Below are 122925 nucleotides of genomic sequence, written 5' to 3'. Positions count from 1 at the left end.
AAAACCCCTGACGGAATTAACTAAAGGGAACTCCCAAAATGTTACCAGGTCCCAGGAAGCTCAAACTTCCCTAAACTGTCTCAAAAAGGAGCTCACTTCTGAACAAATATTATCACTTTCTGATTTCGAAAACGGAGAATTTGTGGTCACAACCGATGCTAGTTCAAAAGGCATTGGGGCTATTCTTTCGCAAATAATTACCATAGGAAACCCTGATCCTTTACAAGGACCTTCTAATCAAAAAAAAAATAGAAAAAGTTATATGCTATTCAAGTAGAACCTTATCAAAGGGTGAAAGTAGTTGTTCCGCCACAAACTAGAATTATTATCTATAATCCACCCCTTGGACAAATTTAGACACTATTTAATTGGTAGAAAATTTACACTACGATCAGACCATAAAAGCTTGCAGTACCTGCGCACATTTAAAAACCCCACGGGAATTCTAGCCAGATGGATTATGAAAATCCAAGACCTAGATTACGAATTTGAAAATTTAAAGGGTAAACAAAACGCAGCTTGCGACTTTATGAGTAGATACCCAGAAAATATTCCGTCGGAAGCTGAAGAAAATGAAGTTAACGCTATCAATGCTAAGAGCAAACATGGACGTAAGAAAAACAAAGTCAAGGACACGGAGAAAGAAAATAAGATTAACTATGGTCCCTTGTCGTTAGAAAATATAAAAAGAAAATAGACAACGGACAATATGTGTTTGGCACTAATTAAATATATTGAATATAAGGATGTGTTACCGGTTAAATTAAGAAGTCTTACAAAGTAGATAACTCATTATTACTATAATACGAATGAAGAAATACTGTGTAGGATCGTGACTGTGTAGACAAAAAAAAATCAAACATTAATAATATCCGTATTACCACACAACTTAATAGCACCTGCATTTGAATGTTTTCATTCAGATATAGGTGGACATTTAGGAGTAATGAACACGTTCCATAGATTGAAACAATTTTTCTACATGCCGTCGGCAATGAAAATACTTAAAAGAAGTACATGACTAAACGCATGCGAAGTGACCAACTTAGGAAAAATTCACCCCAGTTTATCCACATTCTCCAACGGGAAAGATTCCGGCAGAAAAGCACCCCTTCGATATTACCTCATTTGACTTATACTGGGCGAGCGGAGGCTTGGCTGTTTCTAGCAGAGGCAATACGTGTATTCTTTCAGTTATAGACCATTTTTCCGGATTTACTTTTGCAAAAGCATTAAAAAATTAAGGTGCTTATGCCACCAGTAAGGCGTTAGCGAAATTATTTTTAAAATTTGGCATTCTAAAAGAGATTTTAAGCGATAAAAGAAGCAATTTTGTTTCAAAGATAACAAAGGATTTAATGAATTTTCTCAATACAAAGATAATGGTGACAACCCCGTACCATCCAGAGGCCTTTGGTAAACTATAAAACAGGAATAAAATATTTTTTAACTTATTAAGTGTTTATACGTAAGACATTAGAAACGACTGGGATCAATTCTTACCTTATTTAACTAACGTAATCAACGCTTCTTATTCAGAAACAACTAAGAATAATCCTTTTTATTTACTTTTTGGTCGTGATTTTAGAATCCCGTATAATGAGATTATTGAATCTCGGCAGTATTATAATAGCTCGGAAGATTACAAACAAGAATTCATAAATAGGATGAGGAAAACTTATAAAATAGTAAGGCAAGAGTTGGAAAAATGTAAAATATGCCAAGAGCTAAGAAATCAACCCAAAGTCAAGGGGAGTATAGATTTCAAAGTAGGAGACTGCGTCTACGTAAAGAACGAGGCAAAAACGGAAGGCAAAAAACTTTCCAACAAATATTCTGGACCGTACAGAATAGTCAAAAAGTACGGTAACGAATATACTTTTAAAATGGAAAACCCCGATAGTGGAAGAACTTACAAGGCACATGTTAGCCGAATAAAAAGAGCCAAATTTCCAGAGAGATGGGTCTCACATCCCTCCTCCACCGATTTGTCAGATGCGGAAAATGAACCATCTATGTCAAGATTGGCAGACCTAAAATCCTTTAATTCCAAGCAAGACTATTTCAAGAATGACAGTGATGAGGAAAATTTTGAAGAACTCTTAGCTATGAAAAATCTAGTTATTCCAAAGAAAAAATACCTAATACCAGTAAGAATAAAAACGCCAAAAAGCTCAAAAAAGTTCATCACCAGAGAGCGCGGGAGAATTAGATTATACAATATCTCCAAAAACCCAATTTTTCCCCGATAGAATTTTGACCCCATATCCCCCCAAAAGATTTCCAGACGATATGGTTTCCCCTGCAACACTGATAGAAAGGCCCCTGTCCTTACAGGAGGAATTAAACAGAGCTGTAGAAACCCCCGGTATTACGGTAAAGAAAACTCCTGCCAAAGATTCAACTAAAACAAATTTGCGAGAGGCTATGGATTTAACAAATTTCCCCATAAAAACGAGTCAAAGTACATTGCCCGAGAATAAAACTCCCAAGGATGACCAGCAAGGTCAACATCACGATATAACCGTGTCTTAAGTCAAACCTAAACAGTGGACTTCATGGAGGGAAACCCTAGTGCAAAAAATGTCCCTTTCCCCTGAAGACGTGGCATTCAAACTGTGGAGGAACCTCTCGAAAACTCTTGATTCCTCCCAAAGCTCTCAAGAATCTATCAAATCCCCCGAGTTGAAAACTCAAGACGAGGACTTAGGCAATAAACCTTCTACTTCCAGGGGAGTAGAAATTTACGAAGGAAGGGCAGGTGATACCTCAAAAAGTGCCACCTCTAAAAGTTCTAATCTGGATTCATCGGAAAGCAGTTCCGAAGAGTCTGACGGCGAATCGGACCATATAGTAATTAAAGAAATAGGGAAATCAAGACCGACTTCAGCAGCCGTACACGCGAAACAGACTAAATTAAAAGGGGAAAAATTTTTTAAAAACAATACAAAAAGTTTGATCTTATTTTGCAAGAAAAACCGGGAAAGAAAAAACCACATCAAACAGAAGAGAAAATAACGACATAGTCAGGCAGAACGGTTAAAAAACCTGACAGATGGAAATATCCCTACGTAACTTAAAGACAGATCTTAAATACCTTATGAAAATCAACTTATGATCCACCATAATAACTTTAACAGTGTGCAAGTAAAGTTAAACGAGTCAATATTAATGAAAAAAAAATAATAATACAAGTGATGTCAAAACATTGGTGATCAGAGAGAAAGGTTGGAACAGAAAATAACCAAAGGTAGGAAGCTCGTAATCTACTGAGGACGACAACTGGCGTTGGACCATGTCTTGTGGGAAGCCTTGGGAGGAACTCAAGGCCCATTCAGCTTTTAATTTGCTGGGTGTTGGTAGTCTCCTCGTATTTTCTGTGAAAAATCGACCAAGGTCCTAACAAAGATTGATGTCAAAAAAATCAAAAAAAAAATTACCAGTACAAAAGCGTCTAATTATGAGCTGATCATTTTCATATTTATGAATGTTATCATTATCTCTGTTCCAAGATAAACTGTTGGAGCTTTGTCTTGTTACAATAATACAGAAAGAATAGACCCAAGTTACAAAACAGAATTACTATTACAAAATGTGGGTACGATAACCATAAAACAAGGGTGTCGACTCGTAATCAAAGAGTCAGCTGTTCGAACGCCGTTAATTACCACGAGCCCAAAAATAATGAGACCAAAAATAACCAACTTCATGGCAATTAACCTGTCGTACACTATTCCCAATATAGAAAACGAGGAAATAAAAACCTCGATATGGTCCGAAATAGAAAAGAATAAAGGGACAATAAAGCTTTCAAAAATAAGAGAAGCATTAGATTCCCAGATTCCCCTATTTACAAATGAAGACCAGAGATTAACGTATGTGGATAATAGATACGGATTGTTCTCAACCAATTTCTGGTGGAACATGCTACTGGCCGTATGTTTCGTATTCGCGACTTCCCTGACCATAAGAACCCTATTGACTTGTAATTACGGAAAAATTTTGATACTAAGAAGGCGAAAACCAAGAGAAGAACACGGGAAAAAATGTAGATGTTAAACCCGGAACCATAAGAGAACATCTAAGCCAAAAAAAGGATAGATATTAAAGAACGAATGGGTGTAGAGATTTCCGCTCGCCCTCACTATTTCTTTTTCTCTCATTGCAGTATCGTTTACGTAAAATCGTGCGTTTACGGCGCTCCAATTTGCGTTTCTTAAACAGAATGGACGTGCGTGAACAATGCAGGCATGAAAAATATTGTACAATTAGACCTCAAAAATTAACCATGTAGCATAAACTCTTTTTAAATGATTATTTTAAATCTAATGTAAAATTAACTAAGTGTTGAAAGAAATTAAAATAAAGTGTATGTAGTAGTGTATATTAGAAAGCATAATAACAGACCACACTCAAAGTTAAAGAATCAATCTTTTATATCGTCGTTAGGCTATAACAACTTAGAAGAAACTTCTATGAATTGAATTTCCCAATGGGAATTATGTCGTTTTATTATAACCAACACGATAAAAATATCGTTTTGTGTACTATTATTAGTGTATTTACTTAACTCTGTCTCATAACGTAATATTCATGTACCCAATCAATGAGTGACTTACTTATACTATAAGTATTCAATTCATAAAATGCGTGACACTGTCTCGTTATTTTTATTACAGGAAGTAGATTAACACATCGGATATTGATCATTACAATGAACTGACCAGTGCATATACAAGCTAGCAACCTTTGTTTTCATCATATCTCAGGCAAAGAAGAGTACTCACCATAGATTACAGGCAATTTTCATCCCAGCTTCGTCTACGAAAACAACAGTTACCTTTGATCATTGTTTCTTCGACCACAAACCATATTACGTATCAGGTAACAATATATTTGAATCTCAGTATCCAGTTCTTTATAATCACATAAATTCTGAGAACCCCATCGACCAGTACAAGATATAAGTACATAAATATCGCCTTTGATAATCATTGTGGATCCATATACCACAAGACCATATAGTTATGATGCTTGCTGACCACAAAAACTATTTATGTGTCACAGACTCACGTGTCAAATTCCTTTTGACCATCACTCAAAATCCATCCCATCTCCTCTGTGTGGAAAATTCATATCTCTGTTATCCCATAAATGTTACGAGATCATTTCTGAACAATGGACCTGGAAACCAAAATTAACCCCAGTGACCAACCCCTCAGTGACAATATACCCCTCCCACAAGTTAAAGACAATATTTTGAAGGAGTCACTATAGTTTGATGTCGACCTGTTCCAAACCCAAACTTCAATTCCCCCATGATTATCCTAGGAATTAGCGCAAAGGTTAATAGACGCAAGCCATGAGCTAACAATTTTATAAGAGACACAAATGAACAATTTTGCGCGAGAATACATTCTCTATGTGCCTCAAAATATCCCAAAAATGATATACTGAGAAGAAAATAAACGCACACCCAGTGTTCGACCCCTTAATGATAAGGCACCCTATGAACTATCAAAAAGCAGGTGAGAATGAACCCTGATAACATATCCCACACCTGTAGTTGGAAGCATCATTTCCCAGTTGACAATTAGAGAAAGCTCATCATGTGAACACAATCGTGCTTGAACTATTCCATGAAGAAACTATATTGTAAGTCCTTTAAAAATTTTTGCTAAGGCGAAAAGAGTGAAGGACAATAATTAACAACAGAAGGACTGAGTACCCTAAAAACTCAAATAGTGATGAATTAGATTTGAATTTACACATGTTACTTCTTAATAACTTTGATTGCTCAAAAATCCCATTATCCTATCATTAACGTTGCGTAGCAAATATCCCCAATGAAAGTGTTTTAATGTTACCAGTGAACATGGTAAACCCAATATTGTGTGTTTTAAATCGTTCTTGTATGTAATGTTAGATGTCCAGATAGAGTTATGTGTAGCGTTGTTGAGCTATTCATTTAATGTAGCATAGATAGAAAGTAGTGTGCCATATAAACAGCAAAATCAAAAAAAAACCTTGTAAAAAGTGAATTCAAACAAAAATGTGAAGGTAGAATAGCCCCAACCTTGTTGGAAATGTAAAAGTAATCAATGTTAGATGTAGAAGAAAAAAATCTTTAGTATAGTAGCTAGCCTAGAACCATGAATAATCTTAGTCCGGTAGATGAATTTTAGATAGGGACGTAGAATAAAATAAGAAAAGTAATAGAGAACATTTTTAGCACTCCTGATTAAGCCATAACATAAATATAAAATAATTATGTAGAAGAAATAGTTAATAAATTGCGAACATTTTAAAAGCCCAAAGGCAAGCAATTACTATTGGCGGGACGTCATTTATTGATGGGAAGGGTAATATTTACCGTGAGTAAAACGCGATGTATTTAAAATACCAAAATAAAGTTCCTTCTTTCTAAAGATAATTCCGACTCCCTATAATTAAGTTAAACCTAGTTTCAAAAATGAAAAGTCCTTAATCAGCAAAGAAAAACTGCAGTTAGCCTCAGACAAAGAACGGCGCTATCCAAGCTTCGGATTTCGCTAAGACAGTGAGCAACAAAAAGGTGCTACGCACAATTTTTCTAAGGAAGTTTAAATGATAAGAGCCGTGTGAACGTTTTGACCCACAGAAATATTTAAAAAAAACTATTGGAAAAAGGGTTTGCATCCTTGGGACTCCCTAACCAATTGTGTACCAGTTCTCACAGTACTGGACAAAAAAAACTACATTTTATAGTGGGGTAAAAATTCTTTTGGAATACATCCGTAAATTAGAATCAGGACCACTTAGATAAAATTATTTCGGCGTACGATCTTTGCAATTCTTTGATTGTTGTACGAGTATCTCGGTCACCATTTTTTTCGTTTGAAGTGACTCACTGCTGTTCACCTAAATATGTATGTCTCAATAAATCTATTGTTTTTTACCTGTGTTTATTTCATTTTATATGTCTGCATCTAGTCGGATAACAGGTAATTAGTTCGCAAATCTCCAAGGAAGTTCCCAGGGAATCTGATCTCCAGACAGCTCGAAGAAAAGAAAATCACATTTATATGGTTACACACCTTATTTTCTCCCATTAATTGAGGGTGGCGCAAGCCTTGTTGACTCAATCTTTAGCGCTATAAGCGGCGCTATCGGAGGACCTGTAAGGTGTAAGTTCACGGCTTTTGAGCATAATATTACATTTGACGCGGTCAATATTTATGACCACAATTAAGCCCAGTCCCTTTCTTTTATAGCCACATTTACATAGCCACACACAAAAACTTTCATCGCTACAACATTGGGAGGTTTCCTAGATTTAGTGCAAAAAATCAGACTCATTTCTTTGTCGGGGATGAAAAGTAATTAAAAGTATATTGGTCAACTTCTGAGGCAAACCACAATCCATATAAACCATAAGTTGAAATACACGCTTTTAAAAAAACTTTTTGCATCAATATAAACCAGTAGCTTCAATTGGGGGGAGGGGGTATTGTCCTGCAATATTTTTTTCTGGATTCTCCCTCTCAGATTCAAGAAATTCTTTTCGTGGTATTTCCGGGTTGCGGCGGTAGCAGCAGCCTAGTAAGAGAAGATCACGCCCCATAGTAAAAACTAAAGCAACCCATAACTCCTGAAAAAAGATTAAGATCAAAACAAGAAGTACACTATTAGAACCGCCTTGTCCAAAACCTCTACATAGCAAACTTACCGTCCCTTGGCTTGAATAATAAGTAAAATATATTGGCTTGAATATCAAGAAAATTAACTTTAACCACGATATTTTCCTCATACGGCATCTTTTTTCTTTCCTTTTTATTTGTTTCCTCAGCTAGCTGGGCACTGGAAAATCATAGAGATCTGTATAATGGCTCATTTTAAAGGAAATTGCTACATCTAGTTTCTTTTGTAATTAAAGATAAAATATTTTTTTTTTAAATAGAATCAATTTTAACAAAAAGACTAGATTTTCATGTACAAGCTTGATGAATTACATTATAATCGTATATAGGTTATAACCATATATGACGTAATAAGTGAATGTAATATTACATAGAGGATAGATACCGTAGATGGGAATTCTGTAAGTATAATCGGTATCATGGTTTTACTGATAGCTGAATTATTTACACTAAGTAAAGCACATACTTATCTTTGGAAATGATAGTGCAGCACAAATTTCCCGGACAGTAAATTTCTAACCAAGTTATAAAAAGGTTTTACCGAGATTTGAACTCAGATCGCAGGATTCAAAGTCTTAAGTACAATGATAGCGCTGCGCAAATTTCCCTGATGAAAAATTTTTCTATCCAAGTTATAGAAAGGTTCTACCGAGATTTGAACTCAGATCACACGATTCAAAGTCCTAAGTACTAACCACTACACCAACAAATGTTCATATAATTACATAAAGGATCGATACATTTTATCATCAGTGGTTTTGTCAATACGGTTCTTTTTTAATAATTAACCCAATTAATTTCCTTGAAATTGAGCTATTCAACAACTCTCTACGATGTTCCAGTGCCAAGCTATATGTGGAAAAGAAAGAAAGAAAAAAAGACGCAGTTTAGGAAGAATGCGGTAGTAGCTACCACTTTTCTTGATTTTCAAGCCAATATATTTCCCTTGCTGGTCAAGCCAAGGGACAGAACGTTTCCTATACTGGGATTTTGAAAGCGGCGGTTCTAATGGTGTACATTTTGTTTTGATCTGACTCTTTTTTTTTTAGGAGTTATGGGTTTTTATATTTCTTAACATTGGACGTGATCGCTGATCGCTGATCGGACGTGATCGTGCTAGCTACCGCTGCAACCCGGATGTATTCTTCAGTCACTATGGAAAGAGGTTCGTTCTTTTATATACGTGATCGTCTCTTACTAGGTTTCTAGCTACCGCTGCAACCCGGATACTGCTGCAGCCCGGATAATGTAAAACCTGATTGCAAACGGGAAAATCCCTATGGCTTTTTCTTCTTTGAAATAGTAAAAGACGAACCTCAAGCAATCAATCAGCTGACTAAGTCCAATATATTCAATGGTTTGTTACTGTTTTTTGTTAGGTTCTTGCTACTCGACGCGTGACTTTAACTAATCATAACTTTGTCAAACATGTTTTTGTTGTTTTTTGCATTTGTTTTTGCTGTTACTTTTTATTTTGTTTATTGGCCTACTTTATGGGGCTTGTAATCTCTATAAATAAACAAAAACAAAGCCCTACGGATAATTTAATGAGAGAACTTACCTATTGATCAAAAGATTCAAGGATTTCTTCAGGAGGACTAGTGAAGCCAAGTCTTTTGAAGCAGAAGGAACAGGGAAAAATAAAAAGAATTTTGACGAAGCTTAAGGATCCTTTTGTAGTACCAGGACCTATTCCTCCTCGTAACAGGTCCAAGTTCACGCATACCCCCAAAATTAGCTCTTATAGCTCCACCATCTAAAGGATTATTCGTAACAGGTCCAAGTGCCAATGAAGAAAACCTTGTTTATTCGGCTATAAGGGGATTTGAAGGTGCGATCAAGAATGAGGAGCAGAACGAATTTAAAATTATGTAGAAGTTAATTTAATTTCTTTCCCGATGCTTCTTTTACGCTTATAGATAATTATTTGGCCCATCTAGGGCCAAACCAAAAGCAGGTCGTTCTCAAATAGGGTGGGTTGAGGTCATAAAGAAAGGTTAAAGAAAAATTGGAACTTTCTGGTAGGATATAAAGAAGGAGGCTTTGAATAAGTGAGGATGGAACAGGGGCGTGCCTAGCTGCATTTGTTACAGCCGGCATGGTGCTCGAACGAGTTTTTAGAAGTAGTAGCAGTATTTCAAGTCAGAAATGACGTCATTAATAAAACTTGTAAGAACAAACTAGAATGGAATAAAGCTTTACATTGATTCTATAAGGAATTTGTTTCCCATTGGCAGTATGGACTTTTCATTTTTAATGGACACAATGAACATTTTCATATGTATTTGTAAAGCTATCTGTGGAAAAGAAAAAAAGAAAAAAAGATGCCGTTTGGGCAGAATGCTGTAGTAGCTGTCACTTTTCTTGATTTTCAAGCCAATATATTTCCCTTGCTGTTAAAGTCAAAGGACAGAAAGTTTATAGGGGTTTATAGGGGTTTTGGACAAGGCAGTTCTAAGTTTTGTTTTGATCTGACTTTTTTTTAGGAGTTATGGGTTTTTATTTATTTCTTGACATTGGACGTGATCGTCTCTTACTAGGTTGCTAGCTACAGCTGCAACCCGGATAATAATTGACCAACATTAATTATGATGAGCTATATTGGTCTTTTATGTAATACCGCTGCAACCTGGGTAACAAATATGATAATATTACAAACAGGAAAAAGCCTACGGCTTTTTCTTCTTTGAAATAGTAAGAGACGAGACTCTAACGATCAAGTAGCTACTAAGTCCAATGTATGCAATAATTTATTATTCCAATGATCGTCTTATCATGTAATAATTGACAAACACCATATATGATGAGCTATATTGGTCCTTTATGTAACTACCATTGGAACCACCATATATCAATTACTATGGGTGAGAGATCGTTCTTTACTGTAATACACCGAAAATGCAGTTTTTTTGACAAAATTGATTCTACTTTGAAAAATATTTTATTTTGAATTAGGAAAGGCTCTAGATGTAGCGATTTCCTTTAAAATGAGCTATTATACAGCTCTCTATGATTTTCCAGTGCCCAGCTAGCTGAGGAGTCAAATCAAGCGGAAAGAAAAAAGATGCCGTTTGTGGAGAATATTGTGGTTAAAATCAATTGTCTTGATTTTCAAGCCAACATATTTGTCTTGTTATTCAAGCCAAGGGACGGTAAGTTGCTATATAGAGGTTTTGGACGAGGCGGTTCTAGTAGTATATCCGAATTTTAGTATTGATCTAAATCTTTTTTCAGGAGTTATGGGCTACTTTAGTTGTTACTATCGGGCGTGATCGCCTCTTACTAGGTTGCTAGCTACCGCTGCAATCCGGATACTTCTTTGAAATAGTAAGAAACGTACCTAAAACAATCAAGTAGCTAACTAAGTCCAATGTATGTAATGGTTTGTTTCTTATAATGTAATTCTTTTGATGTATCTATTGGTATTGAAATTCCGTGTTTTAGAGTTTCGGTTAGTATCATGTACAAAGATGTAGCATTAACAAATTTAACATTATGACCTATATGTAACTTGGTGACTATCAGTGGAGTGGTGACTATCACGCGGAAGACCTGGTGACTATCACTGCCTGTCATGCGGAAGACCCGGGTTCGATTCCCCGTCGGAGAGATTTTTTAAAATATTGAATTTAAAGTAGTAACTATTAAAGTTTGAGTTTTAAAAATATTCAATTTTAAATTAATATTGGCAAGAGGTCGTTCTTTATTATAACTACCGGTGCAACCCGGATTGCAACAGCCTTTTCTTCTTTGAAATAGTAAGAGACGTACCTCAAACAATCAAGTAGCTAACTTAAGTCCAATGTATGTAATGGTTTATTGTTCCAATGATCGTCTTATAATGTAACTATATAAACCTTATATGCCCCCAGGGCATAACTTACAACCCTTTCACTGCTGGCTCTGAGGGGGTTATCATCCTAAAAGACCTAATTTCCTGAACTTTCAACTACGTTGAACAAAATGGATATCTCAAAATTTTGATTGCATGTGTTTGGGAAAATGGTGGGCGTGAGAGGGTGGTTAGTCGCTATCCAATCACTTTCAACTATTAAAAAAGGCACTAGCCCTTTCAATTTCCAATTGAATGAGCGTTTTTGAAGTTTCTATGACAACGCTTTCAATAAAAACTTTCTATACCCCCCCAGGGCATAACTTACGACCCTTGCTCTGAGGGCTCTGAGGGGGTTATCATCCTAAGAGACCTAATTTCCAGGTTTTTATAGTTAGAGTTGTCGTAAAAACTTCAAAAGGGGCTCATTCAGTTGGGAATTGAGAGGCTAGTGCCCTTTTTAATAGTCAAAAGGGATTGGAGGGTAACTAACCACCCTCTCATGCACACCATTCCCCTAAACACACCCAATGAAAATTTCAGATAGCCATTGTGTTCAACGTAGTTGAAAGTTCTAGAAATTAGGTCTTTGAAGGTAATAACCCCCCCCACCCCTCAGGGCAAGGGTTGTAAGTTATGCCCTGGGGGCATATATGGTTCTTATTGAAAGCGTTGTCGTAGAAACTTCAGAAGGGCGCATTATAAGTTGGGCTCAAAACCCCTATGCTTTCCCAAGGCCAGAATATAATTTTCACTTTACTGAAAAAAATACAAATGAATGGGCATTGTCAGTTTAATATACATATACTGATATTTAGTAATCAAACTGTTAATATTATTTGATTTATTAAAGTTATAAAAGTAAAAACATTGATATTTTTTTCAGTAAAGTGCAAATTATGTTCTGGCCTTGGGAAGGCATAAGGGTTTTGAGCCCAACTTATGTTAATTTCTGCTCGTTTTGAGTTTGACACGGTCATTTATTGTAATTTCTGTTCGTTTTGGGTTTCATTCATTTATCGATGCTGATTTGCGGTAGTTTCACGCTTCGTATATTATTTGATTTTATTTTTGTTTAATGGACTTCTTTACTTTTCTTTGAAAAACTTATTTTGTGGAAAAATTTTTTTTCATTAAATTTTTTTTTTAATTAACCATATTAGTGTTTTTACCATATTAGGCATATGCAGCGATTTTCGTTATTCAAATTTGAATAGACAGATATTCGTGACCATTAAAGTAATTCAGATTTCTTTACCTAGTAGAAATATTAGAGCACTAATATAAATAAGCACTTAAATTACATAATTGCCATTTTAAATATAATTATGTTATCTTGAAATTTGGTGACCATATGCTATTAACTGTCAAGGCAAGTAGTACAAAATAGCTATAAAAATATTAAAAAATTGCCCTTTTTGATATCAGTCTTTAGGTTTTCATATCCATTAATTGTATTCAGTAATGGTTGACATTAAGACTTAGAACGAGCAGAAATTATTCCGTATATGAAAGGGACTGTCCCCTCCTCGACGCTTCACTCTTTACGCTAAAGTTTGACTCTGTCTCACAAACTTATTTTTTTTAACAATAAAAAACCCTAGCGTAAAGAGCGAGGTGTTGAGGAGGGGACAGCCCCTTTCATATACGGAATAATTTCTGTTCGTTTTAAGTTTTAACGCCGTTCCTTAATTTCAGTTAAAAACTTGTTTTTTTTATTTAATTTTTGAACGTTTTTGAATTAAGCAGGTTTTGATTTTGGCTCACCGTACATGAATAATTAAAACAAAAATTTGCATATTGATTCTGCTTTTACTTGGTTAAATGGCTTTCTCAAAACTTGTCTAATTTTATTTACGAACGTTTTTATTAGTAATAAATATACATAACTTACGAATTAACTTACGTAACGAACTTCTATATTCATATATTTTTAATACGTGTATTAGGGGGCTCGCCCCCCTAGTCAATACCTCGTTCTTTACGCTAAAGTTAAAATTTTGTTCGAATTCTTTAAAAATGACCCTTAATCACAAAGGCCGTTACTTAGAATAAATAGCTCTTATGAAAGTACTAAAAAATCTTTGGCTTAAAGAGCGAGGTATTGAGTAGGGAGTTAACCCAATCATACACTTAATATTTTCTGTTCGTTTTAAGTTTTTATGTTACTCCTTATTTTCAGTTGGAAAACTTGTTTTTTTTATTTTTAATGTCTGATCTTTTTTTAAATAATGCTGGGAAATCCGGCACCCCCTTCATAGCAGTGTCCCTTCCCCCATGAACACTTCCTTCATGGAAAGATCCTTCCACATAACCCCCGACCCACCCACTCCCCCACTATCACAAAAAAATCCCCACTAAAAACGTTTGTATACTTCAGAATAACCAATACTATATGTTAACATTGTGTAAAGTTCATAACTTTCAGCCCCCCCCCCGGGGGACGTCGGGGGATTAAGTCATCCTAAAGGACATAGTTCTTATATTTTCAACCATGCTGAACAAAACGGCTATCTCAAAATTTTGATCAGGTGACTTTGGAAAAAAATGAGCGTGGGAGGAAGCCTAGTTGCCCTCCATTATTTTGTCACTTAAAAAGGATACTAGAACTTTTAATTTCCGTTCTAATAAGTCCTCCCACGATATTCTAGGACCACTGGGTCGATACGATCACCCCTGGAAAAAAAAAACAAAAAAAAACAAACAAATAAACACGCATCCGTGATCTTTCTTCTGGCCAAAAATACAAAATTCCACATTTTTGTAGATAGGAGCTTGAAACCTCTACAGTAGGGTTCTCTGATACGCTAAATATGATGGTGTGATTTTCATCAACGTTCTATAGCTTTTAGGGGGTCTTTCCCCCTTTTTTTCAAAAATCAGCCAAATTTTCTCTGGCGCGTAACTTTTGATGGGTAGAACTAAACTTGATGAAAGTTATATATTCGAAATCAGCATTGTAATCTCATTCTTTTGATGTATCTATTGGTATCAAAAACCCGTTTTCTAGAATTTTGGTTACCATTGAGCCGGGTCGCTCCTTACTTACAGTTCGTTACCACGAACTGTTTGATTAAAAAAAACTTGTTTTTTTTTTAAGTTAATCATGAATAATTTTATCTTGTCTAAAAAACAAAAACCAATACGGACCTAAAACTAATTACAACAAAACAATGGTTTTGTTTTGCCCTTGTAGTTTGATGTTTTGACAAATAATATCACACTGTTCAAAATATATATCATTTTCAGGGAAATGCAAATGACACTCAAGCCGATTAGATGATTTGAAGGCATTAGAGGATATAAAATTTTATTAAAAGAAAAACAACTTCAAATCAAGAAACTGCCTAAAGCTTCTGCACAACTTTTTGACCGATAACAGAATCAGTAAAGGTACTAAATACAAACATGACACTACAAACTCAAGAAAGAGAAGTCAGCAAGAGTTAACTTAATTGTGTGGCTTCGTCGTTCGAAGAGTTTTGAGTCCTGAGTTATTTTAGACTTCCGGATCTGTCAAAAGTTGCTGAGAATAACTCCATACAAAGGCGTCACTTATGAGGAGAAGCACCCCCTCCAATAGTTTGGTGACTAAAAATAACTAAGCCGGTAAAAATGCGGCACGAGATGTCACGATTTTTCAGTGAGAAAAACAAAGTAAATGAGATAAAAAGATGAATGGAAGACGACAACCACTATAATAATCAGTCGGGTGACATTTCATCCTCAGCTGGTAAATGCAACGATTTTACCAACTCAATTTTTAAATTAGTTGAACCTAAAATTGCAATAATGAACCCCCTAAGGCAAAACACAGTATATAGCCTATACCAAGGCTATATCCATATATATATATATATATATATATATATATATATATATATATATATATATATATATATATATATATATATATATATATATATATATATATATATATATATATATATATATATATATATATATATATATATATATATATATATATATATATTGTACCAAGAGCCCGTCGACTTCGCCACCGGGCCTCTGTACTCGGCACTCGGCAGGCTTCTATATATGGATTCTCATTCCCGCTTGTCTTCTAAACGCAGACAATTTGAGCCTTTTCTTGATGTCAGGACGTCCAAATGAATCTTAAGTTAGAAGAAGTGCCTTTGTAAAATCATGTTTTTTTTTACCTTTAACTTTTGCCTTAGCTTGTCGTGTTGTCATTATGAAAGACATATCGCCGAACCTTTGTTTCTTTTAATTATTCAGTTGGTGGGACAACACTTCTTTTTCTTCCAGCGATTTATGTAGTCCAAGTTTTTGATTTTTGAAGGTATGGTAGGCATTGATGAACTTATCCATGCTAAAAACCAAAACTCAATCATCATCGCTATCGTTTTCAATTTGTTTGGTTCGTTTAACCTCAGCTTATCTTTCGTCATTATAAAATACCTATCGCCGAACCTTTGCTTTTTTAGCAACGGTATGGTAGGCATTGATGACTTATCCATTTCAAAAACCCAAACCCAGTCATCATCACTATCGTTTACAATTTTGAAACGTTTTGATTCCCGCTCTCGCTCACATGCTTGGCGTCGCATGTCTTCTAACCGTGTTTGTCTTTGCTCTTCATTTTTATTTTTGACACGCCGCCGCTGTTCTTCCAACCGCGTATGTATTTACTCTTCATTTTTATTTTTGAATCACTCACATCCTCGGTGCCACATGTCATCTAACCACGTGTGTCTTTGCTCTTCATTTTTATTATTGACACGCCGTTGGTTTTCTTCTAACCGCGTGTGTCTTGGCTCTTCATTTTAATTTTTGACACGCTCTAATTGTCGTTTCCGTATATCTTCTAACCGCCCGTGTCTTTGCTCTTCATTTTTATTTTCGACAAGTTTTCGGATTTTGATTACTTCAGAAAATTTAGCAATGGCCTTTGCTTTAGCTGCCCATATTGGTGTTGTCGTAATTTATGGTCCAGGTTGTTGATTTTCACATCTTATCGGGTTTGATATTTCAGGTGTTCCTTCCTAAGAATCTTCATTTATAGTAACTGCAACTGCCAACTTTCGTTTTTTGGGCCTTCCAACAGACATTATGTTATATAAATAACTGTTGTGTTAGAAACTCAACAATCCTCTTTGTAATATACCAGACAGCGAACGAGAGAATTCTTATGTTATTTTATAAGAAATATTCACGTGATATGCTACAACTTCACTTGGTGCTACGTGCATAAAACTCCATTCCGGACTCTGTACAGTTTTTCTTTGACTTTAGACCTATCTAGATGGATTTTTATATGCGAGAAAATACCAAGATACCAATTTTCCCGAAAAAAAATGGAGCCGTTTTCGAGAAAAAAAAAAATACATACATACATATACAAGTATTGTTCACATATAAAGGTAGTATATATATATATATATATATATATATATATATATATATATATATTATATATATATATATATATATATATATATATATATATATATATATATATATTTATATATATATATAACATTTGTTGAAAAGGATGTCGGATTTAGCAACCTTATTGTGAAGTAAGACTCTATTCCATATTTGTGGCGCTTGGGGATCCAGAACCCCCTGTGAATTCCCTGTGTAGTGGGAAAAGGGTCAACAAATGTTACCAGAACAGTAACCAGAAGGTTTTTTTGGATCTCAGCCCAGCTTAGTGAGAGATGGCATTTGATGTGCTATTGTTGTCTTTTTGAAGGCAGGAATATATTTGTGTCATTGAGGGAGGAGGAAGGGCCGCCCTAATCTATTGTTATCTATATATCCTTTAAAAGATTCGTTGGATTTCATTCAAGCGTAAGCCGATAACAGTTAATGTCTATAAGCAATGTGTTATTTATAACTTTTTGAATTGAGGGACCTATTTGACCTCTTTGAGGAAGAAGGTTGCATTTTTGTGACAAGGATCTTTCCGAGGAGGGGCAGTCCCAATCTCCTGTTGTCAAGACTTCGTTCAGAAGGGACCGTTGAATTTTTCTGAGCCAGTCGGCAGTATCAGTTAATGTCTTTGTTTTCTACCTCCATAAAGGTGAAGGAGGGAGTGGCTCCCTACATTTGGTCATAAGCGCGTTTACATGTAGGTACGTTAAATTTCAGCCACAATTGAGGGAGACTAAGAACTAGACTCATAGTTCTGCGTCTTTATGATCTGCATTGATTCCTGCTAACCGAAAAGGGTATCAACATCTCTTTTTATCAGCCTAATGACTAGGCGGGCAGCTAGAATCGATTCGATAAAATTCGATCAACAGCTGCTATTTTGGTCCGAAGTGTCCTTGGTTGATTGGACCTCAATGAGGGAGGGACTGAATTCTTAGCATTTACCAGTGGCAGATCCAGGGGGCGACCCCTAAAATAGTCTAAAGTAGTGTAATTTACTTAATTGACGCAAATTTGCGTTAATTAAACTTGCTCTTAACGCAAGTATATCGGATCAACCCTTTTTGCCCCCCTCCCCCCATAAGAAAAAATCCTGGATCTGCCCATGGCATTTACATTCACAAGGAAGGGCCCACAGAATATCTATTAAATTTGGTAGAGGTTATAGAAACTGGGACTTTTGCACCATTATAGAGTTCAAGTCAAATCCAATAGGAATTTTGCTTGGATTGCTCCTAATTGCCACAGTGGGCCACAGGCTCGCATTTCCTACTGTTCTTCACAGACCCTTGGTAACCGATTTCTAATTGTAATTTTTGTTCGTTTTAGACCTCATTTTTCATTCATAATTCTTTCCGTTCGTTTCAACTTCATATTTAAGCAATTTTACGTTTTAAATTATTTCTGCTTCCTTTTCAACTCACTTATAGCTTTCGTAGAAAACTTTATTTTGTTTCAGAGGCATTCAGGGACCTCTGCATTAGATCGCATGCCATTCGTGCATCATGGCTCCATGGCTCGAGCCTTGGAGTCTTCGACATTTCAAAAACATGATATATCTCCAGTTTAAAGTAGCCTGTCAAAAGTTACTAGCATAGACAAATTTACTTAATTCTAGGACGGGGACCTTACCCCCTCCTTGATGCGCCATCAAATTAACCAAAGCAAATACCCTAGTATGAAGGCTTCAATCGCCTTTCTGCATAAGATGTAAATTTCTCCATCTGGGTAACTCTCATTGTCATTACCACAGTCTTATCAAAGACGTGCAGTTACAAGTCCTGGAATATTTTAATGCCAAGTGGAATTATCTGATTAGAATAAAAAAAGAAGAAGCCAGAGAAAATTAGAAGACAATAAGAAGAAAACAGGAAAATAAAAAAAAATACAAAAAAAAAGAAGAAGAAAGATAACACATCAGAGATTTCCACGCAAAAAAGTGATTTTGCTTTTTGTTCAAGGTAGGGGGTTTTATGTTTCCTGGGTGGGGTTTTTAACAATGACGATTCCAGCCCGGCACGTACGCTGGAATTTGTTTCGGGGTGGGGGGGGGGTTCAAATCCATTAAACCCATTACTCTGTGAGAAAAATCAGAAAATTATGGAAAAATTAAAAAAATCGTGAGATTTCGGAGGGGGGCGCGGTCCCAGAGTCCCCCCGTCCCCCCCCCCCCCTGCGCACGTACCTGATACCAGCGGTGTACTTTAATTTGGATCTGCCATTTTTTCGAGGGGTTTCACCTTTTTTTAATTTATGTAATTTTGTTTTCGCAACAATTTTTTTCTCAAAACACATTTTAATTTTTTTTGGTTACTATGGGCTAGAGTTCGTTCTGTACTAGGTTGCAGATATAGCTACACCATGATTGACATAATAACATTGATATAATGTCTTTGTGACCTTCTATTGATATAATGATATAAATTGATTTCATATAATGGCTATAGTAATTGATGAAGCAGCTCAAACTCACTAAAGGACAAGTAGCGAAAACTGATAGAACTACCGTCTGGTCTCTAGGGCTACCGTCTGGTCTTTTGAGCCACCGTCGGCTCCAGAAAATTACTTATAATTCAAAAAACATATAATACCCTTGTCTACCCCCATTCTACTTTGAATTTTGAATGATTGTAAACAAGGGCATAAGTTTGTGAATATGTGGAGGGGAAGGGGTAAATGTATTTTTTCAAAATCTAATAGGACAATTTTGATAGTTTTCAATTTTTTCAATGATAAATACGAAACAAAAAAGTATTCTTCACTGTTTGATTACTTGATCAAACAGTTTGTGTTAGCGAACTGTAAGTAAGGAGCGCTGCGGCTCAATAGTAACCGAAACTCGAAATTAGTAGCCGAAGATAGAAACATCAAAAGAATCTAATTTTGAATCTTATTCAAAATATATAAGATTAAAGAAGTTTAATGTTACCCATCAAAAGATCCGAGCCTGAGAAACTTTGCCCAATTTTTGAAAAAGGAGGGAAAGACCCCCCAAAACATCAAGTGATCTTAATGAAAATCATACTATCAGCTTCGGCATATAAAAGAACACTAATGTAGAGGTTTCAAGCTCCTGTACAAAAACGTGGAATTTTGCATTTTTTGTCAGCACAACTGCGCGTTTATTTATTTATTTTTTTATTTTTATTTTTTTTCCAGTGATGATTGTATCGAACCAGTGATCCTAGAAGATCGGGAGTGAGCTCATTTGACCAGAAATAAGAAGCTTTACTGCCCTTTATAAGTAACCAAAAATATTGGAGGGTAGCTAGCCCCCCTTTAACGCCTCTTTTTTTCCCTGATATAGTCTGATCAGAATTTGAGAGAACCATTAGGTTTAACATAGTCGAAAGATCCAATTACTATGTCTTTGAGGATGACTTGACCCCCCCACAGCCATCGGGGGAAGAACTGCAAGCTATAAACTTTGCCCATTGTTTACATATAGTATTGGTTATTGGGAAGTATATAGATATTTTTTTTTTTTGGGGGGGGGGGGAGGGGGCGATTTTTCCGGAGGGGGGAATTTAAATGGAAGGATCTTTCTATGAAGGAATTTTTCGTGGGGGAGGGGAAATTTCGATGGAGGGGGAACCAGATTACCCAGCCTTATTTTAAAAAGGATAAGAAAATAAACATAAAAAATAAGTTTTTTCAATTGCAAGTATGGATCAATAATAAAACTTGAAACGAATGTAAATTAATACGTATAAGAAGAGGGTTGATCCCTCCACAATACCTCGCTCTTTACGCCAAAGTTTTTTTTAGAACTTTTAAAAAAAGCTTATTAATTTAAAGAGCGGCCCTTGTGTTTCAGGGGTTATTTTTAAATAATTGGGACATGCAGTCAAAATTTCACGTAAAGAGCAGGGTATTGAGAAGGGAGCAACCCCCCTCGTATACGTAACAGTTTGTGTTCGTTTTAAGTTTTAATATTGTTCCTTACTTTCAGTCGAAAAAACTTTATTTTATTTTATTTAATAGCAACCAAAGACAAGCATTCGAAGAACACTAAATTGTAGCTTTCAACCTTGTGTATAAAAAATAGTATTTTTGAATTTATTTATAAATGCATAAATGCCATTTTTTATTTATAATTGTATAATTCAATCACAAGCACTTGTGATTGAATATACAAGTGGGATTCACGGCAATAACAGCTTCCAGTTTTAGTGCCAGCTTCAAACAATAAAACAGACTACGCTATCAATATTCAGTGACATTAATTTACAGAAATTAAGAGGGGGGGGGCAAGTTATTATTTTTCAAAACCTAGGGGAGGTGGGTAAATTTGGCGTTTGTCACTTTTTCAATGAAAATACTGAAACAGTTCTTTCTTAGAACATTTCTCAAAAGAGGTTGTTTTTTTACAAATCTAGGGGAGGGGGCAAAAATATATAAGGGAGAATATACCCTCCCCAAGTAATGCCGCTGAATATATTGCAATTTTTGATCATCAACAAAATAACAATTTAGACCAAATTAGGTTCGAATTCCTCTTGAAAGCTGAAAAATTACATAAGATATTTACTTTATGATTATAAAATGGGTGAAAACAACGCCCTGATAAAGTTCAAATGACTAAGTGAGCCTGACTTCTCCCAAAATGAAATCCTATAAAGTTTTCTTTTCACCTCCTGGCAGCATACTTTAGGAAATGGCTCGGCCCTCGATTCTCTTGAAATTACCTTTCACGCTTTGTGGTTATTCTAGAGGGTTCTTCTGAAGGTTTCAGATAAGCTTATCTGGACTATAGTTGAGGCTTTCTTTGGGTAATTAGGGAGGATCAGCATACACTAAAGCCCAAGTATTTCACGCTTCCTATAATTAAATTTTCCTCCAAATTGGTCGAAAGGAGGCTGGGTGCCTACCGAGGCTATATCAAGGGGGAGGCTACCACTGCTACCAAATTTGACATCTCACTCTAAAAAAATTGTCCGACTCGCAAAACAGTTACAAAAATACATTTAAACAAACTTTTGATGCTTTTTATAAGGTTTTGTGTATCCCCTTCCCCCCGAACAAAAATATCGGATGTGTCCTTGATGCCTAAGGATGACCCTAGTGACACTTAGAACATTCCTAGTGACATCGTTGATGAAATGTTGCCATTTATAAACAATTTTTCATTTTTTTAGGGGTAATGTGAAACGTTTTGAACTCCTCGTACACGTATCCTGGTTCCATCACTTGTATCAGAAGATTAGCTTCGGGTGAGGGTCTGACAGACGACAGAATTATGTTTTTAGACACAAATATTTGCAATTATATTTTATTTGGTGTTTGTTTTTAACATTTACTAAATTCTCTAAAATGCTTTCAGATAATTCACAGCAGTGACTTTCCCGTCGTGCTTAAAATTGTTAGGGGAGCATTTTGAACCCCCCCCCCCATACACTCATCCTGGGGTCGTCACTTCTATCAGAAGATTACTGGGGAGTGGGCTCGGGGTTGGGGGTCTGGCAGTCAATTAGATTAGGTTTCTAGACACAAATTTCTTTAATTTTGTATTATTTTTGTGTTTGGTTTGTAATGTTTACCAAATTCTCTAAAATGCTCTCAGACGATTCCTAACAGCGAATTTGTCCTCGTATATAAGTTTTAGGGTTAATACGATCCGTTTTCAACCCTAAACACGCTTATCCTGGATCCGTCACTTGCGTCAGAAGACTACCCGGGGGCGGGTGTCTAACACTAGAAAAATTTATGTTTCTAGGCACAAATATCTGTAATCTTCTGATTACAGATTAATATTAATTAATTAATAATATTAATAATTAATAATAATTAATATTAATAATAAAATTAATATTAATATTCTGATGTTTGTTTGTTTTCTATTTACTAAATTCTCTAAAATGCTCTCCGACGATTCCTGGCCGCAAATTTGTCCTCGTATACAAATTTTTCGGGTTGATCCAAACCGTTTTAAACCGCAAATACAGTCATCCTCGGTCCGTCACTTGTATCAGAAGACTGCAGGGGGTAGGGGTCTAACACTCGATGAAATTATGTTTGTAAGCACAAATATTTGTAATTTATATCATTCAGGTGTTTTCTTTGTTTAATACTTACTAAACTCTATAAAGTACTTTCAGGCAATTCCTTGCGGCAATTTTCCCCTCGTGTTCAAAATGTTTAGGGGTAATGTGAACCGTTTTGAACCCCCATACGCTTCTCCAGGGTCTGTCGCTTTTATCAGAAGATTATCTGTGGGCTGACACTCGAAAAAATTATGTTTCTAGGCACAAAAATCTGTTATCTTGTAATATGCTGATGTTTTTTTTATTTACTAAATTTTCTAAAATGCTCTCAGACGATTCCTAGCGGGAATTTCCCCGCGTGCTCAAAATTTTTAGGGGTGATGTGAACCTTTTTGAACCCCCCATAAATCCTCCCTTGATTATACTTTTTGAACCCTTGATTATATTTTGCAATTTATAAACAATTTTTTCAAAATTTTCAGGGATTATGAGCTCTAAAGCGTTTTAAATTTTATAGGTTCTTCCAGGGTCCGTCACTTGTATCAGAAGATTACCTGGAGGTGGGGGTCTGACATCCGATAAAATCATATTTGTAGAAACAAATATCTTTAATTTGTATTATTCTGGTGTTTATTTTTTAATATTTACGAAATCCTCTAAAACGCTCTCAAACGATTCCTAGCAGGGAATTTCCCCTCGTAATTAGTCTTCCCCCTTAATGAAAATTTTTTGAACCCCCCATAAATCCTCCAGAGTCTGTCACATGTATCAGAAGATTATCTGTAGGCTGACATTCGATAAAATTGTGCTTCTAGGCACAAATATCTTTTTATCTTTTATCTTGTAATATGCTGATGTTTTTTTTTGTTTTTTTTATAAATTCTCTAAAATGCTCTCAGACGCATTTCTCCTCGGTGGAAATTTCCCCCGAGTGGGAAATTTCCCTTAGCTGGGAATTTCCCCTCGTGTTTAAAACTTTTAGGGGTGATGCAAATCGTTTTGAACCCCCATACACTCATCCTATGTCTGTCGCTTGTTATATCAGAAGATTAGCTGGGATATCTGATAACTTCAATAAGAATAGGTTTCTAGATATAAATAACTGTAATTTTATCTTGTTCGGGTGTTTGTTTTTATAATATTTGCTAAATTCTCTAAAATGTTCTCAGATAAATTCTAGCAGTGGTTTTTCTCTCGTATTTAGACCCTCCCCCCCATGGGCGCCCATAAGCTGAATTCCAGGGGGGGAAATCTCGTCTAATTGACAATTTTAATGCTATATAACAGAAATCTCAGAAAAAAAAAATATAAGGCAGCATCATTCAGCCAGAGGAGGGGTGTGCCCCCTGTCCCTCCTCCCGCTTTATGGGTGCCAATGCCCCCCCCCCTTTAATGAAAACTTGCAACATAATTTGGCTACTTTCAAATAAACTAGCATCAAATAATAAATTGACCGACTCCGTCAGAGTCATAAAAAATAATAAAAATTATTATTAAAAATGATTGTGTTATTAGGCTATTACTAAAAATTTTAGATTATTAAAAATAACTATAAGTTATCAAAGTAACTAAAATAATAATTATTATTAAGAATGATAAATCAAACAATAAAACATATTCAAACGTCTTGAACTCCCTGTCTGGAAGAGAGATGGTAGTGACAGATGGCCTAGCGATATCCTTGATTATATTTTGCAATTTATAAACAATTTTTCTAAATTTTTAGAGATTATGAGCTCTAAAGCGTTTTAAATTTCCATAGGTTCTTCCAGGGTCCGTCACCTGCATCAGAATATTACCTGGAGGTGGGGGTCTGACATCCGATAAAATCATGTTTGTAGAAACAAATATCTGTAATTTGTATTATTCTGGTGTTTATTTTTTAATATTTACGAAATCCTCTAAAACGCTCTCAAACGATTCCTAGCAGGGAATTTCCCCTCGTATTTAGTCTTCCTCCTTAATGAAAATTTGTAATAATATTACTTTCAAATTTTGAAAGTAGGCTAATATCAAACCCCTTCTAAGACTTTTGTTCGGGAGGGGGGCGAAAAAATCAGGGGGGGGGGGTTACAAAAATTAGAGTGGAGGTACAAAAATTATTGCCTATCTATGTTTATGTTTTCAGAAAATTGTTTACATTTATTTTTACGCATTGCACAATATAAGTTCCAATTTAAATGATTAATTGCACATATTTTAACGTCTTAAATCCGCTGTCTGGAAGAGAGATAGTCATTACCAGATTTTTCTCAACACCCATTTTCTTTATATGGCTCGACTTGTCCGTTAGATATAAAAACAGTACAATTCTTTAGTAATGAATATATACCAGCTTTGCAAATTGTTTCTCAACTAATTATGCAGAACAAAATCAATGACGTCACAAAATGAGCCAATCATAATCTAGATTGAAAACTTGACTCCGCCCAATTGGCAAATTTTGGGGATTTGCAAGTCCCTTAGATCTAAGTCCACCAGTGTTTGTTGCTAAGAGGTGAATAGATGGATTAAGAGTTCTTGCATATTAGTATATGCCCGAGGTTGATTGTGCCTCTAAGGGTTTTACTAGATTATACCCTTAAGTTCAAGTGTCCTCGCTCTAGTTGTACTTACGTGTTACTGGCGCTAGTGTCTTACTTCTATTAATTTTGGGGCTGACTAATGCCCTGTTTTTTTTTTTCTTCAAATCTTGTTCTTGGAAGTTTATGGTGAGAATTTTTCTTATCGATGGTAGCAGGAGGGGATACTGAATTAATGTTGGGGGAAGGTGCCAATAGAAATTTGGCTCCCGTATGGGTGTTTTGGCCCCTCCTCATTGTTGGGGGAGGCTCGTGCCCCTAAAACCACCCCCTGGGTGATAGTGCCGCTTTTGGAAGCATGATACAACTGTAATCAGTTGAATCGGGGGGGGGGGGGGTTGTGCAAAATTGGAAATTGATACAAAGTTAGAAATATCGGTTCTTGTCAATTAGCTGGAACCCACGCAAGAAGTCAAGTTTGGCTAATGCTAATGAAATAAAACAAAATATGATGAAAACATAATAGTTTAGAAGGAAATTTGGGCTAGCCTATATATTTGCACATTAGGGGGTTGGGGGGTAAAGCATAGTATATATTAAATACGTAACCTAGCCTAACCTAAACTAGATACCTTTTTTCCCCCTAAACCCCAAAAAACAAAAGTTTAAATATTGTAACACAATGACAAACCACGGTTTGCAATTCAATTTTCTATTGAAAGAAACCCGTTTGACTAGTTTCTTAAGCATCTTCTGTATACAATATAAGACGTGGGTTCCAGCTAATTGACAAGTACCGAAATATCTTTAAGTTTTTGATTAATTGATTATTGGGATTGCTAAAAAATAGACTTAAATTTTGAATCAGAATTTCATCCTGATTCCAAATATAACGTTCATTTCCGTCGTAAATTATATTTGCCGCTCCCCCTCCCCCTATAGTCAAAAATACAGCCCAAAATGCATATACGCAATGAATTTTTCATAAATTACCCTTTTCTTCACATTGACTTAACGGGAAACAAGCAAGCGAACGACAATAAGCGTATTCATTGCATACTTAGAATTTAGGGTATGTATTTTACCTTTTTTTGGTAGGGGGGGGGGTGCTTTCAAAAGAATTGTGACAGAAATCAAAGTTAAGTTCGGATTCAGAATGAAATTTTTATTCTAAAGGTAAGTCTATTTCTTAGCTATCTCAATAAATTGCGGATAAAAAATACTTAAAAACTAAAAAAAAATTACCCGGGTAAACTTAAAAGTGGATGGATGATAATTAGGTGACCTTTAAGTTTTCCCTCTTTCCATATGGAAGTCCTATGCAATTTTGAAAACTACTTTAAAACAATTCAAAACAATTACATATCTTCCTTCTAAGCTTTGCTTTATCCCTCCCCCTTCTCCCTCTAATGGAGTAATATGTAGACCAGGCTATAGCATATACAAAACTTTTCTTTGAAAAACCGTTTGCATGGTTATAGCGTGTTTCTTGTCACTTATTAAAGAAAATGGCCTTATTGTACAATAGAATGGCGAAATGCACTGAAAATTTGTTATTTGTGGATAAATTCCAGGAAAACTTCAATTTAAAAAAATTGAAGCTTATGTGTGAAATAAATAGGTTAAGTATTTTATATTTTTAAAGCAGTTTTCAGGGCTTTACAGGGTTTTTGTATGAAGAGGTGACCCTTGAAGATTATCGATAATAATTTTGGCTTTCGAGTCCCTATTTATTTTATTTCGAATAAAATAACAGCTTAGTTGGGATAAATATTAAAAATTATTGAATAGCTCAATATTAGGGGGGGGGGGCTGAAGTAAGTTGTAAGTTTTTAGTTGTAAGTTGTAAGTAAGTTTTTGACATTGCACAAAACAAGTGTAAGAATACAAAAACTCTCTTGTCATTTGTACGTTTTTGCAGAGGTTTGGCAACACCCCCTCCCCTGGAGGGGGAGAGTATTTTTTTTTCGAGGTTAGGGTTGCATTCCTACTCTCCAGAAGGAAAAGCTAAAAAATACAGAAATTACTTTAAAACATTCTAAAATACTTACTAATAGCAATCCTTAAGGCGTGCCAGTAAACTTCACCCCCCCCCCCCATCGGTCAAATACATGTTTCAAATTGTATACACGCTGTGAAATTTACATACACTGAGTTTGGCTTTGTATTGCTTGTTAATCGTTAAATCAATTTGAAGAAAAGAGTCACGAATAAAAAAAACCGGGGGTTTTGAAGTTTATTGGTAAGCCCTTAGGAATGATTATACCAAGTATTTTAGAATTTGTGCAGCAGTTTTCGGATTTTTTTAATGTTCCCATCTGGAGAGTGGGAATGCTCCAATAATATAACCGGAAAATTTAAATGCCACGGAAAATGAATTTTTCTATTAGTGACTTTTCTTCAAAGTGATTTAACGGCAAAGAAGCAATTCAATGGCAAATTCAGCGTATAGAAAGTTCATTGCGCGCATACAATTGGTGGGGCGGCAAATTCAGCGTATAGAAAGTTCATTGCGCGCATACAATTGGTGGGGCAATATTCTAAAACTGCAAAATAATTACAACCGTTAGGTTATTTTTTTTAATTTTTGCGCCCCTAAAATTTCTGTGCCCAGGGCAAGTGTTGGAGTCAAATTGGGGAAAATCAAATTTGTTATTTGTGGATAAATTCCAGGAAAACTTCAATTTAAAAAAGTTGAAGCTTATGAGTGAAATAAATAGCTGAAGTATTTTATATTTTTAAAGTAGTTTTCAGGGCTTTACAGGGTTTTTGTATGAAGAGGCGACCCTTGAAGATTATCGATAATAATTTTGGCTTTCGAGTCCCTACTTATTTTATTTCGAATAAAATAAATTTCCTCAGATAGATTTCCTCCAAATTTCCCCAAATTTGACCACAAGGGTTGGGGGCGTAAAGTTTATTGGCATTTCTTAACGAAAGATATAAGTAAGTATTTTTTAATATTTTTAAAAGTTTTCAAAATTTTGTTGTGTGTTCTTCTAAAGTGTGGAAATGCAGCACTAACACCTTCTGTTACAATAATTTTTAGAAATAATTTTCAAAAATAGATGATTTCAAAAGTTTTTTCTGTTTAAGATTTTACTTGGCTTTGCTAATTTTTATAGCGCTTTGCGCACCTCAAAGCCTCTTTTTGGACACAATATGGATATATGGAGAAGGGACAATACTTTTTAGTGGGCTTATAAGTATTATCACCTTTAAAATGAACAGATTTAAAGGTTTAAGAGAGGATCTAAAGGTTTTGACCATTCCTGGCTCATTAGTTTTTTTTTTATTGAAATCAAATTTAAAAAAAAAGCCAAAACAAGGCATTATTAAGCATACAAGTATAACTAGAATCTTACTTGAGGGTGGGTCAAATCCTGCAACACATTTCTTTATAAGCTTTCTTTTTGAATAAAAGCTTCCAATTTCATCAGAATTATATTTATGTAATTATATAGAACAACCACCAGGGGCCTGGCTTGGGGGCTCAAGGGGTTCCATTTGCCACCTGGCGCAATAACTGTTCGGGCGCTGTTTTGATTAACGCGAATTATTTCCTAATCCTCAGTGTTTTTTTAGGTCAAGGTAGGTCGGGGGAAACTAGTATTGACCCTGGATGCTGAAAACCTAAAACTGACTAGAATTGAAATTTAGCAAAATCAAACATGGGGTAGGGTGGGGGGAAACTAATATTGCCCCGTAGCACTGAAAATATAAAACTGAATAAAATCAAAATTCGGTAAAATTGAAACAAGCCTAAAGCGTGTCTTCAAAAATTAAATAAAACTTGCAATAAAACTTGCTAAATTTGTATAAAAAGGAAACGGGATTTTATTCCTATTAAAATTAATTTAAAAAAAACAAGTTTTCTCAACTCAAAGTAAGGAGCAATATTAAAACTTAAAACGAACAGAAATTATTGCGCGTATGAAGGGGATGCCCCCTCCTCAACACCGTGCTCTTTATGCTAAAGGTTTTTAGTACTTTTAAAGAAGCACCCTATTGTTCTAATTAAACGATCCTTGTGTTTTGGGAGTCATTCTTAAAGAATTGGACAAAATTAAAATTTTATTGTAAAGAATGAGGTTTTGAGGAGGGGGCAATCCCCTTCATACACGTTATAATTTCTGTTAGGTTTTAATTTTAATGTTGCTCCGTACTTTCAGTTGAGAAAACTTGTTTTTTAATTTAATTTCTGATCGTTTTTAAGTAATGCCATGAAATCAGGCCGAACCGCCACTGAGAAATCCCCCTCCCCACGGAAAAATCCTTTAGAAAATTCAATCCCGATAAAAAATTTACCCCGGACAATTGCTCTTAACAACTCCACGTGTAAAATTGAGATGGGAAAGAGAAAGCAAGACATATAGAAATAATTTTATACAGTACTTCTGGCAAATTCCCTCAGTGTATAATATCTATGGACAAGTTCACCCCCTGGGAATTTCCCTTCTCATAGAAAACTCTCCCGTGGAAAAAATCCCAAGCAAAAACTTCCCCCCCCCCCCTCCACTCGAAAATGTATACATACATTACAATAACAAATACTAAAAAATGGGTAAATTATATGACTTAAAGACCATTCCTCTGGGGCTGTGAGGGGGGGGGGCATATTATATACAAAGGAATAGTTATTGGGTCTTTCAACTATGATGAGCAAAATGGATATTTCAAAATTTTGACCGGACGACTTTGAGAAAAAAGGGGCGGGGGAGAAGCCAGGTTGCCCTCCAATCTTTTTTGTTCACTTAAAATGAGCACTAGAACTTTGAATTTCCTTTCGAATGAGCCCTCTCACCATATTCTAGGACCACTGGGTCGATACCATCGAAGACCGTACCCAGGATTTTTTTTCGGAGGGAGTTTTGCCCCCCAAAAAATTTTGGAGGGGGGGGGCGTACACGAAAAACCTTAAAAAACACAAACAAAATTTGTTTATATCCATTTTTATTGCGTTTTTACGAGTCAGAAAAACATTTCGGGGGGGGGGTCAAACCGGGTACCCCCTGGATATGGCCCTGATACCATCACCCCTGGAAAAAAAATATAAACATGCATCCGCCATCTCTCTTCAGGCAAAAATACAAAATTCCACAAATTTTGCAGATAGGAGCTTGAAACCATTTTACTGGGGTTTTCTGATAGGCTAAATCTGATGGTGTTATTTTCATTAAGATTTTAATACTTTCAGGTGGTATTTCCTCCTTTTTTCAAAAATCAGGTACATTTTTTCAGGCTCGTCGCCTTTAATCGGTAAGAGTAAACTTAATTTATCAAAATTCCATTTTTTAGAGTTTCGGTTACTATTGAGCCGGGTCGCTCCTTACTTACAGTTCATTATCACGAAATGTTTGATTGGCAGACAACGGTGTTATAAGCTTACGGTTAAAAATAAAAAAAAATGCGGGCAGACGGGCAGATTATGGGTTTAAAAAAACGGTATTTCTTAGTTTCTGAAAATGTTTGAAGCGCCAGAAAAGCAAATTTTAAGCTATTAATATTTTTATTATTAATATTAATTATTATTAATTATTAATATTAATACCATACGGCCAGGTGTCGCTGGTTATTTGATTGGAAACGGGTTAACGGTAGGACACTGTAAGCTCAGCCAGAGTCGACCCAGCTGTGAATGGGTACCTGAAGAAATCAGGGGAAAAACCACGGGAAGGGTCGGATGATTTGCCCCCAACCACGCATTGCACTCCCGGCCCAAGGCATCGAATCAGGAGATCGGTACCTGCGCAACGTAGACCATTGGTCAGCATGCGAAAAAGTTTTTTTTTTTTATAGGTTCTGTGGACCGAAGGGACCTTTCAAATCAATGTCTATAATAAGCATTCATTTTAAATGCACTTGAACTAGGCTATATTTCGTGATGAGATATACCACCACATGGCCGACGCCTGTGAAGCCTTACACAAAGGTCTTTGAGAAGTTTTAACCTGGATAGAGTTTCTCAAAAGTTTTGCAAGATAGAATTTTAGCCCTTTTTGGCGAAAAATGGTCGAAACGGGCATATGCTGTCGTGCAGTCTCTGCTTTTATTTAAGAGGGCACTAGAGCTTAAAATCTCATTTGCTACGTTGTTACATTTGGACCGTTATGTTTTAATATGCACGTCAAATTCGAATGAAATGCTAGACTAAAAAAAAACACAGTAAATATGTTGACAGGGTTGTTACCCACGGACGACAACATTTTTATGGACAGTAATATACCTTTTTTTCATGGGGTAACCCCCCTCCCCCTTTTTCCCCCATGTGAATACCCAGAAGATAATTATGTTTATGGTACTTGTTAAGAAAGCGGTAAGTACGCGAAAAGTGAAGTTTAGTTAATGCTGATGAAATAAAAACAAAATAGGATGGAAGTATAATAGCTTATGAACAAAATTGGGCTATATATTTGCACATTAGGGGGGGGGGTGGGGGTAAACTAGAGCATATATTAAATACGTAACCTAACCTGACCTAACCCAGCCTAGGTACCTTTTATTTCCCCTGAACCCCAAAAAACTAAAGTTTAAATATATTTCTCGGAGTGAGAAACCACTTGTTTTTGTCATTACCCGGTACATGCCTATCTGTTCTCGCAATACAATTCTCAAGGACTTACCGCTTTCTTAACAAGTACCATGTTTATCAATACACTGGAATTTAACCTACTTTTAATTGCTGAAAAAAATAAGTAAATAACAAAATAAATAAATTGTATCAATAAATTTTACTCATATTAAAATAGTATGAATATACATTTTATTAATAAAAAAAAACATCAATTAATATAATTAAAGTAATTAACTACAACTAAAGTATAAGGCAAGAAACGCAATTTTGGTGAGGTTTGATAATGATTCGTCGATTGTGATAGTACGTTTTTTCATGTCTCCCATTGGTGAAAACGTTTTTATGCGTAACTGTGCGTTTTTTCATGTGGAACGTTTTGGTATACTTTTTATTTCCAAAGTTGGGAAGTTCTTTTTACTTTAGTATTTTTTCCTTATTGATTCTCATTCAACTCAAAAAAGAGACGCTCTTGAATTCACTTGATACTTAACAACTTACTTACGAACTTATCAAATTACCAACTTCTGCTTATTAACAAAAAATAGAGCTGGATAGACCATTCTCCATAGGTATTATTTTATAAGAGGCTTTAATAGGGGAATACTCGCACATAGTTGGCGAACTCCTTGCGCTTTTTCTTCCGTGCCACTGACAGTAGATTTCCTAAGCTGTTTGAAGCAGGCAAAACTGGTTATTTAGAACTGCTTCTCTGTTACTTGGCTTATTGCCACCATTCCTCTTAGCTGCCTTGGGCCTTTTTACCTGCCCGCGTTATTACAATCTTTATATATATATATATCATCTTGTGTCTATTCAGGGCAAAAAATCTAGGTACTGTTCGAAAATTCAGGACACATGCGAGAAGTGAAGTTTGGTTAATGCTAATGAAATAAAAAAAAATAGAATGAAAATATAATAGTTTATGAACAAATTTAGGCTATATATTTGCACATTGGGGAGGGGGGGGGTAACGCATAGCATATATTAAATACATAACCTTATCTAACCTAACCTAGCCACCTTTTAGTCCCCCTAAAACCCCCAAAACCAAAAGTTTAAATCTTTTTCACGGAGTGAGCAATATCTCACTATGCAGCGGAAACCTGTTTATCAATAGGGGATTTGAGTTTCGTTACGGTCTTTCTTTCGTGTGTCCTGGATTTTAGCTTAGTACCAAAGTCTATTACCATTCCGTACCAAGGGTCTGGTTTTAAGGGTGCACAACCTGTCTCAGTAGATTTTCCTTAAATTTTATTTTGGTGTTTCTCCATTTTCATTTAAGTCAGGGTAATTTTTCGTCCTTAAATGGAAGTTACGGGCATTTGGGGCCTTTCCAATCTAGGAAATTGAAGATGGATATAATCTGTCTATTATAATCTATTTATCTATTCAGTATCAATATAAATATATTAAATACTAAAATAAGTACCTCGAGTTAACAAGGGCTATTTTTATGGTTCCTTTGGGGACCCACGAATCAATAAAAAAGGTCTTGAAAGCCAATTTTGATGGGTCCATTTTTCTTGTTTGTCTTTTTGTTGTTTTGTTTTTCTCCCTTTTTTGTCACTTTACTATTTTTATAATTTTGAATAGTGGGGTACAAAATAATTGTTACTATTATTATTTAACTGGGAATTGCACTTTTTATTTTGGTTTCCTTTCAGCCAAGCAAGGCCGTATCTAGGGAGCAAAGGTACCCGATTTGAACCCCCCCCCCCTGAAATTTTTGTCCAACTCGTAAAAAGGGTGAAAAGATGCGTGTAAATATTTTTATACGTTTTATAATGTGTTTTTTTTTGTAAAATTTCTTGAACGAAAATACCCCTAACCCAAACAAAAATCTTGGATACGACCTTGCAGCCAAGGGCCGAAAACTCACCCCCGAGTAACTTGACGCATTTTGTCAATTAAGTTGGAATGGTTGTCACAACCTTGCCATACCATATGAATAGGGTGTGGAACTTTCCGTCTGGTGTTCTATCCCACGTATATAGGGTGGGTAAGGTAGAGGGGGTGAAAAGCCCCTTCGAAAAAATTTCGCGACAAAACAGATTGGAACAAAATATTACAAAGACTGGTCCTTAAAGATCACTTATTGCAATATTTTAAGCTTGAAATTCGTTTACGTATAAGTAAGGTTGCATGATTTTCGCTTCATGCCCACGCACAACAAGTCACCCAGCTTCTGAATTCATACTTGCTTACACTCGTTCCCCTGTTCCAGCATATTCATATGAGAACCCCTGGGGATATATTGTATTTAAATAATAGTTGTTATAAAAAGACAATTTGTGTTGTCATGAAAAGTAGACATCCTAGATTTACCGGGAGAAAGCTGTCCAGGCCCGGTCACTTCTACAGGTTATTGAACCCTGGGTGCAATAAATAGGAAAAAGTTCATTAGACTAAAGAACTTTCTCCTTGCAAAAGTGAATGTCTGTAAATTTTGCGAGCAATTGCAACCCGTTCAATTCGATTAGGTGGCAACAAAATTATAGCTGGAGGCATGCCATGTCTCAAATCAATTCTTTTTTTTAGATTTTGTAATTGCCGTATGTAGGCCTAATTTGTATACAGAAAATCCTGATGTATTTTCTGTGTAGGTCTTATAAACCTTCTCAATCTATGTTTTGATTAAACAAGTCATTTAAACCGTTTCTGTCGACTAAGGCTGGGAAATGAGTATGTATATTTAAAATTAGACGAGTTCTTTTCTTGTGAGTCAATAGGGGTTTTCGTTCGTTTCTAAATGATTTTCTTTAGTATAAATTAAACTGTTTCCTTAATTTCTTATAAAAAAATACAGTTTAAAATTGAAACCCTAAAAACAACCTTCCTTTATGACAAGGCTGTGCCCAGACGAACTACCGTTTTTGAACTTTCAATGAACGAGGAGTTGCCCACTCCCAGCCGTCTGGTGTACATCTCAGGACGCCACGTGTAATCCACAGTTTCACCGCGCTTGACACGCTCCCCCAAAACGCTTGGTACAGTTCCGCCACGCGTGGTATGTGCATACCAGGTGTACATAATTCATGAGAGTTGGCAACCCCTCATAACCGAAATGTTCAAAATGATACATTAGCGCATTTATGTGTGTACCAGACCAATGGCTTAAAAACCCCTTTTTTGATAGGTGAAGCCGCTCAAAGCTTAATACAAGCCTTGGGCCAGGGTCTTTCTCCAGAAGCAGAGCCATGGTATTGTCTTAATTTAAAGCTTAAACTTCAAAAAAGCCAATTCAGTGATTTGTTTAATGTCTTCCAATAGTGTGCACAATCTTATACTTTTGAGCTTTCCTTAATTTATACATATCTTTTTATTCTTTGCTTTCATTTATACGCCTCTGTGCTGTATGAAATAAAGTTATTCAATTTGTAATATTTGTGTTCAGGTCTAACCCCTGGAGCAGAACCATTGATAGGATTTTTTGAATGCTGATTCATTGATTTGTGCGATGTCTGCCAGTACTGTACACAATTCTGTATTTTCGTCATAAAAGATAACCTTGTTAACTTTGCAACCGAGTTTGCAGGTCTACCTCTTGGAGCAAAACCATGGATATGATTCTGTGAATGCTCATTTATTGATTTGTGCAATGCTAATAATTTTTTGTTTTCGAGCTTAACTTCATTTCTGTCTCTACGATATATATGAAATAACGTTGTTCACTTTATAGTGCTGGACATAGGTCTGCCTCCTGGAGCAGCACCATGGATATAATTTGTCGAATGCTGACTCATCGGTTTGTGCAATATCTGCAGTCAATTTTGTGTTTCTGAGTTTGTATTCATTTCTACGTTACAAAAAAAAATGTTGGTCACTTTATTGTCCTGGGTACAAGTTTGCCTCCTGGAGCAGCACCATGAATATAATTTGTTGAATGCTGAATTATTGGTTTGTGCAATATCTGTAGTCAATTTTGTGTTTCCGAGTTTGCCTTCATTTCTACGTTATAAAAAATTTTGGTCACTTTATAGTTCTGGGTACAGGTTTGCCTCCTCGAGCAGCACCATGGATATAATTTGTTGAATGCTGATTCATTGATTTGTGCAATATCTGCAGCCAATTTTGTGTTTCCGAGTTTGCCTTAATTTCTACGTTATAAAAAAAAATGTTGGTCACTTTATATTTCTGGGCGCAGGTTTGCCTCCTGGAGCAGCACCATAGATATAATTTGTTGATTGCTGATTCATTGGTTTGTGCAATATCTGCAGCCAATTTTGTGTTTGTGAGTTTGCCTTCATTTCTACATTATATATGTTGGTCATTTTATAGTTCTGGGTGCAGGTTTGCCTCCTAGAGCAGCACCATGGATATATTTTGTTGAATGCTGATTCATGAGTTTGTGCATTATCTGCTGCTAATTTTGTGCTTCCGAGTTTGCCTTTATTTCTACGTTATAAAAAAAATGTTGGTCACTTTATAGTCCTGGGTACAGGTTTGCCTCCTAGAGCAGCACCATGGATATAATTTGTTAAATGCTGATTCATTGGTTTTTGCATTGTCTGTAGCCAATTTTGTGTTTCCGAGTTTGCCTTCATTTCCAAGTTATAAAAAAAAATGTTGGTCACTTTATAGTCGTGGGTACAGGTTTGCTCCTAGAGCAGCACAATGGATATAATTTGTTGAATGCTGATTAATTGATTTGTGCAATGTCTGCAGCCAATTTTGTGTTTCCGAGTTTGCCTTCATTTCTATGTTATAAAAAAAAAAATGTTTGTCACTTTATAGTCCTGGGTACAGGTTTGCCTCGTGGAGCAGCACCATGGATGTAATTTTGTGAATGCTGATTAATTGATTTGTGCAATTTCTATCAGTGGTGTACACGATTTTGTGTTTTCGAGTTTGCCTTCATTTCTATGTTTCTATGTCATAAAAAATAATATTATTCACTTTGCAACCCAGAGTACAGGTCTACCTCCAGGAGAAAAACTATGGATAGTATTGTGTGAATGCTGATTTGTGCAGTGTCTGCCAATAATTTGTCTTTTCGAGTTTGCCTTCGTTTCTGTGTGTCTACATCATATAAAATAACGTTTTTTTACTTTATAGTCCTGGGTACAATCTTACCTCCTGGAGTGGCACCATGGATGTAATTTTGTGAATGCTGATTCATTGATTTGTTCAATATATTTTAATGGTGTACATGGTTTTGTGTTTTTATGAATTTGCCTTCATTTTTACGTCTTCGCGTCATAAAAGATGACGTTATTGACTCTGCAACCCAGGGTACAGATCTGCTTCCTGGGGTAAAACCAGGGGTATGATTCTGTGAATGCTGGTTTATTTATCTGTGCAATGTCTGTCAATGATTTTGTGTTTTCGAGTTTGCCTTCTTTTTTACGTCTCTACTACAAATAAAATAACGTTTTTCACTTTATAGTCCTGGGTACAAGTCTGCCTCCTGGAGCAGCACCGTTGATGTAATTTTGTGATTGCTGATTCGTTGATTTGTGCAATGTCTGCCGACGGTGTACAACATACCCTGTTTTCGAGTTTGAATTTAGTTTCACGTCTCTACGTCATACAAGATAAGGTTATTCACTTTGCAACCCAGGGTACAGGTCTGCATCCTCGAGCGGAACCATAGAAATGGTTTTGTAAATGCTGATTCACTGATTTGCGAAGTGTCTGTCAATGGGTAAACGGTTTTGTGTTTTCGATTTTTCTTTAATTTCTTCGACTCTGCGTCATAAAAAATAGCGTTATTCACTTTATTATCCACGCTACAGGTCGGCCTCCTGGAGCAGAATCTATAGGATTTTTGAATGCCGTTCCATTGATTTGTGCCATGTCTGCCAATAGTGTACAGCATTCTATGTTTTCGAGTTTGCCTTCATTTCTACGACTCTACGTCATAAAAGATGACGTTATTCACTTTACAACTAAGGAAGGTGCAGATCCGCCTCCTGGAGCTGAACCATGGATAAGGATTTTAAAATACTTTTGTGATATGTTTTTGGTAATTCGCTTATCTGTGCAATGTGTACCAATGGTTACATGATTTTGTGTTTTTGAGTTTGCCCTTATTTTTTTTCCGATTATATGTCATAAAAATAACGCTTTTCACTTTCTAATCCAGGGTAGTTGTCTGCCTCCTGAAACAGAACCATGGGTAGGCTACGATTTTGTGATTGTTGGTCCATTGATTTGTCAATTGCCTCCCAATGCGTTTTTCCGAGTGTGCCATCATTTTTAAGTCTCTAGGTCATAAAAAATAAAATAGTTCTCTGTATAATCCTCAATACATATGCCGCGTGGAGCCGATATGATTTTATGAAAGCTGATTCATTAACGTTTTCAATGTCTGCTAATGATTTACACGATTTTGGGTTTTGTCTTTGCCTTCGTTTCTGTGTATCTCTCCATTCTTTGTCTGAATATCTACGCAATGTTTTTATCTTCTGCGCCTCTTCTCCCACCGTCTTGCCTCCTACTATACACATGGCATTTTACGAATCGCACCGTATATGTTTCCTTTATGGCTGTTTCTTTGTCTTTTACTTTGTGACAACTTTTTGTCATGTGACCAGTTTAGAAGTTCAGAATTTCACTATTCCTATTGACAATTACATTAGGGATTTGGGAACTTGTCTAGAATCCAGTAAACACGCGAGAACTGTATTGCGAAGATCAAATAGGCATTATCCGGAAATTCATATGAGACGCTGTATAAACAAAGGGTTTCTCACTCCAGGAACTACATTTAAACTTTAGTTTTTTGGGATTTAGCGGGACTAAAAGGTGCCTAAATTGGGTTAGGATAGGTTGTGTATTTAATATGGTGGTTGGCGTTTACCCCCCGGTGATTACACCCCTGAAAATACCCCTCTGTGGCAAATACACCCCCCCGGAAAATAACCCCCCGAAATGAACATTACATTTATTTTATGCTGGGATTTTTTTTTTTCTTTTTAGTTAAAAATATTTCCAGATACACCTCGCTATTCTTCTGTAATTTTTTGGGGCTATATACCTAAAAAAATTATTTTCCGACTTAAAACTGTAAAAATAGTTTACTCCCCCGGTAAATACCCCCCCTGCCGGAAAATATCCCCTTCGTGGAAAAGAAGGCTTTCCTAATTTGATAATTTTATGTGAGTTTTATTTTTTAATTTCCGTAGTGGAAAGGTGTTTTGGTACTTGTGTATTATATGGGCAACTCACTAAAGTTTACGCTGTGTAAAACTCGAGAACAAATCGGTTTCTTCGTTATTTTTTCAGCTTAGTACGAGAAAAGACTAAGACAAGTGACAGGACATATGGGAGATATATAATTTGGTCTGTATATTTGCACATAAGGGGGGAGGGGTAAAGTGTTTGGATAGTTTGAAGTCAGAAAACAATTCTTTCTGGGTGTGGCCACTAAAAAATTACAGAAGAATAGCGAGATATCTGGAAATTTTGTTAACTAAAAAAAAAAAATGTAATGTTTCATTTAAGTGTTTTTTCCAAGTGTTAAGTGTTTTTTTAATGACCGTTTTTCCAATTATTAAGTACTATTATTAGGTTAATGTAGTGTTTCATTTAAATGTTTATGATCGCTGATCAAAGTTTATTTTATTTTACTAAATTCATGGCCGTATATTTGGCTTCAAAATACGCTTCTTTATCTATCTATCTGACATGCAGAATACTTATACCAAACACATTTTACATGCAAACCCGCTATACTTTGAGTATAAATATGGGCTATAGATTTGCACATTAAGGGGGGGGGGTAATGTATGGCGGGTCTGTATGCAAAATGTGTTTGGAACGATTATTCCGCATATTAGATAGATAGATAGATAAGTGTATTTTAAAGCCAAAAAAAGCTCTCTTTCAGTTCTCAGCCCTCCCCTTCCCCTGGGGACATTTTATTTGCTCACTAATACAAAATTTCCAGATCCCTACTTTATTTCATCTTACTTATGCAGCCATATCCAATCGATATCAGGAGAACTTAGCCGTTTTCCTTTCATGTGTTTTTCTTGGAAATTCGTTGAAAATTTGTCAAATGCTCGAGCGAGCTCGACAGCAATATGCAGAAATGCAGAAATCGAACATATATTTTTAAAAATTGTGTTTGAAATGCAACAAAATCATTCTTAAAAGGTGTTAGTTACGAAAACACTAGCACATGTATTTATGATTACAGTATGGGGGTGGCTACGGGGGGATGCCTCCCCCTAGATTTTTTAAAGTGCCTGTTTTTGATATTTCGTTGAAAAAGAATCCCTCGCCCAGATTTTCAAAAATATCTGTTTTGTATCTTCATTAAAGACAATTGAAAAAAAGATCCTTATCCCTTCCCCTTACATTGTTGTGAATTGACGCCTCTGTTTATTATTGTTACATTGAACAGCTTTCTATGGCGTTCTAGTGCCCCATTAGCGGTGATAGATAAATCATAGGCAGCGCCCTAGCGCTGCCTAAGTTAAGAACGATGTGGGCACAATGTGTTTTTTTTTCTCCACCCGGGCACTTCGTATCGAAGGAGTTGTCGTAGAAAATTCGAAAAGTGCTCATTCGATTGGAAAAGGGAGTGGATAGTGCCATTTCAAATACTCGAAAGGGATTGGAGGGCAACTAGCCCCCCCCCCCCTCACGCCCGTCATTCCCCCAAATACGTCCAATCAAAATTTCGAGATAGCCATTTTGTTCAGCAAAGCTGATTTCCAAATAGAAAATATCTTTTTGAGGAGGACACTCCCCCTGAACCAACGGGGAGAGGGTTTTAAGTTATGCCCTGAGGGCATATAAGGTTTTTACAGAAGGCGTTGTCGTTGAAACTTCAAAAAAGGCTCATTAGATTGAAAATTCAAAGGGCTAGTGCCCTTTTTAATAGTCAAAAGTGATTGGAGGGCAACTCCCCCCCCCTACGCCCATCATTCCGCCAAATACATCCAATCAAAATTTTGAGACAGCCATTTTGTTCAGCGTAGTTGATTTCTAGATAGAAAATATCTTTGTGTGGAGGACACTCCCCCACAACCCTTGCGGCAAGGGTTTTAAGTTATGCCCTGGGGGCATATAAGGTTTTTTATAGAATGCTTTGTCGTAGAAGCTTCAAAAAAGTCTCATTCGATTGGAAATTCAAAGGGCTAGTGCACTTTTTAATAGTCGAAAGTGATTGGAGGGCAACTAGCCCCCCCCCACGCCCATCATTCCCCCAAACACATCCAATCAAAATTTTGATAATCAATGTATGTTGGAGAAAAATTTTCAGCAATTTTTAACATTGCTCCCAGGGCATAACTTATAGCCCTTGCCCTGAGGGTTGTGGGGGAGTGTCCACCTCAAAAACATATTTTCTATCTGGAAATCAACTACGCTGAACAAAATGGATATCTCAAAATTTTGATTGGATGTGTGTTGGGGGAATGATGGGCGTGGGGGGGGGGGCTAGTTACCTTCCAATCACTTCCGACGATTAAAAAGAGCACTAGTCCTTTGAATTTCTAGTCGACTGAGCCTTATTTGAAGTTTCTACCATAAAGCCTTCTATAAAAACTTTATATGCCCCCAGGGCATAACTTAAAACCCTTGCCCTGTGGGCTGTTTGGAGAGTTTCCTCCTTAAAAACATAATTTGTATCTGGAAATCAACTAGGTTGAACAAAATGGCTATCTCAAAATTTTGATTGGATGTGTTTGGGGGAATGATGGGTGTGGGGAAGGCTAGTTGCCCTCCAATCACTTTCAACTATTAAAAAGGGCACTAGAACTCTCGATTTCCAATCGAATGAGCCCCTTTTGAAGTTTCTACGACGACCCCCTCCATATGAAATGCCCTGTTCTAAAGGAAAAAAAAAATTGTACATTGTGCCAACATCGTTCCTATATACCCTCAGGGCATAACTTAATACCCTTGCCCCGAGGGTTGTGGGGGATTGTCCTCCTCAAAAACATATTTTCTATCTGAAAAATCAACTACGCTGGACACAATGGCTATTTCAAAATTTTGATTGGATGTGTTTGGGGGAATGATGGGCGTGGGGGGAAGACTAGTTGCCCTCTAATCACTTTCGACTATTAAAAAGGGTACTAGAACTCTTGATTTCCAATCAAATAAGCCCCTTTTGAGGTTTCAACGACGACCCCTTCCATATGAAGTGCCCTGCTCTAAAGAAAAAAAAATTAATAAATAATAAATTGTGCCAACATCTTTCCTATATGCCCTCAGGGCATAACTTAAAACCCTTGCCCCGATGGTTTTGGGGGAGTGTCCTCCGGAAAAAGATATTTTCTATCTGGAATCAACTACGCTGAATGAAATGGCTATCTCGAAATTTTGATTGGATGTGTTTGGGAGAATGATGGGCGTGGGGGGGGGCTAGCTGCCCTCCAATCACTTTTGACTATTAAAAAGGGCACTATCAACTCCAATTTCCAATCGAATGAGCCCTTTTCAAAGTTTTGACAAGAGCGACAATAGTTGACCAAATTGACAAGTTTTTTTTAAGTAAACAAAACGGAATGAGGGCTCCAGAAAAATCGTGGGGAGCGGGGTTCCCCCCGGCCCCCATGAATCCTCCCCTGGTACTCTCTACCCTGTAAGAACAAGTTTTAATAAACCATCAGAAACCTTCCTTGTTTATTTAGACCGGCGGGGCCAAAAATTATTTCTTGTTACATTCTGCTTCACATTCTTTTCTTCCAAAATTCTTTCTCCTTTTTTCAAAAATTCTGGTTGCAGTTTCAGGCATATCTTTAAAGAAATAATAACGGTTTTGTTTTGCTTTTCTAGGATCAAGATTATCTAGTTTGAGGATATCTTGTAGGTGAAACTGTAAGGAAAGTTCGTAAGGCTAATCAGTTGCTACGTCGGAGTATTTTGGTAAGTTATCACCAATTTATTACATCAGAAATTTACTTAAACTTTCGGTCTTTGCCGCATTTCTAATGGTGTGGCTAGAAGGGGCAAGGGGGCACACTTTTCCAAGATTACAGCATCTGTTCGAATGCCATTTATGTACTATGTAATTCAGATAAATAGACCCACTTGTGTTGCTAGGAGAAAAGGACACAAAACTGACAAAGCCCCTGGGCTTTGGAGAATCTATTTACGTCTCTGCACATTTCCCCTGAAATCGTACGGTATGGTTTGTACGACTATTTGCATAGTTTTCCACAACATAAGTATAAAGTTATAATTTGCCAAACAGATTTATATTTTATGTTATTCAACACAATAAATTTACAAAATTTACATATTGCTCGCATATTACAAATTTTAATTTATAACCTTATACACATGCTAAATGCACAAAATATAATTTGTGTGTAAACAGATTCAGATAGATTGTTGCCTTCCTTTTTAATTTTTTTTTCTTATGCATTCGCCAAATTTGTTTTTTCTTTACTTGTTTTAATTTGTGTTCTAACTTCAGTAGGAAAATGTAAATGTTTTTCTGAAGGTTTTTTTGCTTAGACAGATAAAAGTATTTAGTATTTAGCAGTGCCGCCTCATTATAGGGTGTCTTAACCAGGATTCTTAGGAACCAAAGGGTGGAGAGGTGCCAATTTACGAAAATGTTGGGAGGGGCAAGATTTTTAATGAAGAAAAAAATTTCCAAAATCTAAGGGACATTTTTTGGTACTTTCGCATTATCCGGGCCTCTCGGCTTAATCACTGTAGAGAAGGCAATGATAAAACCCGTTTTTGACATGATAACCGCTGTAGACTAGGCAATGATAGTGTGGTTTGCATTGCGTATAAGATATTAAACCGTGGTTTTTGGGATTTTAGGGGGGGGGGAGGTACCTAGGTTAGGTTAGGATAGATTAGGTTAGGTTACGTGTTTAATATATGCAATGCTTTACCACCACCCTCCACCCCCTTATGTGCAAATATATAGCCCATATTTGTTTCTAAACTATTGTATTTTCATCCTATTTCGTTTTATTTCATTAGCATTAACCAAACTTGACTTTTTAGAAAGGCCCGGATAATGCGGAAGTACCAATTTTTTCGATGTTATTTAATGAAAACACCAAAAGAAGTGTTTTTCAATATTTGAGGGGACCATTTGAGGGGCTCTGGTCCATGATAAAACCACGGGAATTGCTGAAGAAAAAAGAACAAAATATGGTAGGCTACATGTTGCGCAAGACTTATTTTATATCTATTTGTATTTGTCCATGATTATAGTCGAAATCATGGATAATCGAAAATTGTCGTTCATTTCGTGGAGTTAAATGATTTTGCAAATGACAGTCACTAAAGTGACTTAAATATCCCTCGGTGTATACCCCCTGTAGTACCGATTTGGCTATGCCAATTAGGAGAGGGGGATTTTAGATTTTGGAAAAAAAGATATTTTTTGTATCTTAATAGTAGTGTGTTATATAAAGGCGCGAAACTTACATTCAAACTTACGCCTGAAGGCATAGATATGTGTGTAAGTTTCGAACGAATTAGGCTTACCATGGGTCCTTAGCATAGATGTATCGTTTCTATAGATGCGAGTTAAATATGAATGATAAAGTAGACTTCTATTGACGTTCTATGCGGTAAGCAATCGATTCTAGAAAAAATTTGGGGTATAGTCTAGTCGGGCTCAATTTTTCTCTGGAACACTTAAATGACTTTCTGTTTCAAGACATACTAGTTTTTTTTTTTAGGTTATATCCGTCTCGGAAAAAACGGTGTATCTTTAAAAAACTTGTATATCTTTTTAGTTTTCTTTACAATTCATATTAGTAAGAGACTTGAATTAAAAGAGAATAGTTTTTATTTGCAAGGATATTAGTAGAGGAAAAAAATGAGTGGTGCATTTACATTATTGGATATTAATGATGGAGCTATCAACAGTGATGTAATTACTTCTTTAGTTTACGAGATTTGCGATTTTTTTGCGAAGAGGTATTAGCGTAAAGGTATTGTGATGGTTAAGAATGTAAGGTATGAAATTTGCCCATTGTTATCATTGGAAAGTATAGCCTACGGATTTTTTTTTGTTGTGGGCGGGAGATTTTTCGCAGGGGCGATATTTCACAGGAAGAACTTTCCGTAGGGAGGGAAGTTCCCGGGGGTAAACCTTCCAGAGGACATTTTACACAGGGGATTTTGCCAGATTTCATTGTACTTTCCAGGATTTGTCGAACTTTCTCTTTGGCGACTCAATTTTACACGTGGAGATCTCTCAGTGGAAGTGGACGGGGGAAATCTTCCGCAGGGTTGGCTGCGTCTGGGGGGTTTTTCTGGGGTTGAGGTTTGTTTGACTTACTACGACATTCTTCATTGTTTTATTAGTAATGTTATAATAGGTCGTTGTGTACGTCCCGCGGTCCAAGACTATATGTCTGTGGAGTGAAGAGTTTTGTCCTAATTTAAAATTACTTCACCTTCCCAGATAGTAAACAAACCTTTCTCAAGTGAAATTGGGCTTAGGAGAATATCCCAGGCCTAATTGTGCGCCTGAAATTTTCCTGGGGAAATTTTAAGTGAAAATAGAATTTTTTTTAAGGGGAAGTTCCGGGGGCAGGGACTTTCAAAGGGAGGAACTTTCCATGGAGGTATTTTTCGTGGGAGTAATTTTCATGGAAGAGGGGGGGATTTCACGGCATTATTTGAAAAACTATCTGAAATCTAATAAAAAGTTTTTTCAATTGGTAGTAAAGAGCAAGATTAAAGCCTAATACGAACAGAAATCATTCCGTATATGAGGGGGCTACCCCCTCCTGAATACCTAGCTTTTTACGCTAAAGTGTGACACCCCAATTCATTAAGAACGACTCGCCTGAAACACAAGGGCCTGAAATTAGATTAACAAGCATTTTCGAACTACGAATGCTGCTCCTTAATTTTAGTTGAAAAAATTGCTCTATATTTAATAGATTAAAGGTTAACCAAAATATTCTAATTATGATGATAATTAAAAAGTGTTTTCTTTTCAGTTTTTGACAAAAACTTTTGCATTTTTCTGTTAACCAAATGGAAAAGGAGGAAAAAATCCGTCGTCAAAATAATACCAAGAGAGCGTACATACATACATAGAGTTCGATGGGACTTTAGGTTTTAATTGACAATAGCTGAATTAGTGTCGACTTAGAGTTTTACCCTCGGCAGTAGGGTTGCCACCACAACGAAATAAAAATCACCAGCATTTCACTAAGAAAATCACCAAAAATCACCATTTTTTCACCAAGAAAATCACCGAAAATCACCAATATGTCATCAAAATCACTCAAAAATCACCGAAAATCAGTGGTCAACAATAATAGGCTTCACAGCAAAAAGACGCGTTGGTCATCCTGAGCTAAAACGTTATATTTTTAAAAGGCAACTGCTCAAGAAGGAATAGAATTTATACCAACAACCAGAATTCTAGCCAAAACTGAAACTGTGACCTTAAAATTCGGTTTCTGGACATAAAGAACCTTTTTATTTATTTAATTACTACTTTACTTTTCTTTGTCTTTACTTTGCAAAATCTTTTCTTTTTCTTTTTACTAGGTTTCCATTCAAAAGAATAATCACAATAATCCTCTTTTGTCATCAAATCGAATTTCATTTATTTCTTAGCGTTTTTAATTCCCCCTGCCATAGTTGGTCTCATTAACGGTAAAATTTAGCTCTGGAAAATACCACTTTTTGGTCTTCGAATAGGGTGGTGCCAACCCTGCTCAACAGTCACAGCTATTCTGGTCGTTTTATGTTTGAACTCTAGTCGACTTTTTGTAATTCCCTTCACTGAGTGAGTAGCCAGAGCTTAGTCTGTAAATAATTTTACAGGTTATGACTTTAGTGGTCTTCTCCATTAAAGTAAAAAAAAAAAACACCGTTGAAGTTACTCAGAAGATTTTTGGACCTTGTCAGAACTACAGTAAGCGCACAGATAGATCGACTACCGGATTCAGGGTCTGAGCAAAATAATAGATGTTGACATACTGTCGACAAAGACTAATTAGAACTTCGAGTCAAAATGAATCCAAATAGGCTTTAACGCACATTTTTTCTATCACGTCGACAGAGCTAACAAATTGAACGAGGCTTAGCATTTCTTTGCAGTCAAATTGGAAACGATCATATTTTATTTCATGGGTTTGAAATAAGAGAAGCTTTTTGTAATCTTTGTATTGATTAATTGAAAAAACAAGTTTTTTTAACTGAAAGTAAGGAGCAACATTAAAACTTAAAATGAACAGAAATTATTCTGTATATGAAAGGGACTGTCCCCTCCTCAACGCCTCGCTCGTGTCGCTAAAGGTTTTTATTGTTTTAAAAAAAAAATAAAGTCGTGAGAAAGAGTCAAATTTTGGCGTAAAGAGCGAGGCGTTAAGGAGGGACAGCCCTTTCATATACAGAATAATTTCTGTTCATTTTAAGTTTTAATGTTGCTCCTTACTTTCAGTTAAAAAAAACTTGTTTTTTCAATTAATCAATACAAAGATTGCAAAAAAAGCTTCTCTTATTTCAAACCCATGAAATAAAATATGATCGTTAAACCTCGGCAGTAGATTAAACCTCGGCAGTTATGAACCTTAAAAAAATGAACCTTAAAAAAATAGAATAAAGCTATGTCGACTTTACATATCTCTCCCGATTGCTCCCTAAAAAACCAGTCTGGTTGAAAACGTGGTGTTTTCGTACTGCTCAATTTTTTGCAATGTGTAGGAACCAGTGGGGAAACCCCGCTCGTTTGGAAAGGTGCCAAGGAAAGGCATACAAATAGCATGTAGTTTCAAAATGTGTTTAATCACGTTTCTTGAATGAAGTATCTGTACTGTATATTCAAGAGGTGAAATCAATAAAGAGCTTGTTACTTACTTACAAATATTTTTTATAATTTCTTGAATGAAATTTCCGTATTGTGTGTATCCAAGAGTTTTTGGGGTGTTGTTAGAAATTAAATTTTTTTATAGCAAGTATTTTGTACTTTGCACCAAGTATTTTTTATTCTGTTAGAACTATTTTGGATTTGTGTAAACTATTTTTTATTTTTTAAGAATAATTTATTGTTTTGTAAGAAATAATTTGGATTTCTTACAACTTTCTATATTTTTTAAGAATTATTTCTGTTTCGTAAGAAAAATTTAGATTTTGTTTGAACTTTTTATATTCTGTAAGAACTATTTTTGATGTTTTTAGAAATCTTTTTGTTTTGCAACAAGTATTTCAAATTTTGCAACAACTATTTTTTATTCTGTTAGTACTATTTTGGATTTGTCTAAAATATTTTTGTATTTCGTAAGAATAATTTTTGTTTTTTAAGAACTATTTTAGGATTTTGTTTGAACTTTTTGTATCCTGTAAGAACTACTTTCGGTGTTGTTAGAATATCCGTGCTTTGTGACACGTATTTCATATTTTGCAGAAGATATTCTTAACTCTGTTAGAACTATTTTGGATTTGTGTAAAGGATTTTTTCTATTTTAAGAATAGTTTTTGTTGTTTAAGAACTATTTTTGATTTTCTTACAACTTTTTGTATTTTGCAAGAATTGTTTCTGCTTTGTAAGAATTATTTTTGGAATATGTTTGAATTTTTTGTATGCTATAATAACTATTTGGGATGTTGTTAGAAATTTACTGTCTTGAATTTGGTATTCAAATCCAAGCAAGTATTTGGTATTTTACACCAAGTATTTTTTTATTCTGTTAGAACTATTGTGGATTTGTGTAAAGTATTTTTGTATTTACTACGAATAATTTTTGTTTTGTAAGAACTATTTTGGATTTCTTAGAACTTTTTATATTTTGTAAGAACTATTTTTGTTTCGTAAGAACTATTTTGATTTTGTTTGAACTTTTTATATTTTGTAAGAAATATTTTTGATGTTTTAAGAAATATTTTTGTTTTGTAACAAGTATTTCAAGTTTTGCAACAACTATTTTTTATTCTGTTAGTACTATTTTGGATTTGTCTAAAATATTTTTGTATTTCGTAAGAATGATTTTTGTTTTTTAAGAACTATTTTTGGAATTTGTGAATTTTCGTGCTTTGTGACAAGTATTTCATATTTTGCAGAAGTTATTTTTAATTCTGTAAAAACTATTTTGGATTTGTGTAAAGGATTTTTTCTATTTTTAAGAATAGTTTTTGTTGTTTAAGAACTATTTTCGATTTTCTTACAACTTTTTGTATTTTACAAAAATTGTTTCTGCTTTGTAAGAATTATTTTTGGAATAAGTTGGAATTTTTTGTATGCTATAATAACTATTTGGGATGTTGTTAGAAATTTAGTGTCTTGAAGCAAGTATTTGGTATTTAGCACCAAGTATTTTATATTCTGTTAGAACTATTGTGGATTTGTGTAAAGTATTTTTGTATTTATTACGAATAATTTTTGTTTTCTAAGAACTATTTTGGATTTCTTAAAACTTTTTGTATTTTTTAAGAATTATTTCTGTTTTGTAAGAACTGCTTTAGATTTTGTTTGAACTTTTATATTCTGTAAGAACTATTTTTAATATTGTTAGAAATATTTTGGTTTTGTAACAAGTATTTTGTATTTTGCAAGAACTATTTTTTATTCTGTTAGAACTATTTTGGATTTGTCTAAAGTATTTTTATATTTTGTAAGAACTATTTCCGGAATTTTCTGAATTTTTTGTATTCTGCAAGAACTGTTTTCGATGTTTTTAGAATCTTTTCTATTTTTGAAAAGCATTTTATATTTTGTAGTAACTATTTTTATTCTTCTAGAACTATTTTGGATTAGTTTAAAATATTGTTTCTATTTTGTAAGAATAATTTTTGTTTTGTAAGAACTATTTTAGAGCTTCTTGTATTTTGTAAGAATTATTTATGTTCAGTAAAAATTATTTTTAGAATACTTTTGAACTTTTGTATTCAATTAGAACTATTTGGGATGTTGTTAGAATTTTCATATTTTGAAGCAAGTGTTTTGTATTATGTAGCAAATGTTTTTTAATCTGTTAGAACTATTTCGGATTTGTGTAAAGTAGTTTTGTACTTTGTAAGAATAACTTTGGTATTGCAAGAACTATTTTGGATTTTTTTTAACTTTTGCAAATTCCACTGACTTCCTCCTGGCCATTTCTCAGTTCCTGACCAGTATTATTAAGTGGTGTAATCACTCTATCATAGAATCCCAGTCTGTTTATATAACGTAATGTAGTACTCCACAAGCTTTTATCATACTCAAACAGATTACAGTTCACTAACCAATAACCATTTAGGGTTAACTTACCTTTTTAGGGGGTGACCATTTAGGGTTCTCCTACATGCTGAATATGAAAGTGTGTTCCCTGGCATGCTGGATCTGAAAGTGTATTTTCTACTCATGAGTTGATGGAAGATTTATCATCTGTTTAAAATCTAATATTTTTACAATTTCTTAAATTTAAATTCGAGTCGTATATTAAACTTTTTTAAATTGTGAAAAATTTGATATCCTTTAATTTATAAAACAAAATTTAAAGAAAAATTAAAAAAAAAAAAAAAAAAAAATCTCTTTGGTCGCTGAAGCATTTTCGTGTTTTGGAACCATTTAGGGTTATCCTACATGCTGAATATGAAAGTGTGTTCCCTGGCATGCTGGATCTGAAAGTGTATTTTCTACTCATGATTTGATGGAAGATTTATCATATGTTGAAAATCTACTATTGTTACAATTGCTTAAATTAAAATTCGAGTCGTATATTAACCGTTTTTAAATTTTGAAAAATTTAATAGCCTTTAATTTAAAAAACACAATGTACAGAAACATTAAAAAAAAAAAAAAAAAAAAATCTCTTTGGTCGCTGAAGCATTTTTGTGTTTTGGAATGCTTAGCATAACGATATCACGGGGTATAACGATATCACAGGGTATTTCATTGCGTGATTTAATAGATTAAAGCGTCTCACATCTCTACCATTATACAGAAGGCTATGTTTGTCCTTTTTCTGTGTTTTTACAAGTGTCCTTAACTGTTTTCTTGTTTCACTCGAATCGTTGTCAATGTGTAAAGGGATATTTTCACCGTGTATATTGGTTGCTTGCATCGATGTGGTATCGTTCCATCTTGGTCGCTTTTCGGGGGGGGAGTAATTGCATGAATCCACTTCCTCTTTAAAAAAAAAAATAATACAAATTTAGTAAGGAAATAATAAACCCTCTTTTACAGATAAATTTTCCCTCTAAAGGTTATTCTGATGTTTGTAGCGCTCTATGTTTTAGTGCATTAGAAATATTCAAAAAAATTTTCAACTGGAAGTAAGGAGAAACACTAAAACTTAAAATGAACCAAAATTATTACGTATATGAGGGGGGTTCCCTCCTCCTCAACACCTCGCCTTTCACGCTAAGTTCAAATTTTGTTCCAATTCTTTAAAAATGACCCCTGAATCAAAAAGCTCGCTTAATTAGAATAAATAGCTCTTTTGAAAGCAATAAACAAACTTTAGCCTAAAGAGTGAAGTATTGACGAAGGGGCGAACCCCCTCATATACGATGCGAACACCCTCATATACGTAATAAAAACATACGAATATAGAAATTCGTTACATAAGTTAATTCGTAAGGTACATCTGAACAAAATTTCGAGAAAGCCATTTAGCAAAAAAAAATTAGTATACGAATTTCGTTTTAATTATTAATGTACGGTGAACCAAAATCAAAGCTGCATTAATTCAAAAACGAAGCGTTCAGAAATTAAATAAAAAAAAACAAGTTTTTTTAACTGAAAGTAAGGAGCGACATTAAAACTTAAAACGAACAGAAATTATTCTGTATATGAAAGGGGGTGTCCCCTCCTTAACGCCTCGCTCTTTACGCCAAAATTTGACTCTGTCTCACGACTTTTTTTTTTTTTTAAAAAATAAAAAAATTTAGCGTAAAGAGCAAGGCGTTGTGGAGGGGACAGTCCCTTTCATATACAGACTAATTTCTGTTCATTTTAAGTTTTAATGTTGCTCCTTACTTTCAGTTAAAAAAAACTTGTTTTTTCAATTAATCAATACAAAGATTGCAAAAAAAGCTTCTCTTATTTCAAACCCATGAAATAAAATATGATCGTTTCCAATTTGACTGCAAAGAAATGCTAAGCCTCGTTCAATTTGTTAGCTCTGTCGACGTGATAGAAAAAATGTGCGTTAAAGCCTATTTGGATTCATTTTGACTCGAAGTTCTAATTAGTCTTTGTCGAAAGTATGTCAACATCTATTATTTTGCTCAGACCCTGAATCCGGTAGTCGATCTATCTGTGCGCTTACTGTAGTTCTGACAAGGTCCAAAAATCTTCTGATTAACTTCAACGGTGTTTTTTTTTTTTACTTTAATGGAGAAGACCACCAAAGTCATAACCTGTAAAATTCTTGACAGACTAAGCTCTGGCTACTCACTCAGTGAAGGGAATTACAAAAAGTCGACTAGAGTTCAAACATAAAACGATCAGAGTAGCTGTGACTGTCGAGCAGGGTTGGCACCACCCTACTCGAAGACCAAAAAGTGGTATTTTCCAGAGCTAAATTTTACCGTTAATGAGACCAACTATGGCAGGGGGAATTAAAAACGCTCAGAAATAAATGAAATTCGATTTGATGACAAAAGAGGATTATTGTGATTATTCTTTTGAATGGAAACCTAGTAAAAAGAAAAAGAAAAGATTTTGCAAAGTAAAGACAAAGAAAAGTAAAGCAGTAATTAAATACATAAAAAGGTTCTTTATGTCCAGAAACCGAATTTTAAGGTCACAGTTTCAGTTTTGGCTAGAATTCTGGTTGTTGGTATAAATTCTATTCCTTCTTGAGCAGTTGCCTTTGAAAAATATAACGTTTTAGCTCAGGATGACCAACGCGTCTTTTTGCTGTGAAGCCTATTATTGTTGACCACTGATTTTCGGTGATTTTTGAGTGATTTTGATGACATATTGGTGATTTTCGGTGATTTTCTTGGTGAAAAAATGGTGATTTTTGGTGATTTTCTTAGTGAAATACTGGTGATTTTTATTTCGTTGTGGTGGCAACCCTACTGCCGAGGGTAAAACACTAAGTCGACACTAATTCAGCTATTGTCAATTAAAACCTAAAGTCCCATCGAACTCTATGTATGTATGTACGATCTCTTGGTATTATTTTGACGACGGATTTTTTCCTCCTTTTCCATTTGGTTAACAGAAAAATGCAAAAGTTTTTGGCAAAAACTGAAAAGAAAACAATTTTTAATTATCATCATAATTAGAATATTTTGGTTAACCTTTAATCTATTAAATATAGAGCAATTTTTTCAACTAAAATTAAGGAGCAACATTCGTAGTTCGAAAATGCTTGTTAATCTAATTTCAGGGCCTTGTGTTTCAGGCGAGTCGTTCTTAATGAATTGGGGTGTCACACTTTAGCGTAATAAGCTAGGTATTGAGGAGGGGGTAGCCCCCTCATATACGGAATGATTTCTGTTCGTATTAGGCTTTAATCTTGCTCTTTACTACCAATTGAAAAAACTTTTTATTAGATTTCAGATAGTTTTTCAGATAATGCCGTGAAATCCCCCCCTCTTCCATGAAAAATACTCCCACGAAAAATACCTCCATGGAAAGTTCCTCCCTTTGAAAGTCCCCACCCCCGGAAATTCCCCTTAAAAAAATTCTATTTTCACTTAAAATTTCCCAGGAAAATTTCAGGCGCACAATTAGGCCTGGGATATTCTCCTAAGCCTACTTTCACTTGAGAAAGGTTTGTTTTTTATATTAGTATGTGATTGTTTTTCAAATCATTCCCGAAATCCCCCTCCACGGAAAATTTTTCCTGGAAATTTTCCCCTCCCAACAGAAATATTCTCCCATGAAAAATTCTCCCACGGAGAATTTCTTCTGCAGAAAATACCCCATCTCCCACAGAAAAACCCCCAGACGATGCCAACCCTGCGGAAGATTTCCCCGTACAATTCCACTGGGAGATCTCCACGTGTAAAATTGAGTCGCCAAAGAGAAAGTTCGACAAATCCTGGAAAGTACAATGAAATCTGGCAAAATCCCCTGTGTAAAATGTCCTCTGGAAGGTTTACCCCCGGGAACTTCCCTCCCTACGGAAAGTTCTTCCTGTGAAATATCGCCCCTGCGGAAAATCTCCCGCCCACAACAAAAAAAAATCCGTAGGCTATACTATCCAATGCTAACAATGGGCAAATTTCATACCTTACATTCTTAACCATCGCAATACGTTTACGCTAATACCTCTTCGCAAAAAATTCGCAAATCTCGTAAACTAAAGAAGTAATTACATCACTGTTGATAGCTCCATCATTAATCTCCAATCATGTAAATGCACCACTCATTTTTTTCCTCTACTAATATCCTTGCAAATAAAAACTATTCTCTTTGAATTCAATTCTCTTACTAATATGAATTGTAAAGAAAACTAAAAAGATATACAAGTTTTTTAAAGATACACCGGTTTTTCCGACACTGATCTAATCTAAAAAAAAAACTAGTATATCATGAAATAGAAATTCAGTTAATTGTGTCAGAAAAAACTTGAACCAGAACAGATTATAACCAACCTGTTTGGTACGGGCAAGTACGCAAAGCATATACCTTCAAGCAAAGTCTATATGATTTTTCAAATTACTATACCTTCTATAGAAACGATACCTCTTTGCAAATGACCCTGGTAACCCAAATTCGTTCGAAAGCTAAACACATATCTATGCCCTCTGGAGTAAGTTTTACTGTAAGTTTCGTGCCTTTATTTAACACACTACTCTTAATTAAAAAGTTGACGAAAAATCCTTGCCCTCTTCCTCCGTGTTTTCGGGATTTGACACCCCTGCAGTGATTCTTCGTTGGGGCAGTAAAACTGTTCTTTCAGAACTGTGGATATATAGAACGCATGGTTCCGTTAGAACTGATGTAACTAAGAAACCCTTAGAATAAAGAGACGCGTGACAAAAGTGACTATTGGTTAATTCGTTGTATTGAGCGACCCGCTAAGCGAGCCAATAGATTGTTAGACCCCACCACTGATTGTAATTATTTAAACGAGCTTAAAGCTAGGGCTTGAGAGGGGTCAAATTTATCGCTGATTTTCGGATTTATATCACATTCTGGATTTGGATCTGGTTGTCACTTTTTGTTGATGAAAATGAGGATTCATTGTGAGTTTGCTTCTGTGTTGGATCAAAAAAAGACTAGAGGCAGACACCCCCTCAGCCCCCTATTCCTTACGTTGAAGGTAAATTAGTACTTTTAACAAAACAAAGCGTACAAAGGTGGTTATTTATTGTTTTTGGATTTAAGTAAAGAGTTAAATCTTAAAACTTCTTCCGATATATGGGGGGGAGGGGCTGTTCCTTCTCTAAAAGCTTGCTGTTGACGCTGAAGTTTAATTTGTGTTGTATCAGGAGTTTAAACATATATATTACAGTTTCATGAGTCAAAAATGGCGGGAATCGGCACATAGCTGTACCATCTCTGTTGCTGCCTAAAAAGAGCATTAGAACTTCAGTTTCTCTTTCGAATGGCCCCTATTTCTATATCCTACTTCATCTGGTTACATCCGATCAAGTCTGAGTAAACACAATTTAAAGCCCGAAATGAGCTAACCCCCTCCCCCTTTGTAAGCACCATGGGCCCATCTGCCCCTCTAATCATACATATTAAAAATATTTACACTATTCCAGTTTAAACAAGATAGAAAATAACTACTTTTCTGATAAAACGTTGGGCGTAGAGAGCAATTTTGGAGGGGCCAGTAGCTTAGTTTTCGTTACCAATCATATAGATTCTCAAATCTCTTGCATGATTCCAGTTTTAATAAGGTAGCCTACAACATGCCCACTTTTTCTACTAAACTGCATCTGTGAAGAATGGGTCATTTGTAAAATTTCAGGCCTTTGCCCCGGGTGATTCTTGGGCCAGGCCCCCCTGGAGACATAATTGTTTGCCTTTCGAACATTTTGAGTAAAATAGCTATGTGAAAATTGTGATCCATTGGCAATTGGGGCCTAGGTTATGCCTGAGGCAAAAAAGGGTATGGGAGGGATCTTGCTGCCCTCAAACCATTCTTGACCCTTAGAAAGAGCACTGGTACTTTAAATTGTTGACTTAATAGTCCAGGTTTATGGAGTTAGAGTGGGAGTTGTATTTGGTATATTGAAAATGTCTGGAGTCAAAGTTTGAGTCTGAGTCGGATATAACTTATAAATTCTAGCGAAATGAAGCTTTAAAGCTGGGCTGTGCAGTGGGACTTGTGGAGTCAAAGTTTTAGTAAACTATTGTTGAATGGAGTCGGAGCCGGTATATTGAAAGTCTCTGGAGTCGGAGTTGGAGTCAGAGTTGATTATAACCTATAGCTGACTCCACAGCCCTGAAATAATCCCTCTACACTGTCAACTTTTTGTTGGATTAATTTAAAGGACTTTCAACAAGACAAGTTTTTCAAAGAAAAATTAAGAGCTCCATTAAGCCAAGAATGAGCAAAAATACAGTCAAATAATTTTCCAAGCGTAAAACTACCACAAATAACAATCAATAAATAAATAAAACTCAAAACGAACAGAAACTACAATAGATAGCCGAGTCTAGCTCAAAACGAGCAAAAATTAACATCAGTTATGCTGATAAACCCCTATTCCTGTTCAAGACCAGAACACAATTTGCGCTTTACTGAAAAAACAAACAATCTAATGACCGTGGATTGTCAGTTAAATTGACATATACTGACATTTCTTCGTTAAGGTTTTGATATTTGTTCATTTTTGAAAGTAAGAATGGTGAAAACATTTCAAACATATTTTGTTTTCATATATCTAGCAAAATCATATAAAACAAATAAAAAGAAAGGAAAAACATTTTAGATATATTTTGTTTTCAGGAAAGTGCAAATTATGTTCTGGTCTTGAGAAGGCATGGGGGTTGTCAGTCCTACTCATGTTAATTTTTGCTCGTTTTGAGTTTGATTTGGTTACTTATTGTGTGATTTAAATAAACAAAATACGTTTAAAAATGTTTAAACTTTTTAAACCTTAATAAATTAAAAATTATTAAAACTTTAAGGAATATATATCAGTATACATACATTCTAAACTGACAATCCACAGCCATTTTTTTTTTCAGTAAAGTGTAAATTATGTTCTGGTCTTGAGAAGGTATAAGGGTAGTTAAAGACATAATTTCCAGACCTTTTAACTACAGTGAACATAATGGCTATCTAAAAAATTTGATTAGATCTGTTTTGGGAATTGATGGTCTTGGGGAGGGGGGGGGGCTTGCTGCCCTCCAATCACTTTTCACTAATAGAAAGGGCACTAGCCCCTTTCAATTTTCAATCGAACGAGCCTTTTTCGAAGTTTCTACGACAACAAATGGCCATCTCAAAATTTATATCAGATGCATTACGGGAAAATACGAGTGGGGTAGGGGTTATACGCCCTCGGATCACTCTGAATCTTAAAAAGGGCACTAGAACTTCTGATTACCAATCTGGCAAGCCTCCTCCGAAGTTCATACGATCACCTTTTCTATATATACAGTATGCCCTCAGGTTATAACTTACCTTGCCCTGAGGGCTGTGGGTGGGGGGGGGGTTCTCAACCTCACAGAGAAAATACCCAGTCCTGTCAATTGCGTTGAATAAAACGGCTATCTCAAAATTTTGATTGGATGTGTTTGGGGAAATGGCGGGCGAGGGAGGGGGTTAGTTGCCCTCCAATCACTTTCTAATAATAAAAAGAACACTGGCCCTTTCAATTTCCAATCGCATGAGCTGTTTTTGAAGTTTCTACTACTACAAATGGCCATCTCAAATTTTATCAGATGCATTTCGGGAAAATAAGAGGTTTGGTGGGGGAGTATCCACCCTCCGATCACTCTGGTTGTTAAAAAGGGCACTAGAACTTCTGATTACAAATCCAATGAGCCCCCTCCGAAGTTTATACGATCACCCTTTCTATATATACCTTATATGCCCCCAGGGCATAACTTACAACTCTTGACCTAAGGGCTGTGGGGCGGGGGGTGCCATCCTCAAATACGTAATTTCCGGACCTTTCAATTACGTTGAACAAAATGGCTATCTCAATTTTTTTGTTGGATTTGTTTTGGGAAATGGTGGGCGTGGGAGGGGGGTTAGTTGCCCTCCTACCATTTTTTACTGTTGAAAAGGGCACTGGCCTTTTCAATTTACAATAGAATGAGCTGTTTTCGAAGTTTCTGCGACAACAAATTGCCATCTCAAAATTAAAATCAGAAGTATTTCGGAAAAACCCGGGTGGGGGGGGGGTATCCACCCTCCGATCACTCTGAATCTTAAAAAGAGCAGTAGAACTTCTAATTATCAATCCAATTTGACCTTTTCCAAAGGTTATACGATCACCATTTCTACATATACCTTATATGCCCTTAGGACATAATTTACAACCCTTGCCCTCTAGGGCTGTGGGGGGTTGACATTCTCAGAGACTTAATTTCCAGACCTTTCAATAACCTTGAACCAAATGGCTATCTATCTCAAAATTTTTATTGGATGTGTTTGGGGAAATCGTGGGCGTGGGAGGGCATTAGCCCTTTCAATTTCCAATCGAATGAGCTCTTTTCGAAGTTTCTAAGACAACAAATGGCCATTTCAAAATTTCTATCAGATACATTTCGGGAAAGTATGAGGCTTGGGGGGTATCCGCCCTCCGATCACTCTCAATCTTAAAAAGATAATTTCTTAAACCACATTGGCCTGACATAACATAAAGAAAGAAAAACGAGCAAAAATGGGGTTTTTAAAGGCCAAATGAAAATACTGACAAAACACAACAAAGCAAATATTTCGAGAGGACAAACGCCTTTCTTCTTCAGCGCGAAGAGATTCGCTTTGTTGTGTTTTTTTAGTATTTTCATTTGGCCTTTAAAAACCCCATTTTTGCTCGTTTTTCCTTCTTTATGTAATCTCAAAAAGCGCACTAAAACTTTTGATTAAAAATCCAATGATCCCCTGCCGAAGTTTATACGATCACCCTTTCTATATAACCCTTATATGCCCTCAGGGCATAACTTACAACCCTTGTCATGAGGGCTCTGGAGGGGATGGTCATCCTCAAATACATTATTTCTGGACCTTTTAACTACGTTGAACAAAATGGTTATTTCAAAATTTTGATTAGATATGTTTGGGGAAATGGTGGGCGTGGAAGAGGTGTTAGTTGCCCTCCAACCACTTTTGACTTACAAAGGACACAAGCCCTTCCAATTTCCAATCAAATGAACCCTTTTCGAATTTCCTACGACAGCTCCTTCGATACGAAGTGCCCTGGTCTAAAAAAAAATAATAAGTAACACATTTTGCCCACATCGCTCGTTACTTAGGCAGCTCTGTTGCGCTGCGTATGAAAAGGTAGGTACGGTAAACTTTGTTTAAACTGGAATTGTGCTAGGATTTGCAATCTGTATAATTCGAGGTTCAAAGTGTCCTATTTTCCCTACAACCAAAATATGTATTGAGCTCATTCTAGGGTTTAAATTGGCTATTTAGCCTGCTCTTCATGTATAGATTCTTTTTTTTTAATTTATTCCATAGAAGAATGACCAAGAATGTCTGTGTATTTGTTTGTTTTCTTCCCCTCACCCCACAGATGGTAGTATGGTACCACTAGTGGTAAAATATTGAGAGATGGATCATTCAAAAGAAAACTTAAAGTTCTAGTGTTCTAACTAAGTAACCAAATGTGTTGCGCCAAGAAAAGTGGCGATATCCGCCATTATGAGCCGTGAATATGTACAATAAAAACACTCTTGAATAAAAAAAAAATCGATTATAAAGTTTTCTATAAAAATCCTAATTACAAGAAATCTAAATAAATCTTAAAGTTTGTTTTTAATTCGCCCCGACTTGCATATTGTATTGTGTATGTAACTAGAGACTTTTGATTTAAAACTCTTATACTCCTAAATATGTAAAAATAATCTATTATAAAATTTATCAATAACAATCATAAAAAAAATATAGGACATTAATCTTATAGTTCGTTTTTAATAAGTCCCGAGTTGCATATTGTATTGTGTACTTAAAAAAAAACTTGGATCGCTCAGCCTGAGGGCCCGTGATGGCTCTCGCCGGCCCTGCTCTTGATACAACAAAGTTGATCTTCAGAGTGAAAATCTAGTGCTCAATGGAATGGTAAGTCTTAACTCTGTACTGTAACGTAAATATTCAAATAATCAGTATTTGATCATTAGGACCAAATTTCTGAATAGTTTCTGAACTATTCGAAAGTCGAAAGAGTTACAGCATGCATTTATGTGTGAACGGGACAGTGTGAGATCGATCACAGATCTTACTCCAGTCTCCAATAAGAGAGATTGGATACTCGTTGCATGGCTCAGATTTCGTTAATGCGATTTATGTCCGCCACTCTCGAGATTGAATTATCTTAGTGGCTCTTGATTGTTGCCCAAGGCTTCTAGCACTGCCCCTCCTGAAACTGCTTTAAAAATTTTCGAACAGTAGGTAGGCTACTCCCGGATTACTGGGAAGTTAAAACTGAACGCAAGAACTACTGGCTTATATCGCTCATAAGCATTGCTGTCAAGATATTCACCCTGGTTCTCCTGAACCGTTTCAGGTGAATCGGGAACTCCATCACACGTCCAAACCGTTTGGGCTTTCGACCTAGAATGGGCTCTGTCGAACAACTCTTAACGCTCCAGTGGATTCTAGAGCAACGGATAAAGCATAACCGGATCAAAGTTGTTATCTTCATCGATTTTATAGCGGCGTTCGACTCGATTGTATGCGATGGCATGTGGGGTTTGATGTAGAAAGAAGGTCTTACAAATAACAGTTCAAATAGGGATAAATCCCTCTATTAAACAGTGAAACAACAATAATAAAATTTCTGGATATTTCGATCATATATATGTGTGAAAGCAGATAAACTTATCATCAGCGGTTTATCTGCTGACGACGATCGCTGTATATGTGATCGAAATATCCAGAATTTTTATTATTGTTTTTCACTGTCTAAAAAAGGATTTATCCCTATTCGAACTGTTATTTGCACGCATGGAACGGTAGTGTGGTCTTCGGAAATATCCGTAGGAAGAAATTATCCCTGAGAATGTGACACAGCTCATTCAGGCACACTATCACCATTCTCCTGCTTGTGTACAAGTAGACGGAGAATTACCCGTGCTCTTCGACATCGATCCTGGGTTGAAGCATAGCTGTGTTCTGTCCCCTATACATTTTAACTTCGTCATTGATTGGGTAATTAAGAGTGCCATGCATTCCTTACATCGAAATAAGCCCTAAATTCTTCATCAGTGTCTTTGATTATGCAGACGACATTGTCTTGCTAGAGAACCATATAGATGGAGAACAAGCCATGCTATGGAATATTACTGTCAATGGGGAGCCGCTTGTTTTAAATAAAGGTTTTTTTTTTCTTTTATTCTTTTTTTTATTCGTAAGGTCATTAAATACATGTTTGAAACAATTTATGAATACGTGTTTCGGGAACTCGCAATTTGTAAATGGTTTTCTATTTGTATCAATGCTAAGAGCTGCAACCAAGTGAGCAGATGTAGCGATATCGCTGCTGATAACAAAACTATTAAAGGATTTTATTTTCCAAAATCTAATACAGATTTAGCATTGTTTTCAGATTTTTCCGCGTTCGCAACTTTATGTTTTGAACAAAAGTGTTGTTCAATGTTTGAAGTCCTGGGGATAATTGCATCTGTACAGACAGTACATTTCAATCTGTCACCATTTTTCTATGCCTCCTGTTATTTTCTGTGACCCATCTTGAAATGATCTATTTTCGCTTTTGTTTGTCTATGGTAGTAGATTAAAAAAAAATAACAGTTATTTCACTTGGATAACTGCATAACAATTGTTTATCTGCATTAAAGTAGGGCTTGAAGCTGCAAAAGACGGGCTTAAAGTAAATTTGCAGAAAAAAATTAAATAAAAATGATGGCAGTCGAACCGCCCGGCCTGGTTAGCTTCTCATAGCACGAGGCCTCCCTCATAGCAGCAGATCGGCCCCCTTGGAGGAGCCAAGTCGCTACGCTCTCTACGCCTCATACCATGTGACAGGAGCCTTGAGTCAAGTAAGATATGTATTGCTGTACCACTGCATTTGTGGTATAGAACACGAATAACATGATCTGTAACCGGGTTGCCAAAACTTTTAGGGCCAAAGTGTCCAAATTAGCCAAAAATGGACACTTTTAGTGTCTCTCTAGAAAATTAGCCAATATGCAGGGTTGCCACTATGAATTTTCAAAATATGTGAAAAAAGTGCCAAAAACCTGTGAAATTCATCCTTCTTTGTTCTGCTACCTAGTGGTCTATTACCTGCATGATTTCTGCAGGTATTTCCAGCTTTGACATTAACGCTACCAATAAAGTGCTAGTTCAATCTGAAAAGATGACATAAAAAAATCGTCATCAGAATGTCAACAGAGCGAAATTTTATTTCGATTATTGATACCGCTACCTATCATAGTCGAAAAGTAAAGAACCAACCATAGAGATTCATTTTCAGTTCGGCATTTTCATAAGTTATGCAAAAAAGATGCGAGTCGTTGATCTTCGGTAGCTATTAAGGATCTTAAGGTGCGACAAGGTCCGAACGGCTGTAGCAACGAAATGTCTATTTTGACCTATATGGTTTTAAAGTTAGGCAAAAGACGTCGATCTCCTTAACCACTCAGTCAACTGGTTGGTCAAGTGGTTAAAATCGTTTAACAACTCCTCTATCTTGCCGTTTTCTGAACATTTAGAAGTAGCCCTGAGCAAAAATGACGTTTTCGAGAACTAAAAAGTCAGAAGACAAGGCCGATTGAAATAAATTCGCTTCAGTTATACTCGATAGAAACTGGCAACCATCCTTTGAAAAAAACTCACAGCTGAAAGTATAGAATATGAAACAGAAACACTCGCTAGCGCCTATAAATAAAATTGAGCCGCAACACAGCTTTTCTGCAAAACTCCTTTCTTTCTATGACAGCAGTGTAATAATAGCCATATGCAAACGGCTACATGCCACAGGGATTTACGCGGAACGTGCCAGCTGGGAATGGCCATTCACTTCTTCTTTCCAGCCTTCTCAGCGGCCTTGGTGACTTTGCCTCCAGAAGTAGGTGGGTACTTGAAGTTGACCGACTTGATGACAAACGTCAACCGTAAGATAAAAGAAAAAGATGGATTCGATAGTTCTAGCATAACACATTGGTTAAGACTTTAGGTCCTATTCCTATTCGGTTGATAAATGGTGTTCGCGCAGGGTGCAAAAACATCTAAGAAAAATCTCCAAGCCGTTACCAAAGCTTAAAAGTAAAGTACAAATTAAAAGCAGTCGTATTTATTAAAAAAAAGAAGAAAATAAAGACATTTGGTTTTTGATTTAGAAAAATGTCCAAAAAGTGTCTTTTTTTTCAAAAAGCTGCCTTTTTTGACCCAATAGTGTCCCGGTGTCCCTCAGAGTGAAAAGTGTCCAAAAGCCACTAATAGTGTCCATTTGGCATCCCAATTTGTAACTGAGAGTGAGAGAACGACACACGCCGCGCACCAAATAATAGTAAAATTTGACTTGTTATTGTTAACATAGCCTTTTCATCGAACTAAAATATTGTTCTTTGTATCTGTTTTCATTTTTTTTTTGTCCTTAAAATATTTGTTTCATGTTTAATTTTTATTATTCATTTAATGTATTATATTTTTTTTTTAAACTAAAGTGAGCCACTTGAAATGAGTAAGTGGACCTGCAGGTCATATGTTGCTGACTTCTAGCTTATAGAACAATGCATAGATTACGCAATAATTATTGGGGGTTCAGGGGATCTTGTTTGGTGTGGGAGAAGTACTTGTAGCCCTTACTCTGACGGCTCTGAGTGGGTTATCATCCTCAAAGAACTAATTTCCAGAAATTTTACTACGTTGAACAAAGTGGCTATCTCAAAATTTTGATTGGATGTGTTGGGGAAATGGTGGGCATGAGAGGGGGCTTAGTTGCCCTCTAATCACTTTTAACTATTAAAAACGGCACTAGCCCTTTGAATTTTCAATCGGCTGAGCCACTTTTGAAGTTTTTACGACAATGCTTTCTATAAAAAACCTTATATGCCCCCAGGGCATAACTTACAACCCTTGCCCCATGGGTTCGGGGGGCTATCATCCTCATAGACATAATTTCCGGACCTTTAAATTACGTTGAACAAAATGGTTATCTCCAAATTTTTATTGGATGTGTTTGGGGAAATGATGGGCGTGGAAGGGGTGCCTTCCATTCACTTTCGGCTAATAAAAATGGCACAAGCTCTTCCAATTTCCACTCGAATGAGCCGTTTTCGAAGTTTCATCGACAACTACTAAGATACGAAGTGCCCTGGTCTAAAACAAAGAAAGAAACAAATAATACATTGTGCCAACATCGTTCTATACTCCTGCCATTTACCCGTGCCCCAGCCATTTAAACATTTGCCTCTCAATTACTTGGACTTTCTCTGTCTTGGCTTTTCTCTGTCCACAATTAGCCATGCCTTGATGTAACCTATGCAACCTAGTGCAAAATACTGGATAACTTCAATTCAAAATCAACGGATCGAGTCCGTTGATTTTGAATTGAAGTTATCCAGTACTTTGCAGTAGGTTGCGCAACAGCGCTGCCTATGATAAGTGGCATTATTGTTTTTAATTAATTTCTATTTTGATCGTAGCCTATGTGTTGGTTTTGACATAATTTCTTTTCTAATGCAAAAGTTATTGTAACAAAAAAAAAAAAAAAAAAAAAAAACGGTGAGGGGTTACTAAAAAAGGTTAGCGATTATCAAGCTTTCTTTGTTCAAAAATTTATGTACATGCATTTTTGTTCATTTTGTACGAATCGGACAAAATTTAAGAATGGGGGTTCAAACTGGATAGCCCCTCCCCCTTCCTCCTGGTTACTGCCATTCTTTTAAGCCGCTTTGGTAAGCCACAAAGGGATCAACAAGTTTTTTGGCTTCAAACATTTCCTTTTTATTTGTGTTGAAAGGCAATCGGTAAACAAAACACTCACCCCAGAGCAACCACCAGCTGAATATATTACTTAAATCATTCTAAATCTTCCAAGACCCAATTTCACAATTTCTCGTTTGGACTGGAAATTTGATTTCAAGGATTCTGAATAGTCCTGATGGCTAGCTTATCCTCCTGGTGATCAAAGCTGCCAAGGTGGGAGCCAAGCACTCGCAAGTCCCTAATATACACTTACCTTAGGAGGTCATGGTTTTCTCTCATTAATTTTTGCTGGTTTTTTGGTATCCAAATTCCTCTATATTCGCTCCCTCCTCTGCTGGTTAACTGATCTAAATTGTATTGATGTCGATTGGTAACTCTACGATTTACGTCGAGGCTGCTTAAAAACTTCGGTTTGTTTTTGATTGGCTGACAAAGAATGTATGATTATTTTTGGAATAAATTGTATTGAATCATTAATTAATTATCATCGGTCTGTTAAAGCTAATTAGCCCTTAATTTTGATTAATTTTTTTTATTAATTTTTAACTTAAAAATGTCGTTTTAAATTTATTTTCAGATTAAATCATTATCTGAATTAAGTTTTATTCTTCTTCTTGTTCTTCTTTGTTTCGTACAACGAGATTTGGAAAGTAAGTCCAAATAATGCAGACACTTATGTAAACCTCTATTTAAGTTCTTTCTATATGCCCTTTTATAATTGGCAGATGTGATGGTTTACGTAAATTCCAAAGATAGACGATAAACGTTGGTACATGGTCTTTATTAAATAACGTGAGAATAGACATAGAGAAAATAAGGTAGCACAAGAACAACAAGCTACGACGGAGGCGAAAGATGGACTCCCTTAGAAATGAGCCAAGAATGTAACTTTCCTGGAACGGAAGTTCCAGCTATTGGTTGTTCAACCATGCCTGGGAACGGACCCTTTCCCACGACTAGCTTTAGTCCCAAAAGCCCCCCTGGACTGTTCTCGTTGACATATACATGGCCAAATCTCTAAGAAACGAGACACCAGAAAAAGCCTTCTCGAATTTATGTTCCAAATACTTTACAGATTCTCCCCCTCTTTTAAGTTAAATTTCCCAAATTTGGCTTATCCCCTTCTCATTAAACCCTCAAACTTTAATTGAATTCAAAACATTCAATACCCTTCCCAAATTATTCACTTCTCACCTACTAACATTCTTCAGCATAAACTAGTAAAGAATTACATAATATAAAAACTACACAATACTTGCATAAGTAAAAATTTATATAGTATAAACGAACCACACCAATAACAGTAGTCGGAAACTCGATATTTTAACACTTCATTTTTCTTTGTATACTTTAAAATAGACTTGTTCCCCATACCCCTGAATTTGATGAGGACAAAGAAAGTTGGGATTATGTATAAACTTTGAATTAGGGCAAAAGGAATGACCGGGAAAGGCTAATTAATCCTGAAAATACCAGCGACAGATAAATGAAATTGCAGAAACTCTAAAAATCAAACCATGCAGCAATGACGTTAAGATATTATTCCCAATAAAATCCTCGGGGTTTTATTGCTGCGGAACCCCTCGGTTTAGACCTATTTGGTTTTGCTGTAATCGCTTGTGGTTTAAAAAATGGCAGTACTACTCTTGCTATCTCTACATACCTATAAGCGCTACGAATTAAAACCATTCCGTGAGGCATCAACCTCATCCAACTAGACCTCCAAACCATCACCCTTTCCGTGGGTAGCCAAACTACCCTGCGAAGCATCAGTACCATCTCGCAGTGCAACAAAAAAAAACAACCCGTGAGGCAGCAGTACCATCCCACGGGACCTCAAAACCAGCTCCCTTTTCATGGGAAGCCAAACCGCCCTGCGAGGAATCAGTACCATCTCGCAGTGCAACAAAAAAAAACATCCCGTGAGGCATCACTACCATCTCTCGTGATATCACAACCAGCTCCCTTTTCCTGGGTAGCCAAACCGCCCTGCGAGGAATCAGTACCATCTCGCAGTGCAACAACAAAAATCATCCCGTGAGGCATCAGTACCATCCCACGGGACCTCAAAACCAGCTCCCTTTCCATGGGTAGACAAACCGCCCTGCGAGGAATCAGTACCATCTCGCAGTGCCTTCTCATTATCATTGAGTCCAAATTTCACCCTCGTCAGCGCAGAAAGAAATTCAGCGGAAAAAGAAGAAGTGTCTCCTTTCCCCACTATCTGTTCTATCTGTTCATATTGTATTGTAACTTTATACGCATCACCTAAACAAAAAAAAAATTCTGCACTATTCTCTAACAAATACCGTTTGTAGGACGGTCTGATCCACTCCTTGAATAAATTTAGAGCAAATCTTCCAAGAACTACACCATCATACCTGGCTTCTAAGGACACCCTAAATGACCTTCCTAATTTTTGCATCCTTCTATAGAATAGATATACCCTTTCATCCTTAAATTGAGCCACGCCTACAAACTCTGCAACAATTTTGCCTACTATTTTGCCTGGGGTATATACTACAAGTAATCCACCTTTTAAACTTGACAAATTTATAATCGTGGGATCCAGATTCCCAAAAAAAGGAGCGAAACAAACCATGGGCCAAAAATGACGCAAAGCTTTTGAATCAGACCAATTTAACAACAACTGAATTTTTTTGCAACTTTGCAACAAACTCAATTTTTGTAACTTTGTAACAAATTTTGTAACAAACTTAATTATTTTTGCACTTTCTGACTTTGTGAGTGGCGTTATTACTAAAAAAAAAGGGTCAATTAGCGATCCTATTACTTGGGATTGTTGAGGCTGATCTATTGAAGGATTAATTGGGGTGGTACACAGGGGAGTTGGAGGGTTTGTTGGGACCCATGTCTTGATCTTTTGAAGGTAATCATAAAGTTCATCTTGATCGAAATCAGGATCATTTGAGTCAAATAAAAGAGGTGGAACTATGCCAGTTATCCTTCACTGTCTTACAAAATCAAAAGTAACCTTTTTGTTATATCCAATTTCCACAGGATCAAGTATAGGAATAAAAACTGACATATTGAGATCAAAATTTGAAAAAGCAATTACTCTAAAAATTTAAATGTTGGTTTTAAACACAATTCTTTAATTACAGACGCTAGATTTTGGGCAATTAACTTCACTTCTAACAACAAGGGTCTAATAAAATTTACTGGGTTGGTTAACCGCGTTAAATCACTTACGAAAGGTCGTCTGTCTTACATCCAATTGCAGTTGGTCTCAATTAAATCACTAGTGTCAAATGGAGTCACAATTGAGAATTAATTTTCCATTATCGAATTCACAATGTTAAATTTTGTTTGGAAACTGTCAAATGTAGATCACACGTCGACTGTATAAAATCAGGTAAAAAAAACACCAAACGTAAAATGGCTAAGTGAAGGTAGAAATCAACAGGAGACTCTCAGTTGTAGAAATTTGAATTAGTATGTAGAAGCTATCGCGAGGAAATCCATATTAGGTATTGTGTAACAGCCTATTTCAAAATGTTAATTTAAAAGAAAGTGTTTCTCAAGAAGGCGCTTTGAATAGAAAAAAGTTCAATACCTCGTAACATTTCGATGCCTTTTTATCAGTCTTTTGTAGTATTTGCGGTTCAATATCACAAGCAATTTTGGTAGCGGGCGAAATAGCTCTTCAATATGTTGCCAGTATGTAGCGTAAGATGTCGTAAGTACTTATAACGGTCACTCAAATGTCACTTGGAGGTTTTCCCCTAGTGATATATGCTCCACTAGTCTTAACCGCTTGCCACCACTCTGTAAACCTCTATTTAGTTCTTTATTTGTATGCCTTTTATAATTGGCAGATGTGATGGTTTATGTAAATTCCAAAGATAGACGATAAACGTTGGTACATGGTCTTTATTAAATAACGTGAGAATACACATAGAGAAAATAAGGTAGCACAAGAACAACTAGCTACGACGGAGGCGAAAGATGGACTCCCTTTAGGACTGAGCCGAGAATATAATATTCTTGGGACGGAAGTTCCAGCTATTGGTTGTTCAACCATGCCTGGGACCGGACCCTTTCCCAAGACTAGCTTTAGTCCCAAAAGCCCCCCCTGGACTGTTCTCGTTGACATATACATGGCCAAATCTCCAAGAAACGAGACACCAGAAAAAGCCTTCTCGAATTTATGTTCCAAATACTTTACACTTACCACACTTTTGGATATATTATAATTCAAAAACATAGGCTATCTTTAACTGATGGATTGTTTACAACTTCTTCTAATCTTCCATAAAATTAAGTTAAAATTAAATAAAAAACTAAAAAATTATTAAATTAAAATGAAAGACTAATTAGTTTTGAGGCACCAATAATAATTAAATATTGGTTCAGTACAATTTATTTCCGTTTTTAAGTTGAAAAGTAAATAAAAAACTGGAAAATCAATTTAATTAAAACTAAAGGCTAATTAGCATCGAGACACTGATAATAATCAATTATTAAATCATGCAGCTTAAAATGCTTAATTCTACTGTGACCATCCGACTTTGGCTAAATTGCCAGGGAAAGTGCTGCAAGGACTGTAATCCTACACCTCTTATGCTGAATAGATTTACCATTGACATTTTATGACATCAAACAACAATCCAATGACAATGAAAATGAAGATGAAATTCGTGAAGAAATTTTGGGCGATATAGAAGGAGGGTTTGTTAGATCTTCTTTAATTCCTGTTTTTTTTAATTCTCTGACATACCAGAGAACTGAGGAAAGTATCTTTCTTGTCAAGCCAGAGACTGAGAACAGAAAATTTCGACCACAAAAGCGCAGTTAATCAGTCGAAAAATGCTTCTCTGTTTCAGATTTCGGAATATGGTCCCGAAATCTGTCAATGAAGACTGAATCCTACCAATTTTGAGTTCCAGTATTCTGAAAAGCCGAATCCACACAATTTGCGCTTATCTGGTAACATTGTCTCTGAAATTTTGTTTGCACTCGTCCCTGCAAGATCTAATTTGCCCTGAATCTCGCGCTCCACCCAAAAAATATATAACCCTTTTTTCTGCCCCATTTTTTCAGTAGGCAGGGGGCTAGTTCTCCCACCCTATTTTTATATTAGGGTGCCTTTGTGGTGCCATATTAGGGTGTTAGTTCCCTCACCCTTTTTTTATATTAAGGTGCCCTCGGCCCAGGAAGCTACGGATATAAGTGTCAAGCAATTCAGGAGAAACATTTTTTTTAGACCTTTTTTAAACCATATTTTTGGAGAACCCCTTTTTTTGTACTGCATATTAGGATCCCATTGGCCAAAAGACTTAAGGGTGTAATTTTCATCCCAATTGAGAAAAGGTCTTTTGGCTCTTTTTCTAGGCTCGATTTTTGGGTTGACCCGTGTCCCAAGTATTTTTTGTGGTTCCCTTTGTCCAGAGACTATCGGTTTTAAGCTACACGCCGTTCGGACAAAAAAGTTTTTTGGCCCTTTTTTGGGCCTCGTTCCTAGGTGAGCCCACATTTTTTCCAATTTTTTAGTCCTCTTCGCCCTGGGACTTTCTGCCAAAAAAATTCAACCCAATCGTACAGACGATTCTTTGGTACATAATATGGGGTCCTTGCCCCCAACCCATTTTTTGGTGCAATAGAGTCCCCTTAGCCTAGAATCCCACATGAGTAAGTTTCAAGCCGTTCTGAAACCAAAGTTTTTTTGGCCTGATTTTTTAGATAAGCAATAGTTCTTTCCTTTTTTTTGCATTTAGGTTGTAAGTACCCCCGTTTGGTACAGCTTCAAGCCAATCGTAAAAACAGTTTTGTGGTGTGTTTTTGACGACGCGTGCCCCGAACCCAGTTTTTCTGTACGTTAGTTTCCCCTTGGCCCAGGGACTTTCGATTGTAATGTTCAGACTAATCGAGGACAAAAAGTTTTTGGTCTATATCCCTAACATCCTCAATCTCCCAGTAAATAAGAATGATCCTCTTGGCCCAGGAAACAAACCCTGTAAGTGTCAAGCTGAAAGGACGACCGAGATCAAGCGTTCCTTTTCTTTTAACCCACCTATAAATCCACCTGTAAGCAATGGCAACTTACATAACTTATGGTCCTGGGCCCCCAGGCAGCTTTAGCACAAGTTTTTAGCTATTTAAAAAAACGTTTCCTATTCTAATTAAACGGCCCTTGTGTTTCAGGATTCGTTCTTAGGATATTGGAACAAATAGTCTAACTTTAGCTTGAACGGAACGATATTCAGGAGGGGGGCAACCCCTCCATATAAGGAATAATTTCTTTTCGTTTTGAGTTTTAATGTTGCTCCTTACTTTCAGTTGAAAAAACTTTATTTTTGTCTATGCCGGTAAATCTGTCTCACCCTTTATGAAAAATTCCCTCCCCTCACAGGAAACTCCTCCGTAGAAACCTCCCCTCACGAAAAATACACGCGCCTTAAAATTCCTTCCGAACAATTCCATCTTCGCTGAAAATCCCTCCCTCCCATCCGTAGAATTTCTTGCAGTCGATTCAGCCTGAAAAATTATTCTTAGCATACTCTCATTTGAAAAAAAACTTTAATATCTAATCGTGATCAATCCTGAAATCCCCCCTTCCATGGAAATTTTTTCCCGGGAATCGAAACACGCGGAAAATTTTCCCCGGACAATTCACTTGGAATATATTCGCATGCAAAATTTGGTTGGCAAAGAGAAAGTAAGACAAATAAAAAGGATTTTGAATGGGAATTCGGTCAAATCCCCGCAGGGTAAAATTTCCCCTGGAAAGCTCACCCCTGGAAATTTTCTTCCCCATGTAATATTATCCCCATGGAAACCCACACTAAACAAAAAAAAACCTCTGCAAAAGTCAGTATACTTCCCAATAACAAATACTATGCGTAAACAATGGGCCAATTTTATACCTTAAAGACCTGTCATAATGGCCCTGGAGGGGGGGGGGGGTCATGTTATCTTCAAAGACATAGTTTTGGTGAACAAAATGGCTCAACAAAATCTCAAAATTTTGATCAAAAAATTTCTGGGAAAAAAGAGGTGTGGTAGGGGGGCTAGTTGCCCTCCAATATTTTTAATCACTTGAAAAGAGCACCAGAGCTTTTATCTCCCGTCCAAATAAGCCTTTCTCCGATGTTCTGGGACAATTGGTTCGATACGATCACCCCTGGAAAAAAAGTAAATATTTATCCTTGATCTTTCTTCTGGCAAACAATAGGCCTACAAAATTCCATTTTTTGCGGATAGCTTGAAACCTCAACAGTAGGGTTCTCTGTTACGCAGAATCTAAGGGTGTGGCTTACATGTAAATTCTTGATTTTTAGGGTTTTTCCACCTTTTCGAAAATTAGTTGTTAAATTATCTCATGCTGGTAGCCTTTTATATGTAAAATTAAGCTTTATGAATATTAAATTTTTGGAATCAGCATAATAAACCGATTCTTTTGATATATATATTGATTTCAAAATTCCGTTTTTTAGAGTTTTGGTTACTATTGAACCGTGTCGCTCCTTAATTCCAGTTCACGACCGCGAACTGTTTAATCAGTATAATTTTCACTTTTAGCCTACTACCTGCTGGTGAAAATACTAAGCACCTTTTATAATGTAATATTACTGCTCATAATAATAATAGTAACTCACTGCAGCACCAAGCTGTTTGAGGCCAACACAGCTACGCACGCTCCTCCCCCTTTTGAATCCATTTAAGGCCTTCCTCTTTACACTCTCCCAAAAAGTTCCTGTTTTCCTTAAATTCTTCCTTACGACCTCCACCAAGCTAATTCGGGGAGGACCTGCTTTTTGTTTGGCCCTAGATGGTTGGCGGAAAAGAACGATCGGTACTTGTCTAGAATCCGGTAAGCACGCGAGAATTGTATTGCGAAGATCAGATAGGCATTACCCGGAAATTCATATGAGACGCTGTATAAACAAAGGGTTTCTCCCTCCGGGAACTATATTTGAACTTTAGTTTTTTGGGGTTTAGGGGGACTTGAATTTACCTAGGTGGGGCAAGGTTTGGTTAGGTTAGGTTACGTATTTAATATATGCTATGCTTTACCCCCACCCCCCTAAAGTGCAAATATAGAGCCCAAATTTTTTTCTGAATTTTTATATTATCCTATTTTGTTTTATTTCATTAGCATTAACGAAACTTCTCTCCTCGCGTGGTTACCGGGATTCTAGACAAGTGCCGAACAATCTTTGGAAATCAACCGACTGTACTGTCTGTATTTTTTTCCTTCTTGTGTTTCTTTTCTTGTTTGGTTGTATGTTTTCGCTCTTTCTTTAATCGGATAGCTTTTTTTGTAAACTTTCAATAGCTGTTGCTAGAAATTTCAATACCTGATTATCCGTTTGTAGCTCGAGTTTATAAGAAGGGGTTTTTCTTAGGGTTGTTCGAGTAGGAAAACAAAAGTGAATACTTCTACCACTCTATTGTGTGTATTTTTTTTTAAATAGAACAATTGCTATCGGATAGCTTCAACCCTTTCTTAGTGAATAGGGATTTCTAATTCGACTTCTGGAGGTATTGGTGTAGTAGATTCCTTCTTTTTTAAGATTTGTAAATCTTTGAGGATGCGACTTCATCCTAGTGCAGCGTTTTCAAGGGATTGCGGAGGGTTTCGCCCCCTTTCCGCCGCCTGGTTGACGTTTCGGTGCGCCATGTTTTCTGCAAAGTTCTGCCACCCGTGGCACAGTCCCAACAACACTTGGCACAATTCTGCCACGCGTGGCAAACTTTTTGCCACACTAGGTAAGCGTCGCCTGGTTTGCTGGAATTTATAAAAGTCGGCGTCCCTTGGGAACTGCACGGTTAAAATCGTCTACACCAGATGGTACATGCCACACATGACAGGAGTGTACCCTGAATGGTATAAATCGAGCCATGCGAGGCGTAAAGAGGTGTGACAGAACTGTACCATGCGTCATGGAACACATTGCGCTCCTAGCTATAAGCTAGGTGGCAGAGAGTGGACAGCCCCCTATCCTCTCTTCGCCTATAGAATATTGTGACCCCATCCCCCAAAACAAGGTAAAAGAAAATTAAGTCAGACACTCCCAACCCCCTTATAACAACTTGCAGTTTGAGTTTAAGCCTAATTATCTAATTAGTTACTGGTTAATTACCTATTTAGGCAATTGATTACTGCTACTGTGATACTAACAACAGTAGAAAGCTATCTTATACTCCTGGGACTCACCCCTGCTGCCACCTACAACTTTTTTTGCATAATTTATTCAAGGATTATCGATCGAGTCTAATGGGGGTCAAGGTCAATCGATCTGTTGTTGTTTGGCCACGTGTAATGACATGAGGGTGATTTACATAATCGGCGGGGGAATTATTGATTCACGAAAGGGGGGGGGGTGATTTACATAATCACTAGGGAACAATGTTATTGATCTAGTACTCGAGGGGGAAGTGAATATCCGAAAACTTGATTGCGTAATCGAAGAGGAAGTGGATTTCCGAGAACTTGATTGCGTAATCGATGGGGGAAGTGAATTTCCGAGAACTTGATTGCGTAATCGATTGGGAATTTTATTGATACGATAACGGGAAACAGTTAGATCACGTGTTTCCTTCTCAGCCAATCAGAGGGCTTGGTTACATATTAGCGGCGGAGGGAAATATGATGAAAGGATTTTTACTATAGTTTTTATTAGTCTGTGAATAGAATTCACTAAGTTTTTAGTTAGCAGAGTAATAACATGAGTGAACAAGTTGAGTTAGAAATATCCTTTTATTGCAACTGTTCTATTTGTAAAGGACATTTTCATGATTTTGAGTATTCATATGAACCTACTGAATGTTTAGACAGCTTAGAGGCAGAGACAGATGAGAAGAATCAGGAGGAAACGAGAAGAAAAATTATATGTGACATGGAGAGAAATTTAGACCGATTGCAAGTTAGCTCAGATAAAAGAAGGATTGATATGATAGAAAAGGAAGATCAAAAGAAAAGACTGGTAAAAGAGGGCTTTTTCTATAGCGTAAAAGACAGAAGTGAAAACCCAAAGAAAAATGTGTATAGTGCAAGATATAACTCGGATTATTATGATGATTATGCTCCAAGAGAAGAGAAAAAGTGGCCCTTCAAGAGACAACATAAGAGGTCATTCTACGAAAAGGATTTTAAACAACAGAAACCATGGTGGAAGTGTTCTCATATACCATTTTACGATAAATCCCATTTTTGATATGCTTGATAAGTTTTATACCATAATCATACAATAAATTTGTTTCTGCTTTTTTAATTTTCTCATACTCGATATGCATAGAGTAAGAATACCAGCAGAGACTTCTGTACATGAATAGTTCAGATTGATTAGATCATCCCTTAGAGTGTTCTCAGTCCACAGCCAAGTTTTCTATCAAAGATAAAAAAAATTCGTAGAAGTTACCTGTGTAATTTTTTTCTTAAGAAATCAATATTTAATTTTTTGTCCATGCTATTTAAATAAAATCATTATTCTACTCCTTTATTTATTCGTTAAATCAATATTTATAATACTCTTTAAATATATGACGTCAGGCTCAATTACTTGAACATCATCATCATCAGCATTATTTTCTACTATCACTATATTCACCAGAGGAGGTAGGTATACACTCAACTTCCGGTTCAAGTAATTGAACCTCATCTTCTTCATCATTGACCACTATATCGATTAAAGGGGGCATGTCCTCAAATAAATCGCCGCATACTCTCATTGTAGGCAAACTAGGGGCCAACCGCTCATCGTCTTCTATGTAAAGACGACCTGAAGGCCCCCGCCGTACCAGATCTTCTGACGTATATGAAAGTCCATCTTCAGTATAATGAACTTCCATTATATCATCATCGGTACCTTCGAAGGCTCTACTAGTACAAAGAAGGACCTCCTCACTTTCCGTGAGCTCCCACTCGCTCCATACATCCTAAAAAGATTGAGAACACTATGGTCAAAAGCTCTGTGGAAAGGTATAGTCTTCATGAATATACTGAGGGGTGTTCTATAAATATAATAATCAGGGTTACCCATTATTTTTAATTTTATATATACTTTTGTATGTCTAAAATTCATCAATTAGCCAGATATGTTTTTTTTTTTTTTTTTTTTTTTTTAAATATGGAGCGAGGTTTATTGTCATTGATAGAAGCATGTATGAGATTTAATGTCTGTGATAAAACTAGGAAAAAAAACATTTCCAATAACTATGTTTTTTTTCAAAGAAAAGTAAAGATCTACTACATTAAATAGAAGATGAACAGAAATAAAGTTAAATAATTCTTCAAACTTAAACTTATGCCCAATCTCATACTAGTTAAAGTGACAAAAAAACTTTTTCCCACAAGAGGATACTTTTCGAATAAAAGTCAAGAGCTACCAGACTAAATCAAAGATATGATGAAATAATAGCGAATAATTGTTGAGTTATGGATACCTTTGAGCTGGGTCGCTCCTTACTTACACTTCGTTACCACGAAATTTTTTATTAATTAAAAAACTTTCCATAAAATAAGTTTTTCAAAGAAAAGTAAAGAGCTACTACATTAAATCGAAGATGAGCAGAAATAAAGTTAAATAATTCTTCAAACGTAAACTTATATCCAATGTCATACTAGTTAAAGTGACAACAAACTTTTTCCCACAAGAGAGCACTTTTTGAGTAACAGTAAAGAGCTACCAGACTAACTCACAGATATGATGAAATAATAATGAATACTTGTTGAGTTATGGATTCCTTTGAGCTGGGTTGCTCCTTACTTACACTTCGTTACCAAGAAATGTTTTATTAATTAAAAAACTTTTCATAAAATAAGTTTTTAAAAGAAAAGTAAAGATCTACTACATTAAATCGAAGATGAGCAGAAATAAAGTTAAATAATTCTTCAAACGTAAACTTATGTCCAATGTCATACTAGTTAAAGTGACAAAAAAACTTTTTCCCACAAGAGAACACTTTTCGAGTAAAAGTAAAGAGCTACCAGACTAAATCAAAGATATGATGAAATAATAGCGAATAATTGTTGAGTTATGGATACCTTTGAGCTGGCTCGCTCCTTACTTACACTTCGTTACCACGAAATGTTTTATTAATTAAAAAACTTTTCATAAAATAAGTTTTTCAAAGAAAAGTAAAGAGCTACTACATTAAATCGAAGATGAGCAGAAATAAAGTTAAATAATTCTTAAAACGTAAACTTATATCCAAGTTCATACTAGTTAAAGTGACAAAAAAACTTTCCCACAAGAGAACACTTTTCGAGTAAAAGTAAAGAGCTACCAGACTAAATCACAGATATGATGAAATAATAACGAATATTTGTTGAGTTATGGATACCATTGAGCTGGGTCGCTCCTTACTTACACTTCATTACCACTAAATGTTTTAATAATTAAAAAACTTTTCATAAAATAAGTTTTTCAAAGAAAAGTAAAGAGCTACTACATTAAATCGAAGATGAGCAGAAATAAAGTTAAATAATTCTTCAAACGTAAACTTATGTCCAATGTCATACTAGTTAAAGTGACAAAAAACTTTTTTCCACAAGAGGACACTTTTCGAGTAAAAGTAAAGAGCTACCAGACTAAATCAAACATATGATGAAATAATAACGAATAATTATTGAGTTATGGATACCTTTGAGCTGGGTCGCTCCTTACTTACACTTCGTTACCACGAAATGTTTTATTAATTAAAAAACTTTCAATAAAATAAGTTTTTCAAAGAAAAGTAGAGCTACTACATTAAATCGAAGATGAGCAGAAATAAAGTTAAATAATTCTTCAAACGTAGACTTATATCCAAGATCATACTAGTTAAAGTGACAAAAAACTTGTTCCCACAAGAGGAAACTTTTCGAGTAAAAGTAAAAAGCTAACTGACTAAATCAAAGATATGATGAAATAATAACGAATAATTGTTGAGTTATGGATACCTTTGAGCCGGGTCACTCCTTACTTACACTTCGTTACCACGAAATGTGTTATTAATTAAAAAACTTTCAATAAAATAAGATTTTTAAAGAAAAGTAAAGAGCTACTACATTATATCGAAGATGTGCAGAAATAAAGTTAAATAATTCTTCAAACGTAAACTTATGTTCAATATCATACTAGTTAAAGTGACAAAAAAACTTTTTCTCACAAGAGGACACTTTTCGAGTAAAAGTAAAGAGCTGCCAGACTACATCAAAGATATGATGAAATAATAACTAATAATTCTTCAAAATTAAATTTGCTGTAAAGTTAGACAAGTTCATCATATTTTACATATTTTTGGATGGAAAACACACTGAAAAGACGTATTATTGAACTCATATCAAACTTTGGCGAGATTGCATTTGAAGAACTTTCCATCATTTTCTATCTTGTCCTTATTTTAGTCTATACTGACTTTTAAACCTTTTCTAAGCCCTAAATATACTAACCTAACGGTTACTTATTTACGAAATCGTGCGAACTGTTGATTTTAGAAGAATAATTACCTTTCTATATATCAATTAACACTCACTAGAATTGACACTTTTCACTCACGAAGAATGGTTTCAAAACAATACTTCTTACATTATATAGACTAATTGTGTCAAACGAGACATCTTCACTGCAGATTAATTAATTGCTACGTTCGATTTTCTTTTGGACATAGGAAAACATCAATGAGGGTGAGAATTTCTGTAAAACTATCAAAGATTGATCAACTCTGAGATTTCTCACATCTTGTGTAATCAGAAAGAAAAAAGAAGAAAAATTGATAAAAGATATTTTGAAATATGTCCCCAAAATCGGAGATATTACAACTTAACTGACGCGAGGGGAGGGGGAATCAGGTTTAAGAATATCCTGGTTACATCACTTTATATTTTCTAAGTACTCACAGAAGGTCTCGTCACAGAAACATTGAAAAGGACTCATTTGATTGAGAATTAAAGTGACTAGCACCCAATTCACAGGAGGGGACATGAAAATTTCTAGGAACGTATTTTCAACATATTTAAGTATTTATGAAAATTTCTAGGAACGTATTTTCAACATATTTAAGTATTTACCTACGTACGCATCACCTAGGTTAGATTAGATTAGGTTAGAAACAGAGAAAAAGTTAGGCAGAGTCCCTACACTCGATCATTGGTTGAGGATATGGGGATGCACTGGACTCACTGTTAGACTAGATTAGCCTACGTACGCGCTATTTACCTACGTACGCAGTGTGAAAATTTATAGGAACGTATTTTCAACATATTTAAATATTTACCTACGTAGGCATCACTTAGGTTAGATTAGATTAGGTTAGAGACAGAGAAAAAGTTAGGTGTATGGTTAGGCTAGGTTAGATTATGTCAGGTTAGGGTAATTTAGGTTAGACTAGATTAGCCTACGTACGAGCGCGTACGTAGGCTAATCTAGTCTAACCTAAATTAACCTAACCTGATATAATCGAACCTAGCCTAACAATACACCTAACTTTTTCTCTGTCTCTAACCTAATCTAATCTAACCTAAGTGATGCCTACATAGGTAAATATTTAAATATGTTGAAAATATGTTCCTATAAATTTTCACATTGTGTACGTAGGTAAATAGCGCGTACGTAGGCTAATCTAGTCTAACAGGGAGTCCAGTGCATCCCCAAATCCTCAACCAATGATCGATTGTAGGGTCTCTGCCTAACTTTTTCTCTGTTCCTAACCTAATCTAATCTAACCTAGGTGATGCGTACGTAGGTAAATATTTAAATATGTTGAAAATACGTTCCTATAAATTTTCATAAATACTTAAATATGTTGAAAATACGTTCCTAGAAATTTTCATGTCCTCTCCTGTGAATTGGGTGCTAGTCACTTTAATTCTCAATCAAATGAGTCCTTTTCAATGTTTCTGTGACGAGACCTTCTGTGAGTACTTAGAAAATATAAAATGATGTATCCAGGATATTCTTAAACCTGATTCCCCCCCTCGCGTCATTTAAGTTGTAATATCTCTGATTTTGGCGCATATTTCAAAATATCTTTTATCAATTTTCTTCTTTTTTCTTTCTGATTACACAAGATGTGAGAAATCTCAGAGTTGATCAATCTTTGATAGTTTTACAGAAATTCTCACCCTCATTGATGTTTTCCTATGTCCAAAAGAAAATCGAACGTAGCAATTAATTAATCTTCTTTGAAGATGTCTCGTTTGCCAAAATTAGTCTATATAATGTAAGAAGTATTGTTTTGAAACCATTCTTCGTGAGTGAAAAGTGTTAATTTTAGTGAGTGTTAACTGATATATAGAAAGGTAATTATTCTTCTAAAATCGACAGTTCGTACGATTTTGTAAATAAATAACCGTTAGGTTAGTATATTTAGGGCTTAGAAAAGGTTTAAAAGTCAGTATAGACTGAAATAAGGACAAGATAGAAAATAAGGGAAGGTTCTTCAAATGCAATCCCACCAAAGTTTGATGTGAGTTCAATAATATGTCTTTTCAGTGTGTTTTCCATCCAAAAATATGTAAAATATGATGAACTTGTCTAACTTTACAGAAAATTTAAGAAGTTTGAACAATTATTCGTTATTATTTCATCATATCTTTGATTTAGTCTGGTAGCTCTTTACTTTTACTCGAAAAGTGTCCTCTTGTGAGAAAAAGTTTTTTTGTCACTTTAACTAGTATGACATTGGACATAAGTTTACGTTTGAAGAATTATTTAACTTTATTTCTGCTCATCTTCAATTTAATGTAGTAGCTCTTTACTTTTCTTTGAAAAACTTATTTTATGGAAAGTTTTTAATTAATAAAACATTTCGTGGTAACTGAAGTGTAAGTAAGGAGCGACCCGGCACAATTCTATCCATTACACAACACATACTCGCTATTATTACACCATATCTTTGATTTAGTCAGATAACTCTTTACTTTTAATCAAAAAGTTCTCTCTGGTGGGAACCAGTTTTTTTTGGCACTTCAACTATTATGATCTTGGTTATAAGTCTACGCTTGAAGGATCTTAAGCCGAACTGGCCACCATTGACAAAAAACAAAAAAAGATAAAAATCTATAAAAAAAAAAAAAAAAACGAGACTGTGGCCAGTGGAGAGAAAAGAAAACAACAAAAACAAAACAACGCGGATATTTCGCCTGTATAAAAACAAGGCGTCTTCAGCACGAAAGAAAAAAAAAAAAAAAAAAAAAAACAAGATAAAACTAAAAACAAATAAAACCACCACCAAAAAAAAAAAAAAAATGTACAATCGGCGCAAACTGATCCATGTAGGTAAAATATGCTAATATAGAGTTACTTCAGTGAGGACACCAGAGTAATTGAGGAAAAATAAAAAAAAACTGTAAATTACTTTAATTGTTCTGTTGCGAAATAATCCTTTTGATTGCCATTACTGAAGCAAATCGTTTTGGTCTAGCAGGTAAAATAGTCCCCTGGTAATTATTTAAAATCTTTACTCCCTTATTGACAATTGATTCACTCTTTAGAAGGTTATCATAAATTGGGTCAATATTTAAATTACCCGTGTCCCTATTTATGGAAAGGTTAGCAAATATATCTTTTTTAATTTCTATGGCTTCCCTGGCCCATTGGGTGTACCCCTTATCATTAGAAATAGCCAAGGCTTCATCAAATTTTACAAAATGATCTGGTTGAAGCCAAATATGCTCTGCTAAAGCTGAAACGAAAGTTTCTGGAGGCTTGCTTAATTGTAGGGTTTTTTTCTATTGAATGACGGTGTTCAATAAACCTTTCAACAAATTGTTGGTGAGTCCTACCAATATAGAACTTCCCACAAGAACACGGAATTTTATACACCCCACTTACTAAATTTCCCCGAGTTAAATCCTTACCAGAACTAAAAAAACTACCCATTGGCCTCAGCGATTGGAAACATGTATCAATACCAAACTTACGTAAAACCCGTGAAAGTTTCTTCCCCAAACCAGGTACATATGGTCATGAAATGAAGCTTTTTGATACAACTAAATCTAAAGATTGAGAAACCTCAATAACCCTACTATTATGTTTGGCCCGTCTATTTTCAATTATTTTATCAATGAACTTAATTGGATAACTATTACAAAATAAAATATCCCTCAAGTATAACAATTCCGAATCCAGAAATTCCTGGGAACAGATTTTAAAGGCTCTATCCACTAGTGAAATTACAACCCCCTTTTCACCGACATAGGGTGGCAAGAATGAAAATTTAAATACCTATCATTGTGCGTAGGTTTTCTGTAAATCGAGAAAAGTAAATGGAAATCCGGTTTAATTAATAAAATATCCAGAAAAGGTAATTTATTATTATCCTCAAATTCAACTGTAAATTTAATATTATTATCAAAACTATTTAAATGCTTACAAAAAAGGTCTAAGGAGTCCAAACCATGTTTCCAAACATACACCACATCATCCACGAACCTACCCCAGAAGCAAGGGGAGATTCTAAAACTATTTATAGCGGAGGTTTCAATGGCATCTATGAATAGATTTGCCAATAAACGAGAAAGAGAAGCCCCCATAGGTAACCCAAAAATTTGTTTATAAAACTCCCCTCGAAAACCAAAATAAAAAGAAAATTCATTTAACAGCATAATTAGTTTCATAATGACATCAATATCCAAACTGGCTAACGTCACATCCTGTATTAAATCAAAGTGTTTTTCTAATTTACTTTTTAAAATATCCTCGCACCTTTTTAAATCACAATTTGAATAAATGGACACAAAATCAAAACTGCAAAGAATTGAACTCTCCTCCAGCTTGAAAGTGCGCAATATATTAGTAAGATCAGTCGAATTTTTTAAACATGATTTTTGTGTTCCCAAAAGTGGACGCAAAGCTACCGACAACCATTTTCCTAATTTTGAAACAGGTGACAAACAAGTTGACGCAAAGGGGCGGAGGGGGGATCCAGTCTTATGAATCTTAGGTAGACCATAGATCTTGGGTGCCGAACAACCCTAGGATAATATTTGTTATAAAACTGTGGGGTAATGTGAAAATTATTTTTCATTGACTCTAATTCCTTTCTTGTTGATTTTAGATATTTATCTGTAGGATCAAAATCAAGTTTTTTGTATGTAATAGTGTCCAAAATAATTATCCAATTAAGTTCATTGATAAAATAATTGAAAATAGACGGGCCAAACATAGTAGTAGGGTTATTGAGGTTTCTCAGTCTTTAGATTTAGTTGTATCAAAAAGCTTCATTTCATTACCATATGTACCTGGTTTGGGGGAGAAACTTTCACGAGTTTTACATAAATTTGGTATTGATACATGTTTCCAATCGCTGAGGCCAATGAGTATTTTTTTTAGTTCTGGTATGGATTTAACTCGGGGAAATTTAGTAAGTGGGGTGTATAAAATTCCGTGTTCTTGTGGGAAGTTCTATATTGGTAGGACTCACCAACAATTTGTTGAAAGGTTTATTGAACACCGTCATTCAATAGAAAAAACCCTACAATTAAGCAAGCCTCCAGAAACTTTCGTTTCAGCTTTAGCAGAAGCATATTTGGCTTCAACCAGATCATTTTGTAAAATTTGATGAAGCCTTGGCTATTTCTAATGATAAGGGGTACACCCAATGGGCCAGGGAAGCCATAGAAATTAAAAAACATATATTTGCTAACCTTTCCATTAATAGGGACACGGGTAATTTAAATATTGACCCAATTTATGATAACCTTCTAAAGAGTGAATCAATTGTCAATAAGGGAGTAAAGATTTTAAATAATCACCAGGGGACTATTTTACCTGTTAGACCAAAACGATTTGCTTCAGTAATAGCTAACAAAAGGATTATTTCGCAACTGAATAATTAAAGTAATTTACAGTTTTTTTATTTTTCCTCAGTTACTCTGGTGTCCTCACTGAAGTAACTCTATATTAGCATCTTTTCCCTACGTGGATTAGTTTGCGTCGTTTGTACATTTTTGGTTTTTTTTTTTTTTTTGGTGGTGGGTTTATTGGTTTTTAGTTTTATCTTTTTTTTTTTTTTGTGTCTTTCGTGCTGAATACGCCTTGTTTTTTTAAAGGCGAAATATACGCGTTGTTTTGTTTCTGTTGTTTTCCTTTTCTCTCCACTGGCCACAGTCTCGTTTGTTTTGTTTTTTTTTTAGAGATTTTTCTCTTTGTTGTTTTTTTGTTTACGTTTGAAGAATTATTTAACTTTATTTCTGCTCATCTTCGATTTAATGTAGTAGCTCTTTCATTTTGCTTGAAAAACTTATTTTATGGAAAGTTTTTTAATTAATAAAACATTTCGTGGTAACGAAGTGTAAGTAAGGAGCGACCCAGCTCAAAAGTATCCGTAACTCAACAATTATTCGGTATTATTTCATCATATGTTTGATTTAGTCTGGTAGCTCTTTACTTTTACTCGAAAAGTGTCCTCTTGTGGGAAAAGTTTTTTGTCACTTTAACTAGTATGATCTTGGATATAAGTTTACGCTTGAAAAATTATTTAACTTTATTTCTGCTCATCTTCGATTTAATGTAGTAGCTCTTTACTTTTCTTTGAAAAACTTATTTTATGGAAAGTTTTTTACTTATTAAAAAATCTATTGGTAATGAATTGTAAGTAAGGAGCGAGCCAGCTCAAAAGGTATCCATAACTCAACAATTATTCGTTATTATTTCATCATATCTTTGATTTAGTCTGGTAACTCTTTACTTTTACTCGAAAAGTGTTCTCTTGTGGGAAAAAGGTTTTTGTCACTTTAACTAGTATGCCATTGGACATAAGTTTACGTTTGAAGAATTATTTAACTTTATTTCTGCTCATCTTCGATTTAATGTAGTAGCTCTTTACTTTTCTTTGAAAAACTTATTTTATGAAAAGTTTTTTAATTAATAAAACATTTTGTGGTAACGAAATGTAAGTAAGGAGCGACCCAGCTCAAAGGTATCCATAACTCAACAATTATTCGCTATTATTTCATCATATCTTTGATTTAGTCTGATAGCTCTTTACTTTTACTCGAAAAGTGCCATCTTGTGGGAAAAAGTTTTTTGTCACTTTAAATAGTATGACCTTGGATATAAGTTTACATTTGAAGAATTATTTAACTTTATTTCTGCTCATCTTCGATTTAATGTAGTAGCTCTTTACTTTTCTTTGAAAAACTTATTTTATTAAAAGTTTTTAATTAATAAAACATTTCGTGGTAACGAAGTGTAAGTAAGGAGCGACCCAGCTCAAAGGTATCCATAACTCAACAATTATTCGTTATTATTTCATCATATCTTTGATTTAGTCTGGTAGCTCTTTACTTTTACTCGAAAAGTGTTCTCTTGTGGGAAAAAGTTTTTTTGTCACTTTAACTAGTATGACATTGGACATAAGTTTACGTTTGAAGAATTATTTAACTTTATTTCTGCTCATCTTCGATTTAATGTAGTAGCTCTTTACTTTTCTTTGAAAAACTTATTTTATGAAAAGTTTTTTAATTAATAAAACATTTCGTGGTAACGAAGTGTAAGTAAGGAGTGACCCAGCTCAAAGGTATCCATAACTCAACAGTTATTCGCTATTATTTCATCATATCTTTGATTTAGTCTGGTAGCTCTTGACTTTTACTCGAAAAGTGTTCCCTTGTGAGAAAAAGTTTTTTTTTTGTCACTTTAACTAGTATGACATTGGACATAAGTTTACGTTTGAAGAATTATTTAACTTTATTTCTGCTCATCTTCGATTTAATGTAGTAGCTCTTTACTTTTCTTTGAAAAAAAAACATAGTTCTTGGAAAGGTTTTTTTTTTCCTGGTTTTATCACAGACATTAAATATCATTAATGCTTCTATCAATGACATTAAACCTCGCACCGTATTTAAAAAAAAAAAAAAAAAAAAAAACCATCTGGCTAATTGATGAATTTTAGACATACAAAATTATAGATAAAATGAAAAATAATGGGTAACCCTGTTTATTATATTTATAGAACACCCCTCAGTATATTCATGAAGACTATACCTTTCCACAGAGCTTTTGACCATAGTGTTCTCAATCTTTTTATGATGTATGGAGCGAGTGGGAGCTCACAGAAAGTGAGGAGGTCCTTCTTTGTACTAGTAGAGCCTTCGAAGGTACCGATGATGATATAATGGAAGTTCATTATACTGAAGATGGACTTTCATATACGTCAGAAGATCTGGTACGGCAGGGGCCTTCAGGTCGTCTTTACATAGAAGACGATGAGCGGTTGGCCCCTAGTTTGCCTACAATGAGAGTACGCGGCGATTTATTTGAGGACATGCCCCCTTTAATCGATATAGTGGTCAATGATGATGAAGATGAGGTTCAATTACTTGAACCGGAGGTTGAGTGTATACCACCTCCTCTGGTGAATATAGTGATAGTAGAAAATAATGCTGATGATGATGATGTTCAAGTAATTGAGCCTGACGTCATATATTTAAAGAGTATTATAAATATTGATTTAACGAATAAATAAAGGATTAGAATAATGATTTTATTTAAATAGCATGGACAAAAAAATTAAATGTTGATTTCTTAAGAAAAAAAATTACACAGCTAACTTCTACGAAATTTTTTTTATCTTTGATAGAAAACTTGGCTGTGGACTGAGAACACTCTAAGGGATGATCTAATCAATCTGAACTATTCATGTACAGAAGTCTCTGCTGGTATTCTTACTCTATGCATATCGAGTATGAGAAAATTAAAATAGCAGAAACAAATTTATTGTATGATTATGGTATAAAACTTATCAAGCATATCAAAATGGGATTTATCGTAAAAAGGTATATGAGAACACTTCCACCATGGTTTCCGTTGTTTAAAATCCTTTTCGTAGAATGACCTCTTATGATGTCTCTTGAAGGGCCACTTTTTCTCTTCTCTTGGAGCATAATCATCATAATAATCCGAGTTATATCTTGCACTATACACATTTTTCTTTGGGTTTTCACTTCTGTCTTTTACGCTATAGAAAAAGCCCTCTTTTACCAGTCTTTTCTTTTGATCTTCCTTTTCTATCATATCAATCCTTCTTTTATCTGAGCTTACTTGCAATCGGTCTAAATTTCTCTCCATGTCGCATATAATTTTTCTTCTCGTTTCCTCCAGATTCTTCTCACCCGTCTCTGCCTCTATTCTGTCTAAACATTCAGTAGGTTCATGTGAATACTCAAAATCATGAAAATGTCCTTTACAAATAGAACAGTTGCAATAAAAGGATATTTCTAACTCAACTTGTTCACTCATGTTATTACTCTGCTAACTAAAAACTTAGTGAATTCTATTCACAGACTAATAAAACTATAGCAAAAATCCCTTCCTTATATTCACACCGCCGCTAATATGTAAACAAGCCCTCTGATTGGCTGAGAAGGATACACGTGATCTAACTGTTTCCCGTTATCGCATCAATAATATTCCCTATCGATCACTCACTCAATTTCTCGGAAATCCACTCCCACCTCTATTATGCGATAAAGTTCTCGGAAATCCACTTATTCTTTGATTACGTACTCAAGTTTTTGGAACTTAACTTCCCCCTCAAATACTAGATCAATACTTTGTTCCCTAGCGATTATTTAAATCACCCCCCCCTTTCTTTAATCAATAATCCCCCTGCCGATTAGGTAAATCACTCTCATGTCATTACACGTGGCCAAAAAATAACATATCTATTGACCTTGACCCCCATTAGACTCGATCGATAATCCTTGAATAAATTATGCAAAAAAAGTTGTAGGTGGCAGCAGGGGTGAGTCCCAGGAGTATAAGATAGCTTTCTACTAACAACTCACAGCAGCATCCCGCCACCCGAGGCCAACACAGCTACGCATGATCCTCCTCCGTCCCAATATACTTAAACCTCTTTACACTTTCCCTTCAAGTTCAAATTTCCCTTAAATCCTTCCTAACTACCTCCTCCCACCCCATTCGGGGCTGATTGATTTAATCATTCTTATTGTTTTTTTAAGTTTTATTTTTGCATTAATATGTACTGTGGGTGGAAACATTTTAACTGATACATAAACATAAAAGTTTCTTATACACATAAGCTTTCAATTTTTCCACCAACCCTTCCTCGAATAACCACTCCCCATATTCAGGAGGTGTCAACTCACGGAAACTTTAGGGGGAAGGAGGGTAATTTTGTTGTCTTTTTCTCTGTGGAAATACCGCAAAAAGGTAATTTCAATGCTAATACCAAAAAAAGGTGTTTTCAATGCAAATACCAAATAAAAGGTGTTTTCAAAATCAACCCTTAGCGGACGCCCTTGCCCATATTGAGAAAGAATGTCCTAGGTGCTGCTTACTTAGTCTTGACTTAAGGGAAGGCAAGCAGTTCCAAGTTCTATGCTTTTGTGATGGAAAAAAACTTCAAAAAAAAAAAAAATTACGCATTATAGCCTACGGTTCTTGTTAAGTATATATATATATATATATATATATATATATATATATATATATATATATATATATATATATATATATATATATATATATATATATATATATATATATATATATATATATATATATATATATATATATATATATATATACATATACATATTATTTTTGTTGATCGCTATTTTGCGACTTTTGGCTATGCAGAAGTAGTTTCCCACCTATCAGTTTTGCCCCTTAAAAAGGGCTCTGGAAATTGGACCTGCAATCGAAAGAGCCCTTCATCTCCTTTGTACAACCATCGTATTTCAAATAAGTAGATGAATGGGACAAAATAAAATAAAAATTATACATATACAGGAGAGACACATTACTGTTTACTTAGTCAGTGCTGTAACGTTGACTATCAAGCGTGTCATATTTTCAATTTAAGTGTAATGGATATGAAATTAATACCTGATTAATGTGATTTTTTGTACAAATTTTAATGTTTTTGATGCTACATAAAACAAATGTTACTCCTACAGCAACTCATCGCTGGAGAAAACCAAAGCTGCAGCATTGAGGTGGCACAAAGCCGCCTGAGGCCAACAATGCAGCGCCTTGTCATTTTTTTGCTGTATGCATACAATGAAATATGACTTGAATTAGTCGTAATGAAAATGTAGGTGAGATTACAAATACGTTCATTCGGATCGGAAAAAATATGGCGGTATTTTGGGCCGTTAGGTATATAGGCAGGAATTTCTTTTGAGTTTACTGGTAAATATGACGAAGTGAAAAAATCGGCAAATTAAATTGAAAATATGAGAACTTTTAGCAACAAGTAACATCTCGATTTTTCAAGGGGGGCATGGGGCCCTAAACCTCCCACCGCTGCGTACGTGTTTGGTGACAGTGTCAAATTTTGCCCCGACAGTTATTTATAGTAGGCCTACGTGAAGCTATATTCGACTAAACATGCATTCAGACAGTCTGCAATTAAAATTAAACTAGTCTTGATTTTTGACAATAATAATTTGGCAGTAAAAGGATATAATTACTGTGTAATTACAACGTAAAATGTTTAACATTTCCCGTATTTAAGAGTTGAATCCTGGAGGAAGGGAGACAGGAAGGCAATATCGGAAGTTTGCGATGCAGAACCTGACGTAAATATGACCTTTGAAGCTTTTCTATCTTGTTATGTGATTTCTGATCCCACAAGGGACGTTTTGGGGTTGACCGTATCCCTTGACCTCCCCTCCAGCCAAATTTGTTCCTATTAAGAGCATGTAATAATATTCTTCTACGCCTCTCACCTCATTGAATGTAAATTATTTACTCTCTGACAGTGGCGTACACAGGAGAGCATCGACCCCTCTCTCAAATATAAAATTATCTTGAATGTCTGGGTACTTCTTATTCAAATTATCAAAAAGAGCTGTTTGTTTACTGTTGCAACCCCCCTGAAAATTCTTTTAATATGACCCCCCCCCCCCGAAAAAATCTTGCGTTCAAGTCTGCTTCATGCAATTTGTAGCCCATACTTTGTGCGAAGGTATGCACAAATCCTTTTTTTCCACTAAAAAAAAAAAGGGCCAAGGGAAACTGATTGGATGCTTTCTTGTAGCCAAGAGCCACGTAGGCATAAGGGAGCCATGGAAATAGGAAGGGGGTACATGTCTCTACACATATTGTATACCGGCAAATCCCCTCTCGATAAGTGGTTTGATTGAGTACGCCTTAAAAATCATATAAGATAACGTTAAAGAACACGAGGGAGAAGAAAAGGTGTATGAAGAAGAATGAAGATAATAAAAGCTGTAAGGCTGAGCAAAGACCGATGAAAAGGCATAAACAAGGGGTTGGCAAGGCAAATGGAAGGATCGCAACACTGTCGCACCTTATTGGTCCGTTCCAAATAAGAAGTTCTGATATATTGCGACAAAAAATTGCTTTTGAAATATAGTTCGCGGGGCGAAACGAAAATCCGTTGACAATTGCCCCATAAGGCGATTTTTTTTTCTTTGCGTCAATAGATGAAGAAAAAAATGAGAGTACTTTCTTTGATTCTGCTTGTGCCCAGACTTTACTTGTAATAAACAACTTTTTTTACTTTGCTTACTTTACCTACAAGAAAATAGCTTGTGATATTTTTTTTGTTCTTGAGAACAAACTAAGAAAGAAGAACTCAGAAGAAAATAAAATGATGCATAATCTCATCAAACCCGAGATACAAAAAAAGAAAACAAATTATCTTGCATAAGTCACATATATTTGGTACTGGTGAAAAAAATCTTGATTCTTTTATATAAGAATGAGCATTCAGGCACGTACGCATGAATTTGTTTCGGGGGGGGGGCAAATCCTTCAAACCCATTATTCTGTGAGAAAAATCAGAAAATTATGGGAAAATGCAAAAATCGTGAGATTTCGGGGGGGGGGGAGGCGGCCCCCCCTGCGTACGTCCCTGTGAGTATTTTATATCAATTATTTCAGGTTTAATTGATGGATCTGTATTATATTGTGACCATTCTATTGGCCAGACGTAAGCCTATAATATATACTAATGCAAACAGAGGGAACTGGTGATTGTCAGCAAATAGCTTGTGATATTTTATTTATTTATTTATTAGGAGCTAGGCTGCTCATTCCAAAGATTGAACACATACCAAACACATTTTACCTGATTCATCAAGTGTTTTTGCCACCACCTTCCATGCATTTTCTTTGATTCCTATGTCCTAGTATTCTTTGATGCTTATGTCATACAATACAGGATATCATCTAATGCTTCTTTTTAGTTAAATAAAAAAACAAGTTTTTTTTTACTGAAAGTAAGGAGCAACATTAAAACTTAAAACGAACAGAAATTATTCCGTATATAAAAGGGGCTGTCCCCTCCTCAACGCCTCGCTCTTTACGCTATTGTTTGACTCTGTCTCACAACTTTATTTTTTAAGCAATAAAAAACTTTAGCGTAAAGAGCGAGGCGTTGAGGAGGGGACAGCCCCTTTCATATACGGAATAATTTCTGTTCGTTTTAAGTTTTAATGTTGCTCCTTACTTTCAGTTAAAAAACTTGTTTTTTTTATTTAATTTCTGAACGTTTTTGAATTAATGCAGCTTTGATTTTGGTTCACCCTACATGTATGATTTACACTCAATGTGTATTCTAATTTTACCCTTCTTTGCTAAATGGCTTTCTCGAAAATTCGACCTGAGTTTGCCTGTGAACTAATATACATAACTAACTTCTATATTCGTATGTTTTTATTACGTATATTAGGGAGTTCGCCCTTTAGTCAATACCTCGCTCTTTACGCTAAAGTTCGAATTTTGTTCGAATCACAAACCCCTGAACCACAAAGGCCGGTTAATTTGAATAGATAGTTCTTTTGAAAGTACTAAAAAAAGGTTTAGCGTAAAGAGCGAGGTATTGACTAGGAGGCGAACCCCCTCATATACGTAACAATTTCTGTTCATTTTAAGTTGTAAAGTTGCTCCTTACTTTCAGTTGAAAAAAAACTTATGATCGTTTTTTAAATAATGCTGGGACATTTGGCGCCCCCTTCATAGGAGTTTTCCTTCCCTCAAGGAAACATCCTCCATGGAAATATCCTCCCCTGTAACCCCCTAGTCCGACCCCCCCCCATAAAAAATCGCTCCTGAAAATATATGCATACTTCCCACTAACCAATACTACACGTAGACAATGGGCAAAGTTCATAACTTGCAGCCCTTCCCCCGGGAACTGTGGGGGATTAAGTCATCCTCAAAGACAAAATTATTAGACTTTCGACTATGCTAAACAAAATGGCTATCTCAAAATTTTGAATGGGTGACTTCAGGAAAAAATGAGCGTTGGAGGGGTCATATATCCATTCCAATTTTTTGGTCACTTAAAAAAGGACCTTGAACTTTTAGTTTCCATGCGAATGAGCCCTTTCGCGATGTTTTAGGACTACTGGATTGATACGATCACCCTGGAAAAAAAATAAAAAAAAATACAAAAAAAAACAAAAATACACATCCGTGATCTTTCTTCTGGCAAAAAATACAAAATTCCACATTTTTGCAGATAGGAGCTTGAAACTTCTATAATAGGATTCTATGATACGCTGAATCTGATGGTGGGATTTTCATTAAAAAACAGTATCAGGCCCCTACTTTCGAATGTATTTTGGGGGACGGCTGGTGGGGGTTAATTTGGAAAAAAAACATACACAAGAACAGACAAATTATGTGACAAATAAAATCAGGCGATGTGAAATATTACCAAACTTCCGGATTAGGGTTGTTTTACCTTATTACAAGCCGAATACTAAGCCGTATAAACGCTTATTATAACCAGCTCAGAGAGCACGTAGGGGGTCTCGGGCCCTATACACATAAATCGCAAATTTTCTTTAATTTCTGGGTATTTCTTATTCAAATTATCCAATAAAGTATGTGCCCCCTGTGAATTTTGTATTATTTGTCCCTGTCCCCCAAGAAAATGTCTTGTGTACGTGGCTGATCTAGCTGCGTTGTCCCCCCCCCATATTATCCGAAGGACACTTTGCAATATTATATTACAAAAATGTTTTTCATAGGTATCACATTCAATGATAGAATGTTATAAAATTATAATGGAATTTTATAGACAATTATTTCGTTGTATTAGTCTCTGATCTCCCATTTTCTTAAACCTGGAGGCTATCCCGCAACATTGTATAAAACATACATTTGTTATGAGTGTCTGATATTAGCCTGGCATTAATTTATTCTGCTGTTGTTTTTATGCTGAGTATACACCTGCTGCTGCAGAAGGGAAATTGGGGATTAGCGGGCCCGTCTGGAATTCTAAGCATTCAATTGCACTCGAAGATCAAATTTGTTTTTTCTCTCTGATTCAGTATGCATTATGAGCCGTACCTTTGACATGTCTGGGAAAAGCTTTTTTTATTGTTTTAGATAGATATCGGGCCCTCTAAGGGGGCGGAGATACGAACCGCGAGCCTTGGCGACTACGAAAGGGGGGGGGCAATAATTGCAGGACGGCGTGTGGATTTTAACAATGAGAGGTATTTGGGGAGGGAATACGCCGTTTTAACTTCATGAGGATGTAACCGAATCCAGCACTTGTCAATGACTCTCCTTTGTATTAGTACCAAGGACAGTGCAAATGCAATCCGACTGTTTGAATTGGTTCAGTCGAAAATTATAGTATTATATATTTATGAAATTCCAGGAATTCAATTTTAATGTATTTTTAATGAAAAAGACATTTATCTACTCAGTTTTGGTTGTAGCGAGCGTTGAATTTTAAAAAAAAATTCGTAATTTGAACTCATTTCAGGGACCTTCCTCCTATTTTCAGATATGACTTTACCCATACGTTGTCCATCCTTTACATATTCTCTGATATTCAACCCAACAAGCGAAACGAACTTATTCTATTTTCTTTGTTTTTTTGGCTTCCTTGTAACTTTTCTCCCGTCTTACTGAGTCAATCGATTTGGCAAAGTTAACGTAGTCAAAGTACAAATTATAAGGATCACCTTGAATATTTTTAGAAGAAGTATTTTAAAAATCCGCCATTGAAATTGTCCTATTCCACAGCATACGAATTGAGACCTCATCTTCTTCTATAATAAGAGTGTTTTTTTTTTGTTTTTTTTTGCCTGTGTTCACCCAATCGACATTCTTGATATTTGCCATTTCAGTTAAAAAGAGATTCGCCTTTTTTCGCTTTTAATCTTTTTCTTGCTTAACTCTTTTGGGCTTTCGATTAAATCAATAAAAAGAACCTTCACTTCTATCTTTGCAATCTCACTTTTTCTGTTTGCCAAGATCAATATTTTGCATTGTGTCCAACTGCAGAACTTTATTTCTTCCTCGTCGAGGTTAGAAACAATAATAAAATATATAAATTGGAGTTTTGTCTTGATCGAGCAAATTAATATCTTATGTTTTTGCACTTCCATGGTCATTGGTTAAAAAGGTTAACAGTAAGACTTGAAAAGCAAAATTAAACGTCCAAGACTCCAAAAGGTGCCACTCTTCACCACATGATGTACATCTCTCAGTGCCACTTGTTCTACCAGGATTGGTACTCTTAAATCACATCGCGTCTTATCGTACTACGCATCGAAAATTTCGTGCCACGCGTGACGTGCGCAGCCTGGCGTACATAATTTTCGAAAGTAAATCTTTTTAACAGTGAAAAGTAAATCAAAATTAATATTTGGATGTATTTATTTTGAAAAGATCTGCGTATATCAGCTTGCTTGGGATCCATATGTACAAGACCACTTCATAGAGCGAATACTGATCGAAATTTGGAAATGGGACAATATGTAGAGGCGTAGCTAGGGCAAATGTTGGTTTTTTTCCCCCCTTCCGCTTTCATTATCTTAATATAAGTAAAAAGATCAGTTTGCCACCTCATTAGAGACTGTGCGTGGGGACAGCCGTCCTCTCTCCCCACCCCCTGCTACAGTCCTGACAATATGCTAATCCAATAGTGAAAAATACGTTAAAGCTATGGCAATCTCACAGAAATACTCCCTTATAAACTAGCTATGACGCCAACAAGATTATTACCCTATCCCATTTTATTAATAAAGTATAAATAATAAATATTTTCTTATCTTACAATACGTACTGCACATTCATAAAAATGAATTGAAATTATTATTTAGATGTTTTCAGTTGGAAAATTTCTATCTTGAAAACGGGATAACGCTTTATTCCAATGCTAAAAACTAATTAAAATTCACATAATCTTCCGGAAATACTTCCTTTGAAACTTGCTTCATTAGCAACAAAATTTGTATCTTTTGAATGGCGATATGGGTCTATAGCCGCTAAAAAATTGTAGACTTGGTCTCAATGATAAAATTTTGGTTGATAGTGGACCAATTACAAGTGCTAGGATGTTTAAGGCGTATAAAGAAAAACGCTCGCAATGACAAACCTGACCATTTAAAATGAAAGGTATTTTAGATCAAACAGTTTTCTTTTGTTTGGAATGAAGAAAGAGTATGCAAATTGGGAAAAAAATATTAAGATCGAGCTTGAAAAATCAAATATCCAGGAATGGAGTGAGGAGGGGAAACAGGTCTCCCCTGTTTTTTCCTGGCCATAGAGCCTTACGGGGGAATTTATATTGAAGTGTATTTTGTTGTGTTTATTAATTGAATAAAAATTGATTGATTGATTGATTGATTGAGGTAAAGAACTCGGAAACGGTAAAATTTAAAAAGGATGTTAAGACGGTTTGTGGGCAGGGGATTCTACCTTAAACTGAATTTACGAACTAGTTGTCTCACTTATTGGATGCATCTTGTAGGGTTAGTGCTAATCTAAACTACCATAATTTAGTTACGGTAGTATTTATTTCTGGTTTTATGGCCTGTTCGCAATTTTGTGGGTGACAATTAGTTGGATTATGTTTTTTTTGTGGGGGGGGGATAATTTTGTTGTGGAGCAGCACTACTGCTGTTATGTTTGTGCTTTTCGGCTTTTTATTATCGCAATCGACGGTGTGTATAGCTCGATAAGAATAATAGATGGAAATTTGGAAACAAAATACGGTATGAATAATAATAATGAAACAGAGAAGAAAAGTTTTTCTGACGTGTTAAAATTTCCAGCAATTTTTCACAAAATTGAAATCCTATCTTTCTATAATAGACAAAAAAAATAAAACAAAACCTTTCTTACTAAAATTAAACTTCTTAAAGATTATTTAACGTCGAATTCTGAGATCTGAGATTGAAAATTTTGTGTTCATTCTAGATTTCAAGGAAATAATTTTGGAAAGATAAATTTGGCAATCCCAAATGGTTTTTTTTATATATAAAGGAAGTTTTTTGTTTTTATCAAACCTTCTGAAATTCTGCATGCATAGGTCTATAAGTTTTCGAACCAGAAATAGACTAAAAATAAGTCTGGCTGTCATCCAATTCATAGAGATGAGAAAGGAAGGGGTCGGGTTAGCAAATTCTTGTCATTTCCATATCGGCCAAAAGTGTTTTTCATATCTCAGCCAAACTTGATTTGAAACTAAGCTCGTTTTCTATCTCTGCATTTGGGCAGTCCAGAGTGAATCCAACCTCTACTTGCCACGTGAGGGGAGGGGGATCCCTAAATTCTTGTCATTGGGTATCTAACAATGGGTTGTCGGAGTTGGACCAATATTTGCCGGAAGTGAACCTAGTGTCCTGTTTATGTCTTTTGGAGATCAGCACTTTATCTCAACTTTGTGGGGATACAAAGAGAGGACCCCTCAATTATTGTCATCAGAACATCTGCCAGAAGAAATTGCTGTATTTCAGCTATAAAAATGGTAAAAAAGTAAGGATAAGCGCTATGGCTTTACTTCTTTGACGTCCGTATCTGATCCGACTATAGTGGAAGGGTGGTTCCTTAATTGTTTTTATGAAGGCATCTAGGAAAAGAGGTCGTCAGTTTTCAATAAAACTTCGTAGGAAGCAAAATTAAGCGTCCCAGTTGGGCTTTTAGGCATCCACCTACAATCCATCTTCTTCGGAGGAGGAGTAAAGGGAAGGGCTCTCTAAATTCACGTCATTAGGGCTTGTACAAGAATAGGGGGTTGGATTTCAACCAAAATCCTTGGGAAGTAAAAACTACAGGTTGTTCTTGCCGGGATGGTCTATCTGGCGTTTTGACCAGATGTGAACGTCGTGAGGAAGAAAATGGGGGGGATTATTAAATTCTTGCCATTAGGACGTCTAGCAGAAGGGACTATCGTATCTCAACCAAACTGGGTCAGAATCAAAGCATATATCCCCCACCCATCATTCTGTACTAGTTGGTGACTTTCGTATCTCCCTAGATGCATCCTTATCGGCATACCCTTCTTCACAATACAGTATAGGTCATCGCTTTCCAAGTAAACGAACAGTGCTCACATAATTTCAGTTAATTCCTACTAAGTTTTTTTCCCGGTTGTGTATATTGATATTGAACTGCGATCAACTTTTGACAATATGTCTGGTAAATAATCAATGGGAATTTTTCTGTTTACGCTGTCTTGTAACACTGTAATACTGTCAAACAAATTGTTTAAAAATTAAAGTAAGTAAGGCTGTTTTAGCTGGCTTTGACTTGACTTTATTCACCGAAAACGCTATGCATAAATTTATACAAGTGGAAAACAGTGGAAAATTGCAAAAGTGAAAAATATTTTGTTGTGGAACATTTTATGAGAACATTTTTAACTTAAAGATGTTTAACTTTTTAATTTGTTTGGCTTTTTTTGCAGCGTACTGCGAATTTATGTAGCTCGATTAGTTTTTTAACTCCCATTAGTTGATAATTCTTAGAGAAGAATTCCGGGCAATTGTTTATTTCCCTTTTTTGATTTCTAGCTACGGTACTTCAATAAAACTTGTATTCATAGATGACGCGTCTTAGTGACAGTCTCGGATATGCTGACTGCAAAATCTAAATAGTGAAATGAAGAAATGGGTAGGATCTTGAAATTTTTTTAAAAAAAGCATATTTTCAGAAGTTTTCAAGTCTCCCCCTCCAATAAAGGAGATTCCTTCAAAGTGACCAATCTCTCGCAGGTATGCAAGTGATGTACTCCATTCCGAAGCTATGCGTCTTCAACTCCTCATCGTCTGAAAAAGTTGACCGTGTCGCTTCATTATGCACTTTGAAAGAAGTAAACGCACCTCGACTGAGTGAAATAGCTGTAGACTTCCTCCTTGTTTATGTTAAACTTACCTAACAAGCCCTAAGCTACCTACGGCCGTTACAATCACTTCACCACTTCATCTTGTTAGGACTTAACTTCACTCAGGCCAACTCAGATGAACCGCTCTAAGATATTTAGTTATCTTACATATTTTCTCCCCAGAGTAGCCAGATGACTAAATATTCTCATCCCATGAATCATTCAATTTTTACCCACTACTTAAAGGGGCTAACCCCTCGAAAGCCAATTTGTAAGGTTTTATCCTGCGTTTTGCTCTTCTCTTTGTAAGGGTTTATACTGCGTTTTGCTCTTCGCTTTATAAGGGTTTATCCTGAGTTTTGCTCGGCTCTTTGTAATGGTTTATCCTGAGCTTTGATCTTCTCTTTGTAAGGGTTTATCCTGCGTTTTGCTCTTCTCTTTGTAAGGGTTTATCCTGTGTTTTGCTCTTCTCTTTGTAAGGGTTTATCCTGCGTTTTGCTCTTCTCTTTGTAAGGGTTTATCTCGCGTTTTGCTCTTCTCTTTGTAAGGGTTTATCTCGTGTTTTGCTCGTCTCTTTGTAAGGGTTTATCACGCGTTTTGCTCTTCTCTTTGTAAGGGTTTATCCTGCGCTTTGCTCTTCTCTTTGTAAGGGTTTATCCTGCGTTTTGCTCTTCTCTTTGCGGAGAAAAACTGCGATGCAGTCATATTTTAACTAAATATTTAATATATAGAGATGCTTAGGGGTTATGCTATGTTGCGTTAAATTAGGTTGGGTATTTAATATATTGTGTTCTTCGCGGCGGGCTTTCCATAATTCTTTGTTGTAGTTTCCATAATGTTGTTTCTAAAGTATTATATTATCATCGTATTTTGGTATATTTCATTGAGATTAACGTCACTTAGCTTCACTTCTTGGGTGTGTTCCACATAATTAACAAGTGCCGAAGGAAATAGCCTGATATCCCCTTACTCTTTGAGATTTTGACTGTGTGCATTTATGTTTGTGTATAGGTGTGAATTCAATCGAGCCTCGGGAGGGCACCAGATGATAGGAACCTTGGGGAACATTGTGTCAATGATAGAGAATTCTCCCTACGCTTCTCCCCCCCCCTTATGGTCAGCTTACATAATAGGTTTTAACAGCGCATCTGTGATTTACGATATTAATAGAAGATAAACTAATTAGACGTAGAACAAATAAGAAGTTATTGTTAATAGGTGATCTCAAAGATGTAAGTTACAGAATATCTTCCCCACCTTCTGCGGTCACTTGAGATAAAACTTCTTAAGGACCATTTTATTTACAAAATTAATCCGAAACCGACCAATCAGATATTGAACAGCTATTGTAAACATAGCCGCTTAAAAGATCGTCAATTTAATGCTTCAGCTTTTCAAATTCTTTTATTAAGCTCAATTTTCTTATTATATTTTACTTTTTTTAATAAATAATTTCCAAGACCACACTGGCTAGGTAGGATTATTCCAGCTAAAAAAAAAAAAATTATAAATAGGCAGATATTTTGATCGAAATATCTGCGAAAATAAAAATTATTTTTATTTTATAAATAAATAGAACTTATTTATAATAAAATAATAAAGTTATTTAAAGAATCATTTGACTAGCAGCTATTAATTTAACTTTAATTCTGGATGGAAGCTCCTCATTTTATTTATTTTTTATTTGGTTATTTTGAATTTATTGGGCGTTTTGTTTTTATTGCCATGTGGAGAGTTGAAGAGCTATGTTTTTATTCCCGTTTTTGGAGATAGTGTTATTTATTCTTGAGTATATAACCCACGCGAGTAACCTTAATATAAGTCATTAATTTGATAGTTTTGTGAATTTCTTTTATTGATTATTAGAGATTTTAATTTGATAGTTTTGTGAATTTCTTTTTTATTGATTATTAAAGAACTAGAACTTGAACCGGGCTCAGTGCAAAAAAATTAAGTATATAGTAAAAAATATGCGGGTAAAAGTACTAAGGACAAAATATAAGGCCTAAAAACCCAATTTAGTGTTTATTTTAATGGAGTTTTTGTTTTGATGGTCTTTTTTTGTTCTGTCCTTGGGAGCTTCATCAGTAATTTTTTTACTCTTTAGCATATTTACTTTTGCGCACTGAGGAGGGTCAAAATATCTGCATATACATCTTTCTTTTTCCACTGACTGGAATCATCCTCATTTTTTCTTCTTCACAATTTGTTTTCATTTTACTTGGTTAATTAGGCCCACACGATTGAATGCCTGGGTCATTTAGATATGATCTACTAATTAAAGACGTTAACCCTTCTAAAACCAATATGCAAATGTTTACGTTTCACAATTTTCTTTTTCCGACTTTTTTTTTAGTTCTTGATTATCCGGTTTCCGCGATCTCCAGTTTTATTTCCGAGATTCTTTAGCCGTTCGAATTGGATGTCTAGACGTGATGTCATCTCGAGTGGGAGGAAAAGGTGGACTAGCAGGCAGCCATCATTATCGCGTGTCCGCCCAACCACCAGGAAAATCTATTTAATAGTGGCCAACACGGAATAATGTATTTGAAATGTGTATCAGTTCCGCAAGAACAAAACACTTTATGTACACTATTCAAGTTTTGAGTTAGATACGTTGTATATTATCATCTACAAAGTGCGGCTGCCTATAATCAAACCGCAACATGCAGATTTTTGAAAGTTTGAGGGATTTTTTTTTTTTTTTCTATTGACCCAGCTTAATCAATGGTCAATATCTACCAAATCATATTTTTGAGTTAGGAATAAAGTGAATACACCATTTGATGCCTTTTTTTTTGCTGATTATTAATTTAATAATCATTTATATTGTTATTGAGTTTCAGCCCCCCCCCCCCCCTACATAGGCTATACCTAACCTAACCCAACCTAACCCTGAATTGACATATATATATGACATATATATTGACATATATACGAATGCTTATTATATTCGTAATCAGCATTAAAAAAGGCATCGAATGGTGTATTCACTTTAGTCCTAACTCAATAATATGATTTGGTAGATGTTAACCTAATCAATTGGTAAAGTCTCAAAATTGTCTGATATTTTCGGCACTTCCGTATTATCCAGAACACAATCGAGAAGTTTGCTATTTGTGTTTTGCTGATGACGGCCCTTGGACATAGGTTTGAAATATTCATTCAAATGTAGAATTACACTGTCTTGCGAAAGATTTCCTTACTGTTCTTCTTCTTGTTGATGTTTATACAAGTTTGCTTTGTTGAATCTGAGATAATTTGTTTTTCTCTCGTATTCGGTTACAGTTTGCCTAGTCTGAGTGAAATAAACTATGTTTTAGGTATATTTTCAATAAGTATTTAATATATAGAGGTATTTAGTTTAGGTTTGCTGTTTAATATAATGCGTTCTGGGTGGCCTGCGTTCCATAATTCTTTGTTGTAAGTAGAGGTGACCCTAAAGCTCGTGACAGAACCACGTGGTTTATGGTTTTCTCAGTGAGAATGAAAAAACAGGAACTTTGTCACATGGAAAAGAATGAATTTTGTCACATTTATGGTTTTTTTAATGGATGGTTATGTGTGTTGTTCGATTTATTTGATGTTTTTTCTCGGATTTCAACATCAAATTATGGATGTTTTATGGTTTTTGTCAGTGAGAATTTGAAAAACAGGAACTTTCTCACTTGGAAAACCATAAACCACGTGGTCCTGTCACGAGTAGCACCTGTGCTGTCGACCTCAATTCACCTATCGTGAATCAATAATTCCCCTTAGAAACAACAAATTAATTTCCCCTTTCTTGACAGATCAATCAATCAATGACATCATCTGTCAGACTTTAAAAATTTTCGCCTAGAAACATTTCTCCAGGAATAGATCCAAATCATTAATGTCTTTGCCTCGGGAACAGTTCTACTGGTCGAACTCCAAAGGATATTAATAACCAAAGGACATGGAAACAATTAGGCAAGAAACATCTTAGCGATGAATTGTTTTAGCGCGCGAAAAGGTTTCCTATTAATTTGAAATGCGTTAGCGCAGAGATGCCAATAACAAAGGAACACGCTGAATTTGCGTTTAGGGATTATTTGGGCGAAACCGTTTTAGACAGGTTATGGAACTATTTCGGCGAAACAAATAGAGACATTTTAAAAGAAGATTTTGAAGAGATTTTAGAAGAGAATTTAATGGTGAAACTCTGTGGTCGTTATAATACACAAGTTTCATTTGAACAGTGTTGTGAGGTCCTCTAACCCAACCCCAAAGGGTTCCAATCCTCCTACCCCAACCCCGAAGGAAGCCCCCGGACCTCAAAGGCCCCCAAGCTCCCAAAGGCCCTCCACCGGTCCCCAAATGTCCCCCAGGCCCCCAACTGCCCCCCGGACACTCAAAGGCCCCCAAGCTCCCAAAGGGCCACCGGCGCCCCAAAGGCCCTCCCTGTGCCCCAAATGCCATCCCCGGGCCCCCCAACGGCCCATCAAGTTCCCAAAGGACCAAAGGGGTCCCAAAGGCCCTCCACCGGTCCCCAACTGTCCCCCAGGCACCCAAAGACCCTCCCGGTACTCCAAAGGCCTACCCTGACACCCAAAGGCCCTCTCTGGACCCCACAGGCCCTCCACCCGTCCCCCACGGGCCCCCCGAGCTCCCCCCTGCCCACCGACCCCCAACGGCCCCCCCCCCCCTCCCACGCTCTCCCCGAGCCCCCGTCTTTCGTTGATGTGTATTGTCTGAAACCTATGATTTGGGATGTGTAGTTTGCTACTTCAGGCTTTTCTGAGCTAAGGTTTCCTAGTATTTCCTAGGTGAATGTTGTCTGAAACCAATAGTTTGGGATGAGTAGTTTGCTATTTCAGGCTTTTATGAGCTAGGTTTCTTAGCCTTTCGTTGGTGTGTGTTGAGTGAAACTTATGATTTGGGATATGTAGTTTGCTATTTTTGACTTTTCTGAGTTGGATTTCTTAGTCTTCCCTAGGAGTGTGGTGTCTGAAACCTATGATTTGGGATGTGTAGTTTGCTATTTTCAACTTTTATGAGCTGGATTTCTTAGCCTTTCATAGGTATGCTTTGTCAGAACATAATGATTTTGGATGTGTAGTTTGCTATTTCAGGCTTTTATGAGCTAAGATTTTCTAGTATTTCGTAGGTGAATGTTGTCTGAAACCAATAGTTTGGGATGAGTAGTTTGCTATTTTTGACTTTTCTGAGCTAGGTTTCTTAGTCTTTCGTTGGTGTGTGTTGACTGAATCCGATGATTTGGGTTTTGTTGTTTGCTATTTTTGACTTTTCTGAGCTGGATTTCTTAGTCTTTCATAGGTGTGTGTTGTATGAAACCTATGATTTGGGATGGGTGGATTGCTACTTTTGACTTTTCTGAGCTGGATTTCTTAGCCTTTCATAGGTGTTTGTTGTCTGAAACCTATAGTTTGGGATGACTAGTTTGCTATTTTTGAATTTTCTGACCTAGGTTTCTTAGGCTTTCATAGGTGAGTGTTGTCTGAAACCTATGATTTGGGATTTTTAATTTGCTATTTCAGACTTTTAATAACATGATTTCTTAGTCTTTCGTAGGTGTGTGGTGTCTGAAACCTATGATTTGGGATGTGTGGGATTGCTATTTTTTTGACTTTTCTGAGCTGGATTTCTTAGCCATTCGTAGGTGTGTGTTGACTGAAACCTATGATTTGGGATGGTTACTTTGCTATGTTAGACTTTTCTGATCTAGATTTCTTAGCCTATCATATGTGTGTCCTTTCAGAAAATTATTACTTGGGAGGTGTAGTTTGCTTTTTGGACTTTTCAGAGCTAGGATTCTTAGTCACTCATAGGTGTTTGTTGTCTGAAACTTCGAGTTTGGGATGAGTAGTTGGCTATTTCAGACTTTTCTGAGCTAAGGTTTCTTAGTATTTCGTAGGTGAATGCTGTCTGAAACTTATGATTTGGTTTATGTAAATTACTTTTTGGGGCTTTTCTGATTTTGATTTCTTAGTCTTTCATAGGTGTGTAGTGTCTGAAACCTACGATTTGGGATGTGTAGTTTGCTATTTTCGACTTTTCTGAGCTAGGTTTCTTAGCCTTTCATAGGTATGTGTTGTCAGAACTTTATGATTTGGGATGTGTAGTTTGCTATTTCAGGCTTTTCTGAGCTAAGGTTTTCTAGTATTTCGTAGGTGAATGTTGTCTGAAACCAATAGTTTGGGATGTGTAATTTGCTATTTCTTGACTTTTCATAACCGGATTTCTTAGTCTTTCGTAGTTGTGTGATGTCTGAAACCTATGATTTGGGATGTGTGGGTTGTTATTTCAGGCTTTTCTGAGTTGGATTTCTTAGTCTTTCATAGGTGTGTAGTGTCTGAAACCTATGATTTGGGGTGGGTGGATTGCTACTTTTGACTTTTCTGAGCTGGATTTCTTAACCTTTCATAGGTGTTTGTTGTCTGAAACATATAGTTTGGGATATGTAATTTGCTATTTCCGACTTTTCATAACCGGATTTCTTAGTCTTTCGTAGGTGTGTGGTGCTTGAAACCTATGATTTGGGATGTGTGGGTTGCTATTTTTTTTACTTTTCTGAGCTGGATTTCATAGCCATTCGTAGGTGTGTGTTGACTGAAACCTATGATTTGGGATGGTTAATTTGCTATTTTTGACTTTTCTGAGCTTGATTTCTTAGCCTATCATATGTGTGTCCTTTCAGAAAATTATGATTTGGGAGGTGTAGTTGGCTTTTTGGACTTTTTAGAGCTAGGATTCTTAGTCACTCATAGGTGTTTGTTGTCTGAAACTTCGAGTTTGAGATGAGTAGTTGGCTATTTCAGACTTTTCTGAGCTAAGGTTTCTTAGTATTTCCTAGGTGAATGCTGTCTGAAACGTATGATATGGGATATGTAAATTACTCTTTCGGTCTATTCTGAGTTGTATTTCTTAGTCTTTCATATGTGTGTAGTTTCTGAAACATATGATTTGGGATGTGTAGTTTGCTATTTTCGACTTTTCTGAGCTAGGTTTCTTAGCCTTTAATAGGTATGTGTTGTCAGAAAATTATGATTTGGGATGTGTAGTTTGCTATTTCAGGCTTTTCTGAGCTAAGGTTTTCTAGTATTTCGTAGGTGAATGTTGTCTGAAACCAATAGTTTGGGATGTGTAATTTGCTATTTACGACTTTTCATAACCGTATTTCTTAGTCTTTCGTAGGTTTGTGGTGTCTGAAACCTATGATTTGGGATGTGTTGTTTGATATTTAAGGCTTTTCTGAGTTGGATTTCTTAGTCTTTCATAGGTGTGTAGTGTCTGAAACCTATGATTTGGGGTGGGTGGATTGCTACTTTTGACTTTTCTGAGCTGGATTTCTTAGCCTTTCATAGGTGTTTGTTGTCTGAAACCTATAGTTTGGGATGACTAGTTTGTTATTTTTGACTTTTCTGAGCTAGGTTTCTTAGCCGTTCATAGGTGAGTGTTGTCTGAAACCTATGATTTGGGATATGTAATTTTCTATTTCTGACTTTTCATTACCGGATTTCTTAGTCTTTCGTAGGTGTGTGATGTCTGAAATCTATGATTTGGGGGTGTGGGGGTTGATATTTTTTGACTTTTCTGAGCAGGATTTCATAGCCATTCGTAGGTGTGTGTTGACTGAAACCTATGATTTGGGATGGTTAATTTGCTATTTTTGACTTTTCTAAGCTAGATTTCTTAGCCTTTCATAGGTGTGTCCTTTCAGAAAATTATGATTTGGGAAGCACACAAAAACCTACACATGCACACGAAAACTTACATGCACACAAAAACTTAAATGCACACAAAAACTTACACACACACACACACACACACACAAAACTTACACACACACACACACTAAAACACACACACACACACACAAAAACATACACACACACGAAAAATGACACACACACACACATACACACAAAAACTTACACATGAACACAAAAAAACTCACACACACACGCACAAAAACTTACACACACACACACACAAAAAACTAACACATACACACACGAAAACTGACACACACCCTACAAACCATACACACAAAAAAAAATACAAATGCACAAGAACACTTACACACACACACACACGAAAAAATTCACACACACGCCAAAACTTACACACACACACACACAAACACAAACATACACACACACACACACACAAAAACAAAAACATTCACACTAAAAATAACATGCAAACAAAAACTTAAATGAACACAAAAAATTAAAAACAAACACAAACACAAAAATTACACACACACACACACACGAAAACTCACACACACACACGCCAAAACTAACACACACACAAAAACATACACACACAAACAAATACAAAAAAACATACACATTAACAAAAAAAAAACTCAAACACACACACGCCAAAACTTACACACACACAAACACTTACACACACACACACACACACACATACACAAAAACTTACACATGAACACAAAGACTCACACACACACACGCACAGAAACTTACACACACACACACACACACACAAAAATTACACACACACACACGAAAACTTACACACACACGCCAAAACTTACACACACAAAAACACACAAACACACACACACACACAAAAAAATACACACACACACACACAAAACATACACAAAAAAAAAATAACACACACACACACACACACACACACACACACAAACTACAACACGCACAAAAAAAACATATATCCACACGCAAAAGCTTAGACACACAAAAACTTACACACACACACAAAAACTTACACACACGCATAAAAACTTACACACACACACAAAACTTACACACACACACACTAAAACTTACACACACACGCAAAAAATTACACACACACACAAAAACTTACACACACACACACACACACACACACAAAAAAACTTACACATTCACAATAAAACTTACACTCACTCAACAACTTATACACACACACATTAAAACATATACACACACTTAAAAACTTACACACACAAGATCTTAGACACTCAAAAACTCACACAAACACACACACACACAAAAACTCACACACACACTCAAAAACTAACACACACACACACACACAAAAACTTACACACACACAAACTTACACACACACACACACACACACAAAACTAACACACACACTCAAAAACTTACACACACACACAAACTTACACACACACACACACACACAAAAACTTACACACACACACACACACGAAAACTTACGCACACACACGAAAACTTACACACACACACAAAAACTTACACACACACACACTCCAAAAATTACACACGCACACACTAATACACACACACACACACACACACACACACAAAAACCAAACTCATATCGATAAAACAACCAATCAAAGAATCAATTAAATGCACACAAAAACTTACACACACGAGAAAAAAATTAAACTCACTCACTCTAACAAACCCGCACACACAAAAACTTACACACACACGAAAACTAACACACACACGCCAAAACTAACACACACACAAAAACTTACACACACACACACACACATACACACACACACAACACACACAAAAACAAACACAAAAATACAAACACACACCCACACACACACACACACACACAAAACACACATACACATACACACTTTCAGAAATAAACACACAAAAATAAAAACAAAAAAACACAAACAAACAGAAAAAAAAACACTCACAAAAATAAACAAATACAAACACAAACACAAACACAGACACACAGACAGACAAACACACACACACAAAAATACATACACACACACACACACACACACACACATGCACAGACACAGAGACAAACACACAGAGACACACACACACAGAGACACAAACACAGACACACCCACAGAGACACACATGTTCCTTTAGTACCTACGCAATTAGGCCTAAATGAAGATATTTATGTAGAGTTTCAACTAGCTATGGCTAAGTTTGCTAAAGACAAGATATTTTATAGCGAACAACCACAAACACAGAAAAAATTATCAATTTTCACATAGTAACTACACAATTAGACTATAAATGACGATATTTATGCAGAGTTTAAACTAGCTAGGGCTCGGATTGCTAAGGACCATCCATTTTAGTGTTAACATATAAACAATCAGAAAAAAATGTTCAATGTTCCTATAGTACCTACACAATTAGACTAAAATGAAGATATTTATGCAGAGTTTCAACTAGCTATGGCTAAGTTTTCTAAAGACAAGCTATTTTCTTGTGAAAACACACAAAATCAGAAAAAATTATCAATGTTCCTTTAGTACCTACTCAATTATACTAAAAATGTAGATATTTATGCAGAGTTTCAACTATCTATGGCTAAGTTTTCTAAACACAATCTATTTTCATGTAAAAAAACACAAAATAAAAAAAAAATTATCAATGTTCATTTAGTACAAACGCAATTAGACTAAAAATGAAGATATCTATGCAGAGTTTCAACTAGCTATGGCTAAGTTTGCTAAAGACAAGCTATTTTCTTGTGAAAACACACAAAATCAGAAAAATGATCAATGTTCCTTTAGTACCTACGCAATTAGACTAAAAATTAAGATATTTATGCAGAGTTTCAACTAGCTATGGCTAAGTTTGCTAAAGACAAGCTATTTTCTTGTGAAAACACACAAAATCAGAAAAAATGTTAAATGTTCCTTTAGTACATACTAAATTAGACTAAAAATGAAGATATTTATTCAGAGTTTCAACTAACTATGGCTAAGTTTATTAAAGACAAGATATTTTCTTGCGAAAACACACAAAATCAGAAAAAATTTTCAATGTTCCTCTAGTACCTACACAATTAGACTAAAAATGAAGATATTTATGCCGAGTTTCAACTAGCTATGGCTAAGTTTACTAAAGACAAGCTATTTTCTTGCGAAAACACACAAAATCAGAAAAAATGATCAATGTTCCTTTAGTACCTACGCAATTAGACTAAAAATGAAGATATCTATTCAGAGTTTCAACTAGCTATGGCTAAGTTTGGTAAAGACAAGCTATTTTCTTGCGAAAACACACAAAATCAGAAAAAAAATGTTCAATGTTCCTCTAGTACCTACGCAATTAGACTAAAAATGAAGATATTTATGCAGAGTTTCAACTAGCTATGGCTAAGTTTACTAAAGACAAGCTATTTTCTTGTGAAAACACACAAAATCAGAAAAAATGTTCAATGTTCCTTTAGTACCTACACAATTAGGCTTAAATGAAGATATTTATGCAGAGTTTCAACTAGCTATGGCTAAGTTTGCTAAAGACAAGCTATTTTCTCGCGAAAACACACAAAATCAGAAAAAAAATGTTCAATGTTCCTTTAGTACCTACACAATTAGGCTTAAATGAAGATATTTATGCAGAGTTTCAACTAGCTATAGCTAAGTTTGCTAAAGACAAGCTATTTTCTTGCGAAAACACACAAAATCAGAAAAAAAATGTTCAATGTTCCTCTAGTACCTACGCAATTAGACTGAAATGAAGATATTTATGCAGATTTTTAACTAGCTATGGCTAAGTTTGCTAAAGACAAGCTATTTTCTTGTGAAAACACACAAAATCAGAAAAAATGATCAATGTTCCTTTAGTACCTACGCAATTAGACTAAAAATGAAGATATTTATGCAGAGTTTCAACTAGCTATGGCTAAGTTTGCTAAAGACAAGCTATTTTCTTGTGAAAACACACAAAATCAGAAAAATGTTCAATGTTCCCTTAGTACCTATTCAATTAGAATAAAAATTAAGATATTTATAAAGAGTTTCAACTAGCTTTTGCTAAGTTTGCTGAATACAAACTATTTTCTTGCGAAAATACACAAAATCAGAAAAAATGTTAAATGTTCCATTAGTAAATACGCAATTGGGCTTAAATTTAAGTTATTTATGCACAGTTTCAACTAGCTATGGCTAAGTTTGCTAAAGACGAGCTATTTTCTTGTGAAAACACACAAAATCAGAAAAAATTATCAATGTTCCTTTAGTACTTACGCAATTAGACTAAAAATGAAGATATCTATGCAGAGTTTCAACTAGCTATGGCTAAGTTTGCTAAAGACAAGCTATTTTCATGCGAAAACACAAACAAAATCAGAAAAATGTTCAATGTCAAGAAAGAGCTTGTCTTGTCTTTGTCGCAAGAAAATCCATAGCTAGTTGAAACTCTGCATATATATCTTCATTTCAGTCTAATTGCGTAGGTACTAGAGGAACATTGAACATTTTTTTTTCTGATTTTGTGTGTTTTCGCAAGAAAATCTATAGCTAGTTGAAACTCTGCATAAATATCTTCATTTAAGCCTAATTGTGTAGGTACTAAAGGAACATTGAACATTTTTTCTGATTTTGTTTGTTTTCGCAAGAAAATAGCTTGTCTTTAGTAAACTTATTAATTTCTATTTGAAAATTTTCATAAATATATTAATTTTTATTATAATTGAGTAGTTACTAAAGTAACATTGAACATTTTTTCTGATTTTGTGTGTTTTCGCAATAAAATAGCTTGTCTTTACAAAACTTATCCATAGCTAGTTGAAACTGTGAATAGATATCTTCATTTTTAGTCTAATTGCGTAGGTACTAAAGGAACATTGAACATTTTTTCTGATTTTGTGTGTTTTCGCAAGAAAATAGCTTCTCATTATCAAACTTATCGATAGATAGTTGAAAATGGTCATAAATAACTACAATTTTATCATTATTGCGATGTTAATAAATTAACATTTTAAATTTTTTCTGATTTTGTGTGTTTTGACAAGAAAATAGCTTGTCTTTAGTAAACTTAGCCATAGATAGTTGAAACTGTTCATAGATATCCTCCTTTTTATTCGAATTTCTTAAGTACTAAATCACAATTTAAAATTTTTTCTGATTTTTTTTTATTTCGCAATAAAAAAGTTTGTATATAGCAAAATTAGAAAAGGATATTTTAAAATCTTAAAAAATCTCTTAATTTTTATTCTAATTGCGGAGATAATAAATTAAAATTTAATATTTTTTCTGATTTTATGTGTTTTCGCAAAAAAATATCTTGTCTTTAGCAAACTTAGCTATAGCTAGTTGAAACTTTGCATAGATATATTCATTTTTAGTCTAATTGCGTAGGTACTAAAGTAACATTGATCATTTTTTCTGATTTTGTGTGTTTTCACAAGAAAATCCATAGCTAGTTGAAACTCTGCATAAATATCTTCATTTAAGCCTAATTGCGTAGGTACTAGAGGAACATTGAACATTTTTTTTCTGAGTTTGTGTGTTTTCGCAAGAAAATAGCTTCTCTTTAGTAAACTTATCCATAGTTAGTTGAAAATCTGCATAAATATCTTCATTTTTAGTCTAATTGTGTTGGTACTAAAGGAACATTGAACATTTTTTCTGATTTTGTGTGTTTTCGCAAGAAAATCCATAGCTAGTTGAAACTCTGCATAAATATCTTCATTTAAGCCTAATTGCGTAGGTACTAAAGGAAGATGTGTGTCTCTGTGTGTGTGTCTCTGTGGGTGTGTCTCTGTGTTTGTGTCTCTGCGTGTGTGTGTCTCTGTGTGTTTGTCTCTGTGTCTGTGTATGTGTGTGTTTATGTATGTGTGTGTGTGTGTATGTGTGTGTGTGTCTATGTGTGTGTGTGTCTATGTGTGTGTGTGTATGTGTGTGTTTGTCTGTGTCTGTATGTTTTTATTTTTTTGTGTGTCTGTGTGTGTGTTTGTGTGTATGTGTGTGTGTGTGTTTGTGTTTGTGTGTGTGTGTGTGTCTGTGTCGTGTGTGTGTGTGTGTGTGTGTGTGTGTGTGTGTGTGTGTGTGTGTGTGTAAGTTTTTGTGTGTGTGTAAGTTTTTGCGTGTGTGTGTAAGTTTTCGTGTGTGTGTAAGTTTTTGCGTGTGTGTGTAAGTTTTCATGTGTGTGTGTGTTTAAGTTTTTGTTCGTGTGTGTAAGTTTTTTTGTGAATTTAAGTTTTTATGTGCTTTTAATTTTTCGTGTGCATATGTAGGTTTTTCTTTGTGTGTGTGTGTGTGTGTGTGTGTGTGTAATTTTTTGTGTGAGTGTTTGTTTTGGCGTGTGTGTGTTTGTATGTTTTTGTGTGTGTGAGTTAGTTTTGGTGTGTGTGTGTGTGTGTAAGTTTTTGTGTGTGTGTGTGTGTGTGTGTAAGTTTTTGTGTGTGTGTAAGTTTTTGCGTGTGGGTGTAAGTTTGTGTGTGTGTGTGTGTGTGTAAGTTTGTGTGTGTGTAAGTTTTTGTGTGTGTGTGTGTTAGTTTTTGAGTGTGTGTGTTAGTTTTTGTGTGTGTGTGTGTGTTAGTTTTTGTGTGTCTAAGCTTTTGTGTGTGTAAGTTTTGACGTGTGTGTGAAGTTTTCGTGTGTGTGTGTATAAGTTTTTGTGTGCATGTAAGTTTTCGTGTGCATGTGTAAGTTTTGTGTGTGTGTGTGTGTGTGTGTGTGTGTGTGTAAGTTTTTGTGTGTGTGTGTGTAAGTTTTGGCGTGTGTGTGTAAGTTTTCGTGTGTGTGTGTGTAGTTTTGTGTGTGTGTGTAAGTTTTTGTGCGTGTGTGTAAGTTTTTTTGTGTGTGTGTAAGTTTTTGTGTGTCTAAGCTTTTGTATGTTGATATAATTTTTTTGTGTTTGTTTGTTAGTTTGTGTGTGTGTGTGTGTGTGTGTGTGTGTGTGTAAGTTTTTGTGTGTGTAAGTTTTTTTTGTGTGTGTGTGTGTAATTGATTTATTTTTTGTGATTTTGTGTATGTGAGTTTTGTGTGTGTAATTTTTTGTGTGTGTGTGTATGTTTTCGTGTGTGTGTGTTTAATTTTTGTATGTGTGTGTGTGTGTGTGTGTGTTTTTGTGCGTGTGTGTGTGTGAGTTTTTGTGTTCATGTGTAAGTTTTTGTGTATGTCTGTGTGTGTGTGTGTAAGTTTTTGTGTGTGTGTAAGTTTTGGCGTTTGTGTGTGTGAGTTTTTTTGTGTTCTTGTGTTAGTTTTTGTTTTTGTGTTTGTGTGTGTGTGTGTAAGTTTTTGTGTGTGTGTAAGTTTTGGAGTGTGTGTGTGTGAGTTTTCGTGTGTGTGTGTGTGTGTGTAAGTTTTGTGTGTGTGTGTGTGTGTAAGTGTTTGTGTGCATGTAAGTTTTTGTGTGCATGTTAGTTTTGGTGTGAATGTGTTTGTTTTTTTGTGGGTGTGGGTTTGTAAGTGTTTTTGTGGTTGTGTTTGTGTGTCAGTTTGGGCGTTTGTTTGTAATTTTTCGTGTGTGTGTGTGTGTAAGTTTTCGTTTGCATGTTTAAGTTTTTGTGTGTGTAAGTTTTTGAGTGTGTGTGTAAGTTTTCGTGTGTGTGTGTGTAAGTTTTGTGAGTGTGTGTGTGTGTGAAATTTTTGTGTGTGTGTGTGTGAGTTTTTTTGTGTTCATGTGTTAGTTTTTGTTTTTTTTTTTGTGTGTTTTTTTTTTTTTGTGTGGTTTTTTTTTTTTTGTTGGTGTTTGTTTTTGTTTTTTCGTGTGTTTGTGTGTGTACTTTTTGTGTGTGTGTGTGTAAGTTTTTGTGTGCATTTAAGTTTTTGTGTGCATGTAAGTTTTGTGTGCATGTGTAGGTTTTTGTGTGCTTCCCAAATCATAATTTTGTGAAAGGACACACCTATGAAAGGCTAAGAAATCTAGCTTAGAAAAGTCAAAAATAGCAAATTAACCATCCCAAATTATAGGTTTTAGTCAACACACACCTACGAATGGCTATGAAATCCTGCTCAGAAAAGTCAAAAAATATCAACCCACACACCCCCAAATCATAGGTTTCAGACACCACACACCTATGAAAGACTAAGAAATCCGGTAATGAATAGTCAGAAATAGAAAATTACAAATCAAAAATCTTTGGTTTCAGACAACACTCACCTATGAACGGCTAAGAAACCTAGCTCAGAAAAGTCAAAAATAGCAAACTAGTCATCCCAAACTATATGTTTCAGACAACAAACACCTATGAAAGGCTAAGAAATCCAGCTCAGAAAAGTCAAAAGTAGCAATCCACCCACCCCAAATCATAGGTTTCAGACACTACACACCTATGAAAGACTAAGAAATCCAACTCAGAAAAGCCTGAAATAGCAAACCACACACCCCAAATCATAGGTTTCAGACAACACACACCTACGAAAGACTAAGAAATCCGGTTATGAAAAGTCGGAAATAGCAAATTACACATCCCAAACTATTGGTTTCAGACAACATTCACCAACGAAATACTAGAAAACCTTAGCTCAGAAAAGCCTGAAGTAGCAAACTACACATCCCAAATCATAATGTTCTGACAACACATACCTATGAAAGGCTAAGAAACCTAGCTCAGAAAAGTCGAAAATAGCAAACTACACATCCCAAATCATAGATTTCAGACACTACACACCTATGAAAGACTAAGAAATCCAACTCAGAATAGCCCGAAATATTAATTTACATATCCCAAATCATAAGTTTCAGACAGCATTCACCTACGAGATACTAAGAAACCTTAGCTCAGAAAATTCTGAAATAGCCAACTACTCATCTCAAACTCGAAGTTTCAGACAACAAACACCTATGCGTGACTAAGAATCCTAGCTCTGAAAAGTCCAAAAAGCCAACTACACCTCCCAAATCATAATTTTCTGAAAGCACACACATATGATAGGCTAAGAAATCTAGCTCAGAAAAGTCAAAAATAGCAAATTAACCATCCCAAATCATAGGTTTCAGTCAACACACACCTACGAATGGGTAAGAAATCCAGCTCAGAAAAGTCGAAAAAATAGCAACCCACACATCCCAAATCATAGGTTTCAGACACCACACACCTACGAAAGACTAAGAAATCCGGTTATGAAAAGTCAGAAATAGCAAATTACATATCCCAAACTATATGTTTCAGACAACAAACACCTATGAAAGGCTAAGAAATCCAGCTCAGAAAAGTCAAAAGTAGCAATCCACCCACCCCAAATCATAGGTTTCAGACACTACACACCTATGAAAGACTAAGAAATCCAACTCAGAAAAGCCTGAAATAACAACCCACACATCCCAAATCATAGGTTTCAGACACCACACACCTACGAAAGACTAAGAAATCCGGTTATGAAAAGTCGGAAATAGCAAATTACACATCCCAAACTATTGGTTTCAGACAACATTCACCTACGAAATACTAGAAAACATTAGCTCAGAAAAGCCTGAAATAGCAAACTACACATCCCAAATCATAATGTTCTGACAACACATACCTATGAAAGGCTAAGAAACCTAGCTCAGAAAAGTCGAAAATAGCAAACTACACATCCCATATCATAGGTTTCAGACACTACACACCTATGAAAGACTAAGAAATCCAACTCAGAAAAGCCCGAAATAGTAATTTACATAACCCAAATCATAAGTTTCAGACATCATTCACCTACGAAATACTAAGAAACCTTAGCTCAGAAAAGTTTGAAATAGCCAACTACTCATCCCAAACTCGAAGTTTCAGACAACAAACACCTATGAGTGACTAAGAATCCTAGCTCTGAAAAGTCCAAAAAGCAAACTACACCTCCCAAATCATAATTTTCTGAAAGGACACACATATGATAGGCTAAGAAATCTAGCTCAGAAAAGTCAAAAATAGCAAATTAACCATCCCAAATCATAGGTTTCAGTCAACACACACCTACGAATGGCTAAGAAATCCAGCTCAGAAAAGTCAAAAAAATAGCAATCCCACACATCCCAAATCATAGGTTTCAGACACCACACACCTACGAAAGACTAAGAAATCCTGTTATGAAAAGTCGGAAATAGCAAATTACATATCCCAAATCATAGGTTTCAGACAACACTCACCTATGAACGGCTAAGAAACCTAGCTCAGAAAAGTCAAACATAGAAAACTAGCCATCCCACACTATTGGTTTCAGACAACAATAACCTATGAAAGGCTAAGAAATCCAGCTCAAAAAAGTCAAAAGTAGCAATTCACCCATCCCAAATCATAGGTTTCATACAACACACACCTATGAAAGACTAAGAAATCCAGCTCAGAAAAGTCAAAAATAGCAAACTACATATCCCAAATCATCGGTTTCAGTCAACACACACCAACGAAAGACTAAGAAACCTAGCTCAGAAAAGTCAAAAATAGCAAACTATTCATTCCAAACTATTGGTTTCAGACAACATTCACCTACGAAATACTAGAAAACCTTAGCTCAGAAAAGACTGAAATAGCAAACTAGACAGCCCAAATCATACTGTTCAGACAACTCAGACCAAGGAAAGGCTAAGAAATCCAGCTCAGAAAAGTCGAAAATAGCAAACTACACATCCCAAATCATAGGTTTCAGACACCACACACCTATGAAAGACTAAGAAATCCAACTCAGAAAAGTCAAAAATAGCAAACTACATATCCCAAATCATAAGTTTCACTCAACACACACCAACGAAAGGCTAACAAACCTAGCTCAGAAAAGTCTTAAATAGCAAACTACTCATCCCAAACTATTGGTTTCAGACAACATTCACCTAGGAAATACTAGGAAACCTTAGCTCAGAAAAGCCTGAAGTAGCAAACTACACATCCCAAATCAGAGGTTTCAGACAACACCCATCAACGAAAGACGGGTGCTCGGGGAGAGCCTTTGAGGGTCTGTGGGTCCCTTGAGGGTCGGTGGTCCTTTGGGAGCTCGGGGGGACCTGTGGGGCCCGGGAGATTGGGCTGGGAGGGCCGGGGTTGGCATTGGGGGGGCGGGGTGGGCCTTTGGGGCGCCGGGAGGGCCTTTGGGTGCCTGGGGGACATTTGGGGACCGGTGGAGGGCCTTTGGGACCCCGTTGGTCCTTTGGGAGCTCGATGGGCCTTTTAGGGGCCCGGGGATGGCATTTGGGGCACTGGGTGGGCCTTTGGGGGCGCCGGTGGCCCTTTGGGAGCTTGGGGGGCCTTTGAGGTCCGGGGGCTTCCTTCGGGGTTGGGGTAGGAGGATTGGAACCCTTTGGGGTTGGGTTAGAGGACCTCACAACACTGTTCAAATGAAACTTGTGTATTATAACGACCACAGAGTTTCACCATTAAATTCTCTTCTAAAATCTCTTCAAAATCTTCTTTTAAAATGTCTCTATCTGTTTCGCCGAAATAGTTCCATAACCTGTCTAAAACGGTTTCGCCCAAATAATCCCTAAACGCAAATTCAGCGTGTTCCTTTGTTATTGGCATCTCTGCGCTAACACATTTCAAATTAATAGGAAACCTTTTCGCGCGCTAAAACAATTCATCGCTAAGATGTTTCTTGCCTAATTGTTTCCATGTCCTTTGGTTATTAATATCCTTTGGAGTTCGACCAGTAGAACTGTTCCCGAGGCAAAGACATTAATGATTTGGATCTATTCCTGGAGAAATGTTTCTAGGCGAAAATTTTTAAAGTCTGACAGATGATGTCATTGATTGATTGATCTGTCAAGAAAGGGGAAATTAATTTGTTGTTTCTAAGGGGAATTATTGATTCACGATAGGTGAATTGAGATCGACAGCACAGGTGCTACTCGTGACAGGACCACGTGGTTTATGGTTTTCCATGTGAGAAAGTTCCTGTTTTTCAAATTCTCACTGACAAAAACCATAAAACATCCATAATTTGATGTTGACATCCGAGAAAAACATCAAATAAATCGAACAACACACATAACCATCCATGAAAACAACCATAAATGTGACGAAATTCATGTTTTTCCATGTGACAAAGTTCCTGTTTTTTCATTCTCACTGAGAAAACCATAACCCACGTGGTTCTGTCACGAGCTTTAGGGTCACCTCTACTGTTGTAGTTTCCATAATTTTTCACTAAAGTATTATATTTTCATAATTTTTTTATGTATTTCATTATGATTAACCCAAATTCACTTCTTGAGTGTGTTCTGGATAATACGGAAGTGCCATATTTTCTATTAGATTTTTACCGATCAAAGGGGAAAAAGCGATTTTTGGCAATTTTCTATTACATATTTGTTTTCATCACGTCTGAGCTGAAACCCAAAGCCATAGCTATAAAATTCTAAGAGACTGTTCCAATTTTTCTTTGGGGGCCTAAAAGCCAAGAGTTCTACTAGGGACCAGGGACCCCAAGAACATAAAAAACTAATTTTGCAGGCTCTTAAAGAATATTATTCTTTTGACACAGCTTTTTATGAATCAAGGTCGAATGAAGCTGGGGCGTGGATTACTGAACAGCTTAAGTTACCGCTACTTGTGTCTTATAGCCACCACGATCAAGAATTAAAGTTTGGTTAATCATAATGAAATATACTAAATTATGGAAACTGCAACAAAGAATTATGGAAGGGGGTGTCCCAGACCGCATTATACTAAATACGATCTAAACTAACCTAACCAAAATACCAACTAAATAGTTAATTAAAATATAGCTGCAATATAGTTTCCCACCGAGCCAAAACTAATATTGTCTGGTATAAAGACCATAAAAAACGGTTATTGGCTCATGTTCGCGATACAAAATCACGAGAGAACTTGAGTATGGTGGCTTTAAGACAAAAGTACCAACTTATCTGATGAACAAATCTACCTCCAATTCCATTTAAGAGGGGAGAGATTGAAAAACATTAAGTTTAGGATTTTTCACTTTTCCAGGGGAGTTTTGGGGCTGATGTTAGGAGGAAAGGCTTCATCTCTCTCCACTGTTTCGCACATGTTCTATGTTTTGTGTGATCCAAAACAACATGTAAACTGAATTCCCATGGGGCTGCAGTGGTTTAACCCCAGCCCGGGACGGATCTCCCAGCATTTTTATGGGGGGGGCAGTAATGGTTCATATCCAGATAGTCTCAAGGCATGGGGTATATAATATTTTTTTCTCCACATTGTTATTTCTCCCCCCCCCCCAAACGACGCCCCTATCCCCAGCTTGGTAATACGGTACACAGAGTTCGAACCCCGTTGCATCAACACACTACAGGGCCGACGCAAGGACTCTAGTATTCGACAATCGTCATTAATCAAATATAGGCTATACATACATACATATATGAGCTAAAACAATATAATAAAGCAAAGGAAATAGATTTTTAAGTTAACCCCTCGGGCATTAACCCCTCGAACCCTATATAAGTTACTTCCAACGACACAACAGCTCATGGGCCCGTATAAAAGAATACTACTGCCATTACTGGCAACTCATTACAATTGTAAGCTGTGTAAAGCCAATGCTCCAGTGCTCAATCCTCATTCATCCTCCATTCAGGGATCCACTCTTTACTCCTCCTCATGATGCTTATATTTTATTGAAGTAATTTTTACATAACCTCTTACCCCCTTTCCATTTGGGACATCATACTTTCGTTTGGTCCCAGCTGGGTGGCCAAAAAGCACAACATTTGGCAGCCCATCAACCTTCTCAAAGAACGAAGACCCCATTAGGGCTTACCTATTGCTTCAAGCGAATCTCCTGGAGATAGAGATATTGTCTGACACTTGGATGGCCTACTTTAAGGTATTAAATAAAAAAACAAATTTTTTTAACTGAAACTAAGGAGCGACATTAAAACTTAAAACGAACAGAAATTATTCCGTATATGAAAGAGACTGTCCCCTCCTCAACGCCTCGCTCTTTACGCTAAAGTTTGACTCTGTCTCACAACTTTATTTTTTAAAACAATAAAAAACTTTAGCGTAAAGAGCGAGGCGCTGAGGAGGGGACAGCCCCCTTCATATACGGAATAATTTATGTTCGTTTCAAGTTTTAATGTCGCTCCTTACTTTCAGTTTAAAAAACTTGTTTTTTTTATTTAATTTCTGATCGTTTTTTAGTTAATGCAGCTTTTATTTTGGCTCACCGTCATTGAATAAGTAAACAAAATTTTTGAAGCAGAATTCGAAGTTACCGACTTCATCTCCCGATAATTTGTTTCGCAGTGGATCCTTCCTGGCATGGCCATCCCGAGCCTCTTTATGTTTGGAGCCGAACTTCGTAGATTTTACCGAATAGCTTCCTGATTTCTGCCGAATTTTCAACAGAAATCAGTTATTTTCCAAAATTTCTGCCAAAATTTTTGCCGTCGGCGAAGATTTTACCGAATGCCAAAAATTTTGGGGCGGTGTGCCCCTCAGAATGCCCCTGCTTCCTGGGCAGTCACTTTCTATCTAATCTTAACTTCTTTTGGCATAAAGCTGGGAGGAATTAGTTGCTCCAAGCTTTGTTACATCCACCTCGATCATCCTTACAGCGGTTGCCCATAAAGCTACAAAATACCTGGGACTACAAAATATATTATCAAAAGTGTAGTTTCTTAACTTTTGTTCTTCCAAGACAGGACACTTCAAGATTCTTGCCAAACATTGAACAATTTATAATGTCCATAGAATTGGTATTTTTTACGCAGCTATTTTTGAACGACTTCTGAAATACATGCGTATTTACGTGCCTGTGATAGTCCATACTGAGGACAAGCAACTACATAAAACTATAATTCATGATAGGCACGTCTCCAAGAATACCCCCAGCCTGCCCACATGCAATTTCTTAATACATTTTACCACATGGCATCTCTAGATGTATTATTTTTTGTATAATTTGCTTGCTTTATACTGTGTGGTTTAGTTTACTTCCTCCCCCCAGGGCCCCATACAAAACTCTTTGTGTACATGCCTTTTATAAATACTGTCACTTGGAAAGATACACAATCATTTTGAAATTGTCACAACTCAACACCCATTCAGTCATGTAAGGAATAAACAATTCGAATAAATAAATTAATTATGTTTATTTCAGGCGAACAAATGTAAATCTACACCTTCAGGGCATAGAAAAAATACCGTGCGATATTATTGGTCAGCTTACTTATCTCAAGAGGGTTCATTCGAGGGTTTGAATATGGTTGGCTATTGTTGAAATCTAATTATAATTATTTGTTTCTGTAATTTCGCTACCTGTCCGCTGCCTGCATCTTACTCTGAATGATAGTTGCAACTTGCAATACCGGCAAAAATTAGGTTTTTACTGGATGTTGTTGATTTGTCACAGTCCAAGCGGTGACGTAACTAAGGGAGGGCTTATGATTTTGACCCTCCCTAACCAGAACGGTGAAAAATGCCACGAAAGTATGTACTTTTATGTAACAGCTTAAAATGGCTCTTTTCATCCCCCTCCCACACCAAAAGTTTGAACTGTCCCTGAAACAAAATCCTGAATTCCTACAATAATCAGATGCAACCCTGCCATGGCTGGAAAGCAACCGTTAGCATCTTGTGGAAATTAGGACCAAAAATTGTCAAGATTTTGCCTGACGGGAAGGGTTACCAGGCTTTTTTGGAGGGGGGTCAGCGCCTTGTTAGTCAAAACAGCAGATAAAAGACATTGTATTGTTAGTATAGGGAGAAATATTGAAAACGTGTAAGATTCTAGGAAACGGTTTAAGGCTTCTCAGGAACACGTCTGGGGGGGGGGATGTAACTTCAAAATATGCGTAACCCAATTTTTTTATTCTACTGTAGATGACCTCGATCATCTAGACAGGGGCAAGCAATGTTTTCTGCTGAGCTGTAGTGCTAGAGGTGCCAATACCTGTTCTAGACCCGTTCAAGGGTCACTGCTATCTTGACTGAGGATTGGTACAAGGTCATGGTTTTTTTTTATTAGCTCACGAAGCTATGTTGTTTCTGAAAGATCTTAAGCCGAACCGGCCAGCCATGACAAAAAACCAACAAAGAGAAAAATCTCTAAAAAAAAAACAAACGAGACTGTGGCCAGTGGAGAGAAAAGGAAAACAACATAAACAAAACAACGCGTATATTTCGCCTGTATAAAAACAAGGCGTATTAAGAACGAAATAAAAAAAAAAAAAAAAAAAAAAGATAAAACTAAAAACCAATACACCCCCCACCAAAAAAAAAAACAACAAAAATGTACAATCGGCGCAAACTAATCCACGTAGGGAAAAGATGCTAAAATAGAGTTAATTCAGTGAGGACACCAGAGTAACTGAGGAAAAATAAAAAAAATGTAAATTAATTTAATTATTCAGTTGCGAAATAATCCTTTTGTTAGCTATTACTGAAGCAAATCGTTTTGGTCTAACAGGTAAAATAGTCCCCTGGTGATTATTTAAAATCTTTACTCCCTTATTGACAATTGATTCACTCTTTAGAAGGTTATCATAAATTGGGTCAATATTTAAATTACCCGTGTCCCTATTTATGGAAAGGTTAGCAAACATATGTTTTTTAATTTCTATGGCTTCCCTGGCCCATTGGGTGTACCCCTTATCATTAGAAATAGCCAAGGCTTCATCAAATTTTACAAAATGGTCTGGTTGAAGCCAAATATGCTCTGCTAAAGCTAAAAGATCTTAAGCCGAACCGGCCAGCCATGACAAAAAACCAACAAAGAGAAAAATCTCTAGCTTTAGCAGAGCATATTTGGCTTCAACCAGACCATTTTGTAAAATTTGATGAAGCCTTGGCTATTTCTAATGATAAGGGGTACACCCAATGGGCCAGGGAAGCCATAGAAATTAAAAAACATATGTTTGCTAACCTTTCCATAAATAGGGACACGGGTAATTTAAATATTGACCCAATTTATGATAACCTTCTAAAGAGTGAATCAATTGTCAATAAGGGAGTAAAGATTTTAAATAATCACCAGGGGACTATTTTACCTGTTAGACCAAAACGATTTGCTTCAGTAATAGCTAACAAAAGGATTATTTCGCAACTGAATAATTAAAGCAATTTACAGTTTTTTTATTTTTCCTCAGTTACTCTGGTGTCCTCACTTAAGTAACTATATTTTAGCATCTTTTCCCTACGTGGATTAGTTTGCGCCGATTGTACATTTTTGTTGTTTTTTTTTTTTTGGTGGTGGTTTTTTTGGTTTTTAGTTTTATCTTGTTTTTTTTTTTTTTTTTTGTTTGTGTGTCTTTCGTGCTGAAGACGCCTTGTTTGTATACAGGCGAAATATCCGCGTTGTTTTGTTTCTGTTGTTTTCCTTTTCTCTCAACTGGCCACAGTCTCGTTTTTTTTTTTTTTTTAGAGATTTTTCTCTTTGTTGG

General features: G+C 35.8%; 1 long non-coding RNA gene across 1 annotated transcript; it reads left to right on the top strand.

Moving 5' to 3' along the window:
- The first annotated feature begins 25502 nt into the window (after positions 1-25502).
- On the top strand, positions 25503-100344 carry LOC148955883 (uncharacterized). Its single transcript, XR_016142086.1, has 3 exons — positions 25503-25627; positions 42747-42836; positions 100257-100344. It is a non-coding gene; the product is annotated as an uncharacterized LOC148955883 (long non-coding RNA).
- Positions 100345-122925: the final 22581 nt, after the last annotated feature.

This window comes from Artemia sp. Qi Xiang Cuo, chromosome 1, assembly GCF_049724085.1.
Source record: "Artemia sp. Qi Xiang Cuo chromosome 1, ASM4972408v1, whole genome shotgun sequence".
NCBI lineage: Eukaryota > Metazoa > Arthropoda > Branchiopoda > Anostraca > Artemiidae > Artemia > Artemia sp. Qi Xiang Cuo.
The sequence above is the reverse complement of the archived record's forward strand: the minus strand, read 5'-3'. Positions and strand labels throughout refer to the sequence as shown.